At 38.2% G+C, this 144,179-nt stretch overlaps 1 protein-coding gene and 1 long non-coding RNA gene across 2 annotated transcripts; one reads left to right on the top strand and one right to left on the bottom strand.

Moving 5' to 3' along the window:
* Nucleotides 1-58,077: 58,077 nt before the first annotated feature.
* Nucleotides 58,078-59,084, bottom strand: LOC110918466. Its single transcript, XR_002581340.2, has 2 exons — nucleotides 58,978-59,084; nucleotides 58,078-58,315 (listed from the first exon to the last, which is right to left on the bottom strand). It is a non-coding gene; the product is annotated as an uncharacterized LOC110918466 (long non-coding RNA).
* A 37,122-nt stretch (nucleotides 59,085-96,206) lies between these two features.
* LOC110916972 (transcription factor bHLH18) lies at nucleotides 96,207-98,293 on the top strand. Its single transcript, XM_022161606.2, has 4 exons — nucleotides 96,207-96,515; nucleotides 96,614-97,099; nucleotides 97,280-97,663; nucleotides 97,830-98,293. The coding sequence occupies exons 1-4, from the start codon at nucleotides 96,483-96,485 to the stop codon at nucleotides 97,941-97,943; spliced, it is 1,017 nt and encodes a 338-aa protein (XP_022017298.1). The 5' UTR covers nucleotides 96,207-96,482; the 3' UTR covers nucleotides 97,944-98,293.
* The last annotated feature ends 45,886 nt before the right edge of the window (nucleotides 98,294-144,179 follow it).

The raw sequence follows: 144,179 nt of genomic DNA, 5'->3' as shown, positions 1-144,179 counted from the left end.
TCTTCAAGTGTTTGAATCGTCCGCTCAGACTGCCCATCCGTCTGAGGGTGATATGCTGTGCTCATGTCTAATCGTGAGCCGAAAGATTTATGCATCGCTTGCCATAGCTCTGACGTGAATCGTGCATCCCGATCCGAAATGATGGAAGTGGGCACCCCGTGCCTCGAAACAACTTCTTTAAGATAGATGTCTGCGAGAGTGGAGAACTTATCCGTTTCCTTTATAGCCAGGAAGTGTGCAGACCTTGTGAGTCGATCCACGATCACCCATATGGTATCATTCCCACGCTGGGATCTAGGTAGGCCTGTAACAAAATCCATGGAAATTTCTTCCCACTTCCATTGAGGTATCTTAGGCTGCTGAAGTAGACCAGCTGGTTTCTGATATTCGACCTTGACTCTCGCACAGGTCAAGCATTTGCCAACATAAGTGGCAATGTGGGCTTTCATGCTAGGCCACCAATATGTAGTGCTAATATCGCGGTACATTTTGTCCGACCCTGGATGTACCGAGTAGCGAGACTTGTGAGCTTCATCCATTACAAGTTCGCGTAGACCGCCATAAAGTGGGACCCAAATACGCCCCGTTACATAGTAGGCGCCATCTGCCTTCTGTTCTAACCGCTGTCGTGAGCCACGTAAGGCTTCAGCCTTGACGTTTTTGGGCTTCAATGCTTCTATCTGAGCATTTCGTATCTGTGTAGGAAGGCTAGACTGAATCGTAAGCTGTAGCGCTCGCACGCACCGTGGTAGAGTGTCTTTCCGACTGAGGGCGTCAGCCACAACGTTGGCCTTGCCTGGATGGTACTTGATAGCGCATTCGTAATCGTTCAGTAGCTCAACCCATCGTCGTTGACGCATGTTCAAATCCTTCTGCTTAAGAATATGCTCGAGACTCCTGTGATCGGTGTTAATCGTGCACCTGGTACCGTACAGGTAGTGTCGCCATATCTTAAGTGCGAAAACAACAGCTCCCAGCTCTAAGTCGTGCGTCGTGTAGTTCCGTTCATGAACCTTGAGTTGGCGTGAAGCGTAAGCAATAACCTTATCCCGTTGCATCAATACACATCCAAGACCCTGGATGGATGCATCACAGTATACTACGAAGTCATCTGTGCCCTCTGGCAATGAAAGAATAGGTGCGCTGCAAAGTCTATCCTTTAGGTACTGAAAAGCAGTCTCCTGGGGCTCTCCCCAGCGATAGGTAATACCCTTTTGTGTCAGTAACGTAAGCGGCTGAGCAATCTTTGAAAAGTCTTTGATGAACCGCCGATAATAACCTGCCAAACCCAAGAATTGGCGTATTTCTGTCGGTGTACGCGGTGCAGGCCAGTTTCTGATCGAATCTACCTTGGATGGATCGACATGGATCCCATCCCTGTTCACCACATGGCCTAAGAAGTGGACTTCACGAAGCCAGAAGTCGCATTTAGAAAGCTTGGCGTACAGCTGTTCCTTCCGAAGGAGTTCCAATATCAGGCGAAGATGCTGCTCGTGTTCCTCCTGACTCTTGGAGTAGATCAGAATGTCGTCGATGAATACTATGACGAATTTGTCGAGATAGGGTTTGCACACCCTGTTCATAAGGTCCATAAATATAGCAGGCGCGTTCGTTAACCCAAACGGCATGACAAGAAACTCGTAGTGGTCGTAACGAGTTCTGAATGCGGTTTTGGAGACGTCCTCCTCCCGGACTCTCAGCTGATGATAACCAGACCTCAAGTCTATCTTCGAATAGTAACACGACCCCTGTAACTGGTCGAATAAGTCGTCTATGCGTGGGAGAGGATAACGGTTCTTCACCGTCACCTTGTTCAGTTCCCTGTAGTCTATGCACATCCTGAACGTACCGTCTTTCTTTTTCACGAAAAGTACTGGAGCTCCCCATGGCGAAGTGCTTGGACGAATAAAGCCCTTCTCCAAGAGCTCTTGCAGCTGTTTTGACAGTTCTTCCAATTCTGATGGGGCTAGACGGTATGGTGCGCGAGCTATGGGTGCTGCTCCAGGAGCGAGCTCGATCTGAAATTCGACCTGACGATGAGGCGGTAATCCAGGTAAGTCTTCAGGAAACACCTGAGGGTAGTCGCGTACAACTGGAATATCCTCCAGTTTCTTTTCCTTTGCTGCTGCGTCTGAAACAAGAGCCAGAATGGCTGTGTGACCCTTTCGTAAGCATTTCTGAGCCTTCAAGAAAGAGATGATGCCAACCACTGCACCACTCTTGTCGCCTTGAACTTCGAGAGGTTCCTGACCCGAACGAGGAATACGAATTATCTTCTCGCTGCATAAGATTTCTGCCTGGTGTTGGGATAACCAATCCATCCCAATCACGACGTCGAAGCTACCCAATACTATGGGAATGAGGTCGATAGAGAAAGCTTGGCCAGCTAGGATAAGATTACAACCCTGAACTACATGCGTGGCTTCTAGACTTTTACCGTTAGCTAACTCTACTACGTGTTTGGTGGGTAAAAGTGTTGGTGCACGTTTTAGCTGTTGACACATTTTCACAGACATATAGCTTGTATCCGCACCCGAATCAAACAAAACAGTAACGTAAATATTGTCGAGGAGAAACTTACCCATAACTACGTTGGGATCGTTCATTGCGTCGCCTCGACCTAGCACAAAAGCGCGTCCCCTAGCCTCGTTGCCATTATTGTTGTTGTTCCCACCGTTGTTGTTCCCGTTGCCCTGGTTATTGTTGTTGCGATTCTGGTTCAACTGAGGGTAGTCGCGTTTGAAATGACCTTCAGCCCCGCACTGGAAACATCCCCGGTTTCCACGCTGTGGCTGCTGTTGCTGCTGTGGGTTCTGTGGAGCTGGTTGTTGCGGTTGCTGGTTCTGGTTTGCAGGACGTGGGCTCCTACAGTCTTTGGCCTCGTGTCCCATCTTGAGACACCTTTGGCAACGACCCTTGCTGCATGGGCCGCTATGGTGCCTGTTGCAATTGTGACACTTGGGGTGAAAACCCTGATATCTTCCCCGTCTATGACCACCAGAGGATTGCTGACTGGGACTCTGGTAGTGGTCAGTCTTCTGTTGCTGAGCTTGAGACTGAACGGATGCTGAACCTTTACTAGAATCTCCATCCCACTTTCTCTTGCTGTCGCTAGTAGTAGCAGGAGTAGCTGAAGGAGTGACTGTAGCAGTAGCGTTGACACGCTTAGGCAGTTTATTCTGATCCACTGCCTGGTCGGTGATGCGATGAGCGAGGCGCTGAATTTCCTGGATGTTGTCAAGATTAGCCGAGGTAACATGGCTCTGGATTTCTGGTGCCAACCCCTTGAGATACATCTCGATGCGCTTGTATGGAGGGTCCACCATGGTTGGGCACAGTACGGCCAGCTCATTCGACCGTTTAGTATACGCTTCGATCTCTGATCCAACCATTTTCAAATTATACAGCTCGTCTTCCAACTTGTGAATATCTTCACGAGTACAATATTCCCTCTTGATAAGTTCCTTAAAATCGTTCCAGGGTGTGGCGTTAGCAGCTGCCAACCCTAAGATCTGAACTTGGGCGTAACACCAAGTTAATGTTATCCCTTCCAAGGTGCCAGTTGCATACTTGACCTTGCGAGCCTCAGGGCACTCGCACATTTCGAATACTGACTCTAGCTTTTCGAACCAGTGGAGGAGTCCCACTGCCCCCTCTGTGCCGCTGAAGGTACTTGGACGACAGTCCATGAAGTTTTTAAAAGTGCAGACAGGTTGCTGCGCGTGTTGACCTATTGTGTACGAATAGGACGAGATTAAATACGAGAGTTAATGCAGGATCTAAGGATCCTAGTATGAATCTATACTGCAGGGTATACTACCTGCTTGAGCAGCTGCAAGTGCCGCAGCAACTTGAGCTTGAACGAGAGCCTCTAGCTGGGCTTGAGTCATGTTGATTCGTCCATACATGATCTTCATAGTAAAAGTAACGTAAGTGAGAGTGGTTCGCGAGTAGGGCGATGACAGAAAAGCGTAAGCACGTAGGGATTCTCATGCTATAGTATCGTGTGTATCTAATCGTAATGCGAGCAAAGTTCTAAGCAGTTCTAGCAAACAGGCAATAAACATAAACCTTATTACCTAGGATGTCGAGTCTTGCACGTGGAGCGAAGCGTCGTTGTGGATCGTTGAGAGCACTGTACTGGTTATAGTCCGGTTTTAATAAAAACGTTTTCCCATATTAAAACCAAGTTCTCTATAACCAATGGCTCTGATACCAATCTGTCACACCCCCAAAATCCACCTGCGGAGTACTACCGCTTGGGAGCGTGACATGACCAGGATCAAGCCACCAATTATATCAAACATAGCATTTAATAATAACCATAGACATAATTGATGTTCAAAACTAAACATTGTATATGTAGCGGAAGCATTTAAGTAAAACCCAATCATAAGTGTTAACGTATGAATATCATAAGTGTTTAGTAAGCATTCATAAATCCTTGTCCACAACGACCCGCTCCTCCTTGTGCAAGCTCCATAAAGTACCTAAGGTCCTGCAAGGCATACAGCAAATAATCAACAACTAGTTGAGCGAGTTCACAGAAAGTAAGTTCGTAATAGTAATGCGTATAATCAACCGGTGGGGGCTTCCCATACAAGTATATTCTATCGGTGAGGGATTCTCACATTTATCCTTATTAATGGGGGTTTCCCATTATTGTACTTACTAGACTAGTGCAACCATGTGTTCTTCTTAAACCGAGAACAGGAATACGTACTGGGTCACGTAGGCTTTACATGACGTGCCCTTCCCCGAGGACAGTGGTACGCGTGGGGGCTACGTAGGCTTTACGCAGCGTGTCCTTCCGACCCGGAAGACAGTAGTTGGTATTGGGTTACGTAGGCTTTACGTAACGTGTCCTCCCGACCCGGGAGACAAATGGTAATTACTGGGTTACGTAGGCTTTACGTAACGTGTCCTGACTATCCTGAGGACGATGGTCTATAGTCTAGTGATTGCGTAAGTACGAGTAACTCTTTCAATATCAACATATCCAACCCAATTCCCAACCCGGGAATCCCATGCCTTGGCTGTGTGAACTCACCTTGGTTTGCTCGGCAGATACACAAAGAGTACAGGTAGCAAGTAAATGGTCAACCACGTCCTATCACGGTTTTTGTACGAGTCAGGTTTTGACTTAAGTAATACACATTGGTTTCACATAGGTTAACATAGTACGAGCATGTGAATATCATGGTAAACACATAACAGTCAACAATGTGCGAATAACAACAAGCCCAACATATTGTGCGATCCATTGTAACCCGGCCCAAACAGATAAGCAGTCCAAAAAGATAACAGTCATTAGTCCAATTATTCGGCCCAATTGATTGGGCCCGTGACAGTGTAGGCCCAAAACAGTGTACGTGCATAACTGGTCTCGATTCGCAACCGGCGATCTCGAGTCGCAACCGGCGTTCTCGAGTCGCAACAGGGGGTTACGAGTCGCAACAGCTGGTTACGAGTCGCAACAGCTGGTTACGAGTCGCAACAGGTGGTCTCGGCTCGTCATGGTCCGGTTACGAGTCGCAACGGGACTCGCAACCATGGTTTCGGCTTGTGCTGTTGTGGTCTCGAGTCGAGATCGTGAGGTCTCGACTCGCAATCTGTGTCGCAACCAAGAGTGTAACTAGTTTCCATAATTCATGCAACAATTATTCCGTGATTCTAGCAAACATCCTTGGCAGTTTCGGAAATCAGATCAAATCAGTTTCATTCCAAAATCAAACACATTCATACACGTTCATAGCATCATCATCAAGAATGCAGAATTCGCAATTAATCAAGCATCAAATCGGATCATGTGATTTACAAAATCATAAACTACCATGCAACCTAATCAAACCGATTCTTATTATAGCCGATTACATTGCATCTATTCGGATTTATATTAACACACACCCGGTTCATGTAAACGTGTGGCCGATTAGCAAACATCTTTACCGACAATCCCAACTAACAACATATAACCAATTAGTAAGAACATAACCAATCCTGCTAATCACGAACCCTAGATCAAACATGCAAGGCTATATAATACGCATGTCAAAACATCATTAAACAATAATCATCATACTAGCATAATCAACATACTAACCGGTTACAAGAATATTATCATCAACAACTATCCGAATGGTCATGAATCAAAACATACTAACCGAATTAGAGAGGGGAGAGGGTGATCCGAGTTGTGGATGTTCCTGCCGTCGGGTTTCAACTCAAGCCGAGAGAGAGAGACGAGAGGGAAGTAGGGTTGTGTGTGTTTGTGTTTTTGTAAAAAGTGGAGAATGGTTACACATCCCCTAATGTTAACCGGTTAAGGAGTGATGGGCCGAACCCATCACTTGGGTTGCCATCTAACCGGACTCCAAGTACTACGGCCCTATTACTTGTGCGGTCAAGAGGTGATGTGCGATCCGGGTCACGTTGTGCGGTTCGGTTCGTAAACACATAGTCATTCATATAATCACAAGCACGTGTTAACATAACATTCACATAACATTCACATATTGTACACATACGTTACATCAAAGTACAAAGGTCGGTTTGGAAATACGAGTTGTCACAGGCCGGACTTAAGTTAACTGACACGCCACAGGTATAATGCTCACAAGATCGATTCCTTATAGTGGGATACCAGTTTTTACATAATGCAGCTGTCAGGTGTACGCCTACACCCCGTGCTAGGTCGTGGCCATTTCATGAATGATGCCAAGGATATCCGGGACATGGTCATTTAACCCCCAAGGGCCATACACCAAATAATACATATCAAACAGGTTATGTAAATACATCAATCACAATACGATTTAAATGACTACATACACCCGACCAAGCGGTACTTTTATAGTACCGTATCCCAAGCCCGTATAGGGAAAATAAGTTAAGAGTATTTACCTGAGCTGAATATAAATTCAATCCCAGCCGTATATCAAATCAGAAAGTACAGATAGCTTTTACTAGGCTCCTAATCTGGAACGAAGGTTTTTAATAACCTATTAGAATCCTAACGGGTCTTTAATTTAGCCTAAGCTTTAGACCGGTTAGTTTTCAAAGGAAGGCACGGTTCAAACGCATGATAAAGCGAAGACTGGCTTAGAATGTGGTTTTGACCCAACAAGCTTGTATACTTGTTTAATATGGGTAACTTAAACACATTCTGAATTTTGAGATAAAAAAACGATATGGTTTGACCCACTTCGGCTAATATATGTAAAGTAGTTACATAGATCGATCCGAACGCGAAATATGCGTAACGGGTAACCATAAGAGTCATGAACATGTTCCATAAGTTAATATGCCTTTGATATGTTGTGATATCAGTAGGATACCTTCCATTATGCCCAAAACGAGTTTAAAACCAATTTATGCCCCGTAGGGGTATTTTGGTCATTTTAAAGGTTATAAAAGAGGTTAAATAGTAATCTGAGTTTCGGGTCTGATTATATCAGTAAAAATACTTAATTTACTAAGTTACATCAGTAGGGTATAACCTATACGTGAAATTTATCATTTCTAACCATACTATGCTCCGAAGGGGCATTTTGGTAATTTCACTTAGGCTTAAAAGGTCAAAACTAGAATTCTGAGTTCAAGACTTTTGCTTACTACTAAAGTATGAAAATTTACTTAAAACATCAGTAGGTATCAAGTCTTATAGATTTAAAATGGTTTCAATATATACTATGCGTTAAAAACGCTTAAATAGGTGATTTTGAGCTATTTCCGGGTTCAAAAAGGGAAGCTGATATTTTTATTATTCTAGAAGGCTCAAAATACTTTATTTATCATATTAGATTCGTATAAAAAGGTTTGGGGTCAAAAGGTTTTGTAAAACTCATTTTCTAGCCTAAAAGGGCAAAACCGGCAATTACCGAATCATGCTTAGAACTCTAGGTTACGATCAGCCTAAACATAAATAAAAATCTTCAAAAATCCCAAAATATTATATTACGTCAGTGGGTAATAAGTTTGGTATCAACAATTGGGTTTAGATAGGCTATATGCTAATCGTACGGTTTATTTACCGAAAAGCTTCTTAATTACGCTAATGAGCATATCTCCTAATCTAGACCTCAAACTGATGTGAAACTTTATGGACATGCTTATAGGTCAGTAATAAAGGTTTTATTCCTTTCACATCTTCAAAAATCTTGTTTTAACATTAAAGGGCATTATGGTCACATTTAGGCATTATGGAAACATGCGATGGTCTTTAATTCTAAAGAACCAAGTAGTATAACTTTGGGAGGTTATACTATCATATAACATGGTCACAAAGGACCCTAAGGCATAAATAAACTCAAGCTAATTCGGGTCAGAACTGAAAGTCAAAGCAAAGGTCAAACTTTGCGACTTTCTGTCGCGAACCGAGCCTATACTTAGAATTGTCGGGTTGAACATGCTTAGACATGTTCAACTAATATTTACCAAGTTTTAAAGTGGCAAAACTGATTTTATAACTTCTTCATTATTAATTATTAATTTTATTTAAAAGAAACCCGTTTGACTTTAATTTGACCCGACAATTAAACTAAGTAAACGTGGTAATTAGGAGATGCCTTTAGAGGGTTTACGACCTACCTAATTACGATCACGTAGCCACGTTCAACGCGAACAATGGCTCAACCGATTAAAAGTCAAAGTGTTTATCGATAACGCTTGACTTTTCGATTTAAACGCTAAACAAAACTAAGCATGAAAGGAATCACTTACATAAGCCCAAAGGACTTGAAGATCACTCAAAAGGAGGTTCTCTTGATCAGGCTCCTCAGATTTGAGTGTTAGAGAACAAAATTGGAAGGAAATGAGCAATGAGAACAATGATCAAGGGGGGTATTTATAGGTTTTTGAGAGCCGTTAGGATCGTTCATCGATAATCGTGCTTCAATCTCAGCCCTACACTTCATACCCATAGTTTACAAAACAATAGGCAGCCCCTAGATTCAAGGATTGAGAGACAAGAGCAAAACCAAGGCTGGTTTTCAAAATTTGGTTGCTGGCACCTCTATACGGACCGTGAGGCCTTGCATACGGTCCGTAAGGGCCTTGTCTGCACATGGGAACTTTCAATAAATGACAGTTTTGGCCCCTGCACTCCCAATTGTCATTTCCGACACATTTGAGGCCCGTTAAACCATTTTTAAGGCTCTACAATGATTCCTAAGCATAGGGAACATGAAACATGCTCAAAAATATGCCGGGTGTCGGTTCGTTTGGTCGTACGGTCCCGTTGTTCGGCTAATTACGACGAAACACGGACGGACGCTAAAAACGATCCAAAATTACGCGACGAATGGAATTTTATCAAGCCAAACACTAAAATAAAATATTTTAGTGCTTACATAAATTTTTGGGTGTCCGGGGATATACAGAATGCAAAATATGCGTGAAAATGCAAACTTGTGCACTTTTTGACACTTTTAGTCCCTGCATGGCCTAAAAGTTTATTTTTGCGCACCAAACACCTCTAAGCCTATATCTAAGCTATATTAAGGTTAATTAGAGTATACTAAACTCATGGTCATATTCCGGAAGGTCCGATACCTTACGAATTGACATACTTTTGCTGTTTGATGCTTTTAACCCCTCGCATACGAATATTGTCATAACTTTCTCATACTTTATCGAAACCTTGTGAAATTTTTATCACACATTCTTGTGAGTATAATTAACCATTACAAAGCTTTGGGTCTGCTAAAAGATCACTCAGAGGTATACTTTAAACATGTTGACACATTTAGCCCCTGTAGTTTGTAATTCCTCACTTTCTTTCACAATTGGCTTCGTATGATCCATGATTTATTCGTTTAAGGGTATAAACATCATGTAGGGTTATTGAAAGATATATTTATCCGATGTTGACATCTTGAACCCTTACGTTCACATACTTTCCTTGTTTGTCAAGTTTAGTCCTTCATACGTAATCTTGCACATGTTCAAAGCTTATGACACGTGTCAATACATTATTGGACATGAATTTTCGTGGTGTTACAAATCCCAAGTGAGTATATAGACCCCTCTTTTTACGCTTTCTAAATGTTTTGAGGTAACTATGTGAGTACATAGCTCCCCTTTTACTTTTGCAAATATTTTGGGGTGAAACATATGTGCTTTTGTTACTTTCATGTTTTCATGACATATACATGCTATGTTCATCTAGTACACATATAGTACAAGATTTCAATTGCATTTTGCTTTGTATGTTGACTTAGCATGCCTAGCATAATGATTTCAATTGCCTTTTTGTTTCGTATGTTAACTTAGCATGCCTAGCACATTGATTTCAAGGATCCTTTTTGCTTCATATGTTGACTTAGCATATCTAGCACCTTGATTTCATGAACACTTTATTTCGTATGTTGACTTAGCATAATTAGTACATGGTTATCAAACATTTTTACATCATGCTTACATTGTTCATGACATATTGGTGCGTTAAACTCGACAATGATACATTCATTAATATTATCCTGCCGACCGGTAGTATGTTATGGTTTACCATAGGTTTGACAACCCCATTCCCGCTTCCTAGTTTTGTTTGGAAGTATCCATTTGGGAATAACATAACCCGATGAACATTTGATAGACCTTTATAAAGGTCTATCCGACAGTCGACAAGGCTTGAATGTATTCATCAACAATCCTAATATATGTTTTACAATAAAAGCAATGATTTATAGGACATAACTTTTGAATTGAGCAAAACCTTTGTTTATTCAAAGACATTGTTTTATACAAGACATTTTGACTATACAAGACATTATTACATGTGGTTTAAGTAAAGATTTTTTTTACTTACCATACATGACATTGGTTATTACTTGGCATTTGTTATACGAGACATTGTTTATACATTACACTTGGTTTACACAAAGACATTTGGTTGGTTTATACAAAGATATTTGGTTTATACATGACATTTGGTTTACGCAAAGACATTTGGTTTATACATGACACTTGGTTGACACAAAGACATTGGTTTCTACATGACATTTGGTTTATACAAAAGACATGACACATTTTATACAAACACATTTTATACAAAGATATGATTTTATAAAAGAAAACATTTCGACTATGATTCATGGCTACTTTTCGAGGAAGTTAAACATTTCTTTAACAAATCAAAGCCATGAATCTTCATCACAAAACCTATGTTACTCACAAGCATTTTTATAGTGACGTACCTATTTTCACATATGTTTCAGATGCTTATGTTCAACTTTGAGCATGCTTCACGTAGGGCAGACTTGGGCCTTAGTGACTTTAAAACTTGCAAGACAATTGTTGTGTATTAGTTGTAATCTTCCAAGACAATGTAAACTATTAAATCAATAAAACAAAACTTTATGAGCCATGTGTTATGAAACAATTTATAACATGACTCCCCAATGTTTCCGCCGCGTGTTGTAGCATATTACGCGATTGGAGTGTTACAATGTGTCTCATAAACTGATATGATCCTCTGACGCAAACTCAATAAAAATATGTATGTAAATATTTTGTTGTTGCATTTCATTACAGATAAAATCTCAAAAAGATTTTAGGTGTGTTTTAGCATAATTTGTAAAATCCAAAAAGATTTTGTTTCATTTTATGTTTTGACAATCGATGTTGGAAAGCTGGATTTCAAAATCTGAAGATGTTGAACATGTCTTGAAATAACAAGTTCATTAATTTGAAACTTGAATTTGAAAGTGAAAATTTAAAATTGTTTTGAAATCATCAACCAAGGTCATCAATTTGGACTTGGGAGATAATTAGATAACCAAGGTCATTAAGTTGAACTTGATTATCTGTGAGGGTTACTGAATTTGATCATGCTTAAATGTCAAATATGATAATAGACTTCAGAGAAGACCAGATCCGCAGCAAATCTTCAAGTTCTTCAAGCTTAGTTCTTCATAAGTTCACCATCAACAACATTAAGAACACTCTCGATTTCGTCATGTCTCATAGATTTCGAGTGTTCTTTGTTTAGATCGATTCGAAACTCTGTCCGATTTTCATTTGTTATATAATAAAACGACGTTTATTTACGTTTTTGTGCACGATTACGATTTGATTTAATGGATTCCGCACGTTAAATTGAATCCACCGCAGAGCTAGAGATCGTTTACGATCCAATCCTGAACTCACAAGTGCTATCAGATCTTATCAAGAGACTACGGATAAGATATTCCAAATCCGAGACCGTATCAAGGTGGGCAAATTTTTCGAGGTCGGAGACAAGGGCTTGTTAAAAGTCTCGCCATGGAAGGGCGTAGCAAGATTCAAGAAGCACAGAAAACTTAACCCGAGGTACATTGGATCGTTCAAAATTCTGGCAAAGGTTGGTACTGCAGTATACAAGTTGAAATTTCCGGAAGAACTCAGTAGTGTGCACGACACATTTCATGTGTTGAATCTTAAAAAGCATTTATCAGATGAAACAATTATCATTCCAGCAGACGAGGTCTTCATCCACGACAAGCACCATTTCATTAGAGAACCTGTTGAGGTTAAGGACTGGAAGGTCCAACAGTTAAGGAGAAGTCGTATCAAATTAGTCAAAGTTCGTTGGAACTCAGTGCAAACCCTAGTTTACATTGCAACGCGAAGATCAAATGAGAACGAAATACCCCTATCTATTCGAGAAGACTCATCCATAGGATAACTCAACTTGAATTTCAGGACAAAATTCTTCTTTATAGGGGGTATGTAACAAATGACAAAATATCAGGTAATTCCGTAGAACTAAATCACCGTTTAACTATATAATTACATGCATTAGACTTAATTATATTATGATTGAGTCTCACAAGTCTAGCGATACCCAGGAAATACAACACATTGCATATCACATGATCGTATTTGGCGCGTCGCGATGTGATAAAACTATTACATAGACCATTGGTAGATTATCCGGTCTATTCATGTCTGGAGAGTTCTGATAATTCCTGAAACGACAAATATAGTGTGATAACCCTCACAATTACAGGTACTGTACAATTAATTAAATTTACTTATGTGCTTAATGACTGTGCTTGATTTCAACTGATAATTTAAACTGCTCTATGATTTTTGTATCATACATACATATGCATCATATTTCATACTGTCACTCCATTTATTACACACAAACATTAGTGACATACTTGATGCACAAAGCACAGTTAGCACACTGAACGGATAATTCAGAACATGCTGACAATGCCAGCAATAGACAGATAGTGTTTTGAGGCCCAGTATAAGCCAGGGATAAGGTACTACACTAGTATGGAGTGTAGGGAAGTGAGGACCGTAAAACTGCGTCACTAGGTGATAGTTATAGTGCGGGGAAGTGCCTAAAACACACTTTAAGTGCAGAATTTTGTGTTTAATTTTAAAATTCAGCATTGTAACATACTAGTAAAGTGCAAAAATATGGCAGAATGGACATGTATACTTTCCTAAGTGCCGGGGATTAATTGTGATACAAAAATATATATAAAAGACACTTTAAGGAATAATTAAACACTTTAATGGAACAGTATCTAACTGGATAACCGGACATTACCCGGAACATTACCCGGAACACCAAATTTTTGCCAAACACATTTTTTTCATTATTTCTTGGCTTGTCATGATCCCCGAACACACTAACACCCACTAAATATCAAATAAATATCATATGTAAAGTGCATGCTTGAAATCTAACTAGTCTTTACCATCTAGTTGGAAAAACTTGCAGCCAACCCCCCACCCCCTAACCGATTCGGTCACAAGGACCATCCCCACCTTACCTAGATCTTGTGCAAGATTATATTTCCTTATTTTATTAGATAGTTTACTTGTGAGGATGACCAAATTATGTGAAAGTATCTTATAAAAGCATGGCCTAAGATTACTATCTTACCTCTCATAATTCACACCACATTTTCACACCCACCCCCTCCCTCTCGGCTCACTTCCACCGCCCCCATCACCACCACTTCACAACCATTTTCATCCATTGTCAAGTCCCATTCAAGCTTGTAAGGTGATTCAAGGAGCTTGAACTTGTGGAACTTCAAAGGAGCCTTGTTCTTGCTTCTTCATCATCATTTCTCATCATCTTCTTCACAAGATTCTTCCCTAGCCTTGTGCTAGTAGTAAGTCTTTGCTACACCTTGTTTCATCTTGTTTCTATGATCAAAAGTTGTAGTATGATGTTTATGTTTAAATCACTAAAGAAACAAGAACAAGAATAATGAACATGAAGCTTTACATATAGAAGTTACATGAAGATGAAATGTGACTAGTAGGATGTTGTTATGAGTATGTTGTTAATTTTATGATGATGCTTGGTTGTGTGATGTTAATCACCATATGATCTTGTTAAATAATGTATTAGGAACATGATTTAACAAGAATAGAAAGTGGTTATGAGATACATAAAATAACCACCTTCTAGTTTGATCATGAACTTGAATAAAAATGATTTTCTTTAAATATAAGTGAACAAGTTGATGGATGATCATGTTGATCCAAGTTTTACAAAAGATTTTTGTAAACAAACCAAATTCAAGAAACGATCTCTAAAGATTATGATTTTTACATACACTTACATATTTTTGGAAGTGAAATAAGTGTGGAAATCTTTTTTTTACAAGAAGAGTTCAAGAGTTTATTTTTGTAAAAATTGTTTACAAGTTGTAAATGCTGAATTATTTTAAAAGAATGATTTTTAAAGAAATAAATACGCTTTGGATGGTAACTAAGTCCAATAAAAGCATTACCAAGTTACTACGCGTTTTCGAAATATATCAAGTTCATGATTAGTGCGTAATCCATATATTTTTGCTCTTGGTAATGTAAAAATTGATTGTTGATGATTGTTGGTTGATTTTGAAAAGAAAAAGATATGCTAGTAAGCATGGACACCTCCATTTTTAGGGAAACTCTGGCGAAATTTTTAAAAATTCCAAGACTTAGAAAATATTTTTCCAAACAAATGTTACAAGTATATTTTATAACTTGTGTCTTGAATATAAACTCCGCCATGATTTTTGTAACGAAACACAAGTATCGGATGTTGATTTTCTTAAATAAAAATGGATAAATATAAATTTTGAATATATATTTTCATACTAAAACGCTTGTGTGATTATTTCGTTCTTTTGTGAACTAGTTATATTATTTAGGGCAAAATAATGTAACTTAGCAAAATGCCACCACGTTTTATAATTCCGGAAATACTTTTAAGAATATATTTTGGGTAAATATTATTTGGACACAAAGAATGAAAATATATTATTTTTGGGAAAAATATAAATATTTTGGGAATACATTATCCTCAACAAACATGTTAAATATATTATTCTAAGTGGAGTTTAAAAATATATTATTTCCGGAACCACCAAAATACATGTATAAATACCCCCATCCTTGGGAAGGAAATACACATATAAATTACTTGCGAAGTATGAACACGAAGTAGTTGCCTAACTATTATTACAAAACCCTAAAAATAAAACTTAAGTTAAAATAATTATTATTATTTTAACAAGAATTTATAACTTGGAACAATAACAAAGTAACGTAACTCAAATCCAATCCGAAACACAAAAGCAAGGCACGGCCCGTTCGTCTAATAGACGTTAGTACACTGTAGGGAGTCGTATTTGCTGACGAGACCGGAGATTTGAGTACGATTTCAGGAGACGCACTACTGTGAGTTCATGTCTCCCTTTTCTCTTAACTGTTTTCAGTTTTATACTTCGGGGGTGGAATACATGTTACAATTACTACAGACAATTTTTATACATCGTATGGTTAGCTTCTAGTGATCATTAATTTTTATACTTGACAATTTAAGCAATTATTATCAAGTAACAATTACATAAGTGATCATTAATTTATCCGTAAGTGTAACTAGTGCCTGCTTAGCTTCTAATCAACAACTAGGCATTGTCTGGTAAACTAACAAGCGTAGTTGACATCCTAATACTATGAAAATCTCCTAAGCATCCTAATTATCAATAACAACCTAAATATCTGTCACAAGATTCACCACATGTTGAAATCGTTTAAACAATTCAAAACTACACCAAGACCCCCCTCCCCCCACATGCCCCCATGTTGTGAGATCTTGGAAGTTTAGAAATCAAGGTGGTGCATGGAGTTGTTTATGAGAAAATGGTATTGATGATTATAAGTAAGACCAACCTCAAAGCTTATCTACATAACATTTCTCTCTGAATCTCAGCCACTCTCTCTTTACTCTCTCTCTCTCTCTCTCTCTTCATTTTCTAACCTCAAATAAGAAAATCAAGAGTACTAATATGCAAAGCAAGAATATCTAGGGTGGTATCAAGTCTTGGTGATCATCTAGGAGCTTTTATATAAGACTTGGAGCTTCTACTTTCTTTTCCTTTCATCCTAAGACCTTCCTTAGCCTTTGTGCTAGTCGTGAGTATTCAAAACCTTCCATCTTTTTTCTTTTTATATGTAGATCTTAGAGGTACAAAATGATCATCAAGAAAACCATGTTAAAATATATGAAAACCCTAAAGGAAACAACATAATCTAGATAATATAAATATTCTTGTTGTTGATCTTAGGTTCATGGAAAATATAACATATAAACTAGCAAGATGTTGTTAGAAAGTAGATTTAACAAGATGTGTACTGATATGCGCAAAATGCAACATATAAATTATATAAAATAAGGTATAAAATCAACCCTTTTATGTACTAATGTTGGAAAAAGTACACTTCTTTTTATACTTTTTATTTTCAGGATTAAAAGAGCTTAAATGTACAAAAGGAATAAATTAACAGCAAAAACCAACATAAATACAAAAGAAGAGAAGTTGACACATCATACCGACCCTCCAAGATTCACCCCAAGACCAAAAATAACAAATCGGAAAACAAGCACGCGGCTGTGCCACCAAGGCATGGGCCCGTGGCCCACTCCAGAGTCCATGAAGAAAAGACAAACAGAAGCAGACAAAAGACACGGGTCCGTGTCCTATGGACACAGGTCATGGTCAACTCCAAGATATGCAAAATATCCTATAGTACAACAAGTAAAAGACCACGGGCCGTGCCTCTGACAACATGGCCCGTGTGTTCATAGAACTGACACATCTCATTAAATGAAGACAGAGAAGAAGAAGACATGGGGTCGTGCCCATCGGGTACAGGGCTGTGTGAGATACATGTTTCCAGCTATAAATATGGGTGTTTTTTTTCATTTGCAATCCATCCCTTGGCAAACCACTTCTCTCACACCTGCCACCACTCCACGACCATAATACCACCATCATCCACCACATTACTCCATCATCCACCACATGTTTTGCTAATCTCTTACATCACTAGGTGAAGACAAATCTTTTATGTATTACTTTTGATTTTCAAGCTCTGGTTAACTTTTAATTGGGTATGTATTATTTCCTTTAATAACTAGTTTTATATATTAAAAGTGAACTTTATTCTATCATTTCTTCATGTTTTGTTGATCCACTCATTCGTGTCATTACGGTCTATATAAAGCATGTTAACTGCCTGGAAGGGGGTTAGAAGGGTGGTTTGGGTAAAGTTCTTGCCTCGTTCAGTGTATAGATCATGCGAGGACTTGGTTAGAGCTTATTAGGAATTCTCTTGAGGCAGATAACATCAAACCGGGGAAGTAAGAACGACTTGAATCTGTTATAAATAAACTACTATTAAAACTTTAAACCGGCCTTGCGGAACTGTATCCCTACTGACTCAGACCAATATGACCGAGGGTAGCGTTGCCTCCAAAAGAGGGACATGCCACATTTTGCATTACTAACTTACTTAATTATCTTCCAATATTCCGGCCTTGCGGGACTGTATCCCTGCTGACTCAGACCAATATGGTTGAGGATAGCGTTGCCTCCAAAAGAGAGGCATGCCACTATAACTAAGATAATCTCTTAAAAAAACCAAAGTACGAAAATCATTAAAGGATACGTAAAAGAGGAGTCGGTACCACCATCTTTATAGAAAAGAAGTGGGAGAGTTTAGTTGGGACACGAAAATAAGGTCGAAATTTGCAGGATGTGTGAAAACACCGTCCACCTAAATGTATTCCCCGCATCTTCCCTTCAACCTTAAACAAATTGAGATATTATATATTTCAATTGATGGGTGAGCGGGGTAGACACGAAAAGAAGGTCGAAATTTTAAAATTCAGCATTGTAACATACTAGTAAAGTGCAAAAATATGGCAGAATGGACCTGTATACTTTCCTAAGTGCCGGGGATTAATTGTGATACAAAAATATATATAAAAGACACTTTAAGGAATAATTAAACACTTTAACAGAACAGTATCTAACTAGATAACCGGACATTACCCGAAACACCAAATTTTTGCCAAACACATTGTTTCATTATTTCTTGGCATGTCATGATCCCCGAACACCCTAACACCCACTAAATATCAAATAAATATCATATGTAAAGTGCATGCTTGAAATCTAACTAGTCTTTACCATCTAGTTGGAAAAACTTGCAACCAACCCCCCCCCCCTAACCGATTCGGTCACAAGGACCATCCCCACCATACCTAGATCTTGTACAAGATTATATTTCCTTATTTTATTAGATAGTTTACTTGTGAGGATGACCAAATTATGTGAAAGTATCTTATAAAAGCATGGCCTAAGATTACTATCTTACCTCTCATAATTCACACCACATTTTCACACCCCACCCCCTCCCTCTCGGTTCACTTCCACCGCCCCCATCACCACCACTTCACAACCATTTTCATCCATTGTCAAGTCCCATTCAAGCTTGTAAGGTGATTCAAGGAGCTTGAACTTGTGGAACTTCAAAGGAGCCTTGTTCTTGCTTCTTCATCTTCATTTCTCATCATCTTCTTCAATAGATTCTTCCCTAGCCTTGTGCTAGTAGTAAGTCTTTGCTACACCTTGTTTCATCTTGTTTCTATGATCAAAAGTTGTAGTATGATGTTTATGTTTAAATCACTAAAGAAACAAGAACAAGAATAATGAACATGAAGCTTTACATATAAAAGTTACATGAAGATGAAATGTGACTAGTAGGATGTTGTTATGAGTATGTTGTTAATTTTATGATGATGCTTGGTTGTGTGATGTTAATCACCATATGATCTTGTTAAATAATGTATTAGGAACATGATTTAACAAGAATAGAAAGTGGTTATGAGATACATAAAATAACCACCTTCTAGTTTGATCATGAACTTGAATAAAAATGATTTTCTTAAAATATAAGTGAACAAGTTGATGGATGATCATGTTGATCCAAGTTTTACAAAAGATTTTTGTAAACAAACCAAGTTCAAGAAACGATCTCTAAAGATTATGATTTTTACATACACTTACATATTTTTGGAAGTGAAATAAGTGTGGAAATCTTTTATTTAGAAGAAGAGTTCAAGAGTTTATTTTTGAAAAAATTGTTTACAAGTTGTAAACGCTGAATTATTTTAAAAGAATGATTTTTAAAGAAATAAATACGCTTTGGAAGGTAACTAAGTCCAATAAAAGCATTACCAAGTTACTACGCGTTTTCGAAATATATCAAGTTCATGATTAGTGCGTAATCCATATATTTTTGCTCTTGGTAATGTAAAATTTGATTTTTGATGATTGTTGGTTGATTTTGAAAAGAAAAAGATATGCTAGTAAGCATGGACACCTCTGTTTTTAGGGGAAACTCTGGCGAAATTTTCTAAAAATTCCAAGACTTAGAAAATATTTTTCCAAACAAATATTACAAGTATATTTTATAACTTGTGTCTTGAATGTAAACTCCGCCATGATTTTTGTAATGAAATACAAGTATCGGAGGTTGATTTTCTTAAATAAAAAATGGATAAATATAAATTTTGAATATATATTTTCATACTGAAACGCTTGTGTGATTATTTCGTTATTTTGTGAACTAGTTATATTATTCAGGGCAAAATAATGTAACTTAGCAAGGGACATGAGTGATAGATCTATTTGGGTGTAGCGAGCCCACACCCATGAGGCCGGGGCGGCCCATAGAGGTGACTGTGTCTTACAGCCGAAGCCCGGTAACAAATTTGCTAGGTTTGAGTCTTCCTGCACCTTTTCACACATACCAGTGGCTTTGCAACCCATTGGTGATCTCTTTTTCCTTATTGCTACATACCAGGGACTTTTATTCATACTCTCTGAAGGTTTATACATACTCACTTTTACATGAACTCGCTCAACTTTTGTTGATTTTTCAAACTACATGTATTTCAGGGAATTGAACGGATCTGGCAGGTGATGCACGTTAAGTTGCGTATTAAATAAAAGATGTCATCCAAGGGCGTTGGGTTTGGGAGGTGTAACCCTTGCCTGGACGGGTCACATGTCTCCAAACCCCGTTTTGTTTAAGGTCTTTTGTTGAGTCCGTTGTGAACTCATTTTTAAGCAAATCATGGATGTAACTTAATTTGGGTAGTTGTTTCAAGACAATTATGTTATGATTTTATAAACCTAATGAATGGATGAACATCTTGTGTTTTATTTTCATATAGCATTGTTATGATTGATGCTATGGTATTAAGAAGTCACACCAATTAAACCCACGCTTCCGCAAAAGCCAGGGTGTGACAGCTTCGTATCAGAGCCTCGATCATAGCAAACTAGGATTCCTTCTCGAGTCTAGACTATGATCACTAGGGCTCTCACGAAAATGTTTTCAAACATTTTTACATTTGCATACACTAAAAGTCCAAATCCGGGGCATAAACATTTTACAAACAAAAGGCACAATTACACATTTCAAGTTTATATTTCAGTCTTAGAGACTGAGGGAGTTCAGCCTTAGAGGCTGGGGAGGTTCAGTCTTAGAGACTGAGGGGTTTAATCTTAGAGATTGGGGATGTTTAGTCTTAGAGACTGGGAGGTTTGGTCTTAGAGACCAGGGAGTTAGTCTTAGAGACCAGGGGATTAGTCTTAGAGACTGGGAGTTGGTCTTAGAGACCAGGGAGTTAGTCTAAGAGGCTAGGGAGTTCAGTTTGAGAAACTGGGAGGGATAGTCTGGGGAAGACTAGGATGATTACTTTCTTGCACTATTGTGACTTACATGTTTATTTGATTTCATGTTGATATATGTGCACATGTGTGGTTGTGTTACAGACACCATGCCATCATCTTCAGATACTGGAGTATCAGACACGTTGGATCCTATAGCGATTGTGTCGGACAATGAGATTCTGTCGGAGAGTGAGGTATATACGTCAGATACCACGAGCACGGATGATGACGACTTCCAGCCGTTTGCCTTGCCAGACGATGCGCTTTTAGCTGATGGCCCTGTCGATGGGGACCTACCTCTTATTCAGGTCCCTGCTCCTCTACCACTTGCCGTAGTTCCTCTCGAGGATCTGCCACATGACGAGTTCGCTGATGATGACATCGATTTGTTCATTGAGGGTCCTCCGCAGGGTAACCAGGATGGTGTGGCCCTCATGGATGATGATGTCCCTCCTGCTGATGTTCCCATTAACGACCAGGTTTTTCCCCTGGTTGAGATTCCTGCTGATGTGCCCATTGCTGATCCTGTTGTTCCTGTCGAGGCTCCCATGGAGGAGGCTCCTTTTGATCCGTTTGGTCCTTACTCTTTCGAGTCTGTAGCGTCCGCTTCGCTGCACGCCCAGGGCGTACAGCACTATTCCTCTGACTCCGACTCAGACATAGCGATGTCTGTTGCGCCCCTTGTTCCCCACGACGTTGACCCAGATCCTGAGGTCGAGTTTTTGCCTGATGAGCCTGCTCTAGTTGGTCCAAAGCCGTCGTTGCTCATGACCCCATTTATGCTCCAGCTGATGCCCTTTTGCCAGATCCTTTACCTGAGCCTGATCACATCAATATACCAGATGTGGCACCACCTGCCATTGAGGCACCCGTCGTTGTACCACCAGTTCCTGATGTTCCTGTTATTGATGCACCCATTGTTGCACCGATAGTACCTGTTTCGGCCCCTGTGCATGCTGACCATGCACCGTTTGCCACTCACATAGATCATCGTTATGCTGACACCCGTAACGGGTGGATCGAGGATGATGATGACTACCCACCGTTTGTGCTACCAGTCACTCCTCCTGTAGCACCTGTTTCCGCACCTATTGATGTTCCATTTTACCGCCCACACACCTCTGACGTCCATCGCACTGATCTTCCTATCACATTCCTCCAGGATATTCCTCCACCTCGTCCTGGGGAGGGTTCATTGAGGCAGCCGCCTGCTTTGGTTCCACCTGTATCGTCATCTGTTCCGTTCATGTCCCAGTTCCCTCACACTACACCATCTTTTGCACCTTCGGGTGAGCCGTTTCTGTGGTCTTCGCCCAATGGTATGCCGTTATCAGACCCGTACCACCCTTTTCATGTGGGGTACACGACGAACGATATACTCATCTCCCTACAGCTACAGCAGGACGCACTAAGTCGTCGCATTTAGGAGTTAGAGAGGGCTCCATGTCCTCCCCCGTGCCACTGTCAGACTCCTTTTGCCGCACCGCACACTACCCTTCCGCTACCTCCTTATTCAGATGTTTGTTTCCTTACATCTGAGCAGCAGATTGCCTATTTGTTGCGCGTTATTCATGCCCTTGAGGAGGATTGGGTGCACATGCGTCGGTTGCTTTTCTCTTATCATCCTCCTCCTCCGCCATCAATATAGCTACATTTTTGGTTTGGTGTAGGTAGATTGTTTTGGTGAGAAAGTCGCAATTGGGCCAGCATACGAAGACTTTTGGAAGACCACACTTTTATATATGATTAGTGTAGACTGATTTGTATTTTGGGGGTGATGTTACCCTATGATCATACTTTGATGTATGATGTACTGTAAAACTATATTGTGGTCACGATTAATGAAAGCCCAATGGCAACGTTCTCACTACATGCTTTGTTGAACTATTTGTGTTATATTATAACATGGGATGTTATGTATTATGAGGTTGATGGATGTTATTATATATGCATATCTACTATATTTACTATGACCTGACCAATATGATCATCTTTTAGAAGATGCCTCCACGACACAACACCCACCTGCCTACTTCCGAGGAGGAACTCCAGGGGATAATTGCCGTAGCTATAGCACAGTATGCGGCCTCCGAAGCAGAAACAAGCAGGAATACTTCAAAAAACAACAACAACAACAATAACAATCCACCCAATGGTAATGTTAAGTCGCTTGAGACACATTACGTTACATATGGATACTTCTTACACATCCACTAATGCTGACAGTTAACAATATTGCCTGTACAGGCCACCTACAAACAGTTTCTTGACTGTGAGCCCATAAATTTCGATGGCACTGGAGGTGCTGTTGCATTCGTCAGATGGGCAGAAAAGACAGGTTCTATTCTAAGGATGAGCAAGTGTACTCCCGAGCAACAAGTTACATACATCTCAGGGCTTTTTCTGAATGGTGCCCTATCATGGTGGAATTTGCAAGTGCAAACATTGGGAAAGGCGGCGGCATATGCATTAACATGGAATGAGCTGAAGGAGCTCATGAGGAAGAAGTACTGTTCACGAGCTGAGATACAAAAGCTAGAAACGGAATTCTAGAACCTAAAGATGGAAGGCCCAAAAATCGTCGAATATGTTCAGAGGTTCCATGATCTGTCCCATGTGGTGCCGTGTATGGTCACTCTCGAATTCAAACGCGTGGAGCGTTTCATCTGGGGATTAGCACCCCTGATTATGAGCATGGTAACCACTTCAAAGCCTGCAACAATCACCGAAGCCATTGATCTTAGTGTGGCACTTACCGAGGAAGCTAATCAATTGAACAAGTTCTCAACTTCCGATCAGAAGAAGAAAGAGACCCAAGTGGAATCTTCGGGGGAGAACAAACGGAAGTTCTCCAACTTCAAACAAGGCACCAGTAGTTCAAACAAAAAGGGTGAGACAAGCGCACCGGCCAGGGCTAAAACCGGTGCTGAGAACAAAGGAAAGGGGTACATGGGCACTCTGTCCAAGTGTGAGGTATGCCAGCGCCATCATTCCGGCCAGTGCAGATTAAGGAGATGTGAGTCATGTGGGAAGAACGGCCACTCGAAGGATACATGTTGGCCGGAACTGGTGCCGGGCGTGGTGGTAATTGAGGCTCTGGGAATGGTAATGGAAACCGCCAACAGGGAGGAAATGGCGGGAATGGAAACCGTGGAAATTCTGGGAATCAAGCAGGAAATGGTAACCGCAATCAAAACAACGCTCAAGGTGGAAATGGAAATGGTAATGGTCGAGGACCGGGATGTTTTAACTGTGGAGACATCGGGCACTTCAAGTGTGAGTGCCCAAAACTCAATCAAGCTCGTGGAAGGGTATTCAACATTGGAGCAAGGGAAGCACGCCAGGACCCGAATGTTGTCACTGGTACGTTCCCTATAAATCAACGCTTTGCATCTGTATTATTTGACACTGGAGCCGACTATAGCTTTGTATCATTAGAATTTAAGAATATGCTTGGGTTAACTGCTAGTAAGTTAGATATTCCATACTCAATTGAACTGGCTAATGGAAAGCTAGTCAAAACAAGTGAAGTTGTCAGAGGTTGCGTAATCGAGCTGGGAGAACACGAGTTTACACTGGATCTACTGCCAGTCGAGTTGGGAAGCTTCGACGTGGTAGTAGGGATGGATTGGTTGTCCAGCAACAGAGCCGAGATTGTTTGTCACGAGAAGACCATTCGCATCCCACTGGTGGATGGAGAAATGATTGTAGTACACGGAGAGAAGCGTGATACACCTTTGAGGATCCCTAAAAGCTCGAAAGTGTTTGAAGAAGGGATGCGTTGCTTTCCTGGCACACATCGTGGATAAAGACGCCGCTGAGCCAAAGTTAGAAGATATACCAATTGTGAAGGAATATCCTGAAGTCTTTCCAGAAGACTTGCCAGGATTGTCGCCTCAAAGACAAGTCGAGTTCCATATTGACTTGATTCCAGGCACTGCGCCTGTGGCTAAGGCACCCTATCGACTTGCGCCTTCGGAGATGCAAGAATTGTCAACGCAACTTCAGGAGTTGTTAGACAAGGGATTTATCAGACCAAGCTTCTCGCCTTGGGGAGCTCCCGTTTTGTTTGTCAAGAAGAAAGATGGTAGTTTTCGCATGTGTATCGACTACCGGGAGCTGAACAAGTTGACCATCAAGAATAGATATCCTTTGCCGAGAATTGATGACTTATTTGATCAATTGCAAGGTTCAAGCTTTTACTCAAAGATCGATCTGTGATCTGGTTACCACCAGTTGAGAATACAAGAGGAAAGTATTCCCAAGACTGCTTTTAGGACTCGTTATGGACATTACGAGTTCCTGGTTATGTCGTTTGGTCTGACAAACGCGCCAGCTGTATTCATGGAGTTGATGAACAGAGTCTGCAAGCCGTACCTCGATAAGTCCATAATTGTATTCGTTGATGACATTTTGATCTACTCGAAGACGAAAGACGAGCATGAACAACATTTAAGAGCTATACTAAGCTGCTTAAAAAGGAGAAGTTATACGCAAAATTCTCGAAGTGCGAGTTCTGGTTGCGCGAAGTCCAGTTTCTTGGACATGTGGTAAATGGAAATGGAATTTATGTGGATCCCACAAAGATCGAGGTGATCAAGAATTGGGAAACTCCTAAGATGCCAACCAAGATTCGACAGTTTCTAGGTTTGGCTGGGTATTATTGAAGGTTCATTGAAGATTTCTCGAAAATCGCTCAACCCTTGACCGCCCTAACGCAGAAAGACAAGAAGTTTAATTGGGGAGACAAACAGGAAGAAGCATTTGAGCTGCTGAAAAACAAGCTTTGCGATGCACTGATCTTATCACTACCCGAAGGCACAGACGACTTCGTGGTATATTGCGACGCCTCGCGTCAGGGTTTAGGTTGCGTGCTGATGCAGCAACATAAGGTTATAGCATATGCTTCTCGCCAGCTGAAAGTCCATGAGAAAAATTATACCACGCATGATTTGGAATTAGGCGCTGTGGTATTTGCTTTGAAAATCTGGCGACACTATCTATATGGCACGCGGTGCACAACTTTCACTGATCACAAGAGCCTGCAACATATCTTCAATCAAAAGGAGCTTAACAAGAGGCAAAGATGCTGGGTTGAATTGTTGAATGACTACAATTGCGAAATCAAGTATCATCCAGGGAAGGCGAATGTGGTCGCCGATGCCCTAAGTCGGAAGGAAAGGATTAAGCCCATAAGGGTTAGGGCTTTGGAAATGATTGTTCAAATGGACCTCTCTTTGCGCATTCGTGTCGCGCAGAGAGAATCCCTTAAAGAAAGGAATATCGAGGATGAATATCTCTGTGGGATGGAGAAGCAGTTGGTACCAAATGGGGAAGGAACTTTGTGCTTTATGAAACGAATTTGGGTTCCTTTGTTTGGTGGTTTGAGAAAGGTTATTTTCGATGAGGCTCACAAGTCACGGTACTCGATTCATCCAGGAGCGGATAAGATGTACCAAGATCTTAAGGATTTCTAGTGGTGGCCAAGAATGAAAGGCGATGTTGCGATATACGTTGGGAAATGTTTAACTTGCGCCAAAGTGAAAGCCGAGTACCAGAAGCCTTCAGGTCATCTGCAACAACCTGAAATACCCAAATGGAAATGGGAACAAATTTCCATGGACTTCATAACCAAATTGCCAAGGACGCCTAAGGTCCACGATACGATTTGGGTGATAGTAGACCGTTTAACGAAATCTGCACACTTTTTGCCAATCAGGGAGAAAGACAACACGAGCAAACTTGCTGAGATATACCTGAGAGAGATTGTTGCACGTCATGGAGTACCTCACTCAATCATCTCTGATAGAGATGGAGGATTCGTGTCAAGGATTTGGCAATCCTTTCAAGAAGCTTTCGGTTCTCAGTTGAATCTGAGTACTGTTTATCACCCGCAAACAGATGGGCAGAGCGTACGAACGATTCAAACATTAGAAGACATGTTGCGAGCTTGCGTAATGGATTTAGGTGGGAGTTGGGACACTCACCTACCGTTGGTTGAATTTTCATACAATAACAGTTATCATGCTAGCATTCAAGCCGCACCGTTCGAAGCTCTCTACGGGCGTAAGTGTCAATCACCGGTTTGTTGGGCCGACGCGGGAGATAAACAGTTAGTTGGTCCGGATGTAGTTCAAGAAACAACGGACAAGATTTTCCAGATCCGAGAATGCATCAAAGTGGCTCGTGATCGTCAGAAGTGTTATGCGAACCGAAGAAGGAAACCTCTGGAATTTGAGGTGGGAGACATGGTTTTGTTGAAGGCTTCACCCTGGAAGGGTGTGGCACGCTTTGGGAAGCGTGGGAAGTTGAACCCCAGATACATTGGTCCATTCAGAATTCTGGAACGAAATGGTTTGGTAGCATACAAGTTGGACCTACATGCTGAACTTAATGGTGTTCATGATACATTCCATGTATCAAACTTGAAAAAGAGTCCAACTCAAGAAACAGTAAGCATTCCTGCTGACGAAGTTCATATCGACGACACGCTCCACTTCATCGAAGAACCAGTTGAGGTTACAGATTGGAAGGTTAATAAAACACGCAGAAGTACTGTCAAACTCGTCAAGGTTCGATGGAATGCACGACACGGTCCAGAATTCACATGGGAACGTGAGGATCGAATGAAAGAGAAATACCCACATTTGTTCCCCAAGACCCCTGCAACTAGAAACAGAACCTAAAATTTTGGGATGAAATTTTCTTAACGGGGGGAGAATGTGACAACCCTCACAATTACAGGTACTGTACAATTAATTAAATTTAATTATGTGCTTAGTGATTGTGCTTGATTTCAACTGACAATTTAAACTGCTCTATGATTTTTGTATCATACATACATATGCATCATATTTCATACTGTCACTCCATTTATTACACACAAACATTAGTGACATACTTCATGCACAAAGCACAGTTAGCACACTGAACGGATAATTCAAAAACATGCTGACAATACCAGCAACAGACAGACAGTGTTTTGAGGCCCATTATGAGCCAGGGATAAGGTACTACACTAGTATGGAGTGTAGGGAAGTGAGGACCGTAAAACTGCGTCACTAGGTGATAGTTATAGTGCCGGGAAGTGCCTAAAACACACTTTAGTGCAGAATTCTGCGTTTAATTTAAAATTCAGCATTGTAACATACTAGTAAAGTGCAAAAATATGGCAGAATGGACCTGTATACTTTCCTAAGTGCCGGGGATTAATTGTGATACAAAAATATATATAAAAGACACTTTAAGGAATAATTAAACACTTACTGTTAGAGTATCTAATTGGATAACCGGACATTACCCGGAACACCAAATTTTTGGCAAACACATTGTTTCATTATTTCTTGGCTTGTCATGATCCCCGAACACCCTAACACCCACTAAATATCAAATAAATATCATATGTAAAGTGCATGCTTGAAATCTAACTAGTCTTTACCATCTAGTTGGAAAAACTTGCAGCCAACCCCCCCCCACCCCCCTAACCGATTCGGTCACAAGGACCATCCCCACCATACCTAGATCTTGTGCAAGATTATATTTCCTTATTTATTAGATAGTTTACTTGTGAGGATGACCAAATTATGTGAAAGTATCTTATAAAAGCATGGCCTAAGATTACTATCTTACCTCCCATAATTCACACCACATTTTCACACCCCACCCCCTCCCTCTCGGCTCACTTCCACTGCCCCCATCACCACCACTTCACAACCATTTTCATCCATTGTCAAGTCCCATTCAAGCTTGTAAGGTGATTCAAGGAGCTTGAACTTGTGGAACTTCAAAATAGCCTTGTTCTTGCTTCTTCATCATCATTTCTCATCATCTTCTTCACTAGATTCTTCCCTAGCCTTGTGCAAGTAGTAAGTCTTTGCTACACCTTGTTTCATGTTGTTTCTATGATCAAAAGTTGTAGTATGATGTTTATGTTTAAATCACTAAAGAAACAAGAACAAGAATAATGAACATGAAGCTTTACATATAGAAGTTACATGAAGATGAAATGTGACTAGTAGGATGTTGTTATGAGTATGTTGTTAATTTTATGATGATGCTTGGTTGTGTGATGTTAATCACCATATGATCTTGTTAAATAATGTATTAGGAACATGATTTAACAAGAATAGAAAGTGGTTATGAGATACATAAGATAACCACCTTCTAGTTTGATCATGAACTTGAATAAAAATGATTTTCTTAAAATATAAGTGAACAAGTTGATGGATGATCATGTTGATCCATGTTTTACAAAAGATTTTTGTAAACAAACCAAGTTCAAGAAACGATCTCTAAAGATTATGATTTTTACATACACTTACATTTTTTGGAAGTGAAATAAGTGTGGAAATCTTTTATTTACAAGAAGAGTTCAAGAGTTTATTTTTGTAAAAATTGTTTACAAGTTGTAAACGCTGAATTATTTTAAAAGAATGATTTTTAAAGAAATAAATACACTTTGTGTCACACCCTGCTAGTAGCGGAAGCGTATTGTGTGTGACGTAAGAAAGGTAATCATTGCATCCAAATGTATTAACAACATGAACCAGCAACGATGCCATAGATATATAGTTTTCAACAAAAGATTACAAGTTTTCAACAACGTTTGACATAAAACATAGTGAGGTTTTGTCCCCTATATACCCATACGAAGTTGGGATATAAAAGACAAACCCTCCAAAAGTGGCCATCGTTGTCATTTGTTTTCCCGAATCCCATAGTGAATCACCGGCTCAAGACCTGTTTCCTGAAATACATGTAGTTTTAAAAAGTCAACAAAAAGTTGAGCGAGTTCATGCAGTATTTGTTATCATATGAAAACTCCTAAATGTTATCTTGTAATCATGGTATGTTCTGATTCATTCATGGAGTCTGTTAAGGATCTATCAGTGGGTAGCGAGCCCCCTGACATAATGCACCATAAGCAAATAACCAAACCGAGAACACTTTGTCATCATTGGGATCACAAAAGCACTCCAGGGTATACCAACCAGGAGTGGGGCGTGCCTCAAGCCCAATAGATCTACACCTTTTGCACCTTGGTCACTAAGTGATTAATGGTTACTAATGTAGTTTCCCTACTTATGCACATTGATCATGTCATCTACTCCGTAACTAACATACCAATAGTTTTAGCATGTATTTCCCCTCGATGTTTTTGAAAACAAAACATTGAAAACAGTGAAAGGAGGGGCATGAACTCACAAATTTGTGTTCCGTGTAATATGATATCGAAGTGAGCGTCCGTACGTGTCAGTAACCTACATGTGTACTAATCTCGTTAGACACTAGGTCTTTCGGACCTCGTACAAGTTGTTCATCTTGAATTCTTTATTATGTTCTCGTTTGTCATCTTTGGAACAACTTTGTATTTTAGAGCGTTGATAGTTTACTCGCTCGATTGTTATGTGTATTCATGTATTCTATACGTATTGAATTATATGCGAACGGCTTCGAACCTATGTCATTGGGCTTATCCCACGTTTCATTGTTATTGGGCCAAGCCCTAGTTTTCTTGTTACTGGGCCTAGCCCTAGTTTTTAATGTCATTAGGCCTAGCCCTAGTTTTCTTGTTATTGGGCCTAGCCCTAGTTTTTAATGTCATTGGGCCTAGCCCTAGTTTTCTTGTTATTGGGCCTAGCCCTAGTTTTTAATGTCATTGGGCCTAGCCCTAGTTTTTAATGTCATTGGGCCTAGCCCTAGTTTTAGTAATTTGGGTCTAGCCCAAATCTAATCCTAGTGAGTCCATTATAAATAATCTTGCATTTTACTCAAAAATTTACCAAGTATGTAAACTTTTTAAAATGTTCATTTTTCATATGAAAATACTTGGTAATTTTTATAGTTTTGACTTTCCGGATTCTTGTTATCGGCCTCATAGATTTGTGTTCGTTAAGTGTCTAAAAATGTGTTATTTTTAGACTCGACATCGCAGTAATTTTCCTTGCGATGTTGATACGCCCAATTGTCATCGTCGAGTATTATGTATTACTGTGTCGCCCATTTCGTTTATTCGTCCGTTTAATAGCATTTCGTTGGAACATGTAGGAAACATGTATATGTATTTTTTTTGTGTCTTTTTATACTTGTCACATACAAGTATTTCTTGTAATTATGAGTGTATTATTTTGATCACCCTAAAGGTATCTAAGTACATACACATAGCACAAAATACATATACTTGATGAGTTTCCAAAATATATAAATTTTGTCAAAAGTTTCCATAAATATATTTTTAACAACTTGGTTAAAAATAATGAAATGATCTTGACCCATATGTAAGTGATCTTTAAAAATATAATAAAAAGGGGGCCTTTAAAGAACTCCTCTAATGATGCTCCATGCTTGACCCATATGTAAGTGATCTTGTAAGGACTAGAAGATGTGTAATTTAGGGTGTTTTAGTGAAAATTTATGGTGGAATTGTTGGGGGTGTTATGGCTGCCGAAATGAAGGTGAGAATGGAGGACTTTTTGTGTTTTGCAATTGTGATAAATTGGAAGGAATATGGTATGGTTTCAATTACAATAAGTATGGTGTATATGAACCTCTTTTCAACAACTAAATCAATCAAAGGCCATTCTCTAAATCCTCAAAATTTCAAACTTGAATCTTGTAGATGGGACCCCTTAGATTTCGGCCATACATGGGGAGAATGGTTGAAATTTTTTTTTTTTTTTTTTTTTGAGCTTTACATAATTAATATATATTTTAAGTATAGATATTTAGGGTGTTACGTCAACAAGGTAATTGAGGATGTAATCTATGGTTTAGGGTGTTAATGATCTTAACTAGTTGATAAGACTAGTTGGTATTAGTTTTGGATGGTAAAAATACTACTAGTTTGCTCGTCGGTTCGATATGGGTGATATACGAAAGGTGAAATATAGTACCAGGAGCGATGGTTTTAGTTTACCATTGTTGCTATGGCATTTATGTAAGGTGTTAACGACGCCAAAATATAGTTAACTAGTTCGCTAGAATAGTGTAAGTTGTATTTTGATACCTAAAATGCTTTCCGTTTAGGCGTCGGCTAGTTAACGACCCTTTTATTTCGCACCGACCAAGGTTTGCCGCAAGTTGTTATTCCGCCACCAAGCGATGCACGATGTGATTTCGAGTCCCAAAATAAGCTTAACTAGTTCGCCATGTCTTCCGTTTAGTTGTTTTGGCGCCATAAATATTATTTATTAGCTTGTCGGTTCAGAACGGACAAGTTGTGGGGGTGGCGACGCAACGCCAAAAGCTTATGTTTCGGACACCCCATTATTATTCTCATATTGTTTTCATATGGTTGTTATCATTTGTCATAATTCCGGTGTTCCAGAAATGCTTAAGTATTAATACGGACGAGTTAAAAATGTCATATTTTAAGCTAAACGGACGTTTTAGTATTTAGGGCGTTGTACCGGAAAGTCCTAGATTTTTGCAAGATATGTTTTCTCATTAGTGTTTTCTTATGTAAATGGACCCAGTCATGTTGTTCGTGTGTCGTTTTTAATAGTTTCGATCTGTTTTCACAGTGTTGCTGGCATAAATAGTGTAACCGTGAATAGTGCGCGCAACACTTTCTACCAACACTTTTAGGACATTGTTTGATTGGTTTCGCAATACGTCGAAAACCAACATATGTTTTAGCATTTTTTTTCTTGTCCTAACACTGTTATCTGATTTACGACACAGTTACGTAATTAAATTACGCTAAATGCATGAGATTATGAAATAAAAATAGTGATTAGTTTGTACGGAATTACCAGTTATTTGCCAGTTGTTACACTTTGGAAGGTAACTAAGTCCAATAAAAGCATTACCAAGTTACTACGCGTTTTCGAAATATATCAAGTTCATGATTAGTGCGTAATCCATATATTTTTGCTCTTGGTAATGTAAAAATTGATTGTTGATGATTGTTGGTTGATTTTGAAAAGAAAAAGATATGCTAGTAAGCATGGACACCTCCGTTTTTAGGGGAAACTCTGGCGAAATTTTCTAAAAATTCCAAGACTTAGAAAATATTTTTCCAAACAAATGTTACAAGTATATTTTATAACTTGTGTCTTGAATATAAACTCCGCCATGATTTTTGTAACGAAATACAAGTATCGGAGGTTGATTTTCTTAAATAAAAATGGATAAATATAAATTTTGAATATATATTTTCATACTAAAACGCTTGTGTGATTAGTTCGTTATTTTGTGAACTAGTTATATTATTTAGGGCAAAATAATGTAACTTAGCAAAATGCCATCACGTTTTATAATTCCGGAAATACTTTTACGAATATATTTTGGGTAAATATTATTTGGACACAAAGAATGAAAATATATTATTTTTGGGAAAAATATATATATTTTGGGAATACATTATCCTCAACAAACATGTTAAATATATTATTCTAAGTGGAGTTTAAAAATATATTATTTCCGGAACCATCAAAATACATGTATAAATACCCCCATCCTTGGGAAGGAAATACACATATAAATTACTTGCGAAGTATGAACACGAAGTAGTTGCCTAACTATTATTCCAAAACCCTAAAAATAAAACTTAAGTTAAAATAATTATTATTATTTTAACAAGAATTTATAACTTGGAACAATAACAAAGTAACGTAACTCAAGTCAAATCCGAAACACAAAAGCAAGGCACGGCCCGTTCGTCTAATAGACGTTAGTACATTGTAGGGAGTCGTATTTGCTGACGAGACCGGAGATTTGAGTACGATTTCAGGAGACGCACTACTGTGAGTTCAGGTCCCCCTTTTCTCTTAACTGTTTTCAGTTTTATACTTCGGGGGTGGAATACATGTTACAATTACTACAGACAATTTTTATACATCGTATGGTTAGCTTCTAGTGATCATTAATTTTTATACTTGACAATTTAAGCAAGTATTATCAAGTAACAATTACATAAGTGATCATTAATTTATCCGTAAGTGTAACTAGTGCCTATTTAGCTTCTAATCAACAACTAGGCATTGTCTGGTAAACTAACAAGCGTAGTTGACATCCTAATACAATGAAAATCTCCAAATCATCCTAATTATCAATAACAACCTAAATGTCTGTCACAAGATTCACCACATGTTGAAATCGTTTAAACAATTCAAAACTACACCAAGACCCCCCTCCCCCCACATGCCCCCATGTTGTGAGATCTTGGAAGTTTAGAAATCAAGGTGCATGGAGTTGTTTATGAGAAAATGGTATTGATGATTATAAGTAAGACCAACCTCAAAGCCTATCTACAAAACATTTCTCTCTGAATCTCAGCCACTCTCTCTTTACTCTCTCTCTCTCTCTCTCTCTCTCTCTCTGTGTGTCTCTCTCTCTCTCTCTCTCTCTTCATTTTCTAACCTCAAATAAGAAAATCAAGAGTACTAAGATGCAAAGCAAGAATATCTAGGGTGGTATCAAGTCTTGATGATCATCTAGGAGCTTTTATACAAGACTTTGAGCTTCTACTTTCTTTTCATTTCATCCTAAGACCTTCCCTAGCCTTTGTGCTAGTCGTAAGTATTCAAAACCTTCCATCTTTTTTCTTTTTATATGTAGATCTAAGAGGTACAAGTTGATCATCAAGAAAACCATGTTAAAATATATGAAAACCCTAAAGGAAACAACATAATCTAGATAATATAAATGTTCTTGTTGTTGATCTTAGGTTCATGGAAAATATAACATATAAACTAGCAAGATGTTGTTAAAAAGTAGATTTAACAAGATGTGTACTGATATGCGCAAAATGCAACATATAAATTATATCAAATAAGGTATAAAATCAACCCTTTTATGTACTAATGTTGGAAAAAGTACACTTCTTTTTATACTTTTTATTTTCAGGATTAAAAGAGCTTAAATGTACAAAAGGAATAAATTAACAGCAAAAACCAACATAAATACAGAAGAAGAGAAGTTGACACATCATACCGACCCACCAAGCTTCACCCCAAGACCAAAAATAACAAATCGGAAAACAAGCACGCGGTTGTGCACCAAGGCATGGGCCCGTGGCCCACTCCAGAGTCCATGAAGAAAAGACAAACAGAAACAGACAAAAGACACGGGGCCGTGTCCTATGGACACAGGTCATGGTCAACTCCAAGATATGCAATCCTTCGAGGCATAGGTCGAGACAAATTCGGACACAAGTCAGCCAACTCATACGACCACTTCACATATGCTTCAATCTCGGATCCCACCATTTTCAGATCGTAATACTCGTTCTCTAATTTCTGTATTTCATCACGAGGACAATATTCCTCCCTCATCAATTCTTTAAAGTCGTCCCACGTAGTGGCGTTCGCCGCCTCGATGCCTAACAGCTGAACCTGGGCATTCCACCAGGTCAGGGCACCATCTTCGAGCGTGCCCGCAACAAATTTCACTCTGTCCCCAACCGGACAGTTACACATCGCGAATACGGACTCTGCCTTTTCGAACCAGCGCAAGAGTCCTACAGCCCCTTCAGTCCCACTGAAGGTCTGCGGCTTACAATCCATGAAGGTTTTAAACGTGCAAACAGGCGGATGGTGCGGATTCTGTTGCACCTGTTGACCTATTAACGAAAGGACATAAAACAAACGGGTAAGACTCAAGCATGCGACTCAAGGATAAAGAATGTTTGGTACACATCCTACCAGCCTGATAAGCTGCTAAGGCTTCAGCCACGCGAGTGTTAATGAGATCGGTTAACTCAGCCTGAGTCATAGCAATATGGCCACGTCCACCACCGCGGCCTCCACCACGTCCACCATTACGTCCGCCACGTCCGTTCATGATTCTATATATAAGAAAAGGAAAGATTCAACATGCAAGTTCAAGTAGGAGGCAAGCATTACTATGGTCTCCACAGATTTCTACGTTCTAGCATAACATCAACTAACATAGTGGAATCCTTTTTCACACTTATTAAGTTTCACTGGTACTCACATGCACCCCACATTATTATTATGTGTGCACCCACAATAATAATCCAATTTGCATGTTCATTTCAGCTCCACTCAATTCGTGTTAGAAAGGTTCCCCGAATTCAAGCAATACAGTAGGTGACACCACAACACAGATTATGAAAGTTCAAGGAAAAGTTGTACTCTGAAAACACGTAATGTGGGTTATTATCATATAAGTTCATACTGTTGTGCCAAGTGTACATTCACATGTAATGTTATCTAATAGCAAATACTAGAAATAATGTGCAGTAGTAAACAAGAGACGAACCTTGCAGTCTGGAGCTGAGTGTCATGGTCGATTTCGGATCAGTTCGGTTATAGTCCGGTTTTATAAAAACGTTTTAAAACCAAGTTCACTATAACCAGTGGCTCTGATACCAAACTGTCACACCCTCAAATTACCACTTAGGGAGTATCCCTGTTAGGCGTGTGACCACCAGTAATGAGCCACCAATTACATTGAATCCATAAGTTTAAAATAAAGTTTCATCATTTAATAGTAATAAAATCCAAACATACGTAATTCAAAAACCATCAAGTTCAGCGGAAGCGGTAATGTATCATAATGTAAATACTTTCCAAATAACCATAGTAAATAAATGTTTGATAAATAAATCCATCAATGCAACCATGACCACCCACGCCCTCCAGCCAGCAAGTTCCTGTTCCCAAGTACCTAACGACCTGCGAGCATGTAACAAGTGTATCAGACAAAGCTGGCGAGTTCACAGTTTTAGAAAACGTTGGATACCAGTTGTATATAAAACAGTTCCATAACCAATGCAAGTAATATTGTTAATATCTCAATTCCGAACAAGACGACTCCTGAAATACATGACTGCCCTTCCCACGTACTCCTATCTAGTACTGGGCCACGACTGGATCATTAGTTCACATCCGTCCTATCTAGGAGCGGTGTGAGGGTGCCAAACCTAAGTAGCGCTACCAACTAATACCCGTTACCCTCCAGGTAACATAATAAGGGACTTACAAAAATGATAGGTGAGAATATTAACCAATATACCCGTTTTTACCCAAACCACTGACTGTCCCCAACCACTGGGACGCATGCTCGAATGTAGTGAACTCACCTTGGTGTGCTCGGCAGAGTGTTTCACTTGTTTTAGTTGTTAAAGTGACCACGCCCTATTATTATTCCATTTAACATTAGGCTCATATTCAAGTATGATTACATACACACATATATAACACGTAGCACCTAGTAATCATGTTGTAACTTTTTCATATTTACATATTGCTTATCCAACACACGAACCATTATGCATACATAATATAGCACATTCCACAAGTAGCACCGAAATAATAATAACATGCAAGTTAGCGAATCATGCAACTACACAATTTGCAACAAACACCATGTTTTCAAATACCAAGTGTTCTGAACCCCCCACCATGTTGATGATTCACCCGATTCCACTTCAAACATCAATTTACAACACTAAACATTTATTATGTAACCCGAGTGCACAATCTGTAATGCGAAGCCCATCATGCACTCATATCAGTTGGTGGCCCAATAATTAGTATTTCACCCATCGAGCCCAAGCCCTCTTCGATGTGTGTGGCCCCATGACTAATCGAGACCCAATATGGCACATAACCTTTATTCTTTTTTTTTTTTTTGAAATACCACAAACAACATCATCAGTAAACCTAACATCCAATTTAGTTTAATCAATACCCCGTTCATAACCCACAGTCGTAGTTCACCGAAGTGTCACATTGTATCGATAATAACAATAATAATTTTCCAGCCCGATTACCCTTTTGTATAACCCAATCATTAATCTCGATAGTTTCACTTTAAAAACAGTCCACACCTTCTCTACTTGCAACAAATATGATTATGATTATATGCACATTACTGATTTAATGTCATAATGCTTTCTACAATTATCACATGGCCACTCAGTTCTAATCTATTTGATTGGACCAAAAGTTAGTGGGTGGTTTCTTAAATCTTGATATTAGAATCAGTTTATGCTAGACTCATTGGCCGACAAAACTGTTACCATATTTCCTGTGATTGGACCGAATGGAATACAAGGACTTACACAATTATCAAATAGCAACTATTATATCATGCCATAACAATCTTATCCACAATAGTTTCAATCATAATACACACATAACATACAAAAGTCATACTAACCGGAGTAGAGGGTGCACAAAAATCTGAGACTTCGATGAAAGGGGATATCTACTGCCGTTCGTATTCTTGAGATGAGGGTAGGGTTTGCATATTGATTTTGTGGTTTCACGTAGTAATATAACACCAACCCTCAAAAGTGGGCCGGTGATTAAAATGACAAAGTGGGCCGAGATCAATTTGAATGTGTAGGGTGTTGGACCGAAATCAATTTAAATGCTCGATGACCCTTATTGTGAGTTGCTACACTGTTGGGCGTTAAAGTGTGGAGATGCGGCCCAGTTGATATGCTGCCCAATTGTCGAAACATTACATGATAAGTTATTGTATCATTCAGCTTAATAAGGTTATACGAATAGAACGTACTAGCATAATTGGAAAAGAAAGAAAATAGCGAGAAGTAATTGTCAAAAGATGGAACGCTACCGACCTTGAAAGTTCGGGTTGTCACATCATCCCCAACTTGAAAGAAATTTCGTCCCGAAATTTGACAAGTATGCACGGAGGAGTGAAGTGATAAATCACAGTCGTTGCGGATTTTGCCCGGGTGCCACATCATTCCCAACTTGAAGGGGAATTTCGTCCCGAATTCACTTGTTTCACCCGGTTTAGACTTGTCGTTAGGAAAAAGATGAGGATACTTAAGCTTCATTTGATCCTCCCGCTCCCACGTGAACTCCGGTCCACGTCTTGAGTTCCAACGAACTCTAACAATTGGAATACGACTATGTTTACGTACCTTGTCGTCGATCCTCAATTCTTGCATCGGCACAACCAGTGTCTCATCAGCTAGACACTTCTTCAATTGCGAAACGTGAAAGACATCGTGCACATTACCCAACTCAGCAGGTAACTCAAGCTTGTAGGCGACTTTACCGATACGCTCCAAAATCTTAAACGGCCCAACGTAACGCGGATTAAGCTTACCACGCTTCCCGATGCGTACAACGCCCTTCCACGGTGAAACTTTCAACATAACCCGATCACCTACTGCAAACTCTAACGGTTTGCTACGCTTGTCGGCGTAGCTCTTCTGGCGGTCACGCGCTGCTGCCATGCGGTTCCTGATCTGAACAATCTTCTCCGAAGTTTCCAGTACAAGCTCAGGACCCGTAATCTGGCTGTCTCCCACTTCGGTCCAACAGAGAGGAGAACGGCATTTCCGCCCGTACAATGCTTCGAACGGAGCTGCCTTGATACTAGTATGGTAGCTGTTGTTGTAGGAGAACTCTATCAACGGCAAATGTTTCTCCCATCCTTTCCCAAAATCAATCACACATGCCCGCAACATGTCTTCAAGCGTCTGAATGGTGCGCTCACTCTGACCATCCGTCTGTGGGTGATAAGCAGTACTCATGTCGAGGCGTGAACCGAACGATTTGTGCATAGCCTGCCATAACTCAGAAGTAAAACGCGGATCTCGATCTGAAATGATAGAAGTTGGTACCCCGTGCCTAGATACAACCTCCTTAAGATAGACTGCTGCAAGCTGGGAATACTTATCTGTTCCCTTGATTGCCAGGAAGTGTGCTGACTTCGTGAGACGGTCGACAATCACCCAAATAGTATCGTTCCCAGCCTGCGTTCTCGGTAATCCCGTAACAAAATCCATGGCGATTTGTTCCCATTTCCACATGGGTATCTCTGGCTGCTGGAGTAGACCCGAAGGTTTCTGGTACTCTGCTTTGACTCTAGCACAGGTCAAGCACTTACCCACGTATGTTGCGATGATAGCTTTCATATTCGGCCACCAATACAAGACTTTGAGATCCTGATACATCTTATCAGATCCCGGGTGAACAGAGTATCGAGACTTATGTGCTTCATCCATCACAAGTTCGCGGAGATCGCCCAACAGAGGAACCCATAATCTCCCCATAAAATAGTAAATGCCATCAGACTTTTGCTCGAACTTCTTGTTCATACCACGCAAACCCTTTGCTTCAATGTTTCCAACCTTTAAGGCCTCGACCTGAGCTAAATGAATCCGTGTGGGTAGATCAGAGTGAATAGTAAGCTGTAGAGCACGAACACGCTTCGGCTTCGTTTCCTTGCGGCTAAGAGCATCTGCTACAACGTTAGCTTTACCTGGGTGATACTTGATGGCACACTCGTAATCATTGAACAACTCTACCCAACGACGCTGACGCATATTCAATTCTTTCTGGTCGAAGATATGCTGAAGGCTCTTGTGATCAGTATAGATGGTGCATTTTGTACCGTACAGATAATGCCTCCAAATCTTCAGTGCAAAGACCACTGCTCCTAACTCCAAGTCGTGTGTCGTGTAGTTCTTCTCGTGTACTTTCAACTGTCGAGAAGCGTAAGCTATCACCTTCTCGCGTTGCATCAACACGCAACCGAGACCCTGAATCGAAGCATCACAATAAACCACAAAATCCTCGATACCATCTGGTAGAGATAGAATTGGCGCGCTGCATAATTTTTGTTTCAAAAGCTGGAAAGCATCCTCCTGTTTCGTTCCCCAAGAGTAAACTACCTTCTCCTGTGTTAATGAGGTGAGTGGCTGAGCAATCTTCGAGAAGTTCTGAATAAAACGACGATAATACCCTGCTAGACCGAGAAATTGCCGCACCTCCGAAGGATTCCTTGGTGCCGCCCAATTTCTAATGGCGTCGATCTTGGCAGGATCCACATGTATGCCCATCTCATTAACTATATGCCCCAGAAAATGTACCTCCCGTATCCAAAAATCACACTTAGAAAATTTCGCGTACAACTGCTCCCTCCTCAGGAGTTCTAGGATAAGGCGTAGATGCCGCTCATGATCCTCCTTGTTCTTGGAATAAATTAGAATGTCGTCGATAAAAACGATAACGAAGTCGTCAAGGTATGGCTTGCACACGCGGTTCATGAGATCCATGAAGACCGCTGGTGCATTGGTCAACCCGAATGGCATAACCAAGAACTCATAGTGACCGTATCACGTCCGAAACGCTGTTTTGGGAACGTCTTCCTCTCTGACTCGCACCTGATGATATCCCGACCTTAAGTCGATTTTTGAATAAAAACTTGACCCTTGCAGCTGGTCAAACAGGTCGTCGATACGAGGCAAAGGATAACGGTTTTTAACCGTCACCTTGTTGAGCTCGCGATAATCTATACACATCCGAAAAGACCCATCCTTCTTCTTCACAAATAGAACTGGGGCTCCCCAAGGGGAAGAGCTAGGTCGGATGAAACCCCTAGCCAACAGCTCTTGGAGTTGGTTTGACAATTCCTGCAACTCCCCTGGCGCAAGACGGTATGGCGCACGAGCAACCGGGGCTGCCGCTGGGGCGAGGTCGATCTGGAATTCCACCTGATGATGTGGAGGTAAACCAGGGAGTTCCTCAGGAAATACGTCAGGATATTCACGAACAACTGGAAGATCCTCAATCTTCCTTTCATAAGACTGTGAATCAGTGACAAGGGCTAAAATAGCAGGATACCCCTTACGCAGATACTTCTGAGCCTTCATTGCTGAAACAATACTAACTGGGGTCCCACTGCGATGACCCTGAACCGATAAAGATTCTCCACCAGGAAGGGGGACACGTACGATCTTCTCCTTACAGAGAATCTCCGCCTGATACTTGGACAACCAGTCCATACCGATAATCACGTTGAAGCTTCCAAGAGTAATGGGAAGTAGGTCAATGTCGAATACTTGACCCAGAAGATCGAGTTTACACCCAACTAGGACATGCGAAGCTTCGATTGTTTTACCATTTGCTATCTCTACAATGTGTTTCATTACGAGAGGTGTAGGACTTAACCCTAACTGAGAACTGAACCCCAAAGACACGTAACTCCAATCGGCACCAGAGTCAAAAAAAATAGAAGCAAATACACCGTTTACTAAAAACGTACCAGTAACCACGTTGCCGTCGTTCCGCGCTTCCCCAGCTCCTAACACAAACCCGCTCCCACGCGCAACATTATCCCCATTGTTTCCAGCATTGTTATTCCCGTTGTTACCCCCTGTGTTCTGCTTCAGCTGAGGGCAGTCCCGCTTGAAGTGCCCCTCGGCCCCACACTAATAACACCCTTTTTGAGTACCCTGATTCTGCTGAGTCTGTTGTCTACCCGACTGCTGTGATGGCTGCTGCTGAGCTGGAAGTGTGGCCCTACAATCCCTAGCCACGTGCCCTGATCGGTTACACCGATGACAAACCCGAGCACACTGTCCCTTGTGATGATAGTTACACTTGTTGCACAAAGGTAACTTCCCCGCATAAGATCCCTGCCCTGACTTGTTACTCTGGTTTTGATTCACTGATGATGACTGGCTAAAACTGCGGTTGCTGCCAGTATCTGTCTTCTTCTGAGGCTGTGCAGAGTTGGACCCCTTGTCCATATTGTTCCACTTACGCTTGCTATCAGCAGCAGGTGCGGTGGAAGTAGTAGCGGCTGTAGTAGTACTAGAAATACGTGGTGGTAGTGATTCGCTCTCCACCTCTTGATCAACGATCTTCTGAGCCAAACGGACAATCTGAGTTAAGTTATTAAGGTTTGCCGCAGTAACCAAACCCTTCACCCGTGGAGGTAATCCCTTGATAAACAACTCAATCCTTCGAGGCATAGGTCAAGACAAATTCGGACACAAGTCAGCCAACTCATACGACCGCTTCACATATGCTTCAATCTCGGATCCCGCCATTTTCAGATCGTAATACTCGTTCTCTAATTTCTGTATTTCATCACGAGGACAATATTCCTCCCTCATCAATTCTTTAAAGTCGTCCCATGTAGTGGCGTTCGCCGCCTCGATGCCTAACAGCTGAACCTGGGCATTCCACTAGGTCAGGGCACCATCTTCGAGCGTGCCCGCAGCAAATTTCACTCTGTCCCCAACCGGACAGTTACACATCGCGAATACGGACTCTGCCTTTTCGAACCAGCGCAAGAGTCCTACAGCCCCTTCAGTCCCACTGAAGGTCTGCGGCTTACAATCCATGAAGGTTTTAAACGTGCAAACAGGCGGATGGTGGGGATTCTGTTGCACCTGTTGACCTATTAACGAAAGGACATAAAACAAACGGGTAAGACTCAAGCATGCGACTCAAGGATAAAGAATGTTTGGTACACATCGTACCAGCCTGATAAGCCGCTAAGGCTTCAGCCACGCGAGTGTTAATGAGATCGGTTAACTCAGCCTGAGTCATAGCAATATGGCCACGTCCACCACCGCGGCCTCCACCACGTCCACCATTACGTCCGCCACGTCCGTTCATGATTCTATATATAAGAAAAGGAAAGATTCAACATGCAAGTTCAAGTAGGAGGCAAGCATTACTATGGTCTCCACAGATTTCTACGTTCTAGCATAACATCAACTAACATAGTGGAATCCTTTTTCACACTTATTAAGTTTCACTGGTACTCACATGCACCCCACATTATTATTATGTGTGCACCCACAATAATAATCCAATTTGCATGTTCATTTCAGCTCCACTCAATTCGTGTTAGAAAGGTTCCCCGAATTCAAGCAATACAGTAGGTGACACCACAACACAGATTATGAAAGTTCAAGGAAAAGTTGTACTCTGAAAACACGTATTGTGGGTTATTATCATATAAGTTCATACTGTTGTGCCAAGTGTGCATTCACATGTAATGTTATCTAATAGCAAATACTAGAAATAATGTGCAGTAGTAAACAAGAGACGAACCTTGCAGTCTGGAGCTGAGTGTCATGGTCGATTTCGGATCAGTTCGGTTATAGTCCGGTTTTGTAAAAACGTTTTAAAACCAAGTTCACTATAACCAGTGGCTCTGATACCAAACTGTCACACCCTCAAATTACCACTTAGGGAGTATCCCTGTTAGGCGTGTGACCACCAGTAATGAGCCACCAATTACATTGAATCCATAAGTTTAAAATAAAGTTTCATCATTTAATAGTAATAAAATCCAAACATACGTAATTCAAAAACCATCAAGTTCAGCGGAAGCGTTAATGTATCATAATGTAAATACTTTCCAAACAACCATAGTAAATAAATGTTTGATAAATAAATCCATCAATGCAACCATGACCACCCACGCCCTCCAGCCAGCAAGTTCCTGTTCCCAAGTACCTAACGACCTACGAGCATGTAACAAGTGTATCAGACAAAGCTGGCGAGTTCACAGTTTTAGAAAACGTTGGATACCAGTTGTATATAAAACAGTTCCATAACCAATGCAAGTAATATTGTTAATATCTCAATTCCGAACAAGACGGCTCCTGAAATCCATGACTGCCCTTCCCACGTACTCCTATCTAGTACTGGGCCACGACTGGGTCATTAGTTCACATTCGTCCTATCTAGGAGCGGTGTGAGGGTGCCAAACCTAAGTAGCGCTACCAACTAATACCCGTTACCCTCCAGGTAACATAATAAGGGACTTACAAAAATGATAGGTAAGAATATTAACCAATATACCCGTTTTTACCCAAACCACTGACTGTCCCCAACCACTGGGACGCATGCTCGAATGTAGTGAACTCACCTCGGTGTGCTCGGCAGAGTGTTTCACTTGTTTTAGTTGTTAAAGTGACCACGCCCTATTATTATTCCATTTAACATTAGGCTCATATTCAAGTATGATTACATACACATATATAACACGTAGCACCTAGTAATCATGTTGTAACTTTTTCATATTTACATATTGCTTATCCAACACACGAACCATTATGCATACATAATATACCACATTCCACAAGTAGCACCAAAATAATAATAACATGCAAGTTAGCGAATCATGCAACTACACAATTTGCAACAAACACCATGTTTTCAAATACCAAGTGTTTTGAACCCCCCACCATGTTGATGATTCACCCGATTCCACTTCAAACATCAATTTACAACACTAAACATTTATTATGTAACCCGAGTGCACAATCTGTAATGCGAAGCCCATCATGCACTCATATCAGTTGGTGGCCCAATAATTAGTATTTCACCCATCGAGCCCAAGCCCTCTTCGATGTGTGTGGCCCCATGACTAATCGAGACCCAATATGGCACATAACCTTTATTCTTTTTTTTTTTTTTGAAATACCACAAACAACATCATCAGTAAACCTAACATCCAATTTAGTTTAATCAATACCCCGTTCATAACCCACAGTCGTAGTTCACCGAAGTGTCACATTGTATCGATAATAACAATAATAATTTTACAGCCCGATTACCCTTTTGTATAACCCAATCATTAATCTCGATAGTTTCACTTTAAAAACAGTCCACACCTTCTCTACTTGCAACAAATATGATTATGATTATATGCACATTACTGATTTAATGTCATAATGCTTTCTACAATTATCACATGGCCACTCAGTTCTAATCTATTTGATTGGACCAAAAGTTAGTGGGTGGTTTCTTAAAACTTGATATTAGAATCAGTTTATGCTAGACTCATTGGCCGACAAAACTGTTACCATATTTCCTGTGATTGGACCGAATGGAATACAAGGACTTACACAATTATCAAATAGCAACTATTATATCATGCCATAACAATCTTATCCACAACAGTTTCAATCATAATACACACATAACATACAAAAGTCATACTAACCGGAGTAGAGGGTGCACAAAAATCTGAGACTTCGATGAAAGGGGATATCTACTGCCGTTCGTATTCTTGAGAGGAGGGTAGGGTTTGCATATTGATTTTGTGGTTTCACGTAGTAATATAACACCAACCCTCAAAAGTGGGCCGGTGATTAAAATGACAAAGTGGGCCGAGATCAATTTGAATGTGTAGGGTGTTGGACCGAAATCAATTTAAATGCTCGATGACCCTTATTGTGAGTTGCTACACTGTTGGGCGTTAAAGTGTGGAGATGCGGCCCAGTTGATATGCTGCCCAATTGTCGAAACATTACATGATAAGTTATTGTATCATTCAGCGTAATAAGGTTATACGAATAGAACGTACTAGCATAATTGGAAAAGAAAGAAAATAGCGAGAAGTAATTGTCAAAAGATGGAACGCTACCGACCTTGAAAGTTCGGGTTGTCACAGTGCCCTTCGGGTACAGGGCTGTGTGAGACACATGTTTCCAGCTATAAATATGGGTGTTTTTTTCATTTGCAATCCATCCCTTGGCAAACCACTTCTCTCACACCTGCCACCATTCCACGACCACAATACCACCATCATCCACCACATTACTCCATCATCCACCACATGTTTTGCTAATCTCTTACATCACTTGGTGAAGACAAATCTTTTATGTATTACTTTTGATTTTCAAGCTTTGGTTAACTTTTTAATTGGGTATGTATTATTGCCTTTAATAACTAGTTTTATATATTGAAAGTGAACTTTATTCTATCATTTCTTCATGTTTTTTTTATCCACTCATTCGTGTCATTACGGTCTATATAAAGCATGTTAACTGCCTGGAAGGAGGTTAGAAGGGAGGTTTTGGGTAAAGTTCTTGCCTCGTTCAGTGTATAGATCATGCGAGGACTTGGTTCAAGCTTATTAGGACTTCTCTTGAGGCAGATAACATCAAACTAGGGGATGTAACAACGGCTTGAATCCGTTATAAATAAATTACTATTAAAACTTTAAACCGGCCTTGCGGAACTGTACCCCTACTGACTCAGACCAATATGACCGAGGGTAGCGTTGCCTCCAAAGGAGGGACATGCCACATTTTGCATTACTAACTTACTTAATTATCTTCCAATATTCCGGCCTTGCGGGACTGTATCCCTGTGACAACCCTCACCAAATCAGGTTTCCGTACGAATTAATTAATATTTAATTAATGCTTAATTACTGTGCTTGCTTACAATTATGGTTAAACTGCTACGTGATTTCTGATACATACATTTACAGGCATCCTACTTTATTTCCTGTCACTCCATTATTTACACAGAACTATAATGACAAACTTGACACACAAAAGCACAGTAGCACAATGAACGGATAACCCAGTAAACGTGCTGGCATAGTCAGCACCAGACAGACACTGTCTCTAAGGCCAGTATGAGCCGAGAATAGTTTACTACACTAGTAGAAAGTGTAGGGAGATGAGGATTGTAGAACTGCGTCTCTAGGTGGTAATTATAGTGATCGGATGTGCCTAAAACGTACTTTATGTACAAAATTCAGCACTTTAAATAAAAATTCAGCATTTATCTAAACTAGTAAAGTGCAAAAAGTTGGAAAAATATTACTACACACTTTCCAAAGTGTCGGGAATAAATCGTGTCACTAAAAATAATAATAACGACACTCTAAAGCTTTGTTAAGCACTTTAACGGATCACTATCCAACCGAACAACCGGACTTTATCCGGAACATAAAAATATTGTCATTAACATTGTTTTTCCTTTTCTGAGCCAGTTAGGGTCCCTGAATACCCGAATACCCCCCCCCCCCTCCAACGAAATCGTCCCCAAGGGGACACCCCTGGTCCTTTGTTGATTATTTTAATCCTACTTTGCCTAATATCTAGTTAACACAAAATCTATTGGACAATGATGCAAGAATTGTCTATAAGTAACAACATTAACCCACCATAACCTTCACCACACTTAGAAGAATTCACACTCCTCTCTCCCTCCTCTCTTACCTTCGGCCGACCACACAAGCACCAACACCGCCACTTTTCGATCTTGATCAAGCTATTCCAAGTATATACAAGGGTTAAGGATTGCGTATAAGGAAGCTCGGTGCACTCGAATTGTCAAGGACCTCGCTACATTGCTTTTATCCACTCGATTTCCGACTAGTTTCTTCCCTAGCCTCGAGCTACTAGTAAGTGACTCTAAACGCCTTCTTGATCTATTCTAAAGTGGTTAATATGAACTTTGTCGGTTGAAAATCATGAACATACTAAATCACATACTAAAAGTTTACAAGAATGATAAACATGTTGGATAAAAGCTATGAAATTGTGTAAAATTTGTGAGACTTGTTTTATTGTGATTATTTAGTGTTGTTGTATGCTAGTAGTAGCCCGGATCGTCATCTAACCCGGCTAAGTCTTGTTCGTATAACATGACCTAGAATATGTTAAAGTATGAAAGAGGTTAGATGATGAACACTACTACATAACAAACATGAACTTGTGTAAAGATAATATTTCTTATGAAATAGAGTTGTAAACTAGTAGATCTGCATCTACAAGTGGTATTTTCGAAGAACCAAGTGTCACGTGAAATCATATTTTTCTAAACCGGATCTTTACTAAATAAAGGTGATTTTGTAAACACACGAGTGTGTAGACACTTGTGAAACAAGAAGTCTTGACAAAGAACTATTTTTGTGATTTTTGACAAGAAGTTGTGGAAATGTATTTTCTTTAAAAACGAGATTCGCAAGAAACCGAGTTCATTTATAGAAAGGTCTACTAAAAATATGGGGAAATTACTACATATTTTAGATAAACCACAAGTTCATGTATTTATGCGATTTATATCTATTTTGACTGGTTTAATGTTGAAATATTGTTTGTTAATGTTGGGAACATTGTTGATGTGAATTTTAAAAGAAAATGATACGCTTGAAAGCGTGGCCACCTCCAGTTAAAGGGGAAACTCTGGCGAAATTTTTCCAAAAACCTAACACTTAGAAATATTTTCATCACAAGTGTTATAAATATATTTCTAACTTGTTTTCAAAAATGTAAATTTCACCATGATTTTATTTACAACATTTCTAAGTGTCGGAGATGGGATTTTCACAAAATAAAACTTGATAAATATATATTTGATATATATATTTTTCATAACAACACTTGTGAGATTTTTATGATTATTTTGTGAACTATACAAATATTATTTTTAGGGTAAAAATAATACTACCAGATATTAACGATTCCAAAATAATACGAATGTCTTAAGTTACAACGGTATTATTAATACCACCCGATCTTTTACCATAACTTACGCATTTTCGGAAAAATACTAGTGAATGTGTATTTTGACAAGGATATTATTTTGGAAAATTATATGGAATAAAATATAATATTTTTGGGAAAAATATTTATATTTTGGAAGTAGAATATTTTAGACAAACGAAATAAAATATATTGTATTAAGTGAGACTTAAAAATATATTTCGAAGTTATACGAACGCACATGTATTAAAGCCCCCATCCTTGGGAAGGAATATAATAAATGCTTAAATACGAAGTACAAACACGAAATAGTTGTCTAACTATTTCCCAAAAAACTTAAACCTTAAGCTAAGGCACGGCCGTCCGTCTAATAGAAGTTAGTACGTGTAGGTCGTCGCACAGCAGGTTGACAGGGAGATACTTTTTAGAGACGCACTTCGGTGAGTTCATGTCCCCCTTTTCTCTTAACTGTTTTCAGTTTTCTAAACTGCGGGGGTGAAATACATGTTACTATTTTACGAGTACTTTATACATGGTATGGTTAGCGTAAGGAGGGTTACTACTTAGATCATGTGAGTGGGTAGGCGCAACTTGAGGCCATTAATCCTCATTGTAGGACCGAGGGACAGTAGCGGTAGATCTATCTGGGTGTAGCGAGCCCAACCCCTGAGCCCGCTTAATGGACCAGGTGGTGACTTTGTACCCATCGCCAAATCTGCTAGGTTTGAGTCTTCCTACTGCACTTCAAACATATCATTGGCTTTGCAACCCAATGGTGATCTCTTTTTCCTTATTTGCTACATACCAGGAATTTTTATACAGACATTTTTACAACGGGTTATACATACTCACTTACACATGAACTCGCTCAACTTTATGTTGACTTTTCAAACTACATGTATTTCAGGAAACTAACGGATCTGGCACGGTATGCAGGTATTTTCGAGCTGCGTTTGAATAAAGAAGTCATCCAGGGTTTAGAAGGTGTAACCTCTTCCTGGACGGGTTACATATCCCTAAACCTAGTGTTGTTTTAAAATCTTTTGATAAGTTTTTATGAACTCATTTAAATCAAGTCAATGTTTGTAACTTATTTTGTGATTGTTGAAAATGGAATTTTCTGAACTTTATTATTGGATGAATATCACATGTTTTTATCATATAGCATTGTTATGATTGTTGCTATGGTATTAAGAAGTCACACCAATTAACCCACGCTTCGGTAAAGCCAGGGTGTGACAATCCCTGCTGACTCAGACCAATATGGTTGAGGTAACGTTGCCTCCAAAAGAGAGGCATGCCACTATAACTAAGATAATCTCTTAAAAAAAAAACAAAGTACGAAAATCATTAAAGGATACGAAAAAGAGGAGTCGGTACCACCATGTTTATAGAAAAGAAGTGGGAGAGTTTAGTTGGGACACGAAAATAAGGTCGAAATTTGCAGGACGTGTGAAAACACCGTCCACCTAAATGTATTCCCCGCATCTTCCCTTCAACCTTAAACAAATTGAGATATTATATATTTCAATTGATGGGTGAGCGGGGTAGACACGAAAAGAAGGTCGAAATTTACAGGACGTGTGGGAACACCACCCGCCTAAATGTATTCCCCGCATATTCCCTTCAATCTATACATCTAAATATTATATATTTCAGCTGAGGCGATCAATATTCTAATATATTTTATTCAATATATTTATCAAATAATCGTGTAATTAGTTTTTTTAGACGAAATATAAAGTATTGTTTATGTTTTCTAAAAACTCCAATATAAAGTTTTTAACAAAAATAACGTTATGTTTTTTATTTTTTTCTCGATAGCGGTTTTGACATCTGATAGGATCAACATACAATAAAAATGTAATACTGTTAAACAGAGTTATAGTTTTTATATACTTTTTTTAATTTATCTTAATTACTTTTTTAGGTTTAAAAATTATAGTAATGAACTTTTATGTTATTATTTCTACTTACATGATGTCTATATTAATTATATTACTTAAAAAAGGTTTAAAAGGAAGTTTAAGGAGAGGACAAACTCCACCTTGTCTCCTTACACTAAGGAAGAAATTGTGGAATTGTAATGTGGTATGTTGGCGGTTTGCCCAAAAAAGGAGAGAGATAAAGAAAGATGAACTTCGTCCACCCTTAAAGAGATCTATGTGGCCCTTTGTAGTGCGGCGTGGTACACATGAAAAACGCCAATTCACGCCGATCTGAATCTCCCATCCATGAGTTTTCCGAGCTTGGTGTTTTGTACTCAATGCCTCAATCCACACTCAATCCCATAAACTAACCATTACTAGTAGAGATGAGCTCCGTATTGATACCGAAAGTACTGGTACTGAAAATAGAAGTACTGAATATTGTCAAATATGGTTACGGGGACGGTACCGGTATTTGTGTGTATAATCTGGTAAAATACTGGTACCATACCGAACCGGTACCGAACCAAAAATACCGTTACCGAAAAATTTCGGTACGAGAAATAGATACTGATACAGATTCAATACCCGTACCAAATTCCAAATGCTCATCATTAATTAATAGTTATTGGCGTTTGCTGGAATCTTGGTGGAAATGGAAATTAAACATATATATGTATTTTTGTTTCTATAAATGTAAACCACATCTCATTCACACTCTCAAATTCAAACCACACCCACACCCACACCCACATCTCTCAAATTTAAACAACACCCATTATGCACTTCTCAAGTTTTAAAAAACAAATGGGATACTATTCATCATAAGGAGTAAGGATAGTACGTTTTTAGGCGAGTATGTGATCGATGTTGCAATTACAATTGCGGTTCAACTCGCAGTCCAGTTCATGGAACATGGTATTCATTCTCCAAGGCCGATCACAACAAGAATGAGTATTGAACGAGATCGTGAAGCTGCCAACGAACGGTTAATACGTGATTATTTTTGTGATGACCCACTCTATTTTTTTGGAAAAGACGTTTAGAGCTAAAGCAAAAATAAGAAGTGGAAAGCCAAGAACGTCTTGAACTAAAAATAAGATCAAAAACGGTTACTGATCTTGAAATTTTGTGGAAACCCATCTCTGACGTTCCGGATCGTTACGTGACCTCGCCTTGAAATTGCATGAATGAATAGAAATAAATATGGTTTCGATCATGACAAACGAATATTTTATTTTTATTACTTATGCACGTTTTTAATATTTTAATGAAATGTTTTATGCTTTATTAGTTACTAGTTTTTAATTCTCGCGTTGCAGGAGCATAGGTCGTAAAACCGTGCTAAGTAGTAAGCAAACATTGACTAAACCCAAAAAAGCATAAGCAAATTTATACTGTCACGTGACATCAGACATAGTCGAAAAAAATGTGAATTTATGTGGTGAACTGGTGTAAAATATATACGAACTCGAATTTACAATACAAAAGAAAAAACAATAATAACTACAGAACTAAATAAATCTGAGTGATCGAAAATGTAAAGCATAATAAAAGAAAAAAAATAATAACTGCAAAAAAAAAAAAAAAAAAAAAAAAACTGCCACCAATCCTATTCATTTTGTGGTGAAAAAATAAAAGATGGCCTTTTGGTAATTAAGTGTGAAAGGAAGGTTTACTTTTGTATTATAGATAACACACTACTCAAAATATGCACCTTTTTAATCTAATACTAATAAAGAAATCCTTTTAATGCCACATGGCATTCTTCTCACTTATTTAGTTATAATAATGCCACATGGCATTTGTTCCTTCATTCTCACAATTTTTATTTATTTTTTTAATTTAATATAATAAATATCACATAACATTAACTTAATCACTGAAATAATAAATATTTTAAAAAATATCATCAATCTCTTCTTCTAATGTTAATATTAAATATAAATCTCTTCATCGTAGTATATATTATGAATATATGTATATTATTGATTGTTTTATTTGGATACTCAAAATATATTAGATTTTCGCAATGAATGAATAACAAAATATTCTAAATTAGTATTAGCGATAAAAATAGTTAATATAAATTATATTATTTCAATTGTAAATGTAATATATTTAAACATTATAAATATTAATTATATAGTTTTTCTTTCTTCAAATATTTATGCGAATAACATTCTCTCCTTTAATTTAATAATAATATTAGTTAAATATAATTAATATAATAATTACTTCTATAATAATTCTAATGGTATCCGATATTATAATTAATAACCATAGTATATTTTTTAAGATGTGTTATGAATTATATTAATTTACTAATAATATTATTAATATATTATTTATTATATTAATATCTAATATTATTATCATTAATATATTATTACGTGTTGTATTGTATTATAAAAAAATTCAATATTTAAATGATGTAAAGATAATTAGGTTCACAAGTCCTTAATTTTGGTCATTCACGGGTTCGATCAATTCAATCGGAGAACATCTTCACTTTTGCATTTATGACTCTAATTTCCAGATCTCTTATTAAAAAGCACATCAGGATTTCATAATTTAAAAAAAAAAATGTTAATCTCAAGCTACCCGTGTTGATCTAAATGGCAATCTATAAACATCACCGCTAATAACAATTTTAACTTTACTAAAGCATAGCGGTTTACCATTTCTATTAACATACCATAAAATACCATACCACCACTATTATTCTTCAATGTTTCAAAAAATCTAAATAATTTCATAACAGATTCATACTTGCTACGAACGAAGTTGTAAAGAAAGTAAATGATCACCTACTTTCATTGCTTCCCAACAAAGAAAAAGAATAACTAAGTTATGTAAATTGGTGTATGTATAGAAATAATTCACTTGTGTATATTTGTGCAGATATTGTAAAGTGACATGATTTCTATCATTTAAATGATGTAAAGATAATTAGGTTCTCATGTCCTTAATTTTGGTCATTCACGGGTTCGATCAATCCAATCGGAGAAGATCTCCACTTTTGCATTTATGACTCTAATTTTCAGATCTCTTATCAAAATGCATATCAGGATTTCATAATTTAAAAAACATGTTAATCTCAAACTATCCATATTGATCTAAATGGCAATCTATAAACATCATCGCTAATAACAATTTCAACTTTACCAAAGCATAGCGTTTTATCTTTTCTATTAACATACCATAAAATACCTACCATCGCTATGATTCTTCAATATTTCAAAAAATCTAAATATTTTCATAACAGAGTCATACTTGCTACGAACGAAGTTGTACAGAAAGTAAATGATCACCTACTTTCATTGCTTCTCGACAAAGAAAAAGAATAACTATGTTATGTAAATTGGTGTATGTATATAGATAATTCACTTGTGTATATTTGTGCAAATATGTAAAGTGACATGATTTCTATCTTTAGATCCGTGTAATACACGGGCTTATAATCTAGTATTTAATGAAATGTTTTATGTTTTATTAGTTACTGGTGTTTTACTTCCCAACTTGCGAGAGCGTACGTTGTAAAACCGTGCTAAGTAGTAAGCAAACATTGACCAAAACCCAAAAAAGCATAAGCAAATTTATACTGTCACGTGACATCAAACATAGGCAAAGAAAAATGTAAACTTATGTGGTGAATTGGTGTAAAATATATATACGAACTCGAATTTACAGTACAAAAGAAAAAAATAACTATAGAGCTAAATAAATTCGAATGACCGAAAATGTAAACCATAATAAAAGAAATAGAAAATAATAACTGCCAACAAAAAAATGAGTTTTTTTCCCAAACTAGTGTTGGTGGTAAAAATATTTACCATTTTAGTGTTCCTTCAAAACTATTTACCAAATTGGGGTTTTCATTTATTTTGTATTTGCCTTTTTCTTCTTAACCAACATAATAGACTTATTCTTTTTTTATTCAATCAATTCGCTGTGCATATTTTTTTTATTATACCTTTTTTTCAGTCAATCCGATATGTTTTTTTTTTCAATCAAATTATCTATGTTTTATTTATTTTGTATTTACCTTTTCTTTTAATCAACATAAAGAACTTATTAATTTTTTTATATTAAATCAATATTATACCCTTTTCCACCGTGTTATAATTTTTTTTCAACTAACTTATGTCAAAGGCAAACTAATAAAATCATTCACAGTAAATTTAAACAATGAAATAAAAAAAACATACGTAAATAAAAACTAATCAAACATTATAACTGTAGTGAAACTTATACTTAACATTCTTGGGTTGAGATAGCAAGAAAAATCATTTTCAAAAACAAAATGGTATGAATTTATGAACAACCACTTTGTTTTTTAATATTAACTTAGTGATATGATAAAAAAAAAAAAGATGATTACTTAATGGTTTTACTCTGATAATAAGACTTAATAATTTAACCACATCTTTTTTACTGTTTTCTTGACTTTCAAATGTAATTATAATATTACATTCACTGAATGAGGAATATACTCTGGAAAAAAAAAAAGAATTATTGTTTTGTAGAGGTTTAAGTTTTTAGAAGACGGTATTAATATGTAAATAAAAAGAGTCAACAAGGAAAAAGAAAGAAACAATTTTATTATTTTTCATTTTTATTCTTTTATAAATGAATAAAAATGTTAACAATGTATTGATTTAATAGAAAAAAAAAATAATAAGTTTTTTTTGTTGATTAAAAGAAAAGACAATACAAAATGAAAAAAAAAAACCACTATTTTAGTAAATAGTTTTGAAGAAACACTAAAATGGCCACCAATCCTATTTACTTTGTGGTGCAAAAATAAAAAATGGTCTTTTGGTAATTAAGTGTCGAAGGAAGATTTACTTTTGTACTATAGATAACACTCTACTCAAAATGTTATATATACTAATTATAATTCTAATGTACTTTTTTTAACTTTAATGAAATATGTTATGTTTTTTTATTAAGTATTTTTAGGTTTTATTTCTATTTAAAAAATCACTAAATACAAAAATTGTAAAATTGTTAAATCATTATTGAGTAATGATTGAAGATGCAAGAAAAATGTTTGAATGAACCACTTGACCCTTTTTAGTTAAAAATGTCCCTGGTGATGCTGAGGACTTCACACAGGGGCGGACCTATCCTATTCGATTGGGTGGTGGGCGCACTCCTTGAAAAAAAGAAATTTAGTGTTAATTTTTATGAAAAATCTGGACCGCATTCCTTAATATTTTTCCTTTGCCCCCTTGAACTTTGTTGTAAACCAAGAAACTCTTTATCTTGTCTGCAATGAAAAAAAAAACTAATGGAATTGTGACAAGATCGTGAAAATGATTTTAGGGTTATGAGTGTGTAACAGGGAAGAAGGTAGAGAAGAAGAAGGTTGTAATGAAAGAAAAAGAAAAACCACTAGTTTTCTTTCTTGGAAATAAGGAAAGCCTCCTCGGAAATTATTAGCATATCAATTAATTGCAAATTATTCATTAAATATTATATTGTATTTACACATTCCATACTTAATTAATTTATGCACTAAAAATAAAAATTATCCATTCTCTTTTAATTCATTCGAATAAAGTTTATCCATTCTTTTTAATTAATTCGGATAATAATATGTTATAGATTTTTACTAGCCTTAAAAAATTCGGATAATAATATGTTATAGATTTTTATAGCCTTAAAAAATTAGATTTTTGCTTACTAATTACTATTACTATAAATAAATAAATTGAACATATAACTTTTTACTCAACTAAACCATACTGATACCGCTATAGGAACATCGGTAACAGCATTACTTATCATCTTAATTTTATGTATTTTGGTTTCGATACGAGTCAGTTTTTATATTTTTCGGTATTTTTTACCGTCGCAACGAAACATTGTAACTCGTAACCTTTTGTTTTAACTGATTTTTATTAAGTCGATACTATTGTAAACATCCTTTTATGTTTTGTACATGTACCGAAGTACCGCCTCAACACGCGGGGAAAACCTACTAGTTAATAACATCAAAGAAATGATAAGCATTTATGCCCTCACGATTCGATCCAACCCAACCCGCCCCTGACTGGAAAAAAAATATAATAATAGACAAACGATTCTTAAAAAAATCCGCACCCCAAGAAAAAAATTTATGGGTCCACCACTGAGTCTTCACATGTTAAAATGACAGAAAACGTTTCTAAGGGATTTGAACTAGTAGAGAAAATACAACTAATATGTATTGATTGGAATTGAGGATTATATGTATATCTTATTTATATATCACCTCTCACTACTAGAAAATTGTCAACTTTGTGATAACAAAATTTGTAGCAAATTTGTCTGGAATTGGCCTTACCCACAAATTTCCTACAAAAAAATTCATAGGAAATAAACTTGTGGGTAACCGGATTAGCTACAAAAATACGACAAAATCTGCTACAAAATTCCTACAAAATCTCTCGTCGCAAAATTTGCTACAAAATTCTGACAAATCACTCTTCTTGCAAAATTCCGACAATTCTTCCACGTTTTTGCCTTTTTGTATATTATTTTATGGTATTTTATTTTTAAAATTAATAACATTATTAAAAAAAATATTCATAATTTTTTATTTTCCTGACAAAATTCCTACAAATTATAAAATGTTCTTGCGACAAAATTCCTACGAATTATAAAATTTTTCTGCGACAAAATTCCTACAAATTATAAAACTTTCTTGCGACAAAAATTCCTACAAATCATAAAACTTTCCACAAGTTTCCTACAAATTTATAAATTTTCTCTAAACAATTTGCTACGAATTATCTACAAAACTAACGATTTCCAACAAATTTCCTACAAAGTTATCAAAACAGTTTGCGACGAATTTCCTACAAATAAAAAATATATTTTTTAATGTAGCTACAAATTTCCTACAACTTAGAAATTAAGATTTGCGACAAAATTCCTACAATTTTTTGCGACAGATTTGTGACAAAATAACAATTTCTCAATTTTAAAAAACCTTTTTTTGTATAAAAAATGCAGCAAAATATAAAACATTCCAAAAAAACTGCAGCAAGCAAAATTATAAAACATTCCAAAACATTTGCAACAAGCAAGATTCTAAAACATTCCAAAAGTTTCAAAACATTCCAAAACACTCAAAAAATCCTAATTAAGAGCAAGTTTTTTGATTCAAAAGTAATCCAACATTCCAATACTTAACAAAACGAGAGATTTGTTTACTTCTTTCCGATGTTTTTCACCATTTCTTACATATTTTTTCGCCATGCGTCTTGGTCGGCCCGCTCTTTTTCACGCTCTTGTTGAAATAGTTCAAAACGGGCTTCTATGTTTTGTCGGGCCTCACGTTCTCTTTCTAGTTCCGCCTGAACTTTTTGAAGCTGAAACTTATAAAACCATAATCATCACATATCAACCCGAACAGGTCGATCAATACAACCCTACAAAAATCTAACTAACAACGTAAAAATCCCTTATAACAAAATACAAACACACATACATATTAAAAAAATGAAATATCATATTAAAATATTGTTATTTATTTGTACTTAATTATTTTAATAAATTATTAAAAAGTATTACAAGTACGCAATTCCTTATGTTTCTTGCAATTTTACTTTTATTAAATATATTTATACATGAGTGGTAAAAATCATCTCGACTCGTGCTTATTTTGTAAAAACTCCTTACACAACTAAATAAACCTTGAAAATGAACCCTTCTGACCCAAATCAAAATTGACGTGAACCCGTTCTAACCCGAATCAAATTAACCCTGTTTAAAAATAACCTATTCTGACCCGGTCCATTTTGACCCGCACCGCTGAACCCATTCTGACCCGTGAACCAAACCCGCCCATAACAAACCTATTCAACCAGCAATGTACTCAATTAATCACAAACAAGCTACCTTCAATACCACCATATGAAACCCATATCAGCAAACTCGTTCTTCCCATTTAAAGCCTAAACTATTACCTTCACTAATGGAACTATCTTAAAAATGTTTATGCTATCTAAATAACAAGAATAAATAATGATACCTCTTGCGAGTGTCGGGCATCATCGTTAGAACCGCAAATTGTAGATGATTTTTTTCCGGTCACCAGAAAATCAGGATCAGAAGATCCTATCCCGAACATCTTGCGACCCTTACACTTAAGACGCAAACTTTTCCACAAGGCTAAATCATCGCAATCCACGTCCCCATACAAATCTTTAAGTTGTTGCGAGTACGCGACCTATAATTTTATCAAGTGAAAGTTATCAACCGGTAAAAGTGACACCATAATTCATATATATGTTTTATTGTCAAGGATCCTGAAAATCAAAGAACACAGAAAGGAAGTGAAGTAGATAAAGAATCAAAGATAAATGGCCAATAAGAAACTGTATAAACTATCATATCCTTAGTTTCAGCGGTAGCTACTTCATGCATTGCACAATTTAGGTGTAAACGACCAATGGCAAATTAATCCATAATGCAGCACCAGCAAATACCAAAACAAAAACAGCAGGTTCACGCGCTTTTCCATAGGTAGAAGATATCCAGGTGCTTGTTCTTCATTACCATCAAAAAGATTGAAAGCTTGTATAACTGCATCTCTACTGAACCTGAGTTCAACAAGCTTCTTGATTTTTGCTTCAAATAGCTCCCTGAACTCACAAACATACATAAATAGAGTAAGTAAATAAGAAATTCATTTTCTAATTAGATTATATTTGAATTTATGTTTAATTGAATTCATTATAAACACTAAAAAACGAATTAAACAAAGAAATGTACATGTGTAGAACTGCCACTAATAGGTCCTGCAAGTTGAACAAAACAATGCAAATATTAATCAGTGTTATCCTTCCATACTAGGGGTGTAAACAAGAGTCAGGCCACTCAAGAGCTAATCGAGATCGGTTCGTTAATAGTTCGAAAAGACCTGTGTAAACTGTAAAATGAAACAGGCTAGCCCATTTAAACTGCAGAATGAAATAGGCTGACCCATTTAAACTGTAAAATGAAATAAGTTGACATATTTAACATGTTTAATCAAACAAGTTGACACGTCAACCCATTAGAAAATAAACTCATAAAATAAAAAAAAAAATATTGTATATGTTCAATCTGTTTACGGCCTATTTACAACGTGTGAGCTTACTAGTTGTGTTGAGTTCATCAATTCAAACCACTACACCTCTACTCAAAACCATCTTTATTCTGTATGTAACGTATACCACCTAATAGTGTATCTACTTTATACAACAAGTTAAATCACACGCATTAACTTTTTTACATCTAAACCACTTCTAACTAAAGTTTTGATTCAAAAAGTTCCACTTTAAATTTGAAATATCACTTTATTAAGTCAGAAAATCAACCTAGCTATAGCAAGGCCCCATATAATATGCTCATAAATTGGGATGAACATTAGCACCACAAGCATCCCTAACACCCTGAAAAAATAAATTACAAAATAATGATCAAAACTGTTTATAAGTTAGAAAATCAACAAGTAATAATTACTTACAGCGAGTATTGGTGAAAAGAGAGCAATACGAAGGAAGCCATAATGAGAAGAACATCACCCACATCAAGAGATGTAAAATATTTAGTATATATCTTTTGGGGTGTGAATTTCTGACACGATCCGAAAACATGATACGAACCTAACACGAAATTCGTGGGTTTGGATTTAGTCTAAACGAGCTCGGACCAGTTTCAGGTTGAACCCACGAACCCATTTAGCTAAACGGGTCAGGTTCGGGTCAACCCGGTCGGGTTGGCAGGTTGACCCGTTTAACCCATTTCTATTGTATTATATTTTTAAAAATATATTTTATGTCATAAATTAAATTGGGTGTGTATTTTATGCTATAATATAAAATTAAATTTGTAGTTACAAATAATATAAAATTAAATTTGTAGTTACAAATAATATAAAATTTTATAATTTTTGTCAGAAATTTGTCGAAAAGGTTTTAAATTTTGTGACGAAATTGCTACAAATGCTTATTGTGTGGCAAATTTGTAGGAAATTTGTGGAAAAGTTTTGGGTTTTTTTTTTTTTGTTTTTTTTTTTTTTTGTCAAAAATTGTAGGAAAATTATAAAAAAATTTGAGTTGTGCGAAATTTGTAGGAAAAAAATGTAGTTTTCTAGTAGTGTCTATAAGTTTTGTAACTTTAAGAACGTTTATATTCATTCAAAGGTTATCATTTCTTCGATGATTATTTGCTTTTATTATCTACACACATGCATAAATCTATTAAATTAAACTATTAAGTATTAACCATTAATTACCTTATTTTTAAGGCATGTTTTTATCATCTTCGTCCTTTATATCTTGTTCAAGTTCTAAGGACATCAAAATATGGTGATTTAATTTGTATTGATTAATCAAAGACTTTTCATGTGGAAGCTTTAACCTTTTGGGGCTTATTACAATAAAAACTAGGTTTCTGTGTATTTTAACAACTTTATGTTTCTTTTAGTTTTTTATTATTATTATTTCAAACATAATCGTTTGAACATTTTGTATTAAAAAGGTTCACTGAAAAATGCACAACTTTTGTTACCTTTTTATGACACAAAGTTGGGGAAGTATTATTCTTCCTAAACACATGCATCTAGATATTTTAATATGTTAACCTGTTTTCCTTTAAAGTTTAAACCATATGCACATATAAATATAATTAAATCAATTTAACTAGGATTAGACACAGAGAATAAAGGTTTTAGAAAGTGTAGTAAAATCTTTGTTATCAATATCAAAGTGGCCAAAAAAATGACAAATATACAAAAAAGTTAAAAAGGGAAGGAACCAAAAGATGAGGTCACGAGGAAAATGCCATGCGTAGATGCCCAAAGGTTATTTGAAGTTTAAGCGCCATGAAGACGTCATTTTTTTTAGGATTCTTCTAGTTGAAATTTGCCGACGGATAGCAGAGAGAAAATATTATAATTAGCGGTTGTAAATCACCAACAAACTATAATTCGATGTAAATCACCAACTTACTTCATACTAAGACTATGGGGTGTGGAGGGATTTGGGTTGGGGGCGTTGTTTGATACGTAGTGAGGGTGGGATCTACAGGGTAATACTAAAAAACTAGGAGTGTGGTATGGTGTGGCGTGGACAGTCATGTGGATTTTTTTTTTTTTTTTTTTGGTTTGGCAACGGCTACCCCTACGGCTAGATCGAACCAGCCAACCAAAACCAGCCATATCACCCAGCCCCCTCGCCCCACGCCAAGCTCAATCCCCACACTAAAGGGACAACGCCATGCCCAACTTTTACCCGAGGTGGAGTAGCCGGCGTTGAACCCAAACCGTCGCCCCAAGCCACACGCCCCGCACCCCACATTCTAACAAATCTTTCACCAATGAATTTCTAGTCGAACTTAATTATGGATTGAATTTCGGGTAGGATTTTGTTTTAGGATTTTTAGTGGTTTGTCAGCCAGAAAACATTGTGGGTTGATGTTTGGTTCATAATCCGTTGGATAAGATTTCAAACAAAATTTACTCTTTGCTTTAATACTCACAGTTGGTATTAATAAATTTCCGACACATGTTGCGCCAGTAATCCATCACAATTAATTACCATAAATATTGCTCGAACGTTCCTGGTTTTCAAAATCGGTCTTCGTCTCCACAAATCGTAGTGCATTTTATGTGTGTTATTCATTGAATAAAGAAGTGGAGCTTGGAATCAAAAACATTCAGCTGTGTGAATTAATCAAAAGCAAAGAGGGTAACGGTCGGGATAATTAGGCAGGAAATCCCCCCTTCGAAACAAGATCTCATGTATTATTTTTGCTGGAAAAATACAAAGGCCGTATAATATTATATTCCTCGTATGCAATTGTATACAACTCGTATAATCTTATACGACCCGTATACATATAAAAAAACATTCCACTTCATCTATTTCTGTGAACTACGTTATACGAGCCATATAACGTTATATACGACCCACATACAATTAGCGATATGAAAATAAAAAAATAGAGTTGTGAAATAGAAGGAGTCTTCTACAAACACAATTTCCATCCGCAAGTTGGTTGTAAAAGCCAATACATGAACAATTCAAACTCAACTTGTGGTCACAGACGCTACATGTAGTGTCTTCTTTTTGTCGTAAATTGGTCATCGGTGTAACCTAGTTTGATTGATGTTGAGCAATTATGATGTGATTGAGAATCTTTTTTTTTTCTTGCCATATAAAACTTCCAAAAGTTATATAATTAAAGTCCAATGATTATCTTCTTTAGTCTAAAATATAATTTTATGAACCACGTGGGTGTTAAAAAGAATAAAACAATTAAGAAGAATGGCATCTATCTGACTCAAAGCAGGATTAGGGTTGAGATGTAGACTATTTTGTCCTTTATATTTTATACTTTTGCAAAATTACAAATCAAAGAATTATAGTTGTGTGTGTGTTTATGTAATTTCTATACATTTGGCACATGCAAAAGCGTTATCATCTCCTTTTGATCGGTCAGTAAAATTTCCTATCTCTATCACGAAGCTCTATTTCATTCTTCACTCACAAATGTTTACAAACTGATTGTTGGAACAGCAATAATGTATTCAAATTAATATAAATAAATTATAAAAACAATAAAGGAAAGAAAACATATTAGAGAAACTACCTACGGTTAGTTTTAGTTGGAATATATAATTTACACATTTAGAAAAATGACTATGGGCAATGATTTGATTCTAGCAGTAAGCATCAACACAGAGCGATGAACCCATCAAAATCTAAAAAATACAGTAAAATTTATAAACATCTGAAGTTAACATGTCCGTATGCAAGATTGTCAAGCTCCAACGAAATTAGAGAAGAAACCTGCGCCAATTTTCTCATATCTTTTTATTAATTCACCACTGCTTAAATATGCAGTAGAACACTTTTATTTATATATAAAATACTGGCCGAGTTACATCAATATCGCAGGTAAGCGAGCAACAAGCTGCGCCGCTACTCCTTTCTGAATAGCAAACCTAGCCTATTAAAGACAAACCCCTGCCCCCATGTTGATGAACAACTGCTGTGGACAACCTTTTGGACCCTAGTCAACAAACGGATAGCTTCTGGAGCTAGGGAGCCAAAGGTGTCGAAGGCGAATGGGACAAATGCATGTTGGTTATCAGCACATGCTTTAGCGTGTTTATCCACCTTTTTAGATTCCGCTATAGCCTGTCCTGCTACAAACCCGCTTTCCCTTAAACCAGCTAAGGGGGAGACTCCTGTGAGATCCACACAAGCATGTTTCCCTCCCGCCCAACCAAAGACGAGCAGATCGGCTGGTCTCAATGTAGATCTCCCTTCCATCGGATCTGTAAGGAAATTCACAGAGACCTCCTTCTTGGCAGAAATTCCCGCTCTCCTCAAGATGTCCCTCAAAACATCTCTCACTCAGTCGTGCCGATATTTGAAACCAGGGAGCTCCTTACAATGAATAGCATGCTCCCCATATTTATCCATGCAGGCTTTACGGCAAATTGGGCAGGTTTCGTCTTCTGAATACATAGGGATCATCAGCCGGTATTTGAGGATAGCCCTATACTCAACAGCCGACATGCATTGCCCCAGCCCCTCGATCGGGATAACAGTCAAAAAATCTTCCGCATGGGGGCCTTTCAAGCACTCAATCACCGCCTTCTGGCGGGGAGACAAATCAAATGTTTCTCCCAGACTCCGAGCGATTTTGTCAAATATGGCATTCGCCAAAGTTTTTTGTGGCTTTAGGGGGGCGGTGTCCATATTAGAGAAACCGCCAATATCAAAGTCTGGAAGAGAGATACTTAAGTACTCAAGGGCCTGTTGGTAGTCTACGTCAAGCTTAACAACCCCACTGTTTCGAAGGATATGGTCTTTGTGACAACTCGAGTTTCCGAGATTCCACTCTCGCATTTATTGCACGTTCACTGTTTGTTTAGTTGCTTACTTACATGATTTGTTGCTTTGTAACTATATACGTTTTGATTTGATAAAGTGTATTGTGATTGTGCATGGTTATGTGTTATTTATGAAAGATTTGGCAAATACATGAACTTGGTGATGAAACTGTAAATTATATTGTGATGGGTGTGCTTTAGGTAAAAGATGATACTTTGGGGTGAGTAAAGTAGTTAGTGAAATGATTAGTAACTCTTAACCCTAACCTCCCTCACAAATCATCATACGTATCTACAAGATTTCTCTACAACCTTCTCTTGCAATCATCTTCTTTCTCATTGGCACAAGTTCTCTTGCATCAATCTTGATCTTTCAAACCATCTAGAATCAATCCAAGGTAATTGTTCAATGAATTCTTGTTGTTAATCTTTGATTATGTGATTCATGCAAAACCCTAGTTCTACATGTAATAGTTCTGTGGTTATTGGTTGATTCTGATTATTGTGAAATGGTTATGATTAGCTGTGTAATCATTTGCCTGATGTTAAGATGCATGATATGTTAGAATGTTTGATTGTGGATTTGATTACTGCACTGCGAATATGAAATTAGGGTTCTTGATCGTAAGAACGTAACTGTTACATTGCTTATTTTATGTTTCTGTGCGCGACTAGGGTTTTGAGTCCGAATTATGTAAGTGAAGCATGTCCGAATATTGATTCATGTATGTAGTCCGACCTTTTTGATGATTGCTTAGTCCGAATATTATGCATGTTAGATGATCGAATTTTATCACATAGATCCCATAAGTCCGACTTTTATTAAGAAGTGTAGTCCGAACTTTACATGTGATTGTGTGGTCCGAACTTTTAAGGGTTTTAAGGGGGATGCTAGTCCGACTTTATATATGCTTGAAAAGGGGTCCGAATTTCATAAGCTTGTGCTTGTTTGTCCGAGTTTGTGTGTAAGAGGCTTGGTCCGACTTTTTGAATGTTAAAGGGGGGATCCGACATTTATGATGATTGCTAGGGTCCGACTTTTTGAATGATATGGGGTCCGACCTTTTTGTGAAGCACAACATGGTCTGAGTTTCATGATTTGTTGCCTTGTCCGACTTTTGATTATGATCTCTTGTCCGAACTTTAGATAACACACAAGGTCCGAGTTTTGTGATGTTGTGTAGTCCGAAATTCACATGTGTATAAGTGTCTGAGTTTTAGTTATTGTTTGTTCTGAGTTTACGTATAATGCTGAATTCAAAACCCTGAATGAAGAACACATTGCATGTTACTGTATATGCTACTGTATATCACTGTATATAACTGTACGCTACTGTATGTATGAACATTCTATGTGATGTCATTCTGTACACAACCATCACACGAATCACAGTTGTTTGGATACCAAAGACTTGTAAACCCTAATTGAATATAAACACTTACATCGAGTTATGTGCAATGTACCTAGGTCGTGTGTAAAGGACCTAACTATTAATTAACACTAGAAGCAATAAACATACCGAGTAAACCAAGGTGAGTTCACACTTTTTACCAAGGCATGGGATTCCCGGGGATTGGGAATGGGTTGAATGATGGAATTGAACAATTTCACGTACTTACACGGTTACTAGACTATCTACCATGGTCCTCGGGTTAAGCAGGACACTTACGTAAAACCTACGTAAACAAGTACTTACTACTGTCTTCCGGAGTCAGGAAGGACACTTACGTAAAACCTACGTAAACTCACACATGCTACTGTCTTCCGGAGTCAGGAAGGACACTTACGTAAAACCTACGTAAACCCCACGCGTACCACTGTCCTCGGGTAAGGAAGGACACTTACGTAAAACCTACGTAAAGCTTGTACGTACTACTGTTCTCGGGTTAAGAAGAACACTTACGGTTACGAATAGTCTAGTGTATATGCAAACATGGGAAGCCCCCTCCAATAGAACATACTATCGGCCTAGTAGAGCCACACGTTACGAACAAACTTACTATTACGAACTTACTTACTGTGAACTCGCTCAACTAGTTGTTGATTCTCTGTTACATGCCTTGCAGGTCGTTAGGTATACATGGAGCTTGCACTAGGAGGCGCGGTCGTTGTGGACAAGGATCGTGAATGCTTTGATTAAACATTATGACATTACATACTTTATTTATGTTGGGCTTTTACTCATATGCTTCCGCTAAACGTTGAATTTATACTTATGTTTTGAACACCTTTCATATGGATTGGTTTGGTTGAATCACATTTACTTTTACTATTTACATTGTTCTATATGATTGGTGGCTTGATCCTGGTCAGTCACGCTCCCAAGCGGTGATACTCCGCAGGTGAATTTTGGGGGTGTGACAGATTGGTATCAGAGCCATTGGTTATAGAGAACTCGGTTTTAATAAGGGAAAAACGTTTTTATTAAAACCAGACTATAACCAGTACAGTGCTCAACGATCCACAACGACGCCTCGCTCCACGTGCAAGACTCAACATCCTAGGTAATAAGGTTTATGTTTATTGCCTACATGCTAGAATTACATAGAACTTTGCTCGTGGTATGCTTAGATTACATTGCTTACTATTTGTTATTGCTTGAGAACATTTGTGTGCTTACACTCTTCTGTCATCGCACTATTCGCGAACCTTTCTCACTTATGTTGCCTTTGATGTGAAGATCAATGGCTGGACGTATTAACTTGACACAAGCCCAGTTGACGGCTCTTATCAATGAACAAGTTGCTGCGGCACTTGCAGCTGCACACGCAAGAGGTATACCCTGCAGTCGTAACTCATACTAGGATCTTTAGATCCTACATTCCTAAACTAACTCTTGTGTTTAACTTTGTCCTATTCATACACATTAGGTCAACCCGCTCAGCAACCTGTTTGCACTTTCAAGAACTTCATGGACTGTCGTCCTGGCACGTTTAGTGGCACTGAAGGAGCGGTTGGACTCCTCCATTGGTTCGAAAAGCTCGAGTCGGTATTTGAGATGTGTGAATGCCCTGAGGCTCGCAGGGTGAAATACGCCACTGGTACTTTAAAAGGGATTGCGCTAACTTGGTGGAACGCGCAAGTTCAGATTTTAGGGTTGGCAGCTGCTAACGCCACCCCTTGGAATGATTTCAAAGAGCTGATTAAGCAAGAGTACTGCTCACGAGACGACATCCACAAGTTAGAGGTGGAGTTCTTCAATTTGAAAATGACAGGGTCGGAGATCGAGACATATACCAAACGGTCAAACGAGCTGGCCGTCCTGTGTCCAACTATGGTGGACCCACCTATCAGGCGTATCGAATTGTATCTTAAAGGGCTGGCACCGGAAATTCAAAGCCACGTGACATCGGCCAACCATAATAACATCCAGGATGTTCAACGTCTAGCTCATCGTCTCACGGATCAGGCAGTGGAACAAGACAGGTTGCCTAAGCGCATCAGCGCTACTGCTACCGTTACCACTTCTGCTACTCCTGCTACCCCCAGTGACAACAAGAGAAAATGGGAGGGGGATTCCAGTAAAGGATCAGCTACAGCTCAGTCTCAGATTCAGCAGCGAAAGACTGATAACTACCAGAGCCCCGGTCAGCAGTCTTCTGGTAGTCGTGGGCAGAAAGGATACCAGGGGAATCACCCCAAGTGCAACAACTGTAACAGACACCACAGTGGCCAGTGCAACAAGGGTCGCTGTCAGAGATGCCTCAAGATGGGTCATGAGGCCAAGGATTGTAGGAGCCCGAGGCTTGCGAATCAGAATCAGCAGCAGCAGCGAACACAGCAGAATCAGCAATAGGGCAACAAAGGATGTTTTCATTGTGGCGCTGAAGGTCACTTCAAAAGACACTGCCCTCAGTTGCACCGAAACCAGAACAACAACAACAACAACAACAACAATAACCAAGGCAACGGAAACAACAATGGGGGAAACAACAATGATGGGAACAACGGCGCTAGGGGTCGTGCATTTGTGCTGGGGCAGGGTGATGCCAGGAACGATCCCAACGTAGTCATGGGTAAGTTTCTTCTTGACGACTTTTATGTTACTGTATTGTTTGATTCGGGTGCGGATACTAGCTATGTGTCTTTGAAAGTGAGTCAAATGTTAAAACGTGCACCAACTCCCTTAAACACCAAGCATGTCGTAGAGTTAGCTAATGGTAAAAGTCTAGAGGCCACACACATAGTTCAGGGTTGTAATCTTATCCTCGCTGGTCAAGCTTTCTCCATCGACCTCATTCCTATAGTTCTAGGTAGTTTCGACATCGTCGTTGGTATGGACTGGTTATCCAAGCAGCAAGCAGAGATCCTATGTAAGGAGAAGATCATTCATATTCCCCGTTCTGGTAAAGAACCTCTCGAAGTTCAAGGCGACAAGAGTGGTGCTATGGTTGGCATCATCTCCTTCCTGAAGGCCCAAAAGTGTTTACGAAAGGGGCACACTGCCATTTTGGCACTAGTTACTGATGCATCAACGAAAGAGAAAAGAATAGGGGATATCCCAGTTGTACGCGAATTTCCTCAAGTGTTTCCTGAAGATTTACCTGGTCTACCGCCTCACCGCCAGGTCGAGTTTCAAATCGAGCTAGCTCCAGGAGCAGCAACAATAGCTCGCGCACCGTATCGTTTAGCTCCAACTGAACTGGAAGAACTGTCAAAGCAACTGCAAGAGCTCTTGGATAAGGGCTTTATTCGTCCTAGCTCTTCGCCTTGGGGAGCTCCAGTATTATTTGTGAAAAAGAAGGACGGTACCCTCAGGATGTGCATTGATTACCGTGAACTAAACAAGGTCACAGTGAAGAATCGTTACCCTCTTCCGCGTATTGACGACTTATTCGACCAGTTGCAAGGGTCGAGCTACTACTCCAAGATCGACCTGAGGTCAGGTTAGCATCAGCTGAGAGTCCGGGATGAGGACGTCTCTAAGACAGCTTTCATAACTCGCTACGGTCATTACGAGTTTCTAGTCATGCCGTTCGGGCTAACGAACGCACCTGCAGTCTTCATGGATCTTATGAACAGGGTGTGCAAGCCTTATTTAGACAAGTTCGTGATTGTTTTCATCGACGACATTCTGATCTACTCCAAGAGTCAAGAGGAACACGAGCAGCACCTGCGTCTTATCTTGGAACTTCTTCGAAAGGAACAACTGTACCCCAAGTTTTCAAAATGCGACTTCTGGCTTCGTGAAGTCCACTTTCTAGGCCATGTGGTAAACAAGGATGGGATTCATGTTGATCCATCCAAGTTAGATTCGATCAGAAACTGGCCTGCACCGCGTACACCAACGGAAATACGCCAATTCTTGGGTTTGGCGGGTTACTACAGGCGATTCATTAAAGACTTCTCAAAGATTGCACAGCCGCTTACTCTACTGACACAGAAGGGTGTCACCTATCGTTGGGGTAATTCCCAGGAAACCACTTTTTAGCACTTAAAGGATAGGCTCTGCAGTGCACCTATTCTCTCATTGCCAGAGGGCACGGACGATTTTGTGGTCTATGGTGACGCATCGATACAGGGGCTTGGTTGTGTATTGATGCAGCGGGATAAGGTTATTGCTTATGCGTCACGTCAACTTAAGATTCACGAGCGGAACTACACGATGCACGATTTAGAGCTGGGAGCTGTTGTTTTCACGCTTAAGATATGGCGACACTACCTGTACGGTACCAAGTGCACTATTTACACCGATCACAGGAGTCTCGAGCATATTTTCAAGTAGAAGGAATTGAACATGCGGCAACGTCGATGGATTGAACTACTCAATGATTACGAATGTGCTATCAAGTACCATCCAGGCAAAACCAATGTTGTGGCTGACGCTCTCAGTCGAAAGGATACTGTACCTAGGCGTGTCCGAGCCTTGCAGCTTACTATTCAGTCTAATCTCCCTGCACAGATACGAGATGCGCAGGTAGAAGCATTGAAACCAGAAAATGTCAAGGCTGAAGCCTTACGCGGTTCAAGGCAGCGATTAGTACAAAAGGAAGACGGCGCCTACTATGTAACGGGGCGTATTTGGGTCCCACTATATGGCGGTTTACGAGAACTTGTGATGGATGAAGCGCACAAGTCTCGCTACTCGGTACATCCAGGATCGGACAAAATGTACCACGATCTAAAAACTACGTATTGGGGGCCAAGCATGAAAGCTCTCATCGCAACCTATGTCAGCAAATGTTTGACCTGTGCAAGGGTCAAAGTTGAATATCAGAAACCATCAGGCCTACTTCAGCAACCTAAGATACCGCAGTGGAAATGGGAGGAAATTTCCATGGATTTTGTCACTGGCCTACCCAGATCTCAGCGTGGGAACGATACCATTTGGGTGATCGTGGATCGACTCACAAAGTCTGCACACTTCCTGGCTATTAAGGAAACGGATAAGTTCTCCACCCTCGCAGACATATATCTTAAGGAAGTTGTTTCAAGGCACGGAGTGCCAACCTCTATTATTTTGGATCGGGATGCACGATTCACTTCAGAACTGTGGCAAGCGATGCACAAATCTTTTGGCTCTCGGTTAGACATGAGCACAGCTTATCACCCTAAGACAGATGGGCAGTCTGAGCACACTATTCAAACTCTTGAAGACATGCTTCGAGCATGTGTTATCGATTTTGGCAACAGCTGGGAAAAACATCTCCCGTTAGTGGAGTTTTCGTACAATAACAATTACCACACCAGCATTCAAGCCGCTCCATTCGAGGCATTGTACGGACGTAAATGCCGGTCACCTCTCTGTTGGGCAGAGGTAGGGGATAGTCAAATCACAGGTCCAGAACTTGTAGTTGATGCTACTGAACGAATTGCACAGATACGACAACGCATGGCGGCAGCTCGCGACAGTCAGAAAAGTTACGCTGATAAGCGCAGGAAACCGCTCGAGTTCCAAGTTGGGGATCGAGTGCTACTCAAGGTCTCACCCTGGAAGGGTGTGGTTCGTTTTGGTAAACGAGGTAAACTCAATCCGCGGTATGTTGGACCGTTCGAAATCATCGAGAAAATAGGCAAGGTGGCCTACAAACTGAACCTACCAGCTGAACTCGGTGCAGTTCACAATGTTTTCCACGTGTCAAATCTGAAGAAGTGTCTGTCAGACGAGACCCTCATAGTTCCTTTGAAGGAACTCACTATCGACGAGCGGTTGCAGTTTGTCGAGGAACCAGTAGAAATCACGGACCGGGATGTTAAGGTCCTCAAGCACACTAGAATACCTCTTGTACGAGTTCGTTGGAACTCCCGTCGTGGCCCAGAGTTCACCTGGGAACGAGAAGACCAAATGAAACTCAAGTATCCCCAGTTATTCGAAAACCGTGCAACCACTACTGAGGCTGAAGCTACTACAGAATTTCGGGACGAAATTCCAAATCAACGGGGGGATGATGTGACACCCCAGGAAAACCAGTAAACGATACAACTTACCTAGCTCCCTCAGTAATCGCATGCTAAATTTCGGGACGAAATTTCTTTCAAGTTGGGGATAATGTGACAACTCGAGTTTCCGAGATTCCACTCTCGCATTTATTGCACGTTCACTGTTTGTTTAGTTGCTTACTTACATGATTTGTTGCTTTGTAACTATATATGTTTTGATTTGATAAAGTGTATTGTGATTGTGCATGGTTATGTGTTATTTACGAAAGATTTGGCAAATACATGAACTTGGTGAGGAAACTGTAAATTATATTGTGATGGGTGTGCTTTATGTAAAATATGATACTTAGGGGTGAGTAAAGTAGTTAGTGAAATGATTAGTAACTCTTAACCTTAACCTCCCTCACAAATCATTCACAAATCATCATACGTATCTACAAGATTTCTCTACAACCTTCTCTTGCAATCATCTTCTTTCTCATTGGCACAAGTTCTCTTGCATCAATCTTGATCTTTCAATCCATCTAGAATCAATCCAAGGTAATTGTTCAATGATTTCTTGTTGTTAATCTTTGATTATGTGATTCATGCAAAACCCTAGTTCTACATGTAATAGTTCTGTGGTTATTGGTTGATTCTGATTAATGTGAAATGGTTATGATTAGCTGTGTAATCATTTGCCTGATGTTAAGATGCATGATATGTTAGAATGTTTGACTGTGGATTTGATTACTGCACTACGAATATGAAATTAGGGTTCTTGATCGTAAGAACGTAACTGTTACATTGCTTATTTTATGTTTCTGTGCGCGACTAGGGTTTTGAGTCCGAATTATGTAAGTGAAGCATGTCCGAATATTGATTCATGTATGTAGTCCGACCTTTTTGATGATTGCTTAGTCCGAATATTATACATGTTAGATGATCCGAATTTTATCACATAGATCCCATGAGTCCGACTTTTATTAAGAAGTGTAGTCCGAACTTTACATGTGATTGTGTGGTCCGAACTTTTAAGGGTTTTAAGGGGGATGCTAGTCCGACTTTATATATGCTTGAAAAGGGGTCCGAATTTTATAAGCTTGTGCTTGTTTGTCCGAGTTTGTGTGTAAGAGGCTTGGTCCGACTTTTGAATGTTAAGGGGGGGATCCGACTTTTATGATGATTGCTAGGGTCCGACTTTTTGAATGACATGGGGTCCGACCTTTTTGTGAAGCACAACATGGTCCGAGTTTCATGATTTGTTGCCTTGTCCGACTTTTGATTATGATCTCTTGTCCGAACTTTAGATAACACACAAGGTCCAAGTTTTGTGATGTTGTGTAGTCCGAAATTCACATGTATATAAGTGTCTGAGTTTTAGTTATTGTTTGATCTGAGTTTACGTATAATGCTAAATTCAAAACCCTGAATGAAAAACACATTGCATGTTACTGTATATGCTACTGTATATCACTGTATATAACTATACGCTACTGTATGTATGAACATTCTATGTGATGTCATTCTGTACACAACCATCACATGAATCACAGTTGTTTGGATACCAAAGACTTGTAAACCCTAATTGAATATAAACACTTACATCGAGTTATGTGCAATGTACCTAGGTCGTGTGTAAAGGACCTAACTATTAATTAACACTAGAAGCAATAAACATACCGAGTAAACCAAGGTGAGTTCACACTTTTTACCAAGGCATGGGATTCCCGGGGATTGGGAATGGGTTAAATGATGGAATTGAACAATTTCACGTACTTACACGGTTACTAGACTATCTACCATGGTCCTCGGGTTAAGCAGGACACTTACGTAAAACCTACGTAAACAAGTACTTACTACTGTCTTCCGGAGTCAGGAAGGACATTACGTAAAACCTACGTAAACTCACACATGCTACTGTCTTCCGGAATCAGGAAGGACACTTACGTAAAACCTACGTAAACCCCACGCGTACCACTGTCCTCGGGTAAGGAAGGACACTTACGTAAAACCTACGTAAAGCTTGTACGTACTAGTGTTCTCGGGTTAAGAAGAACACTTATGGTTACGAATAGTCTAGTGTATATGCAAACATGGGAAGCCCCCACCAATAGAACATAGTATCGGCCTAGTAGAGCCACACGTTACGAACAAACTTACTATTACGAACTTACTTACTGTGAACTCGCTCAATTAGTTGTTGACTCTCTGTTACATGCCTTGCAGGTCGTTAGGTATACATGGAGCTTGCACTGGGAGGCGCGGTCGTTGTGGACAAGGATCGTGAATGCTTTGATTAAACATTATTACATTACATACTTTATTTATGTTGGGCTTTTACTCATATGCTTCCACTAAACGTTGAATTTATACTTATGTTTTGAACACCTTTCATATGGATTGGTTTGGTTGAATCACATTTACTTTTACTATTTACATTGTTCTATATGATTGGTGGCTTGATCCTGGTCAGTCACGCTCCCAAGCGGTGATACTCCGCAGGTGGATTTTGGGGGTGTGACAGTCTTGCAATACACACGACTGAGCTCTAGACGCCACAAAAGCATAAACTCCAACATCCCGAGCTGAAAGGAGGCCCAAACCACCCAGACGCATCGGCAAAGATGCCAAACGCCACTGAAGGTCACCGAAGTAGGACCCCCCGCAAACAACAATGTCTTCGATAGCCTCTCGAAGACCATCATCAAAACAGGATACCGCATTGGCCATCAAGTGGGGTTGGCAGGTCCGCAACCCAAACTGTAACTTAGCTACCCCCATGCATGACCTTAAAAGAAGAAGCTCGCACTGGGGTCCTGGAGGCAGGGCAAGAGTTTCATAAGGTCAACCGCTGTCAATGCCCGTCGCCCTGCTAAATACACATAAATAATTTAAAATTCATTAACAAATTAAAATACAAGAAAGTAGCCAGCCATTGTATAATATAACCTATATCTAATGTTAGGGGCTGGATCTAGGGGTTTTGAAATCTAGGCAAAGGCATAGGGTCTTTAATTTTTAAAAATCCTTATATAGCATACGTGTATTATTGTATTCGGTCCAAATGAAAAAAGTAAAAACTATATTTATCGCAAGGCTCAACTGAAGAACCACTTTAAAAGTAAAAGAGGTTCAATCCCAACTCCAAGAAATATGCAATTAGTATTTAGTTTAGGCCAACATCGTCACTCCCATTTACTATAACATCATACATGCTCATTTCGCTCGATAGCGTCGCTGATTGAGGAGAAATTAAAGGCGAAATTAGGGGAATTTAGTGGTGTCGCAAGGATATTCCAGATTGGCTAACAACTATTTTTTAAAGTAATATCTATATATTGTGATTTACTCGATATTTTTTTGCCCTAAATTCATAATTGAAATTGTGAATCTTCGAATTTTGATATTGTGCTTATGCTTGAGACATGAACGCAAAAAGTGGAACCGATGTTTTCTTGGCACCAATTCAAAGGGACATCGCCTTTGTAGTTGGCTTAGGACATCTAAAAATGTTGGACCGGCCCTGTCTAACGTATGCAGCACCACCATTTCCTTTATGTGCATGAAGAATGAATGGATGATGCAGATCTGCGACAGACTCAAGATTTTTTTGGACAACTAGGTGATTTGACCGAACTTTCAAGAGGGTCGATATGAGATTTGCATAAATCCTACACTAGCCATCCACACACACATCAAGTAGGTCCGCCCTTGGTGAGAACACGATAGGGCCGCCTCTTTGGCCAGCCAACCCATGCCGACGCCCGAGGCCCAAATTTTCAAAGGGCCCGAAAAGTCTTTATAACCTTTAATATATTTATTAAATTATATATTTAATATATTCACTCGTTTATTCTGCCCGAGGCCTAAATTTTTTAATTCATTTCTCCTTAACCACAATTTTGGACCCAATTTTTTTTATGCCTGAGGCGTAAATTTTTTCGGGAGTTTTCAAGGACTGCTTTGGGACACGATATATATATATATATATATATATATATATATATATATATATATATATATATATATATATATATATATATATATATATATATATATATATATATATATATATATGTATATATATATATATGTATATATATATGTATATGTATATATTATATATATATGTATATGTATATATATATGTATATGTATATATTATATATATATGTATATGTATATATTATATATATATGTATATATTATATATATATGTATATGTATATATTATATATATATGTATATGTATATATTATATATATATATGTATATATATATATATATATAATGTAAGTATCTATAGAAAACCCACTTTAATTTAGAAAACCCGGGAACTCAAAGCTCCCGATGTTTTTTTCTTTTGAAAAAATTTACACATGTTATATACATGTTTTTAAGGGTTTTGGGCAAAAAAAATCAAAAAAGCGCCGAGTAGTTATTTTTTAAGAAAATAAACAAGTTTTGGTGTAACACATGTTACAAATATGTCAGATGAATGTAACATTTGTTACACCAAAACTTGTTTATTTTTTTAAAAAAAATATCTACTCGGCGCTTTTTTTGATTTTTTTTTTTTGCCCAAAACCCTTAAAAACATGCATATAACATGTGTAAATTTTTTCAAAACAAAAAAACATCGGGAGCTTTGAGTTTCCCGGGTTTTCTAAATTAAAGTGGGTTTTCTATACATCCTTCCCATATATATATATATATATATATATATATATATATATATATATATATATATATAGGGGATGGTTCAAATGAAAACCACTTTTATGGTGAAAACTCGAAAACTAACTAAAAAAAGCCTAAAAAAACCTAAAAAACATACAAAAAAAAAAAATTTTTTATTTTTTTTTTAGAAAAATCGCTACTTTTTATATATGGAAAAAAAATTTCAAAAAAAAAAAAAATTTTGGTTGTACTGCACATGTGCACTAATACGGAAAGCCTAAACCACTTAACCCACCCCCCCACCGACACCCCCTAAAAACCTAAACCCCCCCACCCCCCCCCCCCCCCCCCCCCGCCCCCCAAAACCTAAATTCACCCTCCCACCAAAAGCCTAACCCCCCCCCCCCCAAAAAAAACCTAAACCCCCCCCCCCACCCCCCACCCTCCCGAAAACCTAAAACTAAACCCTAAACATAAACCTGAAAAAAACCTAACCCCCCTACCCCCACCCCCCAAAAACCTAAACCCCCCTCCCCCCACACCCAAAAACCTAATCCTAATCCTAAACCTCCAAAAAAAACTAACCCTAAAAGCTAAACTAGAATCAAAAAACTAATTTTAAGCATGTAATGCACATTGTAGTACATGTTATATTGCACATGTGCACTACTATAATAATAGTATTGAAAACAAGACGACACCATAAATCTTTTTTTATGTCATAAAAAATATGCTCGAATATACTTGAATGAAAGATAAGAAAATTTGTGATCTTATGGTGCCATTTTTGTTTTAAAATGATAACGTATGGAGAAATGAGAAATGTTTGAAAAGTTATATATTTTTTGTTCCAATTTTACCCCTCCTTCATTAAAAGTCTTCCCTCCCTCCTTTTTAGTGGGTTTTAGTTAGTTTTCTAGTTTTCACAATAACTAGTGGTTTTCATTTGAACCTTCCCCTATATATATATATATATATAGTGGAGGGTTCAAATGAGAAGAAATTCTTTGTAAGAAGAAAAAAGAAGAAATTCCAACCAATAGAAATGCTTCATTAGACTTCATTTAATATTTGTACTTAATGTAACTATAAGGGTATATTAGTAAACTTACATACATCATTAATTGGTAGTTTCATCTTTAATAATTAACTATATTAAATTTGTAACTTATTTTTAAGATATACATTTTTTCACAAAAAATAAAAATAAAATTTCATTTATAGTGTAGGATAAATACGAGGCGTATAGGATAAATTACGAGTTGTGTAGGATAAATTTCAATATGTGTAGGATAAATTTCGAAATGTGTAGGATAACTTTTGATGTGTGTATGCAAAAATATTTAGTGTGGAGGATTATAGTCTTAATGACTAATTAATTAGTCAAACATAAAAATAAATGAGATGAGAAAAAAACTATTTAATGTTTTACAATTATACTTTTTATTATTTTTCTTCTCAATAAAATTTTCTTCTCAAATGAACCTTCCCCTATATATATATATATATATATATATATATATATATATGTGTGTGTGTGTGTGTGTGTGTGCGTATATATATGGTAGGGTTTTTACCATTTTTATTGCGAGAACCACAAGAAACAATGTGAACACAACAAAATAAACCCACACCACCACCACCCAAAAACCTAAAGACCCACCCTAACCCCCCCCCCCCCTAAATAAATAAATAAATAAATAAATAAAACTATACCTCACCAAAAACCTAAACACCCACGCCACCCCCACCCCCCCTACCCAGAAAAAAACCTTACAAAACCTACCCCCTCCACCTACCCCAACCAAGCTAAATGCTAAAAAATAAAAACTAAAGTTAAAGCCCACAATTAAATCGCAAATTTAGAAAAAAAAAATTATAAATAAAAAGCTGCAATTTTTAACGAAAATTAAAAAACTGTGTGTATTTTAAGTAGTTTTGGTTGTGTTTACATTGGTTCTCGCAATAAAGGGTGGTCCTAACAGACCCTTGCCCTCTATATATATACGTATACGTATAGATATATATTATATCTATACGTATAGATATAATATATACATATATACGTATATATATATATAACCACTAGTTATCGCGAAAACTCGAAAACTAATTAAAAAGCCTAAAAACATACCAATTTTTTTTCATACCAATTTTCACTATTTTAGGAATATAAACAAAATTTGTACTGCACATGTGTAATAGTACACATGTGTATGTGTACTACACATGTGAATTATTACACATGTGCACTCGCGTTAAAGGTGGTTTTCATTTGAACCATCCCCTATATGTATATATATATATATATATATATATATATATATATATATATATACGGGAGGTTTAAATGAGAATGCTAAATTTTGTGAGAACCGTGAGAACGAATTAAAAAACCATGAGAACTTGGTTAAAAGAACTTCATATTCCATAAAAATATTGCACTTATCATTATTATTCGAATACAATGTTAGAAATTAAATTTACACATTTAAATTTACGTGCATTCGTAAATAAAAAAATTTACATGTATAAGTTTGTCATTTACACATGTGTAAATTTATTATATTTACGCATGTGTAAAAATCTAATAAGATTGATTTTGAAAAGTGAAATAAATTATTTGATGTTGTAAATTCTTTTTTTTTTTTTTTTGATGTTGTTTTTTAATTACAATGAGGTTTGTATTAGAGAAATGGTTTTCATTGGTTTTTTCTTCCGTTCTCACGAATTTTGCAATATATATATAGGAGAAAGATCCGTTAGTAACCACCCTTTATTGTGAGAACTGCGAGAACCAATGTGAACACAACCAAAAAATACATAAAAATACCTAAAAAACACCCCTAAACACCCCTATTTTTTTACTATTTTTTTGGAAAAATCGCTATATTTCGTCACAATTAAAAAAAAATTCAAAGAAATAATATAAAATAAATTTCGAGTAACAGTTATCCATACACATGTGCATTTGTATTATTTTTTTGACAAATTCCATAATTCATTACAAATATCAGACAATTGCACTTTCATTTACACTACCATTCATAATACACTACTTTTTACATCAACAATAATAGAAATGCATATGTGCATCTATATGTATGAACTTGTTATAACATTAACAACACTAGAAATGCACATGTGCATCTATATATATAAACATATTATAACGTGTTTTAGTACACCACTTTGAATACACATTCCCTTTTATCTATCATACCATCCATACTACACTACCATTACCTCCTACCATCCGTAATACAATACCATTGCTTTTTACCATCCATAATACAATACTATTACCAATATTTCATTTTATTATATGTACATCAACACCCTTTATACTGTAACACCCTAAATATCTTGACAGAATTTAACTAAATATTTCATACAACTTTATAAAAATCAGAATTTCAAAAGCATTTCGTTTTTTTTAAACCATACACACTAGTGAAAATACCAAGCATATCCAAGATAATGCATAATTCATTTAAAGTCAACCCCTATTAGTCAACTAACAACTAGTTTAAAGGATTCAAAACACTATTAACAAAAGTATTTACGACATGTTTAAAGTTTAGACAAGATTATATTCAGTGCGGAAGCTCCAAAATGCGTGTTCGGTTCTTGACAAAGTGCTTGATCACCATCCGGGAGAAATTTATCCATACCTAGAGTCAAACACTAAAACCATTAGTTTTGACATTAATACATTATGTATAAACAGGTTCTAGCAACACAAGGTAATAACAAAATATAATTTTTGTTTTGGGTTCCACCGTAAATTACGGTATCACCGTAAGTTACGGTGGACCTGGAATGTTTATGGTTCTGCCGTAAAACAGGGGCGACATACCGTAACACCTTTGATGTCCACCGTAAATTACGGTGGGACCGTAATTTACGGTGGGTTCTTCACATTTGCCCTTTGACTATTTTTCAACTTTAGAAGATCATAACTTTTTACCCATTGATCCGATTTAACCGATTCTTCTTCCTATGAGTCCGTAATAAGACTTCGGATTTAACCATGTAAATTTTACATTGCGGAAACCGAGATACCCACAATTGGTTCACAATTTCCTTATTTCCATTATTCAACCCATTAGTGTGAGTGCATAGCACCTCTTTTCATTCTTAAAACCCTTTTAAACATATTTACCCAATTACCCAGGCTCACATACTTGGTGTTTTCACGCCAATTTCATGGCTTTGCAATTCCTCTAGGGCTAATACTTGATTACTCGGAATTCAAGCATTCCGTTTCAAACAACCCTTTTTCCTTTAACATTATTGTTTGACCCATATCCCGGGTTCTTATACTTAGATTAATATCACCAAATCATTAGTATGGTACAATTTATCATTTAACAAGGTATAAGACCTTCAAGTCTCTACTCTCGTGATTCTTTTGAAAACATCATTTTGACCCGTTTTGCTAATTGGTGAAAACCATCACTTCATTGACTGACCAAACTAAGTACCAAGTCCTTATTTTGACCCGTTTGATAGTCGAGTGTACTTCGTCACTTAAACGACACATCAAACGCATCCTTTACACTACAACATCGATTACATATCAAACTAAAGAATTAAGCATAATTTGACGAGACTAAAGTCACGTACCTTTAAAGCACACCTTTTCCGCGGGTATCACTTCTGGCGTGTCCACTTGACGTTCCGGATTCCTTGCCTAAAGAGTTCAATTTATAACAAAATTCAGAACCCCTTTCGTAAGCTTTAACGCATTATTTCTTAATGTATTCAAATCTGCGTTTTGCCCGACTTTTAGCATTTTACCCTCTTTTAGGCATTTTATCAAACACCTTACGGGTCAAATTTTCTATATGATCTAAACCAAGTTCATGACTCGAGTTTATCACCAAAATTAACTTCAATTTGGCTACATGTCTATATGTTAACATTAACAATTTAGAGTTTTCCTCATAATTTCAGTTTACACTAGAACAAGAGTTTTAATCCTAGTGTTCATCAAGTTTTACTAACATGCTAATCACCCACTATGGTGATTTTGATCTATACAATTATCATGCAAGAATTTGACAAGAAATTATCTAGGGTTTGTCCCTAAACCTTACATTACTTCCAATTTCATGTTTACTACACATAATCAAGCTCCACATTCGATTTTTGATCACATACATGAACTTTGAATCGAATGAAAATGACCTAATTCAACATACCTTAGGATCCCTTTGACAAGGTGATCACGATTCTATGCTTGGATTTCGATTTCTAACTGATTTGAGGCTTCAATTTGTGATATTTCTTGCAAGTTAGGGTTTGGGTGAAGAAACCCCTTGTCGCCCCTGCTTGTTGATCGACCAGACACCTCTTGAATGGGGTGTTTGGTTGGTTTTTACTATTTTAGTAATTCAAGTTCTGATTTATACAAGATTGGTCCCTCCATTTATTTAACATAACAAATTGTGTTGTTTTAACCTCATTGTAGGCTAATGCTAGACATGTTAGCTAACCAAGTTACTACACTTCTAGATGGGTAATTCCTCATTTATTTAAACTATATGTATTATTATAAAGTTTTATATTTTCGGGATGTTACAAGTCCACCCCCCTTAAAGAGGGTTTCGTCCCCGAAACCGAATTACGTACCGAATAACGTAGGGTAGAGCCGTTGCATTTCTTCTTCGGACTCCCACGTAGTATCCGCACCCTTCCGGTGTTCCCATTTAACCTTCACTTGGTTGATCCTTTTGTTTCTCAAACTCTTCACTTTACGATCTAGAATTGCAATTGGCTTTACCGCGTAGTTGAGGCTGTTATCCACCTCGATATCGTTGTAGTGGACACGATCAGTTTCGTCCGCTAAACATTTACGGAGATGTGACACGTGGAATGTGCTGTGTACTCCACTCAACTCCTCAGGTAGCTCGAGACGGTATGCTACCTTTCCAACCCGTTCCACGATTTCGAATGGCCCAATAAATCTTGGGCTCAACTTTCCTCTTTTTCTAAATCGAATTATCCCCTTCCACGGCGATACTTTCAACATTACCTTATCGCCCACTTGAAATTCTATTGGCCTCATTCGTTTATCCGCATACGATTTTTGTCGATCCTGAGCTGCTTTTAAGTGAGTGCGGATCAAGTTGATCTTACAATTTGTAGCTCGGATTATATCAGTCTGAGCTAATCCCCGCGGACCAACTTCTCCCCAACAAACTGGGGTTCGGCACTTTCTACCATATAACATCTCGTATGGAGCCATTTTAATACTCGCGTGATAGCTGTTGTTATATGAGAATTCGACTAAGGGTAAATGGACATCCCAACTGCCCCCAAAGTCGATAATGCAAGCACGCAACATATCTTCCAACGTTTGTATTGTTCTCTCACTTTTCCCATCCGTTTGGGGATGGTAAGCAGTGCTAATGAACAGCTTGGTTCCCATTTGCTCTTGGAAACCACACCAAAAATCCGAAGTAAACCGGGTATCTCTGTCGGACACTATGGATATCGGTACTCCGTGACGCGCCACAATCTCATTGGTATACACTTCTGACATCTTCTCTGATGTATAAGTCTCACGAATCGGAATGAAATGTGCACTTTTTGTCAATCGATCCACAACTACCCATATGGCGTCAAAACCACGGCTGGTTTTTGGCAGTTTGGTCAGCAGGTCCATCGTAATTTGTTCCCACTTCCAAACTGGAATGTCTAATGGTTGCAGTTTACCGTATGGTTTTTGATGCTCTGCTTTGACTTGTAAACAAGTCAAACACTTCTCCACGTACTTCACGATATCTCTTTTCATTCCGGGCCACCAATAATTTTGTTTTAAATCATTATACATCTTAGTCGCCCCCGGATGTATCGAATAACGAGATTTATGGGCCTCGTCAAGTAAAAGTGCTTTGGCTCCACATGTATTGGGAACCCAAATTCTCCCAAATCGAGTTTTTAATCCTTGGTTGCCGTCCTCCAAGTCTTTTAACTGCCCTACTATTCTTTCCTTTTTCACATTCTCTTCTTTTATTGCTTCACTTTGAGATTTCCGAATTTGGTCGAGCAATCCCGATGTCACTATTAGTTGCATCGATCGGACTCGAATAGGCGCATAATCTGTCTTTCGGCTTAACGCGTCTGCTACTACATTAGCCTTCCCGGGATGGTAATGTATATCACAATCAAAGTCTTTGACCGTCTCCAACCACCGCCTTTGCCTCATATTTAATTCCTTCTGATCGAAGAAATACTTTAAGCTTTTGTGGTCGGTAAAAATAGTGAACTTTACCCCGTACAGATAATGCCTCCATATTTTCAAGGCGAACACCACCGCCACTAGCTCGAGGTCATGAGTAGGATATCTCTTTTCATGAGTTTTCAGCTGCCTTGAGGCATAGGCTATAACCTTGCCTCGTTGCATCAGAACGCAACCAAGCCCCGAATGCGAGGCATCCGAGTAAACTATCATATCATCCGTCCCATCCGGTAATGACAATACCGGTGCTTGTGTCAATTTTTCCTTAAGCGTTTGGAACGCCTTTTCTTGGTCCTCGCCCCACATAAACTTCTCCTCCTTGCGGGTTAGTTTGGTCAGTGGCATGGCAATTTTGGAGAAATCTTGTATGAACCTCCGATAATAACCCGCAAGCCCCAAAAAGCTTCTGATTTCCGAAGGATTCTTCGGTGGATTCCATTTCGCCACGGCTTCAATTTTTGACGGGTCTACTAACACCCCGTTTGCATTAATAACGTGCCCGAGAAATTGCACCTCTCGCAACCAGAAGGCACATTTTGAAAATTTTGCATACAACTTTTCCTTTCTGAGCGTCTCCAAGACTTCGTACAAATGTCTTGCGTGTTCCGCTTCGTCCTTGGAGTATATTAAAATGTCGTCAATAAACATTATTACCGACTTATCTAACATAGACTTGCAGACCCGGTTCATGAGGTCCATGAAGGCCGCGGGCGCATTTGTTAACCCAAAGGACATCACCAGGAATTCGTAATGTCCGTACCGCGTACGGAAAGCCGTCTTCGGTATATCTTCCTCCTTGACTCTGAACTGGTGGTACCCCAATCTAAGGTCGATCTTGGAGAACCATTTAGCACCTTGCAATTGATCGAATAAGTCGTCAATTCTAGGAAGTGGATATCGATTTTTCACCGTGAGTTTGTTCAACTCGCGGTAATCGATGCACATACGCATACTCCCATCCTTTTTCTTAACAAACAACACCGGTGCGCCCCACGGTGACACACTTGGGCGAATAAAGCCTTTGTCGAGGAAATCTTGAATTTGAGACATTAACTCTTGCAATTCTGAGGGTGCAAGCCGATACGGTGCCTTGGCCACGGGTTTCGCGCCCGGAATCAACTCGATCCCGAACTCTACCTCCCGTTCCGGCGGTATTCCCGGTAGGTCTTCCGGGAACACATCGGCGTATTCGCGTACTACCGGCACGTCTTCAATCTTTAGCGCCCCTTTGTTTGGTTCATTTGCGTATATCATGAATGCTCTACATCCGTGCTTCATGAGCTTGTAAGCTTTTATCATTGAGCACATAACAGGTTTTCCTTCCTTCTCGCCACGTATGATAATCGATTTCCCACTTGGAGATGTTAGTTTTATCTCCTTGCGGAAACACATGACTTTCGCATTATGTCGGGATAGCCAATCCATTCCGACCACTACTTGGAACTCTCCCATGGACATAGGAATTAAATCTATCGGGTATTCCTCATCATCTATGCTTATCTTACAACCTCGACATATATCACATACAAGTAAGTTTTTGTTGTCACCTATTTCTACCTCTAATGGCATAGGTAATTTTGTTAGTACAAAGGAAGGATGTCGAATAAGCCCATGTGAAATAAAGGACTTGTTCGCACCCGTATCAAATAACACATGTGCAGGGATTGAATTTATGGCAAATATACCTGAGACCACATCGGGCTCCGTTTTCGCCTCCACTGCCGTTAACTGGAAAGATCTAGCTTTTGCTTTCGGTGCTTCGATGTGCGCACTCTTGTCTTCCCTCTTTCCGGACAATTCCGGGCACTCGGATTTCTTGTGACCCGGCTGATAACATTTGTAGCATACCGACACCTTCCCCAGGCACAATGCAGCCGTGTGCCCTGTCTTCCCACAAATAGGACATGGCTTGTCCTTAAATCGACACTCACCCTTGTGTCCCTTTCCGCACACTTTACAGCTTGGCGAGCTACTTTTTGCTTCTTGTTTCTTTGATGAGTCATTTACGCGTGCCTTTTTTGTAGGACTTGGATTAACCACTTGCGTCCTTCTTTCACCCCTCTCTATTTGTTTCTTCAACTCTATCTCTCTTTCCCGAGCGGCATTGATGATTTCGGCGAGGGTTTCGTATTTTGAGGGAGTCATAAACTCCCGATACTCTGCGCTTAGCATATTATAATAATAATACACCTTCTGTTCTTCGGTCGTCACCAATTCATCACAAAACCTTAATTTGTCAAGAAAGGTTCCCGTGATCTTATCAATGGATTCGCCCTTCTGCCTAAGCTGGATAAATTCTTCTTTGATTCGATTGATGACCGCTTTGGGACTGTGATGTTTAAGGAAGGGTACCTTAAACTCGTCCCATGTCATCGCCTTCGCTTCTTCGCTACCAATTTCCTTTTTCTTATTATCCCACCAGTCTTTTGCTTGGCCCCTCAGTTGACCCGTGCCATAGGCTACGAAGTCACTTGTATCACAGTGGGTTCTCTCAAACACCCCTTCAAGATCACTCAACCATCTTTGGCACACTATCGGATCCACTTCTCCGTGATAGAGTGGTGGTTTACGTGCCATAAATTCCTTGTACGAGCAACCCTTACGCTCTCCCAACTTCTCCTTAGCTAAATTTGCATTATCCTCCAATTTCTTTATTCTTTCATCCACCACTGATAACACCGTGTTTTGGATTTTATCGATGAAACCCGACAAGCTGTTCTCGTTGCTTTTCCTACCTCTTCAGCAATCACTTCTCTCATTTGTTCGGTGACTCTTGGCACCGCTTCGTCATTTCCCTTATCCGTCATCTTTGAAACTGAAATGTTTACATTTAAACGTTAAACATTTCGTTTATAACATTGCTTCTTTTGTTTTGGTTTAGTCAAGTTCTCAACTTGCTTTAACCGTTTAAATTTGGTGCACTTCCCGGGTTTAAGTGTGTTAACACACTCTTCCCATGCACTTTAATTTCCTTCTCATTCATATATAAGACATGATTTGTTAACATAATAAGTTAATTCTTACCGGACGATCGATCAAGCTTGAACCGAACACTTTGTTGACAACCTTAAGCTCTGATTACCAACTTGTAACACCCTAAATATCTTGACAGAATTTAACTAAATATTTCATACAACTTTATAAAAATCAGAATTTCAAAAGCATTTCGTTTTTTTTTAAACCATACACACTAGTGAAAATACCAAGCATATCCAAGATAATGCATAATTCATTTAAAGTCAACCCCTATTAGTCAACTAACAACTAGTTTAAAGGATTCAAAACACTATTAACAAAAGTATTTACGACATGTTTAAAGTTTAGACAAGATTATATTCAGTGCGGAAGCTCCAAAATGCGTGTTCGGTTCTTGACAAAGTGCTTGATCACCATCCGGGAGAAATTTATCCATACCTAGAGTCAAACACTAAAACCATTAGTTTTGACATTAATACATTATGTATAAACAGGTTCTAGCAACACAAGGTAATAACAAAATATAATTTTTGTTTTGGGTTCCACCGTAAATTACGGTATCACCGTAAGTTACGGTGGACCTGGAATGTTTATGGTTCTGCCGTAAAACAGGGGCGACATACCGTAACACCTTTGATGTCCACTGTAAATTACGGTGGGACCGTAATTTACGGTGGGTTCTGCACATTTGCCCTTTGACTATTTTTCAACTTTAGAAGATCATAACTTTTTACCCATTGATCCGATTTAACCGATTCTTCTTCCTATGAGTCCGTAATAAGACTTTGGATTTAACCATGTAAATTTTACATTGCGGAAACCGAGATACCCACAATTGGTTCACAATTTCCTTATTTCCATTATTCAACCCATTAGTGTGAGTGCATAGCACCTCTTTTCATTCTTAAAACCCTTTTAAACATATTTACCCAATTACCCGGGCTCACATACTTGGTGTTTTCACGCCAATTTCATGGCTTTGCAATTCCTCTAGGGCTAATACTTGATTATTCGGAATTCAAGCATTCCGTTTCAAACAACCCTTTTTCCTTTAACATTATTGTTTGACCCATATCCCGGGTTCTTATACTTAGATTAATATCACCAAATCATTAGTATGGTACAATTTATCATTTAACAAGGTATAAGACCTTCAAGTCTCTACTCTCGTGATTCTTTTGAAAACATCATTTTGACCCGTTTTGCTAATTGGTGAAAACCATCACTTCATTGACTGACCAAACTAAGTACCAAGTCCTTATTTTGACCCGTTTGATAGTCGAGTGTACTTCGTCACTTAAACGACACATCAAACGCATCATTTACACTACAACATCGATTACATATCAAACTAAAGCATTTAAGCATAATTTGACGAGACTAAAGTCACGTACCTTTAAAGCACACCTTTTCCGCGGGTATCACTTCCGGCGTGTCCACTTGACGTTCCGGATTCCTTGCCTAAAGAGTTCAATTTATAACAAAATTTAGAACCCCTTTCATAAGCTTTAACGCATTATTTCTTAATGTATTCAAATCTGCGTTTTGCCCGACTTTTAGCATTTTACCCTCTTTTAGGCATTTTATCAAACACCTGACGGGTCAAATTTTTTATATGATCTAAACCAAGTTCATGACTCGAGTTTATCACCAAAATTAACTTCAATTTGACTACATGTCCATATGTTAACATTAACAATTTAGAGTTTTCCTCATAATTTCAGTTTACACTAGAACAAGAGTTTTAATCCTAGTGTTCATCAAGTTTTACTAACATGCTAATCACCCACTATGGTGATTTTGATCTATACAATTATCATGCAAGAATTTGACAAGAAATTATCTAGGGTTTGTCCCTAAACCTTACATTACTTCCAATTTCATGTTTACTACACATAATCAAGCTCTACATTCGATTTTTGATCACATACATGAACTTTGAATCGAATGAAAATGACCTAATTCAACATACCTTAGGATCCCTTTGACAAGGTGATCACGATTCTGTGCTTGGATTTCGATTTCTAACTGATTTGAGGCTTCAATTTGTGATTTTTCTTGCAAGTTAGGGTTTGGGTGAAGAAACCCCTTGTCGCCCCTGCTTGTTGATCGACCAGACACCTCTTGAATGGGGTGTTTGGTTGGTTTTTACTATTTTAGTAATTCAAGTTCTGATTTATACAAGATTGGTCCCTCCATTTATTTAACATAACAAATTGTGTTGTTTTAACCTCATTGTAGGCTAATGCTAGACATGTTAGCTAACCAAGTTACTACACTTCTAGATGGGTAATTCCTCATTTATTTAAACTATATGTATTATTATAAAGTTTTATATTTTCGGGATGTTACATATACCATCCAAACAACATATTACATCATAATGTGACAAATATAATCAAACCATCAACCACTAGATATAACTAACCAAAACATATGTATATGGGCCTACTTCGGCATTTAAAATCACAAACTTTTTATACCAAAACACCTTATTTCATGTTGATACATATAGATGCCCATGTGCATTTCTGATATTGGTTATGTAAAAAGCAGTGTATTACATATGGTAGTGTAAATAAAAGTGCATTTTTCTACTACTGGTAATATATTATGGAAGTTGTCTAAGAAATGATACATATGCACATTTGCATCCATAACTGTTACTCGAATTTTTTTTTTGTTACAAAATATAGCGATTTTAATTAGAAAAATATTAAAAAAAAATTGTAGGTTTTTTGGATTTTTTTAGGTTTTTTTTTTGTGTTCACATTGGTTCTCGCGGTTCTCACAATAAGGGTGGTTCTCAAATGAACCTTTCCCTAAGTGTGTGTGTGTGTGTGTATATATAGCGGAGAGTTCAAATGAGAAGAAATCACAAATTAAGAATAAAAAGAATAAAGAGTACAAAGGTAATTTAAACAAACCATTTAATGAGTCTATCCTTTATTTATGTCATTCAAATTAATGAACCCTGATTGATTATTTAATGAGTCATCATATAAAATAATTACGCACCTTACACAATAAAAACAATCATGTACGTGATCCTACATATTCAACATTTCCTACTTCATAAAAACAACGTTTCCTAAACCATAAAGACAATGTTTTGGTGTAATGTATAAAATGTGCAGGACCCCAACACTTTTAAATAATTTTGTCACTTCTAATAAAATTGGTGTATTAATGGTGGTGTTGGAGGAAATTATGGTGGCACTAATAAGACTTGTGTAACCCTTTGTAATATTTATTAATATTCTACATCAAAATGTCTATCCTACCCTTCTTAATTAAAACATTAATTAAAAGTAAATAAAAATTATATCTTGATTCACAACCATTGATCAAAAAAATATAGTGTCTAGATTAATATATTTTTTTTCTTACAAGAATATTCTTCTCAAATGAACCTCCCTATATATAACAACATAACATGATTTTAGATATCATTTAAAAATTAATTCATAGCAACATAACGTGATCGACAAATTTATTTATATTTCCTTCGTTACAAAATCATTCCGTAATCATACATAAGTGTATAAATTGATTTGTTTCATAAATATATTGTTTTATGTGTTCCACCTGTTTTACACATATTTGTAGTGCATGTATGTTTTGAATAAGCACGTAGTTTTTATGTTAATCGTTGACACACATGTGTACACTTGTTTAGTTTTAATTACTTTTATAACTTTATAGGAATCTACTCATGTGCACGCATAGTATACTATATGTTGTTAATATACACATATGTAACCATTTCTGAATATAAAAGCCTGTACACATGTGTGTAAACTAACAACTGTGTATTTTGTATAAACTAATAGTTTGCGAGACTGTACACATTTGTATAAACTAACATCTGTGTATCTTGTAATATTAGTGAGAGTGTACATATGCGTTTAAACTAACAGGTGTGTATCTTGTATAAACGGAAACTAGCAAAGATTTTAGGGATTTTGATTATATTGTTTAAACAATGCAATTTACAAATGACAACAATACCTTTCTGTCATTTTATAGGGTAGTTATAACATTATAATTACAATCTAGCCATTGATAAGAAAAGCTCTAGATCTTCTAAATGAATAGTCAGGATTTGTTTACTTGGTTCACAAAAATACTAGTATTCACTCTAGAACCCCAACATATATATATATATATATATATATATATATATATATATATATATATAAACGGGATCAGGAGAAAATGCCCTAAAGTGTGAGAACGGTGAGAACGCCTCCTGATGGGACACGTGGCGCCTGATATTATCAGGGCGGAGGGGATTTTTTGTCTTTTTATCGTCCTTTTTTTCATTTTTCGTGTGTCATAATACAACTTATTTTTTGGCGTGTAAGATTTGTTTGGCGTTTATTTATATTCAATAACTATCTGGCGTTTTACTGGTCTTTCTTAGATCTGTGTCGTTCAATTAATCATTCTTGTGTCACATAGATAACAGTTTGGCGTTTATGACGTTCCCAAATTCAATAAAATTAATTAATAATTCTAACATCTTTGGCGTCCATGGTGTTCCCAAAATCATTATATACATTTAATAATTCAAACTATACATTTTTTGGCCTTTTTTGTAGATTTTACCAGTTGAAAATAATCCCATATATCTTATAAATATATTTTTTGGCGTTCATGGTGTTCTTAATAATTTATTAATAATTCAAATGATTTCAATAAGACGAGATCAAAACAAACTAATAGTTTTCTGTGTATGGGATTATATTTGAGATGTACCCATCGCTTTGTTCATCGCTTTCTTCAGATTCATTTTCATGTTGTGCATTAGCGTATAACGCCATTATGCCGTCTCGTCTTTGCCGCAACCTATACTTAAATATCATGGCAACCCTGGATCTTGCATCGTTCGAAGGTGCTAAATCACAGAGTTGTTCAAGGAGATGTAGTCTCTCTGTCTTCAGTATTTCTTCCATCGGCAATGAATATTTGAACCCGTGTTGATAAGGCACTTTAACCATTCTTTTTTTCATCCAAACTCTAACTGCTAACGGTTAGTAGAGGAGTACCGTCAGTATCATCATCATCATCATCATCATCGTCATCTTCTGCTGGAAATTTTCTCTCCAATCTTCTTATTACCTTTTAAGTTCTTTCACAATCGTTTGCCACTGGAACCCCAAGGGCCAGAATATCTCTCTGAAACTCTCCATCCATGTTAAGTATGGCCTTGAGTGTCTTGATTTTCACCCTTCTTATGTCAGAGAACTTTAGGACGAAACGTTTTTCCGACCCATCAAACCTCCATGCAATAACTTGAGCTATTTTTTTAGTTTTTTTGGCGTTTTAGTCAAGGTGTGGCGTGTTAGAGAATATGTGGAGGGTTAAATTTTGTTTACCTGTTCTACTTATATAATCACTTTTTTTGCCGCCATGTAAGATACAGTCCTATAACTTTGGGTAATTATGGCGTTTTTTTGAAAAGAAAAATAAATTCAAGTACCGATGTAGGGGGTTTTTATTATAATGTTAGTAATAAATTTTCCGTCGCTTCAGTTTACTGTTTGTTTGAGCTTCGTCTGTTTTATGGCTGTAACACGTCCCATCTAAAAAAATGTTTGTAAAACCTCAAGATGCCACAAATTTTATTATATTTGTAGAGTTTGGCGTTTGTGGCATCTTGGCGTTTTACAAGTTTTTTTTAGAGAAACAGTGTATTTTTTTAATTGTAAAATTAGAAAACAAACCACAGAAAGAAAAAAAAGAAGCGAAAAAAATAAATTAAAAATCCTAATCGAATTTCTATTCCAAATCTTCACTTTCACCAGTCTCTTTCTTCTTTAAAACTACAAGAACCGTCACAAATATATGGCGTTTTTGACTTTTTAGTATGATTCATTTGTTTTTTTTTTTTTTGATATTAAAGTAGCTTTTTTTATGGATGTGTGGAACATAAAATGACGTGGGTTTTTTGTTTGAACTTCATCTTTATTTTCATCCCACTCTTCAGTTTCATCCGTCTGTTCATGCCATTCAAATATTCATGAAGAACAAAGCACAGAAAATGATATATGTCTGTCATCAGTCTCTTTTTCTTGTAGATTTGTCCATCTCATACAGCAAAATGTTATTGAGTTACACCCCTCGCCTAACAATCCATTAGGTGAAACTTCGCGTAGAACAATATTGAATATCCAAGAAACGATGTTTGCCATTTTGATTTTTTAACTTTTTGGCGTTTTACAGTGAGTGGTTTTGGGGGAACCATAGCGTTTGTTTTTTGGTTTAATGAATGGAAGGTGCTAAGACGTTCCTGTTTATAGGAAGTCTTTGGCGCGTAGTTTAGGCGGGATATTATTAATAAGTGCAATTAATAAAATATCCGTCGTTTTTCAGTTACTGTTTGTATTTTCTGTTTTTCTCAGCTTTATCTGTTAAGTCTGTAACACGTCCCATTTTAAATGGCGTTTTATCTTTAATGGCGTTTTATATTTAATGGTGTTTTACAGAGAAACGATGTTTTACCTTTTTTTACCCTTTTTACCCTTAATGAAGCACATTCCAAGTAATAAAATTAATGTTATATATGAAAACGCCACCGCGCCAATCTTGTCCATAGATTGTTTTGATCTGACGATCCATAAGCGTTTTCACTGTTCTCACACTTTTCACCGTTTTCCCTAAATCCTGACATTCTCACCATTAATTTAGTAATAATAATATAAATATAATTAATTTAATATATGATATATAATATCTAATATATTTATTAATATACAATAACATAGAAATGCTTAGGGGGTGTTTGGGATTGCTTATTTTAGTGACTTATTAGCTTATTGACTTTTTGAAAAGTTAAAAAGTGTTTGGGTGAAACTATTTTGCGAGGAAAAAAGTCAATAATTCACTCTGTTGTGACTTATTAACTTTTCAAAAAAGTTATAAGTTATTTTGAAAAGCTAAGACAAACATGGCCTTAGAAAGCATATAATATATTTATAGGTTTGCGATAGTAAAAAAAACTCACAGGTTCTTCGTCAGCTTTAGAACCTTCGTCTTTTTTTATTTATTTTTAATTAATTCTAACTTTTATCAAATGATATTTTTTTAATATTTCATATCTTCTGTATAACTATTATTTGATAAAACCACCTTCAATATCAATGGTGTTAAGATCATTTTAATTTTAAATATAATTAAAGTACAACTATTATGCTTTTTTTCTCGATGCAACTATGTCACCCTAAAAGAAACTTTCGTTCTATTACTAAATAGAAAAAATACTTACAGGGTATGTGAATAATGAATACATAAAACCTAAGTCAATATAAACAGGTACATAGTTCAAAATATCATACGTCTATAATGGATGAATATAATGAACACTATTTATAGCGATAACCTAAATTATAATGGATGAATATAATGAACACTATTCATAGCAATAACCTAACATCTACCCATTACCTCACATCTTTTGTTTTAAAAAAAAATCGACAAGAAAATGCTTGAGTTAGAACTCATCTTATTGTTGGCATATCTCACCTTACAAATTCTTACTATTCTAGATGTCTTCATTGCCAAAAATAAAGATATATTTTATAAAGTATTATTGTTGGCATATATCACCTTAAAAATTCTTACTCTTCCAGATGTCTTCATTGCCAAAAATAAAGATATATTTTATAAAGTAAGAAATATTAACTTAAATGATCAAAAATAAATACTTTTTTATAAAAAAGAAAATAGTAACTTATTCATGTTTTAATATTATTAATTTCTTTTTTTATAGAAAAAATTACACCGTTGGTACTTGTGGTTTCTGTCAAATTTTAATATAGGGTACTAATAGTTTTTTGTTTCAAAATCAGGTATTAACTTTCTAATTTGTCACAATGTTGAGTACTAAACCCAAATCTTGTTAACTTTTTATTGTTAAGTCTTATTAAAATGCCCTTTAATAACTAGAATGTCTATTCTTTAATTAATTATATTTGACTAAAATCATTTAAAGTTTTATCTAAACTTATATGTTTTATATTTTTTGTTTTATTTATATTTTTTTATAAAATTATATGGATTTGAAGTTTATTATTTATAAACTTTGATTTTATATATAATATTATTTAGATTAAGTTAAAAAGTTTATTCTACTAGCATATTATTATATATAAACTCAAAGTTTATAAATAATAACTTCAAATCCATTAATTTTATAAAAAAATATAAATAAAATTTTAAATTATTTTAGTCAAATATAATTAATTAAAAATAAACTCTCTAGATATTAAATGGCATTTTAGTCATTTTAGTAAAATGTAACAAAAAAAGTTAACAAGGTTTGCCTTTAGTGCTAAACATTGTGACAAGATATGGCCTTAGTACTCAACATGGTAACAAATTAAAAATTAATACCTGATTTTGTAACAAAAAAAAACTATTAGTACCCGACATTGAAATTTGGCAGAAACTAAAAGGACCAACGGTGTAATTTTTTTCTTTTTTATACGAATTTGTGACATAGTAAATTAAACATTAATTATGAAAATATTTTATTCGGCTTGCATAAACCTTTAACCTGGATCATATTTTTATAATAACGAATTATTAATTAAATCGCATAACAAGTATTAATAAGAATAACAAATCTAACTTACTACATACTAATAAAATTATTTTCATTTTACTTTAAGTAGAAGTTATGCTTAAAAGATACATAGTAATAAAAAAAAAATAATATTATTTATATACAACATTATATGTAATCTAATACCAATAAAATTATTTTTATTTTACGGCATATGCGTTCTTGCTTCCTTGGACACATAGCATCTCCAAGAGGTGTGTGCGCACGCACGTGTATGGTACGGATCATAAAAGAACCACAAAGATAGTTGAGAACCGATAAAATCGTGATCACCCTAGTAATTTTTTTATTTTTTTATTTTTGTTGAACATTATTAAAATGTTAGTGTTGTAAAATGGTACGGATCATAAAATAACAACAAAGATAGTTGAGAACCGATAAAATCGTGATCACCCAAGTAATTTTTTTATTTTGTTTATTAAACATTATTAAAATGTTAGTATTGTAAATATATATGTGTATGTGTGTGAGAGAGAGACACTGTGTGAGGGAGGGATGGGGAGGAAGAGGGAGAGAGAGATATATTAATAAAGAATAGCAAAGGCAGAACTCTATTAGAAGGGATGACAAGTATAAATTAACCTAAACTTCAAGGACTATTTAAATAGCTTTACTGATCAGCCTTTACAACTTTGGTAAAGGTAGGGTATTTTTTTCTTTGTGATGTTCTAGATTACAGTCAGGAAAGGCCCTTCATTATTTGCAGTAGAGCTTCGAAGTTAACGTATTTTCATTCAGAGTTTAAAGCAATGGATTTGTCATCGACATGGCTATCACAACAAGTAAGTAAATCATATATTTCACAAGTAAAAGCGTATATGTATATTTTGATTACTAGGTATACTTACAAGGGTTTGGAGATTTGCAATCTATTTTGTAGGAAGTGCAAGATCATGATTTCATGAACCAGTTTCAGATGATGAAACCTTATCACATGGTTGGTGACTTCAGTGTTGATTCATTTTCGTCAGAAAGCAACACCAAAAACCCATCTTTTCTAGATCAAGCTTTAGAAATTCCCACAAGCATCAAGGAACTATCCAATACGAAAAAGCTGTCTACTAATAAGATGACCAACAATATCATCAATAAACATACTCCAGCGAATGAAAACCCGAATTCAAAACCAAAGCCTGTTCTTGATATTCCCAATACTTTCACTATATCTTTTGGGGATCTAAAACCTAAGGATGAGATCCTACCATACAACGATTCATTTGATTACGCAACAGGTACCAAAAGGGGTCCAATCATGATCAGGAATAGCATCCAGCTTCGAGATCATATGTTAGCTGAGAGGAAGAGAAGAGAGAAGTTGGCTCGACGATTTATTTCGTTGTCTTCCCTACTTCCCGGCCTCAAGAAGGTACTAATTATTCTGCTCATAATTGGCAACACTAATAACAAACAAATAAACGTACCCAGTATAATCCCACTTATAGCAAAGCTATTGGTAGGGTTTGATACCCAGCTTGAATTGGCAAGATTAATATCTTACAATAGATATAATACCATAAAAGTTCTAGTAATACCTTTCTTTTTGTAGATGGATAAGGCAACTGTGTTAGAAGATGCAACTAACTATATCCTAGAACTTCAATGTCGCGTGAAGGAACTTGAGGGAATATCAAACTTAAAGACAAAGAATATGCAATCAGCCATATCTGCAAAAAGATCAAAGCTTAGTTGCAGTGATGATGGTGATTCCTCATACGATGAAGCAAACATTGGTGAGAGCCGTAGCGGTTGCAATCCTGAGATTGACGTGAGGATGTCAAGTGCCAGTGTTCTAGTGCGAATCTACTGCCGAAAGAATTGTTTGTTATTTGTGAAAGCGCTTAGTGAGATTCAGAAGCTTGGTCTTTGTGTCACTAGTAGCAGTGCTTTGCCATTTGCCCATACCAATCTCCTCATTACCATTGTTGCTAAGGTAGGTACTTTGTTGAGTCATTGATCAGGACATACAAATAATTATTTAAGCTATGTAGAGTTTGACCAACAAAATGTTTGAATCAAGTTTTACGCCATTTGTTATGTGCTTTTTTTGCATAAAGTTGTTAACCTAAATTCTCATTCATCTTTGCTGATTTCTACAGAAGAATGAAGACTTCCTGATGACATCAACAGATCTTGTGAAAAACTTGCAACTAACTTTTTCAACCTTAGATGGCATGGGAGTTCAAGATTGCCACTCAATGATTGGTCACTAATGCCTTCATTTCCTTTGTTTACGACTAGCAAAAAAACCGAATTAAAACTCTTATCTTTCCTCTCTAAAAGTCTGGAACCATATCATTTTACCAAGTACCCAACTATTTCAACTTCAACAAGCTTCTCATAATTAGGGTTCTACCATGGAGATTCACATAGGTATATTGGGAGTAGTAAAATCATTCTACGGGTCCTTTCCCAATTTTACAATTCTTAAGATGGATGGTTTTATGGTGGGAATGATCCTTCATTTGTGATCTTTCTTGTTGTCACGTGTATACTAATTAGATTGTAATTTTTAGTATTCTACTAAATTTATTTAGTGAGTAATTAAGTTTAATTTCAATCATGCATGCTTAATCATGAAACTCGACGTCCGTTCTTGTTGTGGTCTTATACCAAGAAAAATGTACTTCTTGGCCTTGAGAATCATGGTAGTTAGTATATGCTTTGAATCCTTATCCCTAGTATTTTGTACGGTTTTGTATTTTTAATTATATATGACACCTGCACAAGTAATTAAACCAGTTTTATGACTCATGCTATCTAACGGTATCTTTAAATTGACTACATGTTATTCATTTGTAATACAATAACAGCTTGGCAGCGCTCTACCTGGTGACTTTCTTTAACGAGGTCACCGGTTGGAGTCTTGTTCGAGATAAAATGTCATGTGTGAGTCGGGGAATTTAGCATCGTGGACCCTTGGATGATGAGTTCTCTCTACTATCGTAGGTGGGGTGGTCCTTTGCCTATAGGCTTACCTGAGTGGCCGCCCTTTATTGGACGTTAAAAAAAAATGCAATAACCGCTTGCCAAACAACCTCAAATTTAATGTCAAGAAATAATACACCAACCTCTTTCTACATTTGTTAAACATCCTTCATTACTATAATCAAAAACCAAAAGTGTTAAATTACATATTACCGGTCAACCATCACCTCCAACCTATCCAGTGATTAATCCAGCCATCACTTGTAGCCTAACCAGTTAGAGGTCCAATTCCTGGTCCAGGCAGTTAACTAGTCTAGTCCAGTTTTAACAAAATTGAATTCAAATTGCTTAAACTATGAGAATGAGATAGTATACACCAAAGTAAACTCTCTGTTAGTGGTCATGACATTTGGTTGCGCTGGAAAATACAAAAGCAATATTATTGCTTTTTTTAAGTTTAATTAATTGCCATTTAAAAACCGAAAGAATTTATAAGTCTAACGTTCTAGAAATTTAAGTTACAAAAGGGTTTTGGTATAGTAAGTCAGCAAAACATCAACTGGTTTGATAAAGGTTGAGATATTACAAACGGTAAGGACATCATAACCGCCTATGACCCCAACACATGTAAAATTAATGTATTATTTTGTCTCCTAATATGAAGCATATTATTTGGATACAAGTCGGTTTTACATAAACTTCTACCGAAACATATACATAAAATAAAACAAAGAGTAAATTACTTTTTCGAATCATTGTGTTTTTAGCGGTTTTAACCACTTGAGTTCAAAATAAAAAAGTTTAACGCTCTGAGTTGCTAATCGTTCATTTTATAACGTTTTGAGTCCTTGTGTTTTAATGGTTTTAAACATTTGAGTCCAAGATCAAAATACAAGTGTTAAAAAGTTGGACTAAAAATGTTATAAAATGAGTGGTCAGTAATTAAAAGCTTTAAACTTTTTGATTTTGAATTTAAATGGTTAAAACCACTAAAATAAAGGAAGTTAGAAAGTAATTTACTCTAAAACAAATCTACCTATTTAGATATTAGATATTGTTATTGAAAAACCAAATTATATGTTAAAATGAAAATTAGAAGAGAAAAACAAAATCACATAACGGAAATCACTATCACAGATAACGACTTCACTTTTCCCACTTTGAAATCGCTATTTTAACTAGACAGTGACCCAAAGATTGAACTCAAACAAAAGAGTGGCCTATTTCTCAAAAAAGATTTAATAAACAACCCAACTGCTATTTTATTTTTAATATATAAAAAAAAAACCTTTGAGATTCCAAATTCATTACTTTATGCTCATAATTTGTCTCTTGACAATCATGCTTTCTTTGAACTATATGCAGACTGCAGTATTCGTTGATGTGAAGGGCAAACCTTCACATATATACGACATGCTTTCATTCGTAAGTTAATTTTCACTGCTAAAAATATTGTCCCATAGGGTAGTATTTTAATCTACGTGTTGGTTTATAACATGTAGAGGATGTTTTATGACATGTTGCTGTTGGGTGTTCCCTTTGTACCCATGGATGATAATTAGCCACTTAGTTATTTATTTTATTTTTTGAAAAGCAATTTTTAACATGTAAATACCACATAACCTTACATTTGAAAAGAGGACAAACACCAAACTAGTAGACCACTAGGTAATTGGTGCTTAGTTATTTTCTTAGAATCAAAAGTTTTCCCTCGAATTGTGATACTCCGCAATGCATAAACCTACCTTTTCTTCTATTTTAAATGCACTTTTGTCTCATGCTCGTACAACATCATATTTCCATTCCTATGTATGCTTGTTCTATCACAAAATTCAATCGGATTCCTGGTTAGGTCCATCTAACTTCTACTTAATTGTACACTTTGACCCTTTTGATGTGCCTCATATGAGCCACAATTCATGAACTCCTGGAATCAATGCATATTAATTGGTAGGGGTAAATACAATGGTAACACTTCTTAATTTTGAGACCAACTAAGACGTTGATAAGGTTGTTAGCACTAGGATCATCATTCCACTTGTATGTTTTATAGTTTACTTGGATCTCAAAAATCGCCCACAAACAATGAACCATGTTTTGTCATCAACTTTGATTGTGATGTTCTTGCTGAGATGGTAGTTAAGCTTACTCACATCAAATGTTTTATCATGAATAAGGGTTTTACCAAATTAGACTTTTTATTTAGTGTTATTTCGATGTGGCCTACATTTTCTGCTGATTCGTTCTTTTGTATGTTAAGGTTCATTTTTACTAAAGCATTACCTTGTTCTCGATTTTGTTTTTAACATTTTACGCTCTTGATTATTTATGAAACCTCTAACTCTACCTTAAATGTGATATTTTATAATTATAGAGTACCAATTAAATTTTAACATGTGACAACGTAGAGAACCATACTTCTAATAAGTAGAACATACAACACATTCTATGGTGTCTTATCTTATTTGTGAATATTGGCTTGGTGTCTTAATTTATTTGTAAATATTAGTTTGAATACCATTCCCCAAGAAATGCATGATTTTATCACTATCGAGGGAGTGGGGTTTATCACAACCAGCAATTACTTCTGGAAACCTAGAATTTGCAAAACATGCTACCTGCTTGAAATGTTTGACATAAATAACAGTTTCTTAAAATGAACTAATATATATATAGCAGCTGCTTGAAAAGCATAAAGCACCATCATGTTTATGCCATCATTAACTAATATAACAGCTGCTTGCAGATTTAGCTATTATATATATGTAAAGGTTTCACATGACCTGATATGCCATCCCAGTTTCCCAGGTTGCTAGACACCAAGAACATGAAACCAGCATCCACTTAATTCATTAAAGATCTATAATATGCAAAACTTATTCCTTGACAAAAACAGAATTTAAACATCAAATCAAGATCTGAAGTTCAGTGCAACATCAATATGTAGAGTTGCAATTAATATTGCGGGTTAACATTCACACCCCTCCTCTCTATCTCTCTCGATATATACATAGATATAAAGAGAGAGATAGAGTGTAAAATGGTGTGGGAATAATATATTGGGGTCTGAGAATAGTGTAAGGCTTGGTATTTCGTGTCTAATTTAGTCGAAAGTTTATATTCGTTTAAATCCCGCCAAGAATCACATGTTGGTACAAGGTGACGCTCATATGAAACCCTAATTAATTAATTAATTAATTAATTAATTAAGGGTGTACATATTGGCACACCAGACTGCCTATTTGCACATCAAACCCTAGCTCTACCTACGCCCCAAATAGCTTTATACGAGACGTAGATAAGGGGTAGGTCTCCGACCAGATGATCAACCTGGTACACTGTCAAATCAATCAGATGTACGCCGAGTATAAAGCTATATATGCGAGGCTTGTATACGAGGCTAGTATACGCTGCATATAGCTCTATACGCAGCGTATGTCTGTCATATTTGAATTTGAAACATTATATAGATTGTCAAATCAATCAGATGTACGCCGAATACAGAGCTATACGAGGCTTATAATTATGAATTTGAAACATTATATAGACTTCCATCTACATACGAATCAAGGAGAAATATATCATCTGCCTTCTTCACTTCCTCGGTTTATTATTTGTCACACGACTGTGGAGCTAAAGTGGCATTGTTTTGGGATGATAATTATTTCTTTGGATAATATTCTAATGACTTGTGGGGGTGCTTGAAATCGATCTGGTATCGTTTACTAACTTAACTTTCTTCATTGTTGTTTTTAAGATTAATTAATATTTTTCATACCATTGTTTTAGGAGGGATCGGGCAATCCAGATTCTAATGAGGAGGAGGAGGAGGTTGCGTCTGGCGTCCATGTTGATCAAAACAAACCGTTTCCAAACTTGAACGAGCCTCTGACTCCACCTTTTGATGAACCATATTACCTGGTGCATCAAGTGTATACGAATTACGGATACAGGTGTGAATCTTCGTACGTGCAACAAGGTAATCCGGATGGATACGTAGGATATGGTGCTGAGCATGCCCTTATTGATGAACCATATTATCCGACACAACAAGCGTATCCGGATTACGGATACAGGTGTGAAGCTTCTTACGTGCAACAAGATAATTCGGATAGATACGAAGGATATGGTGGTGAGGCTCCATTCACACAACCGGATTATGGTGAGCAACATCCTAACCCGAGTAATCCGTTCAACGGAGGATACAGTGGTGAGCCTCGGAAGACACCACTGTATGATGATTATCAACCCTCTAACCCGGGCAATTCGTTTCAAACTAAGCAGGTATCACATTAATATTTGTATTATTGTTAGAATTATTAATATTCATATTTGTATTATTGTTAGAGTTATTAACATTCATATTTGTATTATTGTTAAAATTATTAATTATTAATATTATTATTATTATTATTATTATTATTATTAAAATTAAAATTTGTATTATTCTTAAAATATTATTATTGTTATTATTATAATATATTATTATTAATATTTGTATTATTGTGAAAATTATTATTATTATTATTATTATTATTAGTGTTAAAATTAAAATTTGTATTATTGTCATTATTAATATTAATATTATTATTATATTATTATTATACATATTAACTCAAACTTATGATGAATAGTAAATCACATTTTGTAAGTATTTATTTGTTATTTTTAGTAATGAATACTAACCCATAAGATTTTTTAGTGTTTACTTTTATTGATTATTTAATATGAGTTTTAAATGTTAACTTTTTTTATAAAATCCGCATCTATATTTATTAATTTTTTTAACATTCCAAGTTATTTGCTTGAGCGTTGTGATGATACGTTATTACGCGCATTTACAAAACCGGTATGATACATGCACTTGGTATAGAAATCAACACATGTTTGTACTGCCCCGACCGGTTCAGAGTGTCACAGTATCGGTAACGTTATTCATTTTTCATCATAGATAGAGATGTATAAATGAAAATTTTTAACAAATGCCACAAAAATGATTGTAGGTACCGATATCAATGTTCATGTTCGGTATGGTATGGTACCACTAAGATGTCAATTTATCAAAAGAAAAAAAAAATATAATCAAACTCATGTACCGAAAACGATGTTGTTCGGTACGGTATGGTAGCGATACGATGTCAATTTATTGAAAGAAAATAATAAAAAATAATACCAGTACCGATACAGATGTTGTTCAATCGGTTTCGGTTCAGTTTGGTATGATACCACACGACACAGTATTCGTTATCAATAAAATTTATGTCCCAATCTCGAAAAAAATAAACATGGAACGCAAACCAATTGTACCAATAATACCGAACAACATCAGTACCGGTATCGATATTCGTTTTTATTGAAGTACCGGTATCGATATCCGTTTTTATTGTTTTCGGTCGACATGGTTTCTTATCTGATTACTATAGGCTATTGGGAGTAACGAAACAAACATATAACGGCAGAATTCTCGTGAATTCCCGCCGCGAAGCGCGGGGGAATCTAACTAGTTATATATTTAAGTAAAGTGATGATGAATAGTAATATATTCATTATTTATTGTATATTTTATTCATTATTTATTATGTTTTATTATATATATATATATATATATATATATATATATATTAAAGGTAAGTGATGATAAATAGTAATATATTCTTTATTTATTATTATAAGTTTTTTAGGTTTTGATTTTTTATTTTATAATATTAGCTCATTTGATTCTTTTATTATTTTATTATATTAGTTTATTTAAAACATATTTTGTTTTCTGTTATAACTTTTAAGATAAGATGATTTATGAAATTTTAAGTATGTCATTGTGACATGTATCTTTTTATCTATATCTTGATAAAATAAATCGAAACTGAGTTGTAAGTGGTAATATACATGGAATCGAAGTACACACGTACATCTTATCAAAGGTAACATTTCTATTTTTCTCATAATACAATGTAATGTTTTATAAAATTCCTAATATACCGTTACGACGTGCTTAGTTTATCTATGTTTTGATAAAACTTTTGTTCAAAATCAAACAAGTAAAATATAATTGATTTTTTCTGTTTTCATTATGACGAACCGAACTAATTATACAACCACAACTTCGGTAGCAGTATAGAGTATATTGTATATATTGTATGCTATAGTGTCGGTACCATACCGGTATCGAGACGAATCAAAGTGATATCACACTAGCATCACTGATGTTTTGTCCATATCAATCGGACAACATCGGTAATGGTACTATCGAAAACATTACTGATATTCGTTTTAATGGTTTTCGACCGACGTAAAATACACGTCGATATCATTTTGGTCATATCATGAAATTTTTTTTGTTGATACACCAAGTGCTGATACCATACAAGTACCATAGTGAATCGAACCGATAATGACCAGATAATCGCCGCAACGCATGAAAGAATTTTACTAGTTAATATTAATATTTGTATTATTGTTAGAATTATTAATGTTTGTATTTGTATTATTGTTAAAATTATTAATATTATTATTTTTAAAATTAAAATTTGTATTATGGTTAAAATATAATTAATATGAATATTTGTATTATTGTTAGAATTATTAATATTAATATTAATAACATAACAGTTTCTTAGCGTTTCATTTCTCTAGTTGATCTGAAGTATTGGGTACAAAAAGGGCAAACGAGAATGGTTACATTAATGTTACCCGTCGATCGAAGAATATTGATGGTAGTACATGGATGGTATGGATTGTGTGCAACCTTGGTGGTGAGCATCGTAGTAAAGCAACAACGAGGAAAGTTGGTAGCAAAAAAAATTGGTTGCCCATTTTCACTACTCGTTGTGCGGGTCGTGATGAATGACACCTTGTAATTAGTAGTGGAAAACCCGGAACATAACCACGAACCTGCGTAGAGTCTATCGAGCCACGCATGTGTACGAAGATTACTGAATGCCAATACAAGCTGGTAGAGCAGCTGACATCTCAAAACATGGAACCACGTAACATTTTTCAAACCATAAGAAAGCAGTACCCTGACAACATCCATTAAGAAAGACGTGCAAAATGTGGTTCAGAGAATTAGTGCACCACAGATGGACAAAAAGACTCCCATGCAGACACTGGAAACCATACTGTATGAAAACCAATTCACTTACGAGACCCGGCAGGAACCCAGAACAAATGTCGTAAGAGAGATTTTCTTTATTCATCCTAAATCGAGTACTATGTGGCGTGCATTTTTGCACGTATTGTTGATCGACGCGACTTACAAAACAAACATCTAGAACATGCCATTTGTCCAGGTTGTGGGTTTGACGTCGACCAACAAGCCTTTTTGTATCGCGCATGTCGTTATTTTCAAAGAACAAAGTGATAACTTCGTGTGTGTGCTTGAAATGATCAAGTCAATGTTGCATTAATGTATGCAGCCACGTGTGATAGTAACGGATAGAGAGCTAGCTCTAATTAACGTATATGCTAAAGTATTCCCGAACGCCTCTAGATATCTATGCTGGTTTCACATCGAACAAAATATCTCTAAATATTGCAAGCAAGGCTTCAATAAAGAAGATTGGGAGAATTTTTTGTCGTATTGGTGGACATTGTGCGAGTCTCCTTCAGCTGATATCAATACGATGTTCAGTATACTCAAACCACAAAATACACTCCCAATACGGTTAAACATACGGCGACTTCGTATTTAAAGCGTATCTTATCATACCACAGGTACATCTTCAACCCTTCTTTAATAATTTCAAAGTTTTTATGTTTTGCATCCGTAGATTAGGTGTTTTTAAGTGAATTTGGTGATTTTTATGGGTTAGGGTTTGGGGTTTTAGGCTTCACAGGTTTGAGGATGTGCAATATACGAAGTATAGGCCTATATGCGGCCCTATACAATACATTAGTTAATTTTTATTTTTCTTATTTTTTTTGTTTTTCTTTATTTATATGGTGTACTGAGTGTATACGAGCCAAAAAAAATATTATAATTATTTCTGAGTCGTCGTTACGAGCGTGTATGTCGAATCAGTAAATATAATATAAATCCTTAACGTTTGCCGAATCCTAAATAATACAAATATAAATCCGTAACGAGCGTATGTCGAATCAGTAACGATTCCTAAATATACAATATTATTATTATATCGTCGTAGTCGTCGTAAAGAGCGTATGTCAAATCCGTAACAAATCCTAAATATATAATAATTTTATTATATCGTCGTAGTCGTCATAACGAGCGTGTATGACGAATCCATATGTCGAATCTGTAACGTATCCTAAATATATAATATTATTATTATATCATTGTAGTCGTCGTAACGAGGGTATGTCGAATTTGTATGTCAATCCTCAACGAATCCAAAATATAAAATATTTTTATTAGATTGTCGTAGTCGCCGTATCGAGCACCGAGTGTATGTCGAATCCGTAACGAATCCGGTTCGACGTAAGGAGCGTACAATAATCATTAAAAAATATTATTATTTTGACGTCGAAGTCATCGTAACGAGCGTAAATTGTCCTAAATATATAATAATAATAATAATAATAATAATAATAATAATAATAATAATAATAATAATAATAATAATAATAATAATAATATATCGTCTTAGACGCTCGTAGTCGGCGTACCGAGTGTATAACGGACAAAAAAACATAATAAAAATATTATATCCAGTTCGATGTCTCGGTCGACGTAACGAGCGTATAATAATCCTTAAAAAAATAAAAAAAATATTATTTCGAGTTCAACATCGAAGTCGTCGTAAGAAGCGTAAACCGTCCAAAATATATAATACTATTGTTATATCGTCGACGCCGTAGTCGGTGTACCAAGTGTATAACGGACTAAAAACTTAAAAAAATATTATATCCGGTTCGACGTCTCTATCAACGTAATGAGCGTATAATGATCCATAAAAATAAAATAAAAAGTATTATTTCGACTTTTACGTCCAAGTCGTCGTAATGAGCGTAAACCGTCCTAAATATATAATATTATAATTATATCATCTTCGACGCCATAGTCGGCGTACCGTGCGTATAACAGACTAAAAAAACATAATAAAAATATTATATCCGGTTCGACGTCTCGGTCGATGTAAAGAGAGTATAATATTCCTTAAAAATATAAAAAAAAAATATTATTTCGACTTCAACGTCGAAGTCGTTGTAACGAGCGTAAACCGTCCTAAATATATTATATTATTTATTATATCGTCTTCGACGCCGTAGTCGGCGTACCAAGCATATATTGGACTAAAAAAATAATAAAAATATTATATCCAGTTCGACGTCTCGGTTGACGTAACGAGCATATAAAAATCCTTAAAAGTAAAAAACAAATATTTTAAATTCGACGTTGAAGTCGTCGTAACGAGCATAAACCGTCCTAAATATATAATATTATTTATTAAATCGTCTTCGACGCCGTAGTCGGCATACCGACAGACTAAAAAACATAATAAAATATATGACGGACTAAAAATATATTATTTTTGGTTTTCAGGATGATGGATGATGACATGAATGACCAGCTCGATATGCAGCAGCAGGTGGGCCAGCAGCAACGTCCATCGGCGGATCCACTTAAGGGTCACCAATACTTGGAGTTTCCCCCGGATTGCGCCAAGCTTAGGATGATGCATGTCGGTGCTCATTGGGCGGTTTGTTGGCAGTCTCTTCAGACCCTCGGGGAGGTGGCTAGAGCACAGGATTTTATTCCGCCTGGTTCACCGTGGGATCGGCTATTTGAGTTATCGCATATGCGAGCTACAGAGAGATTCTCGTCGAAGTTTGGTCGTCGTTCGAGTTTCAGCCTCGTTGGGTAGACTTGCTTATGGACCTGGCGCACCCCCTCACCACGAGGTTTCTTTCAGCCTGGCCGGCCAGGCGCGTGCTATGTCACTTGCAGAGTTTGTGACTCATTGCGGTTTATACCACTATACACCGGTACGTTTAATATTAATATTTATATTGTTCTTATTATTATTTTAATATATAACATTTAACATTTAATATTAACGTTTAATAAACATACGTGTAAACAGGGGTTGGTAATGGTTGATAAACCTAAGCTTATAGGGTTTTGGGATGTGATTGCGGAAAACGAGACTTGGGACCACGTGAACTCCAGGGTAGTGTATTATTCACCCGATCTACAGGTACGTTAGTTATTATTGTTAATATTACTTATAATTAAAATATTATTACTGACTAGTCTCCTCTATGTAGGTATCTTCACAGATTGATCTCCTCTTCCATCATGAGCGGGGATCTATTTTTCTTTTATTGACTCTTGTATAAGAGGTCGTGCGCTCTCACACACGGTTTGGCGTAATACTTCGCCTCCGTATATCATCGGCAGGAGCGCGGATTATCATACGGTTGTGCCTACGTCACTGTGATCGCTCTTTCATTGGCTATTGTTTTTTGTCAAAATTTACCTAAGTAATTAAGTGATCAAATTAGTTTTGTAAGGTAGTGTGCTAACAATGTGTATTAAAAATATCCAGGTTTGGTTGATTGCAAAAACAGTTTTCAGGATATCGAGCTATATCTATAATCAAATAATGAGCAAAAAAGTAAAGGGCGACACGAGACGTACGAGGAAAGCCCTTGATCAATCTAGATCGCCGGCACAAAACCTCGGGAGCTGACAATCACAGCTGCCTTGTTCTTCTTATTACTTCAAATGTCAGGATACAGTTCGGGATATGATGCGGATCAACTAAGTGTTACAATGTAATTCGAGTGTGAGTGTATGTGTTGCGAGTAATTGCAGCTAGTAGAGAGCAGAAGTGTACATAAAAAGTTGTGTGTTCCTATGATCCGTACATTCCTTTATATAGTAAAAGGAAATAACAAACTATCCTAAGAATGGGAGATGCTCCGAATATTCCTTTTAGAACGTTGGAGGCCCCTTCTTTGCGGCTTCAACATTCTCTTCTCAACCATCTAGTCCGAGTCTTCAGGAGAAGTAGTCCTCTTGACCGTTATAAGCATTCCTTGCTAATCTGCACGTGAACAATTAGTCATTACTAGGATACTGCATCAGGATGTTACCAATATCCTGGCCCGGTATCCTGATCACAATCAAAAGTAATAGAGTCAGAATATAATCCAGGATATATGTTCAGAAAACCACCCATAACAATTGTCCCCAAAATATATATGTTAGAATTCTAAATTCAAACGGATATATTTTAAATCTTATCTCTTGGATCGAGGCAATTAAGTTGAAGAGACGGTTGAAGTGACAGCATGCAACTTCCAACGAGGTTTATACTCGATGGCTATCTATCTCGCCCCTATATCTTCTCATTTCCTCATTGATAATCGACCGTCCTCCTCAGAATTCTAAGGTATTTTCTCTCTTCCTCTTCTTTGTTTTTCTCCGTAATACCTCATTGTTCCTTATGGCTAGTCGAACAAGATCGCATACGGCTGACTCGATTCCGACCTTCGAAGACCAGAATCTTCTCAAAGAACCTGAAAAAGAAGTCTGCTCGTTCGACAATGCTGATATTGCTACCATAAGAGCCTCTGGTGCTTTCCCCGCCGACGCGATTATTCGTCCGTTCGACCGAGAGGTCTGATCGGACGTATCTTCCGACGAGGGGGTGTGCTTTCTGGCTTACCCTTTTTCTATAGGGCTCCGGTATCCTTTTCCAGCTTTCATTTCCCGCTTCTTTGAACTCACTGGCCTTAGTTATGCCCAAACCATGCCTATGGTCTGGCGTGTGCTAGTTACTTTGGACCAGATCAAATCTCATCACATTCTTGATCTCTGCATCGAGGATCTTCCCGTCGCATATCGTCTTCGTTCTCATGGCAACAACCGTTTTCTTCTTTTTTTCAACTTCCAAAAATGCCCTTATCCTCAAGGCCACAAAGAACGAGGATAAGTGGCAACGAAAGTTCATTTTGTTAAAAGGGATTCCATTACTAAGGGTTTTGACCTTCTGGTGAAGTGGTTGACCTCTGGTAGGATTTAGGGTTTTAGGAATATCCCCAAATGTATCCTGAAACCATATCCTAAACTGATATCTTTATTTCCTATGCAGCAAACTTCAAAGAGCTAGCCCCTCCGAGTGTAGAATCAGAGCAAAGGATCAAGGACATCTACCGACTCCCGGAGAGTGAAAGAACCTTTTCCCTATCCTTCGCAAATTCAAGCCAAAGATCTAGTTCCGACATGTCTGGTAAGTACATTCATATATATGAAACTAATTACAATTTATAAGTATTCAAAAGTTAAGTATTTCTCCCTTTTTATGTAGCACCAGCCAAAGTTCCAGAAGTCTTCGATCTCGATGAGTTGGACAGCTATTCTGCTCTTATCCAGGTGAAGAAGGAGCCAAGCCCTAAAGCAACCACGTCATCTAAGCCCACCGGTTCGAACGCTGTTATCATCCCGAAACCTTCTCCAGCTACTAAGACACGTGCTTCCAGTGCCCGGAAGAGGAAGGAAATGGACTCTCCTGCTACCTCTAAGACCTTTCCTTACGAGAATCACGGATTCAATTAAGCGAGTGGGTTCATGACTTCATTCCTCAACCAGGTAAAAATTTCTATCATGTATCCTGCACATATATGTTGAACTACTATCCTGAATAGTCTATATATGTTGATACCAGTATTCTTGATTGCAGGGCCTTGAGCGTCTCATGCACCTATACGAGGAAGCTTGTGGGCTCAACAAAATGCTGGAGGTCAAGCTGAAGAAGGCCGAAGTCACCATTGCCGATCAAGGAATGATTGTCGCCGCCAAATCCCAGCATTACGAAGACAAATTCAAGGCGATGACCCAGGAGCATCAAGCTGCTATCAACAAGGCTAACCAAGATGCTCAAGCCAAGCTAGACGCCGCCCATCTTCAATACCAGTAGGATATGAACACTTACCGAGAAGGCCTCAGAGGGTCTGTTGTAATTTCCCTCCTTCAAGCCAAGTTAAAGATGGCTTATGAGGCCAAAACCATGGGCTTTGAATGCCCCTCCTGGAATGTTAACGCTTGGAAGGCGAAATTAAAGGATCTCGGGGGTAATCCTGTGGAGTATCCTGCGAATCCTACGGGTGAAGAGCCTTCCAAGGCGGTAGAGGAGGCGGCTGATGCTGGTGGCGATGCTGAGAAGAATCCTGATGGTGATGCCGGTGTGGGTGCTGGAGGAGATGCTGCGGTTGAAGAAGGTGCTGCTCCTTGAAAGCAGCGAAGTGGGCGATGATGGATATGCATGCCTAGGCTGGAGCCCACTTTTTAATTTTTGATGGTTGTGGTAGTTGTCGAACAATTTACTTTCCTTGTCTGTTAAACAATTTACTTTCCTGCACTTAGACAATACGATGGCCAAAGGTGGAGGGATCCTGAGTTTCAGGACGAAGCCCTTGGTCATCGATTCTTAGTATGTTTTATTTTGAACAATTTAACAATTGAAGGTGGAGGGATCTTGGGTTCCAAGACGAAGCCTTCAATTGTTTAAGTAAATATGGTTAAGACTAATTGTGTTTCTGGTGGATGGATCTTTGTTTGAGATGAAGCTAGAAACACAATCTTTTGCTATGTTAATAAACTAACCTCTTTTGGCCTTATCTATTGTTGTCCACTTTTGCAAATCTTGTTATGTGTTGTTAGATTTGAATGTAGTTTCAATTTTCAATCTTAGCATAATATTTCAAACATTCTGACCAAATATCCTAAGAATATATCCTGGTCAGGATACTCATGAATATTCTATCAAGACTTTTCTCAAACATAGTTTCAAAAACTCGGACAATTTAGACAAGGCTTTTAAATAATAAAAAGGAGAGATCATACCAGAAATAGAATACACCTCAATCCTTAAACTTCAATCCTCTTGCAACCTTCCCATCGAAAATGTCCCCAGTCTGGGATCTTAGTGAACCAAGTCCAAATTTGATCCTTTAAGTTTTTCACAATGCCTTGAGAGGAATGTCCCATGTACACGTCGTTTTTAAATACTTAGGAACTTTTGTGCATCAATCACAACTGATTTTACACTTGTACATAACTTTAGCATTACAGGGGATAAACCCTAAATATCCTGGAGATAAATCCTCAATATTATGGGGATAAACCCTAAGTATACTGGGGATAATCCCAAATTTTCATGCGCTACAGGCGGGAGTGTATAAACTCCAAGACTTAGAAAGGTGAAAACCTTTAAACCTTCGAGAGTATGAAAATACCCTTTCGTGAGAGAGGGTGATCAATCCTCATATACCTTTATGATCCAGGATATAGCCAATAATAACGAAATTGTCAGCCACTTTTACATGGACCGGTCCCGCTATCTTGAACTATCCCTAGATAACTTGCGCTCCAGGTTGAATGTTTAAACCCAATTCGAGAGAAAGGTGAATACCTTTAAACCTTTGAAGGGATTAGAATCCCTTAGTCGTGAGAGAGGGGGCCAATCCTCTAATATTTCGAATTATCCTGAGTGTATATCCTGGAGCTATATCCCGAAGCATATTCTGCAAAACAACCTTGAACTAAGGTGGGTGTTAGTTTGGCTAACACCCCTCCGATGCTTAAGTCAGTATTGGGTTCAAAAGGAATAAAATAAAATTATATTTAAAAGAGATAGAATTCATACCATCCTGAGTAAGAAATTAAATTCTAAACTCACTTGTAATAGGCTTTGAGGTGTATAGCATTCCAGAATTTTGGCAATATATCCCCCTCTATATTCTTAAGCATGTATGCTCCTTTCCTAGATTCCGATTCAATCTCATATGGTCCTTCCCATTTTGGAGCTAACTTTCCATCAGCAGGGTTAGTAGTATTTTGAAAAGCTTTCCTCAATACCCAATCTCCTACTTGAAACCTTCTAGTCCTTAGGTTTTTGTTATATGCTCTAGATATCCTCTGTTGATATGCTTCCATTCTTAATTTTGCCGCATCCCTAGTCTCATCGACAGTATGCAATTCTTGGCATAGAGCTTCAGGATTCTTCTCAGGATCCCAGAGATTGGATCTTGCTGTAGGTATCACCATTTCTGTCGGGATCACCACTTCTGCTCCAAACACTAAGGAAAGTAGAGTTTGCCCAGTTGCACTATTTACTGTTGTCCTATCAGCCTATAAAATAAAGGATAACTCTTCTGCCCATCTTCCTTTCTTAGCTCCTAGTCTTTTCTTCAAATTGTTGACAATTATCTTGTTTGAGGATTCTGCTTGTCCATTTGCTGGAGGATGTACCGGTGTGGATGTGATCATTTTAATTCCCCAACTCTTGCAAAAATCGGTTGTCCTTTTACTGATAAACTGAGAGCCATTGTCACAAATTATCTCGGCTGGTATCCCAAATCTAGTCAGGATATTCCTCTTTATGAAGGATACTACTTCCTTGTCTCTGACTTGAACAAATGCCTCAGCTTCAACCCATTTGGAGAAATAATCCATCATTGCCAGCATAAAAACTTTTCCTCCTGGAACTTTTGGCAACTTTCCCACTATGTCCATACCCCATTTCATGAATGGCCAAGGGGAAGCAATAGGATATAGTAGTTCAGCAGGTTGATGTAGTATATTGTTGTGCCTTTGACACGCATCACATCTTCGAGTATATTATGCGGCATCTTTCCTCATCGTCGGCCAATAGTATCTTGTTCTTAACACCTTCGAGAACAACGATCTACCCTCGGTAAGGTTGCCACAATCCCCTTCGTGTATATCTTGAAGTACTTCCTTAGTTTCGGGATCCTCCAAGCACCTCAGGTATGGTCCTGCATGAGATTTCTTATATAGAACATTATTTATAATAGTGAATCGAGATACCTTCATCCTAGAAGCCTTAGGATTCTCATCCTTTGGGATGTGTCCTTCTCTGAGGTATTTCCTGATTGGGGCCGTCCAGGACTTAGGATCCTCTTCAGGATACTCATCATCAGGATCCTGGATACTTGCTACGTCCTTATCCTGAGATTTGAAAAGATCCACTGCAGGATATAGGATATGTAATATTGGTATCTGAGTTCTTTTTGGTATTCTGACTGATGATCCTAAGTTTGCCAAGGCATCTGCTTCAGCATTATCCTCTCTTTGTACCTGTTCAAGTGTAAAAACATCGAAATATCCTGCTAATTTTTTGAGAATTTCAAGATACTCGATTAACCTTTCACCTTTGACGACATAGGATCCATTAAAATGGTTAGTAATTAACAAGGAATCAACATATACTTGCAAACTTTTAATATTCATACTCATGGCCAACTCTAATCCTGCAATTAAAGCTTCGTATTCTGCTTCATTATTAGTGACAGGAAATTCACATCTAATAGCCTGGGGTAATATGTCCCCCTGTGGCGATTTTAGTAGTATACCCAATCCTACACCTCTCACATTAGATGCACCATCAGTATATAACGTCCAGGATTCTAAGGTTTCTCCTAGTTGTTGTACTTCTAGGTCTACTTCATTTTGAATCACTACTGAAATCAGCCACAAAGTCTGCTAGAGCCAGAGACTTTATAGCATTTCTAGGTTCATATACTAGATCATAGGCACTTAATTTTACTGACCACTTAGCCATTCTACCCGACATCTCAGGTTTCCTAAGCACATTTTTAACAGGATAATTAGTTTTAACATGAATCCTATGTGTCTCAAAATAATGTCTAAGCTTAGTCGATGCCATAACTAGGACCAATATCAATTTTTCTAAATGAGAATATCTAGTTTCAACATCTAAAAACCTTTTACTAACATAATAGACAGGATACTGCTGACCTTCGTGATCCTTTACCAGAACAACACTTACTGCACTCCCTGATACTGCAGGATACAGGGATAATGGTTCACCATCCTCGGGCTTCATCAATAAAGGTGCAGTTGAAAGATATTGCTTCAATTCCTGCAAGGCTGCTTCATGCTTCTATCCCCATTCGAATTTCTTATTCTTTTTCAGGATATCGTAGAATTCCTTGCATTTCTCCGAGGATCTCGATATAAACCTATTTAATGCTGCTACTCGCCTTGTTAATCTTTGTACATCTTTCATGTTGGAAGGTGACTTGATATCCAGGATAGCTTTAATCTGTTCTGGGCTTGCTTCTATCCCCCTTTTCGTCACCATATATCCCAAAAAAATTTCTTGCCCCCACTCCAAAATGGCATTTGGCAGGATTTAATTTCATATTGTATTGGTCCAGGATATCAAATGCTCCTTCAATATCCCGGAGATGATCCTCAGCCTTCTTGGATTTTACCACCATATCATCAACGTACACCTCCATGGTGTCCCCCAGTTTGTCTTTAGTTATCATGTTCACCAATCTTTGATATGTTGCACCTGCATTTTTCAGGCATAGCAGTATAACACTAAATACTTGTTGGTGTCATAAAAGCAGTATCCTCCTGGTCCAAAGGTTCCATTTGTATCTGCTGGAATCTTTAGGATGCATCCATGAAGGTTAACATTTCATGACCGGCAGTGGCATCCACCATCGAGTCTATATGAGGCAGAGGGAATGGGTCTTTAGGACATGCTTTGTTCAAGTCTGTGTAGTCTACACAAACTCTCTATTTCCCATTCTTCTTTTGAACCACGACTACATTTTCTAGCCATTTGGGAAATTTGACTTCCCTAATCCTCTTGGACTTCAATAATCTTTCAACCTCTTCCTGAATAATTGCGTTTCGTTCAGGAGCAAACTTCCTTCTCTTTTGCTGAACAGGCTTGAAGGACCTGTCGATTCCACGTTTGTGAGTTATAATATCCTTCGAAATACCTGCCATATCCTCATGCTTCCATGCGAATATTGACATCCTGCATTTCAAAAAGTTAGTCAATTGATTTTCAATATCCTGAGGGATATTGGTTCCCACGAGCACCGAGATATCCGGATTATCCTGATCCAGAATAATTTTCTTAACATCTTGCTCTGAAGCCTCTGTGATATCCTGGGCTCGTATCTTTAGTTGCTATCCTGTTTGGGCTTTGTTGAAGATTTCATCGAGGAAGAATAACATTCCTTTGCCTCTTGTTGATCACTTTCCACCTTGACAACCCGCCAAGGGGTAGGGATCTTGATATACTGATGATAGGTTGATGGCACAGCGTTCATATCATGGATCCATGGCCTACCCAATATAATATTGTAGCAGGATAAGGAGTCCATAACACAGAAGCGTTGCATTGAGTCGACTCCTTCAACATATACTGGCAGCTTTATTTCTCCCACAGTATTCTTAGCCTCTCCACTGAACCCAACAAGTACAATGGATTTAGAAGTGATCTCCATTGGGGAAATATTCATCCTCTCCAGTGTTTCTAGTTGAATAATGTTGACGGAGCTGGCATTATCCACCAGTATCCTGCGCACAAAGTGATTAGCAGTATATAAAGTTATTACCAAACCATCATGATGGGGATCCTGGACAGTATCCCTGTCATCACTATTGAACGTGATCACTTTATCAGTTGTGAGGGTCGTCATCCTGGTTGGCTTGTCTCCTCGTTCTGCCTTAGCCTCCTTTGCATGTCTTTTTGCTGCAGAATAAGAGGTTCCACAGATGGCGGATCCTCCTGAAATAAAGTTAATTATCTTGGCATCCGCAGGAGGTGATGCTGCTCTTTCAGGATCCTTCTCGGTATCCTGACCCTTATTCTTCTTTCTTCCCAGAAGATCCTTCAGATATCCTTTGCTTAAAAGATAGCTTATTTTAATTCCCCAGGGCTACGCAATCTTCCATAACATGTCCAAAATCCTCATGGAAGGCACACCACTTGGATTTATCCTTCCAGTCAGCTTTTGGTTGTTTTTCCTAGGCCACCTCGCTTTGTCTCCCAAACCCTGCATAGCATACATTAGTTCAGGTATGTTAACAGAAAAACAATATTTTGATAATTCAAGATACTCCTCAGGATCCTCGTCTTCAACAGCATTCGCTTTCTTGTTGTCATTCTTGCCATATGGCTTAGAGCGATATGATTTGTATGAGTATTCTGACTTCCTGTTAGTTGATTCATAAGTTGAGGATGAATTCATCCTCTCTTGCATTTTTTTATCATCTTCCAGTCGAATATATCTCAAGGCCCTGTTTCGAGCTTCATCCCGATTCCTACAAGGATTCATTACAAGATCCTGGTAAAATTGGGAATCTTTTTGCAACCCCATTTTGAATGCCTGTACAGCCGTTGCAACATCAAGATGTGGGATATCCAGAGATTCCCTGCTAAACTTGTTCACATAATCCCTTAAGGATTCCTGAGGCCCTTGAGTTATCCTGTAGAGATCACTGGTTAGTTTCTCAAAACTTCGACTACAAGAAAATTAACTATTAAATAAATTGACTAAGTGAGCAAATGATGTAATTGAATGAGTTGGAACGTTTAAGAGCCATTTTAAAGCTGATCCTGTTAGAGTAGAGCCAAAACCCTTGTAGAGGCATGCTTCCTTGAGATCCGGAGGGATAGGGTTAATTTCCATCCTTTCCCTATACTAAGCAATATGCTCTTCAAGATCCGTGGTTCCGTCATAGAGCTTCATGTTGGGGGTTTGAAATCTTTTCGGGATTTCAGCATCACATATAGGATATGCAAACCGGGATATCCTGTGGCTATCCTGGGACACTTCTGGAATTGGGTAGACCACCCCAGGTACACTGAATATCATATCCTTCAACTTCTGAAGCTCCCTAGAGAGTGCTGATGTCATATGATGTGTGTTAAGTGCGATATGTTTTAGCTATATATTTTAAGCCCTTTTTACACTTTTAGCCAAGTTTTAAATTTATAAAACACGATATTTACTAACACTAAACACACATATGGGCAAGTGCACCCATCGTGGACGTAGCATAGTGTTGGTAAGATACCGAGGTCGTCCAAGGACACAAGAGCTTTTAGTACCGGTTTATCCTCAACGTCTAATCAAATCAAAATGTTAGAAAAAAGGTTTTTTAAACTAAGAAAATAAAACTAACTAAAATGCTGAAAAAGAAAATAAAAATAAAAACAGATAGACAAGATGAATCACTTGGATCCGACTCGTGTGTAGTGTAACCTTTGATTATTTTCGCACTTTTGCACTTGTTTAAGAGATTATCTTAGTTATTGTAGTAGGCCCCTCTTTTGAAGGCGACGTTACCCTCAACCCAGTAGTTTGAGTCAGCAAGGATACAATCCTTGTCACACCCCTAAAATCCACCTGCGGAGTACCACCGCTTGGAGGCGTGACATGACCAGGATCAAGCCACCAATCATATTGAACATGTAATTAATAACAAGTAATAGTAAATGCAAACCAATCATTCAATATGATAGGTGTTCAAAACGTAAGTATAGTTTCAAAGTGTAGCGGAAGCATAGCGTAAAACCAAAGCAAGTAATGAGTTTCTAATGTTTAAGTTTATAACATGGCATCCACAATCCATGTCCCATAACGACCTGTTCCTCCCTGTGCAAGCTCCATATGTACCTAGGGTCCTGCAAGGCATGCAGCAGAGAGTCAACAACTAGTTGAGTGAGTTCACAGTTAATAGTTCAGTAACTGTAATAGTAGGATAAACTTTATGTTCGTTCGTTAACTCATATATCGTATTAGTTTGCATCGCGGTCTCCAATACATGTGTGCGAAGGTTAGGGAAAATTTTCCCAAGTATTCTAGACTAGGTATATTTGTATCGCAGCCACCCGGCATGTGTGCGAAGATTTAGTGTATGGTTCGCAGCCATCCCAGGCATGTGTGCGAAGATTAGTCATATTATCGCAGCCAACCCCGGCGTGTATGCGAAGATCAGTTCTATTAGTATCACTAGTCTAGTAGTATCTTATCAATAACCCACCCGAGGACCATATCATTAAATTCCATTAGCTAGGTAAGTACAAGTAAAATATCCAATCCCATTCCCACCCTGGGAACCCCATGCCTTGGCTGTGCGAACTCACCTTGGTTTGCTCGGTATGCTAAGTTATATGCTCACAGTTACTCAGTCACGTCCTAAAGTACGCACGTATACATAATCAGTTCGTATTTACGAAGTTCACGTAATCGCAAGATCAATGTTTAACAAGTAGTATATATTATAAACAACATCGTACAAGTCATGCATAGTATCTAACAGCAGTTAGTTAACTCAGTTAAGTTTAGCAGAATAGTTAAGTTACTGTGCAGGTATCCAAATCGGCGAAACACGTTTCCTTTCGTCAAGATACCTCGGCGAAACACACTCTGTTTCGCCGTATACCCTTTTGGCGAAACACATTCCTGTTTCGTCGATTACCCTCGGCGAAACAACCCACCTGTTTCGCCGTAAACTCCGTTTCGTGAACCCATCAGTTACGTCGCAACATGACAGTTACAGGCATTAACACAGAAACCCTAATGATCAAGAACAGCCGTTATCACATCAACCGTTAATCATACAAAAATCGTTCAACATATAATCATCACCTAATCATGATGTACAGCCTATACCCTAAGCATAGCTTGATAATAAAATCCCGAACATCTACATCGCCTAACATATGCACACAGGTAGATCCGATATTTGTGATCTAAAAATAATCAGAATCTATGCTAACAATCATTAACATGCATAACCATTGCAAGATTCATGAAACCATATACAACATCAAGCTTCGCATAAGGTTACGTAATCGATTAGTCATACAATACCAAACCAAGATCATCATACGCATATCCGTTCCAGGAATCAAACATAAACATAAACACGAATCGAGTAGTCAGGCAATCATGAAACAAAATTAACATACAAGCAACTAACCGAGATGAATGGGATGATTGTTCGATCGCTCAAAGACTTGGGGAAATACACACGGCTGCCGTCACACTTGGGAAGGAGTTCTAGGGTTTCGTGTTTGCAGAAAAGTGTAACGTAGTAACTCATTCCGTGCAACTTATACGCGTTTTAATGTACCGGGCCGTAATTGGGCCTCGACGAATCTGGGCCGGCGAAACACTTTGGTTTCGTCGAGTTAGAGTTGACGAAACAGATCTTGTTTCGTCGCGATGGTCTTTGGCGAATCACTTGTTGTTTCGTCGGGTTCATTCATGGTTTAATATTCTAAGTTTTTCAACAAGTTCCACGTTATAACACCAAACACATAAACATGCAATACTCACAATACGTTTTGTCATAATACAACGTGTAAATTTACAAGTCAAATAAATCAAGCAACTAAACAGTCAAAGTCAACGTGCAACAAATGCGAAAATGAAAGTCGGAAACTCGAGTTGTCACATTATCCCCAACTTGAAAGAGATTTCGTCCCGAAATTTAGCATGCGGTTACTGAGGAAGCTAGGTAAGTTGTATCGTTTACTGGTTTTCCCGGGGTGTCACATCATCCCCCCGTTGATTTGGAATTTCGTCCCGAAATTCTGCAGTAGTAGCTTCAGCCTCAGTAGTGGTTGCATTGGTTCCGAATAATTGGGGATACTTGAGTTTCATTTGATCTTCACGCTCCCAGTGAACTCTGGGCCGCGACGGGAGTTCCAACGAACTCGAACAAGAGGGATTCTCGTGTTCTTGAGGACCTTAACATCCTGGTCCATGATTTCAACAGGTTCCTCGACAAACTGCAACCGCTCGTCGATAGTGAGCTCCTTCAAGGGAACTATGAGGGTCTCATCTGACAGACACTTCTTCAGATTCGACACGTGAAAAACATTGTGAACTGCACCGAGTTCAGCTGGTAAGTTTAGTCTGTAGGCCACTTTTCCTATTCTTTCTGCGATTTCGAATGGTCCGACATACCGCGGATTGAGTTTGCCCCGTTTGCCAAAATGAACCACACCCTTCCAGGGTGAGACTTTGAGTAAAACCCGGTCCCCGACCTGAAATTCCAATGGCTTCCTACGCTTATCCGCGTAGCTTTTCTGACGGTCGCGAGCTGCCGCCATACGTTGCCGTATTTGTGCAATCTTTCCGTGGTATCCACTATAAGTTCTGGACCCGTGATCTGACTATCCCCCACCTCTGCCCAACAGAGAGGTGACCGGCATTTACGCCCGTACAATGCCTCGAATGGAGCGGCTTGAATGCTGGTGTGATAACTGTTATTATACGAGAATTCCACCAAAGGGAGGTGCCTTTCCCAGCTGTTGCCGAAATCAATAACACATGCCCGAAGAATGTCTTCTAGTGTTTGAATCGTGCGCTTAGACTGCCCATCCGTCTGAGGGTGATAAGCCGTGCTCATGTCTAACCGAGAGTCAAAAGCCTTATGCATTGCTTACCATAGTTCTGATGTGAATCGTGCATCGCGATCCGAAATGATAGGGGTGGGCACCCCGTGCCTTGAGACTACTTCCTTTAAGTATATGTCTGCTAGTGTGGAAAACTTGTCTGTTTCTTTGATTGCCAGAAAATGAGCAGACTTGGTGAGTCGATCCACGATCACCCAAATAGTATTGTTCCCACGCTGGGATCTAGGTAGGCTTGTAACAAAATCCATGGAAATTTCCTCCCATTTCCACTGTGGTATCTTTGGTTGCTGGAGTAGGCCCGCTGGTTTCTGATATTCCGCCTTGACTCTTGCACAAGTCAAGCACTTGCTGACATAGGTAGCGATGTGGGCCTTCATGCTAGGCCACCAATAAGTTGTTCTGATGTCGTGGTACATTTTATCCGACCCTGGATGTATCGAGTAGCGTGATTTGTGAGCTTCATCCATTACCAGTTCACGCAGGTTGCCATAAAGTGGAACCCAAATACGCCCTGTTACATAGTAAGCACCGTCTTCCTTCTATTCCAATCGTTGCCTTGAGCCGCGTAGTGCTTCAGTCCTAACGTTTTCCGATTTCAATGCTTCTACCTGAGCATCTCGTATCTGTGCTGGAAGACTAGACTGAATTGTGAGCTGCAATGCTCGTACGCGCTTAGGTGTAGTGTCTTTCCGACTGAGAGCGTCAGCCACAACATTGGCTTTGCCTGGATGGTACTTGATAGCGCATTCGTAATCATTCAAAAGTTCGACCCATCTTCGTTGACGCATGTTCAAATCCTTTTGCTTAAGGATATGCTCGAGACTCCTGTGATCGGTGTAAATAGTGCACTTGGTACCGTACAGGTAGTGTCGCCATATCTTAAGCGCGAAAACAACAGCCCCCAGCTCTAAATCGTGTGTCGTGTAGTTCCATTCGTGAACCTTGAGTTGACGAGAAGCGTAGGTAATAACTTTATCCCGTTGCATCAATACATAACCCAAACCCTGTATTGACGCGTCACAATAAACCACAAAATCCTCCGTGCCCTCTGGCAATGAGAGGATAGGTGCGCTGCAAAGCCTATCCTTTAAGTACTGGAAAGCGGTTTCCTGGGAATCTCCCCAACGGTAGGTGACACCCTTCTGTGTCAGTAGTGTAAGCGGTTGTGCGATCTTCGAGAAGTCTTTGATAAATCGTCTGTAGTAACCCGCCAAACCCAAGAATTGGCGTATCTCCGTTGGAGTGCGAGGCGCAGGCCAATTTCTGATCGAATCTACCTTGGATGGATCAACATGAATCCCATCCGTGTTTACCACGTGGCCTAGAAAGTGGACTTCACGAAGCCAGAAGTCACATTTTGAAAATTTGGCGTACAGTTGTTCTGATCGAAGGAGTTCCAAAATCAATCGTAAATGCTGCTCGTGCTCCTCCTGACTCTTGGAGTAGATCAGAATGTCGTCGATAAAAACTATCACAAATTTGTCAAAGTAGGGCTTGCATACCCTGTTCATTAGATCCATAAATACGGCAGACGCGTTCATTAGCCCGAATGGCATAACTAGAAATTCGTAGTGACCGTAGCGAGTTCTGAATGCGGTTTTGGAGACGTCCTCATCCCGGACTCTCAGCTGATGGTAACCTGACCTCAAGTCTATCTTGGAGTAGTAACTCGACCCTTGCAACTGGTCGAATAAGTCATCTATACGCGGAAGAGGATAACGGTTCTTCACCGTCACCTTGTTGAGTTCCCGGTAGTCTATGCACATCCTAAAGGTACCGTCCTTCTTTTTCACGAATAACACTGGAGCTCCCCAAGGCGAAGAGCTTGGACGAATAAAGCCCTTTTCCAAGAGCTCTTGTAGCTGCTTTGACAATTCTTCCAGTTCAGTTGGAGCTAAACGATACGGTGCGCGAGCTATTGGTGCTGCTCCTGGTGCTAGCTCGATTTGAAACTCGACCTGGTGATGAGGAGGTAGACCAGGTAAATCTTCAGGGAACACCTGAGGGTAGTCACATGCCACTGGGATATCTTCCAATTTCTTTTCCTTTGCTGATGCATCGGTAACAAGTGCCAAGATGGCAGTGTGCCCCTTTCGTAAACATTTTTGAGCCTTCAAAAAGGAAATGATGCCAACCACGGAACCACTCTTGTCGCCCTGAACTTCGAGAGGTTCCTTGCCGGAACGAGGAATGCGAACTATCTTTTCCTTGCATAAGATTTCTGCCTGCTGTCGGGACAGCCAATCCATCCCAATAACGATGTCGAAGCTTCCCAAGACTATGGGAATAAGATCGATGGAGAACGCTTGACAGGCTAAAACAATATTACAACCCCTGACTACATGCGTGGCTTCTAGACTCTTACCACTAGCTAATTCTACGACATGTTTGTTTTTTAGGGGTGTTGGTGTTCGTTTTAACAATTTACTCACTTTCAAAGATATATAACTTGTATCCGCACCCGAATCAAACAAAACAGTAACATAAATATCGTCGAGAAGAAACTTACCCATAACCACATTGGGATCATTCCTTGCGTCGCCCTGACCCAGCACGAAAGCACGACCCCGAGCTTCGTTGTCGTCGTTGTTGTTTCCCCCATTGTTGTTGTTCCCATTGCCCTGGTGATTGTTGTTGTTGCGATTCTGGTTCTGGTTCAATTGAGGGTAATCACGTTTGAAATGACCTTCAGCCCCACACTGGAAACACCCCCGGTTTCCTCGATGTGGCTGCTGTTGCTGGTTCTGTGGAGCCGGTGGTGGAAGTTGCTGATTCTGATTCGCAGGTCGCGAGCTCCTGTAGTCTTTAGCTTCGTGCCCTAACTTGAGACATCTCTGACAACGTTCCTTGCGACACCGTCCACTGTGATGTCTGTTGCACCTATTACACAATGGGTGAATTCCCCGATATCCACCCTGTCCCTGACCACCAGAAGATTGTTGACCCAGACTCTGGTAGTCGTTTAACTTGCGCTGCTGTGCTTGAGACTGAGCTGAGACTGAACCTTTACTGGAATCCCCATCCCACTTTCTTTTGTTTTCTCTGGGTGTAGCAGAAGTAGCAGCTGGAGTGGTAGCAGTAGTAGCGCTGATACGTTTTGGTAGTTTGTCCTGTTCCACTGCCTGATCAGTGAGACGATGAGCTAGGCGTTGAACATCCTGGATGTTGTTATGATTAGCCGATGTCACATGGCTTTGAATTTCCGGTGCTAGCCCCTTTAGATATAACTCGATACGCCTGATAGGTGGGTCCACCATAGTCGGGCACAGAACAGCCAGCTCATTTGACCGCTTGGTATGTGCCTCGATCTCCGACCCCGTCATCTTTAGATTGAAAAACTCCACTTCTAACTTGTGGATGTCGTCTCGTGAGCAGTATTCTCTTTTTATCAATTCCTTGAAATCGTTCCATGGGGTGGCGTTAGCAGCTGCCAACCCTAAAAGCTGAACTTGCGCATTCCACCAGGTTAGCGCGATTCCTTCCAAAGTACCAGTGGCGTACTTGACCCTGCGAGCCTCAGGGCATTCACACATCTCGAATACCGACTCAAGCTTTTCAAACCAATGGAGTAGTCCCACTGCTCCTTCTGTGCCACTGAATGTGCCTGGACGACAGTCCATGAAGTTCTTGAATGTGCAGACAGGTTGTGGAGCGTTTTGACCTATTGTGCATAGAATAGGACAATATTAAATACAAGGGTTGATTTAGGAATGTAGGATTCAAAGATCCTAGTGTATATCCCATCCGCAGGGTATACTACCTGCTTGTGCAGCTGCAAGTGCCGCAGCTACTTGTTCAGCAATGAGAGCCGTCAACTGGGCTTGAGTCATGTTCACACGTCCAGACATGATCTTCATAGTAAAAGTAGAATAAGTGAGAATGGTTCGCGAGTAGTGCGATGACAGAAGAGTGTAAGCACATAGGTGTTCTCATGTAATGGCGTATAGTAGGCAATGTAATCTAAACATACTACGAGCAAAGTTCTATGTAGTTCTAGCAAGTAGGTAATAAACATAAACCTTATTACCTAGGATGTTGAGTCTTGCACGTGGAGCGAAGCGTCGTTGTGGATCATTGAGAGCACTGTTCTGGTTATAGTATGGTTTTAATAAAAACGTTTTTCCCATATTAAAACCAAGTTCTCTATAACCAATGGCTCTGATACCAATCTGTCACACCCCCAAAATCCACCCGCGGAGTACCACCGCTTGGAGGCGTGACATGACCAGGATCAAGCCACCAATCATATCGAACATGTAATTAATAACAAGTAATAGTAAATGCAAACCAATCATTCAATACGATAGGTGTTCAAAACGTAAGTATAGTTTCAAAGTGTAGCGGAAGCATAGCGTAAAACCAAAGCAAGTAATGAGTTTCTAATGTTTAAGTTTATAACATGGCATCCACGATCCATGTCCCACAACGACCTGCTCCTCCCTGTGCAAGCTCCATATGTACCTAGGGTCCTGCAAGGCATGCAGCAGAGAGTCAACAACTAGTTGAGCGAGTTCACAGTTAATAGTTCAGTAACTGTAATAGTAGGATAAATTTTATGTTCGTTCGTTAACTCATATATCGTATTGGTTTGCATCGCGGTCTCCAAGACATGTGTGCGAAGGTTAGGGAAAATTTTCCCAAGTATTCTAGACTAGGTATATTTGTATCGCAGCCACCCGGCATGTGTGCGAAGATTTAGTGTATGGTTCGCAGCCATCCCAGGCATGTGTGCGAAGATTAGTCATATTATCGCAGCCAACCCCGGGGTGTATGCGAAGATCAGTTCTATTAGTATCACTAGTCTAGTAGTATCTTATCAATAACCTTCCTCACCCGAGGACCATATCATTAAATTCCATTAGCTAGGTAAGTACAAGTAAAACATCCAATCCCATTCCCACCCTGGGAACCCCATGCCTTGGCTGTGCGAACTCACCTTGGTTTGCTCGGTATGCTAAGTTATATGCTCACAGTTACTCAGTCACGTCCTAAAGTACGCACGTATACATAATCAGTTCGTATTTACGAAGTTCACGTAATCGCAAGATCAATGTTTAACAAGTAGTACATATTACAAACAACATCGTACAAGTCATGCATAGTATCTAACAGCAGTTTGTTAACTCAGTTAAGTTTAGCAGAATAGTTAAGTTACTGTGCAGGTATCCAAATCGGCGAAACACATTTCCTTTCGTCAAGATACCTCGGCGAAACACACTCTGTTTCGCCGTATACCCTTTTGGCGAAACACATTCCTGTTTCGTCGATTACCCTCGGCGAAACAACCCACCTGTTTCGCCGTAAACTCCGTTTCGTGAACCCATCAGTTACGTCGCAACATGACAGTTACAGGCATTAACACAGAAACCCTAATGATCAAGAACAGCCGTTATCACATCAACCGGTAATCATACAAAAATCGTTCAACATATAATCATCACCTAATCATCATGTACAGCCTATACCCTAAGCATAACGGCTTGATAATAAAATCCCGAACATCTACATCGCCTAACATATGCACACAGGTAGATCCGATATTTGTGATCTAAAAATAATCAGAATCTATGCTAACAATCATTAACATGCATAACCATTGCAAGATTCATGAAACCATATACAACATCAAGCTTCGCATAAGGTTACGTAATCGATTAGTCATACAATACCAAACCAAGATCATCATACGCATATCCGTTCCAGGAATCAAACACAAACATAAACACGAATCGAGTAGTCAGGCAATCATGAAACAAAATTAACATACAAGCAACTAACCGAGATGAATGGGATGATTGTTCGATCGCTCAAAGAGTTGGGGAAATACACACGACTGTCGTCACACTTGGGAAGGAGTTCTAGGGTTTCGTGTTTGCAGAAAAGTGTAACGAAGTAACTCGTTCCGTGCAACTTATATGCGTTTTAATGTACCGGGCCGTAATTGGGCCTCGACGAATCTGGGCCGGCGAAATACTTTGGTTTCGTCGAGTTAGAGTTGACGAAACAGATCTTGTTTCGTCGCGATGGTCTTTGGCGAATCACTTGCTGTTTCGTCGGGTTCATTCATGGTTTAATATTCTAAGTTTTTCAACAAGTTCCACGTTATAACACCAAACACATAAACATGCAATACTCACAATACGTTTTGTCATAATACAACGTGTAAATTTACAAGTCAAACAAATCAAGCAACTAAACAGTCAAAGTCAACGTGCAATAAATGCGAAAATGAAAGTCGGAAACTCGAGTTGTCACAATCCTAAAGGGTCGGATTATTGAAAGATAATTAATTAAGTTATTAATGCGCAATGTGGTAGGCCCCTCTTTTGAAGGCGACGTTACCCTCGGCTAAGTAGTCTGAGTCAGCAGGGATATAGTCTTAAGTAGCCGGGTTAAAGTTTTAATAATAGTTTAACTTATGAGGGGATCAAAGAGTTTGGACCCCCGCCATCCAATACCTTTGGGTATTGAATGAGGTCCTGCTAAATTTGACCCAGGTCCTTTGTAGGATCTATACACTGAACAATGGCAAGACTCTTACCAAACCGTTCCCTTAACCCCCGACCAGGTAGCCAACATACCTCCATATAGACCGTGGAGATATGAATGGTGAAAATCTTTTATTTTATATAGACAGTAAAATAACGCCAAGACACCACGGACAAACGATAAGGAAGAATCACCTTCAACATAAGAAACTAGTAATTAAAGTCATTAATACAAAACCAATTAAAAAGTGCAAAAGATAAAAAAATAAAAAGTATTACACTAAACACTTGTCTTCACCAAGTGATGTAAGAGACTTAGGAAAACATGGCCTTTGATTGTCAAGAAATCTTACAATCAATCTTGGATCCGGAGATGACTCACACACTCTATGATGGACAATGGATGATGGTGGTGGATGATGGTGTTGTGATGGTGGTAGGTGGTGGGTGAAGTGTGAGAGAGGTGGTGTGCCAAGGGATAAGTTGCAAGAGCTCCAAACACTCCTATTTATAGGCTGAACAGAAGCTCGGGCACGGCCCCGTGTCCACTGGGCACGGCCCCGTGTCCATCTGACTCTCTCTCTTCATTAATTGCAATTCGCAATTTCATTAAATGCGTCTGCAGGAAGTTGACCACGACCCCGTGGTGGGCAATAGAAGCTTCTATCACTTTGTCTTTTCTTCTGACACTTGGGCACGGCCCCATGCTCACTGAGCATGGGGCGTGTTCAGTCTTCTGTCTTCTTTGTTTTGCTTGGGAAGATGCTGCCAGGGGGTCGAGCAAGCCACTTTTGTTCCTTTTCTTGTATTTATGTTAGATTTAGCTGTCTTTTTGCTTCTTTTGTTCATTTAAGCTCATTTGATCCTGAAAATACAAAAGGAAGACAAAAGCATACTTTTCCTAACATTAGTACTAATAAAGGGTTAGTTTTATGCCACAATTGATGTAATTTATATGTTGCATTTTGTGCACATCAAATACCCCCACACTTGAATCTTTGCTTGTCCTCAAGCAAAACTCTTTATAATGTGGCTTTTTTCACTCCCAAATGGAATGGGTAGAAGAGAAGGTTTTTGGGCTTGTCATAGAGTGTCGGGATTTCCAAGATTCTTTATTTAGGTTTTATTTTTATTTATTTACAATCCTATTCGTCATGATTTATTAAAAACGTTTCATAAGATAAATTACTTATTAGGCCATAACATACCTTTTTAAAATTTTATTTATATACAAGTTCACATACCTCACGGGGGATCACTCAACACTCGGCCGAAGGTGTATTTTTAGTGAATCACTCGAGAGTGGCATGGAACTTACTCCTACCATAGGCTTGCCAAGCAATCAATCCTCCTCCTTTTTAACTATATACCTTTGTAAATATCAAGAGGACTTTTTGGGTGAGGGGTTAGGCTTGGGCTAAAGGTGGGTGATTGGGTTAGTTGTTAGTAAAAGGGCGAAAAGCGTAACAAACGTCGGTTTTTTGAAAGACTTTTTGTTTTTCATATTTTTATTTTATTTTGATGAACCATTCTTTTCAAACAAAGTTATTTTTGATGAACTTGTTTGTTTATTTGGTTTCATCAAAAAAAAAATTTCAAGTCATAAGAAAACCGAACATTGTTACTAAAAGAAAAAAAGGTTTAGGCTCAAAGGGGTTAACTAGGGGATTTTGGGTAGGTGGTAAAAAAATTGAAAAATAATAGTGTAGAAAGAAAAAAGGGTTAGTCCTAATGCCTCCATCATTTACTTACTTGGGTTTAAGTTGGTAAGGACCGGGAATGTATTGTCGTGGCAAGTTCTAGAGTCGTACGAACCACGCGGCTATTCACACAAGAAACGAAAGATGAGCATTTAGTAGTAAAGATATGTATTTGTCTGCTCAATAAAGGCTCAAAACTCACTTTTGTGGGAAAGGGTTTTTTATGTGATCAAGTATATATAATCAAATTTTAACTAAGCTTGTCATGCCGTTTCATAATTTTCTTATGTGGGTTCTTTTTATCACGAAGCTATCGGTTGTAAATTTGTAAAAATATAACCTTGTTAGAACTTGAATTCCCAACTTAAACTTAGACAAGTAAAAAGAAAATGAAAATTTTTGAAAAAAAAAAAATTTAGGGTGATTAGCGGTTCCAATAGAGTTTTGTGTAAGGCTTGTTATTAGAACTTGTAAGATTCAAGGTTTTAGCATCCCCCCCCCCCACACTTAAATTACACATTGTCCTCAATGTGTCCAAAAAATAAGTTTTTAGGTTGATTGAATGTGTAAAAGGGTGTTAAAAGCAAAATTTTATGTTACTTGCACTCTGGACACGGCCCCGTGTCGGATGGACACGATCCCGTGTTCAACTGCCGGTAACATAAACTTACAGAAGGAGGACACGGGGGTGTGTTGGCTGGGCACGACCCCGTGTCTGGCAAAAATCTGCAGAAATTAAACAAACGGCAGGTCTGGGAGGTGGGCACGGGGGCGTGTCGGCCGGACACGACCCCGTGTGGACAGTCTGCAAGGTTGAAAAATAGGTTTCTTTCTCCGGTTTTCTAGCCCGGGCTTTAGTAGTACTAATGTTTAGCACTCTAAGCCTCGTATGTACCTGTTTTATCAATAAATACCACACCAAACAATACCAAACGTCCTAGATTACCAAGTTCAACATCCAAACCATCAAGTTAAAAATAAAAACAAAAGCAGAAAATAAAAAGAAGTTAGGGAAAGTAAATTGTTCAACACTTCGGCACGCAGGCCAGAAATTGTTTGATAGAAAAGGGGTTTAACCTGTGGGATCACCAACCAGCCGCTCCTACTCCTACTCCTCCCGCCTAGTCCATGTCTTCATCACTGTCATCACCTCCTCCCCCATGCCCCGCCATGTACTCCCGGATGCTTCCGATGTCGTCTTGGCTATCGGAGATGTTTCTTTCAATGGCTCCGACCCGGTGGTATGTGTTGTTGGCGAGGTTGTAGGTGTTCCTGGTGCACATAAGGTTTTCCTGCAAAAGATCATGTAAACTCTGAAAGTTAGGAAAACCACCTCCTTGTGAGGAGGACGGGCCCGATTCACCGTGGGGTTGGTACTGGTATTGGGGAGGTGGAGAGTGAAGGACTAGCGCCTCTTGCGGGTTCCATGCATGGCCTTGCATCCTCTGAAAGCTTACCGATCCGTCTTCCGCCTCATAGATTAGGTTCATGGAGCGACAGATGTGTACATCGACCCGTCCCGACCATGGGCTCCTTTCGAAAGACCTAGGTATGTTCGCGAAGTGCTTGAAGAGGCGATACACCCATCCCCCGAAGAAAATAGGAGTTGGTGCATGAGCTAGCCAGTTCAGATGCATGTTTCGGAGTAGGAGAAATGGAACATCGAGGGGTCTTCGGGTGTGAATACAGTGAAGGACTACCAAATCTCTCAACCCAACAACGCCGCTGCTGTCATGTCTTTGACTAAGAGAGTACGCGAGGAGCCTATGAATGTAGCGATAGAGCGGATCCCTCAGCTTAGTGCTCTTAGTGTTGCTCGGATTGTAGAACCCTTCACCAATCTGAGCCCATGCGGCTTGGCGTTCGTTCTCATCCAACTCTCGCATTCCTCCGGTGTTCTCTTCACTTCCCGAATCCTCCTCCGTAGACAGCCCAACTATTGCCCCGAATTGTGCCATAGAGATCAAGTACCTAGTTCCACCACACCGAAATGCAACCCCATTATTGTCGAAAGGATCGCACCTTGAATTGAAAGTGAAGGTGCTATAGAACTCCATAGTGCACTCAAGGACGAAACGAAGTCTAGTGGTTAGGGCAATCCTTAGTGGGCCGGTAACGAGGTTGTTAAACCGGTCAAGTTGGTTCACCATGGCTAAGAGGTCCGTGCGTGCTTGTCTTGGGTATTCTTCGAGTCTTGTTTGAAGTATGTCATATCTGGCCCTAGCATAGAGCTCATTTGCGTTGAATCTTGTGAACTTCTTCGACATCTGAAAGAATACACCAAAAGTTAGCACGAAACAATGAGTTTTTCGGAGAAAACTGTAAACAGTGGGCTGGACACGGCCCGGTGCTCAGCGGGCACGACCCCGTGTCTAGGCGTCTGTTACTCAAAAATTCCATTTTTCGGCCTGGTCCTGAAAATCTGAAAATTTTTGGCCAAGTAGGTGCGGTTTCCCCCGAAAATGAAACCCCAAGTGCCGTTTTTCCCAAAACAAACCGTTTACCCTTTCGATTTTATCTCTTTCGGTTCAAAAACAAGGGTTTGGAGTTTTTATGAGAAATCGGGCAAATCTATTAACAATACAAGTGGGTTTACCTTCCATAACAATAATCTAAACTATTGCTAACAGATTTATGCAAAAATTTGAGGTTTGATCCGGATGAACTTCAAGAACCCTAGATTTTTCCCCAAATTTTTGATGTTTTAACTACATGCAAGTAAATAATCTAACTACTAATGATGATAGAATCATACCTTGATGTTGTTAGAATGAGAGGAGACGTCGAAAATCTGCGGAAAATCGCCTGGACCAGAGCGTTTTTCGGGGAAACGGGGCGTGTGGAATGGTGTAACTGTTATGAAAAGGGGGTTTTATCCCGACAGTTGCGCGGACACGGCCTCGTGTCCAGCGGACACGGCCCCGTGCCGAGCAAAGTTTTTGAAAAAAAAAAATTTTAGTGCTCGTGTGAGTGCCCTGTTTTCCCAAAAACTTGGTTAGAAGACTTACCGGTTTGACATTTATCCGCTTGTTCGTAACGTACCAGGTATGATGTTGATGCCTTTACTCGTCGACCGTTTGAAGCGAGATCTCTTCCTCCTCATCCTCAATGGATCCTTGATAAGGTTTCAGCCGTTGGCCATTGACTTTGAATGGAATTCCATTCTGAGATTTAATTTCTACTGCACCGTGAGGAAAAATATGGGTGATGGAAAAAGGTCGTGACCACCTAGATTTTAGCTTACGCGGAAATAATCAAAGTCGTGAATTAAACAATAGAACTTGATCTCCCACTCGAAATTCATTAGGTTAATGTGTTTGTCGTGTAAATTTTTCATTCTTTCCTTATGAATTTCAGAGTTAGAGTATGTATAATTTGTTAATTCGCCTAATTCATTTATTTGACAAAATCGATTTTTACCTGCAATTTCTAAATCCAAGTTTACATTTTTTATTGCCCAGTAGGCCTTGTGAGCTATCTCTACCGGCAAATGACAACTTTTTCCATAGACAAGCTTATATGGGGTTGTGCCTATAGTTGTTTTATAAGCAGTTCGAAAAGCCCATAAAGCATCATCTAATTTATCGGCCCATTCCTTTTTATTTAAACCTACGGTTTTTTCAAGTATTCGTTTTAAACATCTATTAGTCACTTCGGCTTGTCCGTTTGTTTGATGGTGATATGCTGTTGAGACCCGGTGATAGACCCCATATCTTGTTAAGATTTTTTCGAGTTGATAATTACAAAAATGGGTACCTCTATCACTTATTAATGCTTTAGGTGTTCCAAAACGAGAGAATAATTTTTTCAGAAATCTTACCACGACTCTTCCATCATTTGTTGGAAGTGCCTCGGCCTCGGCCCATTTAGACAAGTAGTCGACCGCCACAAGTATATATTTGTTTCCTTTTGACGGTGGGAAAGGTCCCATGAAATCGAGTCCCCACACATCAAAAATTCCACAAACGAGAATGCCATTTTATGGCATTTCATTTTTGGAAGAAATATTACCTGATCTTTGGCAAGCATCACATGTCTCGACAAGACTTTGCGCATCTTTGTAAATGGTCGGCCAATAAAATCCTGAATCAAATACCTTCCGTGCGGTACTAGCGGCACCATGATGTCCTCCATATGGACCTTCATGACAATGGCGGAGAATCCTTCGTGCTTCGTTGCCATGTACGCACCTTCGGATGAATTGGTCGGCACACATTTTGAAAAGATAAGGATCTTCCCAAAAGTAATGCTTTACATCAGCAAAGAATTTCTTTCTTTGGTGATGTGGCCATCCCTTGTTGACTATACCGCTAGCTAAGTAGTTAACGTAGTCGGCATACCATGGCTCTTGTCTATATTCCGCCATTTCCAGGGACTCTGTTGGGAATTTTTCGTTGATTTGCTCGTCCCTGGTTGCCTCCAAAGCTGGGTCTTCTATGCACGAAAGATGATCTGCTGCTGTGTTTTCTGCTCCTCTTTTGTCTTTGATTTCAATATCAAATTCTTCTAGGAGTAGAATCCACCTGATCAAACGGGGCTTTGCGTCTTGTTTCTTGAAGAGGTATCGGATGGCTGCATGATCTGTATAGACTACAGTTTTAGAAAGAACAAGGTAAGAACGAAATTTATCAAAAGCAAATACCACAGCTAGTAATTCTTTTTCAGTGGTTGTGTAATTCTCTTGTACATCGTTAAGTGTTTTACTAGCATAATAAATTGGGTGGAAATGCTTTTCTTTTCTTTGTCCCAAGACTGCTCCAACGGCAAAGTCACTTGCATCACACATGATTTCGAAAGGTAATTTCCAATCAAGCGCTATCATGATAGGTGCATTGACTAGCATTTCCTTGAGGGTTAGAAATGCTTGATTGCAATCCTTGTCAAAGATGAAAGGCGCATCTTTTTCAAGTAATTTTGTTAGAGGTCTTGAAATTTTAGAAAAGTCCTTAATAAATCGTCTATAAAATCCAGCATGCCTTAAGAAACTTCTGATTGCTCTAACGGAGGATGGTGGAGGTAATCGAGAAATGGTGTCTATTTTTGCTCGATCAACTTCCATTCCTTCGCTCGAGATCTTGTAACCGAGTACTATTCCCTCTGTTACCATGAAATGGCATTTTTCCCAGTTAAGGGCGAGGTTAGTTTCCTCACATCGGGATAGCATTCGTTCAAGGTTATCGAGGCATTGGTCGTATGAATCTCCAAAGACAGAAAAGTCGTCCATGAAGACTTCCATTGTCTTTTCTATCATGTCATTGAAGATGGCCACCATGCAACGTTGGAATGTTGCGGGGGCATTACATAGACCGAATGGCATGCGTCGATAAGCAAAAGTTCCGTAGGGGCATGTGAAAGTTGTCTTTTCCTGGTCTTCAGGCGCTATCGGAATTTGAAAGTAACCTGAAAAACCATCCAAGAAGCAATAAAATTTATGACTGGATAGTCGTTCTAACATTTGATCAATGAAGGGCAAAGGAAAGTGGTCTTTCCTTGTTGCTTCATTTAATCGTCTATAGTCTATACATACTCTCCATCCTGTGACGGTTCTCGTTGGTATTAGTTCATTCTTTTCATTAGTTATTACCGTCATACCTCCTTTCTTTGGGACTAATTGGACGGGACTCACCCAAGGACTATTGGAGATAGGATAAATAAGTCCGGCATCAAGTAGTTTGATGACCTCATTTTTAACCACTTCTTGGACATTTGGATTTACTCTTCGTTGTGGTTGTATTACTGATTTGTAGTCATCGTTCATTAGAATTTTGTGCGTGCACATGGAAGGGCTTGTTCCTTTGATATCTTCAAGCTTCCAAGCGATCGCATTTTTATGTTTTTTCAAAAGTTTAATTAATTTTTCTTTTTCTACACTATTTAATTTAGACGAAATAATTACAGTTGAATTACCATCTTTGTCTAGAAAAGCATATTCCAAACCTTTCAGAAGTTCTTTGAGCTCAAGGGGCGGGTCTTTAGGAGACTCCTTATTTGGTGGCTCATTTTGATCAAGAACTTTAAAGGTTTGTTCTATGGCGACCTCTTCTTCAACAAAGTGGTCAATCTTTTCACTTGTATCGGGTGGCTCATCTTCATCTTCAATTAGGGGGTCATTGTTGCCAAAAGGATATTTCATTGAACGCTCAAGATCTATGCTCCTTTTGAATGCCCCTAATTGAAGAGGTAGATTATTAAACTTCCGGTTTTTCAAAGCTTCGTGAGTTTTTACAAAAGGTCGTCCCAACACTAGAGGAGCGTCATCGAGGATGACAAAGTCGGTTGAGATTACCATTTGATTTGTTTGAACCAAGACATCCTCAACTACACCGATTGATTTTATTACTCTCCGATTGGATAGAAAAATGGGTATTTGTAGTGGAGCAAAATCACTAATACTCAATTTCTCGAAAATGTAGTTAGGCATTATGTTAACACAAAGATCCTTATCAATGATGACGTTACTAATAAATGAATTTTGAAAAAAACATGGAACCGGTGTAATGTTAATTTCAAAAGGGTCTTCTTTTATTAGCGAAGTTTGATCATTAGTTAACTTAATACTTACCATTTCCTCAATTTTTGTTTTAGTGTTTAACTCTTTTAAAAACTTAGCATGAGTTGATACTAAACAATGATTTTCAAAAGAAGGTGATAAGAGATTAATTTCTTCAAAATTAGACTCTTCTTGAAGTTTAACGTTATCGGCCTCACCTCTTTCGTTGTTTAACTCATGTGTCGGTTTTTCACTTATTTGTTCTTCCATCTTTAACTCTTCAACTATCGTTTCTTTATTTAATTCTTCTCTTACGCGGGACTCCTCTTCCCTTGCGCGAGATTCTTTTATGTATCGTTCGATAGTTTTAAGTTTTTCTATTATCCTATCGGCCACTTCGGTGATAGAGAAAGGATCGAGATCCTCAAAGCTTAAATCCGGTTGTTCGATCCTTGTTTCCTCATAGTACCCATATGAAGTAGATGGTTCATACCATTGTTCTTCATTGTAAGCATATGATGGATAAGGGTTGTAATTTTGTTCTTCATAGTACTCATATGAGGTGGGTTGTTCACGCCATGGTTCCTCATAATAAGAGTATGAAGGTGGTGGCTCATATCTTGACTCCTCAAAGTATGAGTATGAAGGTTCATACCTTGGTTCATCAAAATACGAGTATGAGGGAGAAGGTTCATACCTTTGGTCTTCATAGGATGTGTATGAAGTTGATGGCTCGTACCTGGGCTCCTCATAATAGTTGTATGAATTGGATGGTTGAAATAAGTTACAATATTGTACCGAGTGCGGGTTACCACAATTAGTGCAATAGTCTCTCATGTAATCATCCTCCTCATAGGTGTAGTTGTAGCCACCTGAGTATTGATCCATAGAGATCACTCAACAGACCACAACTGAGTCTCGGGACCAGAAAACAAAAATAAAGACGGAAACAGAGGCTGGACACGGCCCCGTGTTCAGTGGACACGGCCCCGTGTTCAGGATCTGTAACTGGGCGTTTTAATAAAAGTTACTGGTCTCGTTGAGCACGGGGGCGTGTTCAGTGAGCACAACCCCGTGTTCAGACTCTGTATCTGGGTGTTTAACTGAAAATATGCAACACGGCCCCGTGTTCAGTGAACATGGCCCCGTGTTCAGGCTACTGTAAATGCAAACTAAACTAAAATGCAGAAAAATGCGCGCGCGTTTTGAAAAAGTTTTGAAAAACTGATTAGGCTGTCGATTTTAAGCTTTCTTAAAATCCTTGTGTCCCCAGCAGCGGCGCCAAAAACTTGATGTGCGTTAGGTGCGATATGTTTTAGGTATATATTTTAAGCCCTTTTTACACTTTTTAGCCAAGTTTTAAATTTATAAAACATGATATTTACTAACACTAAACACACATATGGGCAAGTGCACCCATCGTGGACGTAGTATAGTGTTGGTAAGATACCGAGGTCGTCCAAGGATACAAGAGCTTTTAGTACCGGTTTATCCTCAACGTCTAATCAAATCAAAATGTTAGAAAAAGGGTTTTTTAAACTAAGAAAATAAAACTAACTAAAATGCTGAAAAAGAAAATAAAAATAAAAACAGATAGACAAGATGAATCACTTGGATCCGACACGTGTGTAGTGTAACCTTTGATTATTTTCGCACTTTTGCACTTGTTTAAGAGATTATCTTAGTTATTGTAGTAGGCCCCTCTTTTGAAGGCGACGTTACCCTCAACCCAGTAGTTTGAGTCAGCAAGTATACAATCCTAAAGGGTCAGATTATTGAAAGATAATTATTTAAGTTATTAATGCGTAATGTGGTAGGCCCCTCTTTTGAAGGCGACGTTACCCTCGGCTAAGTAGTCTGAGTCAGCAGGGATACAGTCCTAGGTAGCCGGGTTAAAGTTTTAATAGTAGTTTAACTTATGAGGGGATCAAAGAGTTTGGACCCCCGCCATCCAATACCTTTGGGTATAGAAGGAGGTCCTGCTAAATTTGACCCAGGTCCTTTGCAGGATCTATACACTGAACAATGGCAAGACTCTTACCAAACCGTTCCCTTAACCCCCGACCAGGTAGCCAACATACCTCCATATAGACCTTGGAGATATGAATGGTGAAAATCTTTTATTTTATATAGACAGTAAAATAATGCCAAGACACCACGGACAAACGATAAGGAAGAATCACCTTCAACATAAGAAATTAGTAATTAAAGTCATTAATACAAAACCAATTAAAAAGTGCAAAAGATAAAAAAAAATAAAAAGTATTACACTAAACACTTGTCTTCACCAAGTGATGTAAGAGACTTAGGCAAACATGGCCTTTGATTGTCAAGAACTCTTACGATCAATTTTGGATCCCGGGACGACTCACACACTCTATGATGGACAATGGATGATGGTGGTGGATGATGGTGTTGTGATGGTGGTGGGTGATGGGTGAAGTGTGAGAGAGGTGGTGTGCCAAGGGATGAGTTGCAAGAGCTCCAAACACTCCTATTTATAGGCTGAACAGAAGCTCGGGCACGGCCCCGTGTCCACTGGGCACGGCCCCGTGTCCATCTGACTCTCTTTCTTCATTAATTGGAATTCGCAATTTCATTAAATGCGTCTGCAGGAAGTTGACCACGCCCCCGTGTCCGCTGGGCACGGCCCCGTCGTGGGCAATAGAAGCTTCTATCACTTTGTCTTTTCTGCTGACACTTGGGCACGGCCCCGCGCTCACTGAGCACGGGGCATGTTCAATCTTCTGTCTTCTTTGTTTTGCTTGGGAAGATGCTGTCAGGGGGTCGGGCAAGCCACTTTTGTTCCTTTTCTTGTATTTATGTTAGATTTAGCTGTCTTTTTGCTTCTTTTGTTCATTTGAGCTCATTTGATCCTGAAAATACAAAAGGAAGACAAAAGCATACTTTTTCCAACATTAGTAATAAAAAAGGGTTAGTTTTATGCCACAATTGATGTAATTTATATGTTGCATTTTGTGCACATCATCATACCTACATCCTGCAAAGATCCAATACCGTTAGTAGCAAGAGTATTAGTATTATTAGACACATTACCAGCCTGAGGATTCTGGCCATATCCTGGAGCATATCCTGAACTTCTCACAGTTGACACCCTAACCGAAGAGGGTATCTCAGGAGTATGACTCTGGGAATGACTAGGCACAATATTGCCCCTGTTGTCCTCAGTATATACTGTCGAATTAAAGTTCAAAGCTCTGGGCTGCAAGGGAGTGACAGTGTCCTCAGCAGGCCTGCTTGAGCTGGATTTCAAGAGTTGTATCTCTCTTATCAGCATTTGGTTGGTCTCCTGCTGTTGCTTCATCTGATCCTGTATACTACCAAACAAAGTTAGAATTTCATCATTAGAAGCCATAATAGGAGTTCTCCGTGAGGCAACAGATCCTTGAACATTCCGAGTGGGGATAATATCCCAAGCCACATGAGTTTCGGTCCTTCTTGGAGGAGCCTGAGGCTGTGAAGAGGGTTGCGTCCTTGGAGGTGGTGGAAGCACTGAACCAATTGTTGCAGAGGTTGTAGCGGACATGGTAGAAGAGCTCATGTTTGATTTTGAGGCCATTGAAAATAGTGCAGCAAAAAGTTTTGAAAACTAAAAACCAAGTAATGATTTTAAGAAAGCTTTTAGTAGAAATAGCACCACTTGCCCCACGGTGGGCGCCAAATTGTTTTGGTTAAAAATTACCTAGGTAATTAAGTGATCAAATTAGTTTTGTGAGGTAGTGTGCTAACAATTAGTATTGAAAATATCCTGGTTTGGTTGATTGCAAAAACAGTTTTCAGGATATAGCTCAGGATATCGAGCTATATCTATAATCAAATAATGAGCAAAAAAGTAAAGGGCGACACGAGATGTACGAGGAAAGCCCTTGATCAATCTAGATCGCTGGCACAGAACCTCGGGAGCTGACAATCGCAGCTGCCTTGTTCTTCTTATTACTTCAAATGTCAGGATACAATGCAGGTTATGATGCGGATCAACTAAGTGTTACAATGTAATTCGAGTGTGAGTGTATGTGTTACGAGTAATTGCAGCTAGTAGAGAGCAGAAGTGTACGTAAAAAGTTGTGTGTTCCTATGATCCGTACATTCCTTTATATCGTAAAAGGAAATAACAAACTATCCTAAGCATGGGGGATGCTCTGAATATTCCTTTTAGAACGTTGGAGACCCCTTCTTTGCGGCTTCAACGTTCTCTTCTCAACCATCTAGTCCGAGTCTTCAGGAGAAGCAGTCCTCTTAACCGTTATAAGCATGCCTTGCTAATCTGCACGTGAACAATTAGTCATTACCAGGATACTGCATCAGGATGTTACCAATATCCTGATCCGGTATCCTGATCATAATCAAAAGTAATAGAGTCAGAATATAATCCAGGATATATGTTCAGAAAACCACCCATAACAGCTATTACCCGGAAAGTGACCCGCAGTTACTACCGGGGATACAGCTGTAGAGGTTGGGGATGCACACAATATCTGAAGATTGTTAAGAAGTTCCCACCCCACGGAAAGCGTTTGCGCAGTAAGGACGGCTAGCCCTTCATGCCGAGCCAGTTGCCAGCAGAGTTCGACCTTGTATACACGCCACCCGTGTCGGGGGAGGTGCAGGAGCCTGTGCCGGATATGGACATTCTGGACCTGTCACAGTCGAGCGGACCGCCCGGGGCGCCTCATTTCCCACAGCATGTTGCCCCTGGTCCTGACCCAGGAGCAGCCCGACGTATCAGCAACTACGACACAATATTGAAAGGTTGTTGTATGTGCTGCAGTGGTTAGTTGAGAAGGCACATGAGCGTCGACAGCATGAGCGGTTACCTCCACGACTGTACCACCCACCTCTAGTACGACATCAGAAGCACCAGGAGCAGCAGCAGGATCCGCTGTCATAGACGAGCGCTTTCTTGTTTTTGTATTTAGTATTCAATTATATTTTATCTTTCGTTATGTATGTAGTTATATACAAACTTATGTTGTATATATCAAACATATGTTGTATAGGGGGAGGTTCATTTGAGAATAATCTTCTTGCAAGAAGAAATATAAATTAATCTAGGCTGAAGGGGTATGGTCCCAAAACGACCATTACCCGCATCAAACAAACCCCTACCAGTAAGCAAACCGCACCCATGCGGTCACATCCTTCGAACCCATTCGGTTCGAAGATGAATAGCTTGACCCAAGTACGAAAGAAGATAAACATATCGATGCGGCTGGCACCGCATCATATGGCCATTTTCGTCACGACAAGGGAAGCGAGCAAATAGTCTCCACATACGATGATGCGGCCAACACCGCATCTCGCATATTTCTTGGTCACAAGTAGGAGACGCGGTAACTTCAGACGTTACCGCATGCAGCGATGCGGCTCGCACCGCACCCTGCATATCCAACAAGTGGACTGACACGCCAGGCAAGTGGCTGACACCACGAGGCAAGTGGCGCCGGCGACAGTCCCCTGTCAGAGCTATTAAAGCAATGGGCTGACGTGGCGTAACCCCCACGGCCGGCGAGACTGACACACCTGCAACGGTGCAGCTCGTCGTCAGCCCATCCATCAATCTCCTCCTTCACTCCTCGGCTATAAATACCAACCCCAAACCAGGTTTGAGGTATCTCTTCACAACTCTCTCACTACTACTACTATCTTGCTTTGCTTCCCAAGCAAACTACTGATTCTCACGCCGGAGAGTGGTAACAAGGAGCACCCCCCACCTTATCCTCCTTGTTACGAGTCACGGCTTGTTTCCTTGTGCAGGAGATCATCCACCGGTGACCCAGCCAGCGATCTCCGAGAGGAAGGGATTAACCCTTCTTGACGAGACCAGTGTGTTAACCCTGCCCGGTTAACCATTGTTTCATCATAGGCCCTATATTTTTTTATCAATGGTTGTGAATCAAGATATAATTTTTGTCTACTTTTAACTAATGTTTTAATTAATAAGGGTAGGATAGACATTTTGATTTAAAATATTAATAAATATTAAAAGAGTTACTCAAACCTTATTAATGTCACCATAATTTCCTCCTTCACCACCATTAATGTGTTGGTCCTACACCAATTTTATTAAAAGTGGCCAAATTATTTAAAAGTGTTGGAGTTATACACGTATTTTATTATGAAAAGTGTTGGAGTCCTACACATCATGTACATTACACCAAAACATTATTTTTATGGTGTAGGAAACGTTGAATATGTAGGATCATGTGCATGATCCTTTTTTATTGTGTAAGGTGCAAAACTATTTTATAGGATGACTCATTGAATAATTAGGGTTCATTAATTTGAATAGCAAAAATAAAGAATAGACGCATTAAATGATTTACTCAAATTACCTTTATACCCTTTATTCTTTTTATTCTTAATTTATAATTTCTTCTCATTTGAACTCTCCACATGTTGTATATATCATACAGTCGTATTGAAATAGTATAGTATTTTAATTGAAATTGTATAGTATTGAAATGGTAAAATATATTCGAACCGTACCCGAGTATTTCAAAATATTTAATGGTATAGTATTTTAAACGTTATGGTTTTCGAACCGCACCCAGTCTTGGTATAATATCTTAATTTAAACGGTTAGTGTTGAAACGGTATAATATATTCAAACCGTACCCGAGTATTTCAAAATATTTAACAGTCTAGTACTTTAAACGTTATGGTATTCGAACCGCACCTAGTCTTGGTTTAATATTTTAATTTAAACGGAATAGTATTGAAACGATATAATATATGCGAACCATACCCGAGTATTTCAAAATATATAACGATATAGTATTTTAAACGGTAAAATATTCGAACCGTACCCAGACTTGGTATAATATTTAAATTTAAATGGTATAGTATTGAAAAGGTATAATATATTCGAATCGTACCCGAGTATTTCAAAATAGTTAACAGTATAGTATTTTAAATGTTTTGGTATTCGAACCGCACTTAGACTTGGTATAATATTTTGATTTAAATGGTATAGTATTGAAATAATGTAATATATTCGAACCATACCCGAGTATTTCAAAATATATAACGGTATAGTATTTTAAACGGTATAATATTCGAACCGCACCCATACTTGACTAAAAGTTCCGGGGGGGGGGGGGGGGGGGTCATGGGACCCAATTTATATATTGTATAAATATTTAGGCAAAATAATTGGGGGACGATCCTTTATAATTTTAAATTTTTTGGACGAAAAATTGGAAATTTTACACTTTTAATCGAAACATTCGAGGGGCGGCTGCACCCCGAGTTTCCACTAAACTCCGTCCCTGACTCTATATAGCGTATATAAACCCGAAGTGTACAAAATACTCAATATAGTGTGCCAATAGCTTATAAAAACTCTTTTCAACGAATTAAACCCTAGAAAGTAAAGCATAATTCATGTGTTCCACATTTAGAAAACCAACATTTTCTTACCTAAAAAGTAAACTTTATGAAATTGGTCAAAGAACACTCTTTTATAAACTGGAGAAATTATAAAAATAATGCAGAAACCACATTTTCTTACCTAATCCTAGTAAATTAATCTTTTTATATAATATGCATTGGAACTAAAATTTCTAAATTAGTTTGTGAAAAAGTTGGACGCATATGCCAAAAAAAAGAATTAGCAATTGAAAGCTACTTT

Source organism: Helianthus annuus, chromosome 16 (genome assembly GCF_002127325.2).
Source record: "Helianthus annuus cultivar XRQ/B chromosome 16, HanXRQr2.0-SUNRISE, whole genome shotgun sequence".
Lineage (NCBI taxonomy): Eukaryota > Viridiplantae > Streptophyta > Magnoliopsida > Asterales > Asteraceae > Helianthus > Helianthus annuus.
Note: the sequence above shows the minus strand (reverse complement) of the source record. Positions and strands in the feature narration are given on the sequence as shown.

Bases quoted from the DNA above. Each gene is read 5' to 3' on its own strand.
- LOC110916972 (XM_022161606.2), top strand. From the start codon at position 96,483: ATGGATTTGTCATCGACATGGCTATCACAACAA. The intron at 97,100-97,279 runs GTACTAATTATT...TTCTTTTTGTAG, and splicing joins TACTTCCCGGCCTCAAGAAG to ATGGATAAGGCAACTGTGTT. The intron at 97,664-97,829 runs GTAGGTACTTTG...TGATTTCTACAG, and splicing joins TCATTACCATTGTTGCTAAG to AAGAATGAAGACTTCCTGAT.